This window comes from Pleuronectes platessa, chromosome 1 (assembly GCF_947347685.1).
Source record: "Pleuronectes platessa chromosome 1, fPlePla1.1, whole genome shotgun sequence".
Classification (NCBI taxonomy): Eukaryota; Metazoa; Chordata; class Actinopteri; order Pleuronectiformes; family Pleuronectidae; genus Pleuronectes; species Pleuronectes platessa.
Window position 1 is genome coordinate 13,216,582 of NC_070626.1, and position 144,179 is coordinate 13,360,760.

Genomic DNA, 144,179 nt, shown 5'->3' on the forward strand with positions numbered 1-144,179 from the left:
AAAAAAATTTAAAAATCAACAGAGCCGTATAGTGAATGCCATGAGTGATGGGTAACATAGTGATAAGTCTAGTTAGTTGGTTTCGGTTAGGCTAAATCGCGGACATTTTACGGGCACTGAGCAACGACATGGTGCAAGCATTCGATTTAGACAGCGTCTCTCCTGAGGAGAAAGTATTGAAATGTCCCGAGGGTCATTGAACAGGTAGGGGTGGGGCACGTGAAAGTTCTAGGCCAATGGCTGTAGGGTTTTGTGGGATGCCAGGTTCTCATTGGCTGATGAGTTGGCATATCAAGGGTGAATGAGGAAGGGGAGTGAAGAATACAGTGGTGGATGAGAGGAGTGTCAGAGTTACGAACAAGAAGCGTGTCGTGTTCGCTGGACTTTAATAAAGTTACACATAAAGCGAGGACGCTACAATATGAACGTGTTCAAATTCATTATTTGTCATTGAGTTGCGTTCAGTTCATCGTTCGCATAAAAGTGAACGTGTTCATTGAACGCGTTCTTTTGCGTTCGTTCATGCACAACACTGTCCACAAGCTACCATCAGGTGGTGAAAGGAAGGAGAACGCTTCACTTCTCACATCCAGAGAATCAATATTGTTTAAGGAATTTTAATTTAGCTCATCGTCGGCCTTTAAACTCATTCGCCATGTGCCACTGCCTCTGACAAAATATGGCCCTATGCTTCAGGTGTGATGATAACCTAAAGCTAATTTGACCCTCTGTGCAGCTCCATGTCATTTGTTTCTATATCTGAGTCAGGACATGATACTTTGCTTCAGTGAATCCAAGATATTAACAAACTTCTACAGTGAAACATGAAGCAAAACCATAAAGACTGATGAAACTTTCCCAAACATGCCCACTGTCAAACATGTTTGCATTTAAAATCCTCAGTCAAATCATAAATGACCATCAGTCACACCTGGATCTGCTTCTGTCACTGAACAGGCCAGTGATGTGAATTTATTAAAAGTCTCCATGCATCTTTTCATTTAAGGCTTTGACATGGCAACAAGTCTCAAAGCCTCAAATTTGAATCAACTTCGCTCTGAACATAACCTAGAATTGCAAAAAAATACACCCCCGGAAACTTTTATTTGCTTATGCCATGAAATATGAAATCCATGACTTAAGTTTAACTCAACACCCTCGCTCCTCAGTTTGTGACTATATCATCTAAAATGTGGGCATGCCCCCACCCCTGTTAAAATGTTTAGGGGGGCTTTAAGAAATACATGAAGTCTTAAAAATCCATTATAATCCCCAATCATTCAAAGGTTTTTGGTGGGACAGCTGGTCTGGTGTGTTGATACCTGCTGCGACCTATGACCTTACTCTTTTTAAAACAAGATTTTCATCTACTCCACTGTCACAACAACGGCCTCCTCGAACAACAGGGTCATCAGAGCAGCCAAATATCCAGTGCTCTGCAGTGACCTCTGCTGTTAGACTTTTAGAACAAATTCACAGAAAGACATGGATTTATAATCCAATTCAAAAGTGTGTGTGTTTTCATACTTCTACTATAGTATAGCACCCTATTTCAAATAGTGGATTTAAATGTCATTGTTAACATCCTGATTACCATCCATCTTGGTATATAGCTTTAAATACAGATGCCAGGAAATCTGGCTACATTTTGCTAATTTATTTTTCTTATTTTGATTGAATATTGATTTAAATTCAGAAACGGAAAGACAGTATGACCCTGTATATTTTGATATGATTATGTTGGATGGAAGATGAACAGTTTTAGTGTTGGTAAATGAGAAATGTGTGAAAGGTTACAAAGTGAACTCACATCATTTCATCTGTGTCCATCGTTGAAATTTAACAGACTAGATGGTACTTAAATAAAAACTTAGAAAAAAATAAAACATTGCCACCAAATGTGTGTCATGGTCACTGATCATACACTGATTTTTTTCTGGTGAAACTTTAAGGTCAGTAATGGCCACATTGGGAATAATGTGGTGGATTTGTTCTCCTCTTACAGGACATTCACTTCACATTCCTGCATCTCTCAGAAACAACAAACAATCTTCTTGCAATGTGAAGAGTCTTTTTTTTATGTGAGAGGTTAGGAAGTACGAGTCATACAGGGGACTCTGGATCTTTACATTGATTCATGTGCTTGTTTGAAGTTGGAACTGTTGTTGAACTGGAAACTATGACTGTTGATTTCTACCAGGTTGTTTAGGATTTTGTACAAAACACAAACTGCTTTCACACATGCACAGAAGTCCTGGTATTTTCCAGGAGGACTGTTTTGAGAATGCAAATGTCCAAGTGAGTTGCCTCAGACATTTTCTGGAACTCTTCCTCAGACTGTCCTAAAATGTCTGAGTGAGTCCATATGAGAAGACTGCAGCATAAAATCTTCATAATTAAATGAAATATGCAAAACTGGAAAGCCTACGATATTCAAGAGCTTTTGGTGAAGAGCCCACACTGGTGTCAATGTGCTGACACTCTACCCTGATGTCAATCATGTCAGGGTTTGAAGAAATGTGTCCTTGAAAGCAAACTACAACTTTCTGTTTGTAATAAACGAAGTCGAGTGTTTGTGCAATCCCACCACTCTGTTACATGTGACCTGTGGTAAGAATACAAACTAAAATGTGTTGGTGGGATAAACAACAGAGCACCAGCTTCAGTTTGAAGCCCGGAGAAAGTCTTCTGTATCTGATGGACATGGAGAGTGAGCTTGTGAACCTCGTGGGGACAGAGGCATCAGTGTGGAGCCTCCAGGGCCCCTCCTTCTGCTGCTGCTGCTGCTGTGCTTACTCCCCTGATGTTCACTGAGGGGTGAGTTGTGATCATGGAGCGCGGCCAGCACACAAGGGACAGGTCACTGACAGCCTCTGAACACTAGAGGGCAATCAATGCCTTCACTATGATTCTCCACAGTCTGGCCACTGTTTTGCCACATGAAAACACACATGTAAACTCAGTTAACTCTGATAACATGTTGCATTTGTTCCAAAACAGAAATTAAAGGTCGACGTGTCTGCATCAGAAGGAAAAAGTAGCAAAGCAGTTGAACTTCTCCTCAGTCTGATGAGACTTCACTGTGCACTGTCATCACATGTATCACGTGCGACATTGATTCATCATATTCATCATATTCACCTTAGAAAACTGCATCAAGTTTTCATATCACAAACATACACTGTACAATATTTATTTCATTTATCACACTTATATATAACTGTTACTTTACTGCTATTGTATGCAGACCTTGACTTGTATCATTTTATTATTGCATAACTTTATTTTATACTACTTTTGCTTTTATTTGTGTGTGCAATTGTATTTGAGGATGACACCAATATACTTCAGTTTCGTTGTACAGCTGTTCAATGACAATACACGCCTGGATTCAATTGAATTTCCGTTGTACATGCACAATCATAGTATAAAATATAGTTCTTGAGTCTTAAATTGTTCCTGACAGTAGACAACAAAAGCTCATAAATTATAAATGATTTGATTTAGGGCAGTACTTAAAACAATAAAGATCCATATGAATAAACATGGAGTGTGTTCTGTGATTAATCAACAAGTATCTGGACAAACAAAAACTAGTCTGCTCACCTACATTTTCCCCAGAACTGTCCCTGAATCACATGTTTTTTTCAGCATCTACTGTCTCTTATGTTTCTATGTGTGGATGGTGTCCTTGAGTTAGGCCTGTGTTTGTGTGTGTTTGTGTGTGTGTGTGTGTGTGTGTGTGTGTGTGTGTGTGTGTGGTCTTTGCTGGATCTAGGTCTCCTCTGTACAGAGAGGGTCCAGTGGGTGACATTTTGTTTTATATTTGTTTATTTAATATCATGATTCCCCCACAGCTTTGTGGACAAGAGGATCTTTGTACTTTTTATGTTTTTGATTGTGAACTTGTTTTCCACTCATATTTTTCTCACTTCCTGTTTTTACTTGGTAATTCTTTCTCTTTGAATTAATTATTTGCTTTTTTACTTTGAAATTACTGACCTTGTGTGCTCTTGCTTGAAGTACTTCCTGTTTGCCTGCTCCTTGAGACTCCACCCACCGGTATCCCACCTGAGTTCAGTTATCCTGCCTCCTTTTGTCTCTGAGCCCAACACTCTCCAGCAGGTCAGTGGTTCGATCCTCTCCATTCCCCACTGTCCTTGGGCAAGGCAGTGAACCCCAAACTGCCTCTGACTGTACTGACAGAGTACCGCTACATATTGTTTTGCTAAATGTGTGAATGCAACTTATACTGTAAAGCCCTTTGCATGGTTGACAGACTTGAAGTTATATAAAGACAGTCAATTTACATGTCATGGCAGAAAAACACAGATGAAAATGAATTTGTGAAACTAACAGAGTTAATTTTTGTTAATGTTAACACCTAAAGTCTGATGTCACTTGTATCAGTTATATCTGTTCACTGAGTTCTGACATGCTGCTGCTCTTGTGTATAGATGCTCACAGTGTAGGTGCATGTTGGCTGAGAACCAGGGTTACATCAATGACAAGTGTACATACATTTTTATTGTCTATGAGAAAATTAAAACATTCAATAGGAGGATGAATTAAGAAGTAGGCTACACTGTTCCCCACATTGGCTCCCTGATAACACTGTGATCTGTGCTGCTGTACGACTGAAGGCATGTTCCGCCTTTTCAGCTCCGTTTCTAGGTCACTGACACGTTTTATATTCATCGTTAAATATTAATTAATGACAATGAGCCAATAAGCTCAGCCTGGATGTTATTTTACTGAAGGGATGTTGTCATTATGGAGCCAAACATGTTGCAGCTTAAAGTCAAACAGTCAACAGCAGCAAAATCCAGTGTTTGAAATAAATATACTCTCCATCAGATCGGATTATGACATGCGTCTCATATTTAAACAAATCATTATGTGGATTTTATATTTGTAGTTTTTTGCTTCTATCTGCTTTCAGTTTTTTTTATCCAATGCAATAAAACCCACCTCACAGCTGTTCAATAACATTTACATTTTCTAGATCTTACGCTGGATTTAGACACTCTGATTCACTTCACCCTTTCGTTCACATAGAAAAATGAAACAACATGACCCCTTCATGGCCACGTGCAAAACAAAGGGTTGGGGCCAAGTAGGGCTAAAGGGTGAATAGGGACTGGGCCCATGTCTCCTGCCTGTTGATCTGATCATACTTCATGTGTAGAGAGGGAGTGAAAGTGTGAATCAATTGCCAGTACCTGTCTTGTCATGACATGGATGTAGCTCAGCTAAGACTATGTCCTGCCAAATGGCTTGTGGTTAAGTCTTTGACAGTCAATTCTGAAATATGTTCTTTCATCTATAGATCAATATACATGTGACACTGTGTAACATTGTAAATTCAGTCTCAAAGAATAAGCCTGAGGGAGAAGAGTGGGCTCAAAATTCATTTCTGCATGCCATCAGAAATGATTTATAGCTCTAAACTAGTTTTCTTAAATATTGTAGAATTGTTTATAACCTTTTTCATGGAGATTTTCTTGTCTGCAATTGTTTGTCAGCAGGATTACACAGAAACTACTGAGTGATTTCCACAATACTATTTTTTCTTTAATACTTTTGATGTTTTTTGGTGATATTTATGTGTGAATCTTGTGTGTGCAATTCCGTGCACATCCAAATACAAATGTCTTCAGCTGCTGTGTGGTAACAGACAAGGCTAACAACCGGTTACAACACACGTAATGTGGCCTTAGCTTTAAGGGTTGTTTTAATTTAAGGGGACTGCCGGGTCTCGGTGGATGTATGTCCTCTACATGGTGCCATCCTAGCTGTACATGTGATTACCAAGAACAAAACCGTCAGAAAGGAATTTGATCAGCTGCTCTCTTCCCTCAGCTCCAGGTGGTAAATAAATCCTGTGGCTCTTCTTTGCATGCTGAGCATCTCTTGAAGGATACAAATGTTCTCTTATCAAACACAGTTCAACCTGCGGCCATGAAACAGCTAGAAAGTGAGGGGTTTCAAACAGTGTGCACAGGTCAGACTATCTCCTCCTCCGGTTATATGACAATCCTCGGTACTGTGTCTATTCCAGTTTATCAGTGTGTTCATGCTCTGTTGTGCACTGCGGGCGGTGAGTGCCAGTTCTGCTGCAGTTTTGAAAACTAAACGCAGCATAGGGAGGTTTATTAGCCCCCCCCCTCCCTTTCTCTCTCTCTCTCTCTCTCCTCAGGGCATGGCAAAGGCAACTGTGGAGAGACACTGCCACAAATAGACTCTCTAAATATGGAGGGCTTCAGTCGAGAGAGAGAAATGCATGATCGAATTTTGGGCCTCTCCACTAAACAGCTTCCATAAAAGGAACAAGACGAGAGGAGAGTGGTTTGAGTGTTTGTAGCTGACTGTCGGTGTGGGGGTGCACGCCTGCTCGCACCTGTTGTTACACAGAACATTTACAGTCGTCTGTGCTCGTGACGCTGCATCTGTAAACTCACGTCTGTGATCATGCCCACATGTTTAGTTTTGATCTTGTGCTGCTTCACCGTTAGATCTACAAATGAATAACTGAATGGCCTCAAATAAAATATATATGTTGAAGAGCACTTTCAAAACCATACTATGACTCGTTTGAGACGTTTATTGTAGAATAAAAGGGGGGAAATGATTTGAGATGACAAAAATTGAAGCTAAGTGTTCATACACATTTCTTGCTATCTATAGGCTCCACCAGCTCATTCTTTCCATCCAATCACAACCCAACACGCTCGCCTCGAACCACTCACCTGTAAACTCTCAAGTTTAAAACGTTTTCTCTCCCTCCTGTCCCTACCAGGTCATCTCCCTTCAAACCGTCCAATCAGAAGCTTTGATCAGACAACCGAACGTCTTGCTCCATCGCTCATCACCACCACCACCACCTCTGTCCAGACTCCATATCCAAAGCACCTGATTCGCAGAAGTGCTTCCATGGTGTTCTACCTCCCACTGGGGTAAAAGAAGGAAACTTTATAAGAAAAAATATGAAGCTGATCTCAACTGTTGCATCATTATAATTTATCACACACAGATGGAGAATTTACAGACTGTGTCTTAATGATGACCATGTGGATCTACCATCATGATGGTCCAGTGGACCCTGGTAAATTGAAAGAGAAAATAAATATGACTTAGTCTAATTGATCTTGATACAAATTGCAGTCACAGACATGTGTTGCACTCTGCAGGTGTCAAGTTAAATTCAATACAGACTTTTTAAGACAGTATTTTGGCTTTCATGTGCAATTTGTTTGAAAACTGGATCAGTTAACCCTTTTTTGGGGGGGGGGGGAGCTGTTTTGTTTGAAAAAACAAATCACTGTAACTTCATCAATATGAGCAAATGAACTGGGTGAAGATTCTTCTTCCTGTTGGTTCCTCACATGCTGAAGCTCTGCAATGCACCATAGTCCCTCACAGCTGACCCTGTTTGACTTTGTGGTGCAACACCGTGTCCACACTTGTCTTATGATGTATGTGGAACAAACAAAGATTCCACTCAAGTCTTTCCTTCCCCTCGTTGGTTTGAAAGAAGCAGTGAGGGAGTCTGTAAGAGAGTCTCCTGCTCTGTCACATATATCACCTGGCCCAAAATTATGATCAGCTTAAGACACTTCTTCACTGACTATATTATAATAATGAACACACGTCTTCATGAGTCAGCCTCCTTCATCCCTAGTTTTAACTATATCCCTCTGATCAAAGTTCGAATTCGAAGCACCCACCACACGTGCGGAGCTAACTGCTGGGCCTGATCGTGACTTCCACTTTTCTTACATCTGGTGTGTGTGTGTGTGTGTGTGTGTGTGTGTGTGTGTGTGTGTGTGTGTGTGTGTGTGTGTGTGTGTATCAACGCATGAAAGTGTGCATGTTATTCAGCACGCGCGACCCCATGCATGTGTCCGTGCCGCCACATGTCACAGCAGATGTTGCCTATAAGGCCTTTAGCAGCATCTCCAGTGATGTACTGTCCGCTGACCTTCAGTTACATTTGAAGAAGTCCCGTTTCTCAAGGACAGTGCACTTCTGTGGCTGATTATGAAGCTTTGACTTTCATTAATACGTGTCACCTCCTGATCTGCTATCTGGCATTTGCATGATATTAGCATCCACTGGACCATCCATCGGATGCTGCAGTGTGGGAATGACACCTGTTGAGACAGGTAGGCAGATGCCTCTCTGCCGGGGCCACGGAGCTGAGGATGGGGGTATGAGGAGTTGGAGGGTGGGAGGTGGAGTGTGAAAAGAAAGACAGGGCACATCTCACTTTCCTCTGTTCAAGAACTGTTGCATCGAAAAGACAAGAATCACTTCATATAATAATATGAGACGAATATGGCGTATAGTCGCTCATTTCTTTTTCCATCATGTTGCCGTTTAAAGCTTTTGGGCTCCTATTTGGTTTGTATTTGTTTTAAATAAGTAGGTGAGATCTGTGGTTATCTTTGTTCCTGCGTGAGGCCCGAGCTTTTGTTCAGTTCTGATGCTGCTCGGCTCGAGGACGCTGCAGCCAGGTGGTGACCCTGCATGCATTACCAGGCACACAGCAGAGTGCGCAGAGCTGCAGCCAAGTCCCAGAGTCTGAGAGCTGCCCACACTGGCCAATCTGCCACCGTCGTGAATGAGCTGCGGACACAAATACTCTGGCAGAGAAATAAAGAGCTGATTTCATAACAAGGGATCAAGAATGACAATAAATAAAGCTGCCATTGCATCATGAGTGTAGAAACTCTTTAGATGCTAGCACCACAGCATGGATGGTGGACTAAATACGGTCACACCATACATTGGCTTGTCATTGACAAATGTTTGTGAAGTGTCAACAAGGCTACTTCTCTCAGTCCCCTGAGGAGTGACAGCGTCGCTAATGTGTTGAGACTTGAAACTTTCACTGTCGCTGAACGGATGCAGGTTGAGAGGAATCAGGATCCTCTGTCTCTAAACTGCCAGATTCACACAGAGTCCAAATCTGAAAAAGCATTTAAGGATATATTTTTAAGGTATTCTTAGTTCAATGTTGACATAAGGATTATGAATCAAGAGGCAAATTAAGCATCTTTGACGTATACAAACTGCAGCCTTTATTCTGTAAAGACAGACAATACATTAAATATATGTGAAACCAGCAATATATAAACTAAAACTAAAGCTGCATATAGCGGCTGTGGCTAAGGGGCAGAGCGGTCGTCCTCTAACCAGAAGGTTGGCAGTTAGATCCCAGGCTTCCCCATCTAAATGCCAAAGTGTCTTTGGACAAGATGCTGAACCCCGAATGGCCCCCGCTTTCCATAGACGCACTGTTGAATGTTTGTGTGAATGGGTGAATGGCAAACTGTACTGTAAAGCGCTTTGAGTGATCATCAGGACTAGAAAAGTGCTATATAAATTCAAACCATTTACCATATATACATATAAAGTATAATCGCCAGACAGTTTTAGGAAAAAGAGCTAAAGTGAGGGTGAATATTGGACTTTATTTATTTTAAGCTTTTAATTATATTTTCCTACTTCAAGTGGCCAAAATAACTACCTGTTTCTGCTTTATCACTTAGTTTAATTATCTGATCCGTCCATTAACCTTATTTTCTATTCTGGCATCTTTTATGACCAAGTCTGGGTTATAGGCAGCTAAGCTTTTGCTACACGGCAACCCAGAAACCCAGACAGGATGCCTCAAAATCCTGTTGCACAATATGCCGAAAATCACCTGCTGTGGGGTCCCGCCCTCGGAAAGCTTCTCTCCGATTGGTTTCATGATTTTGAATTCCCTTCATGACCTTTGTCAAATGTCACCACCATTCTGTCTCCACAATCATCTGCGTCACATCCCATTTAAAACCTTCTATAATAGGAAGCCATAAAACTAATCTTTACTATCGGAGGCGAGAATCACCAGCTCATTACTGCCCCTGTTTGAGGGGCTAAATATGGGATGTAAGGAGCCCGGCAACAGCGCTGAGCCCAGGGCGTCCTGGCGGCTCAGTCTCTTAATGGCTGCATGTGATTAAGCTGCAACTCATTCCACACTGTTGCATCTCTCTCCTTCCACTTTCACACCTCTCTTCACTGAACCCGTCTCCAATGCAATTAAAAGAAATCATAACTTAAAATCCTCTCTCCTTTGGTTAAATCCAATCAGTCAAATCTCCCTCTGTTATGTCCTGTTTCCTCCCTGGCTGCTCTTAATGATCCCACACAGACAAAGCACTGTGATCCCACTGTGAAACACCCTGTGATGAAATACACCATTGTGTGTGTCCTCGTCCCAATATGGTAATCCAGGATTAATTATGGACCGATAATAGTGAGTATCCTTCTCGGTCCCTTAGATATGTAAATGTTCCAGGCATGGATGCTGCGTTGAGAGGCTTCTAACACTGTGTTCTATAGAGTAGGCAGGACAGGACGGACAGAGACGAGGACAAAGGTTTAGGGACACATAGATCATTTCAAGTAATAAGGAAAAACACAAGGTCTTTTCTCTTTGGTTCCAGACAGGAAATTAGGAGTAATTGATGTCTAGAAATGAGTGCAATTGTGATGGGTTGAGTCTGCAAACGTATGTCCATGGTGCAGGATGGATGACACAAACACACGGGCCATATTCAGATTCTCTCTCTGTTCTGTAGATGGTATGAAAGTCATTAACACATGGGATCAACAGTACATTATGAAACTACAACATTCTGATTTTTCTTTGTACAAAAAACTAATTTGACACATTATGAAGCCACCACACTCCCCCTCTATAAAGTCCTTAATTTAATCAACATGATTGTATCATAGTGATGTCACGTGTGACCTTCTAGATCGCACGTAGACAATAAAAGCTGTACTTTTTTTACATTCTAGATATAATTATTGGAATAAACTGTTCGAAATTAAACACAATTTTGTGTCAGTCTAGAAATGAAAACAAATAACATAACTTTTATTATGTATTTCCAAATTCCCATGAGTACTGAAAAGATGTCCAGAGCCTTAATTCCACTCAAAACATGATGAATCACAAAGCTGCAATGCAACAGCATATACAACTGAAATTTAAAGGTCCATCATGTTGGAGTTAGGAGAAACAATATTAGTGTATATGCACATTAAAAAACTGCTGTGTCTTGTAAACTTCAAATAAGATCTTTACATCGACACTGGGAGTGGGTCCTCTTCCATGGAGTCCACCTGGAAGCACCAGTAGCAGTATCACAGACAGGATTTACCCGTTTGATGCTAATAATATTGGGCTATGATTTAAGTCACGATTTAATCGATTTAACCTGTATTTATACTTTGTTGATGCTATTTAAATATCCACTGTAATAACGTGATTTGCATTATTTTATTTGTTCAAATTCCCTCTAAGTACAATCAAAAGATGGATCAATAGAAAAGTCCATATAATATAACCAGTGTGAAGCAACAGCACCTAGCATGAGCTGTGATGGTAACTGAGTGAAGAATCGTCTCTCTGTTGAGTTTGACTAAAATACAGGATGTATTGCAGGGGTACATGTTGCTCATGTCAATCACACAGTGAAACCCACTCAGGTGTCTGTTTATTAGGAACACTGTGCCAGAACTTCTGGATTCTGAACGAACGCAGGCAAAATGTTTAGTTTTTACAGAAATGTCCAACTGTGTGATCTGACTGATTTATCCTTTATTCCTTCTCTGTTCTGGAAAAGAAGACACTCCTGGTGGAGGTTATGTGTGTGTGTGTGTGTGTGTGTGTGTGTGTGTGTGTGTGTGTGTGATGGGGGTCTTCGGGGTTTCTCTAGTCTACATGAATAAACTCGCTCTCTCTCCTCTGAGTCTCTGTCCGAGGTGCTGAATTCTGCTGCTCCGGGGTCACGTGACTGCGCTTCCTCTGGATGCCGAGTGTGTGTGTGTGTGTGCGCGCGTGTGTGAGAGACAGAAAGAGAGAGGGAGAGAGCGAGAGAGCGAGACAGAGAGGGGTGGAGAGTGATTGCGCGTGCACGTGTGTAGGCTGCGCACGCGGACACTTCAATCCTCATCATGAGCGATCCGGGCTCCTGAGAGAGGCTGTAGCTCGGCGGTGTCTCTGAGCTCGGAGCGTGGATTTGGAGCTGAACCGAACGCGCAACAGCGACTCTTCACGCGCATCTTTTCTTCTTCTGTTCTTCTCAAACACTCGCGTGGCAGCCGTGCATGGGGGGCACGCAGGAGTGGGCTGCCGCTGCTGCCCACCAAGTCTGACCGTGCGCCCGAGCCGCTGAGAGGAGAAGAGACCATGTAAGAATCCGCAGGCGTCCCCCCCCCCTCCCCCCTCCCCTGCGCGCACAGCGCAGCCAAAATGCAGAAAGGGATGCGGCTCAATGATGGCCACATCACCTATCTGGCGCTTTTGGCGAAGAAGGACGGGACGAGGCGAGGCTGCCTGAGCAAGAGGAGCTCGGACAACACGAAATGGCATTCAAAGTGGTTCGCCTTGTTGCAGAACATGCTGTTTTATTTCGAGAGCGACTCCAGCTCACGCCCCTCCGGACTGTACCTGTTGGAGGGATGCGGGTGCGACAGAGCGCCGTCACCCAAACCGTCGCTGTCAGCGAAGGAATGCCTGGAGAAGCAGGTAAGAGAGTGTGTGGGCGCACAGGGAGCTCACGCAACTCGGACTCATGCCACACATCCAAATCATAATATCAACTTCAGTGGGTCTGGCTGAGATTTTACGCACCAACACGGGGACAGATATTTCCCTCCCGCAGTTTTATTCCAACGTCCATAAACACGCAAAAAAGATTTCCCAGAGATGCCTGAGAATCACAATTCACTTGACGCTCAGTGTTACGTAATGGCGTCATCCTCAGAAATCGATTGTCTACATCTGGCTTTAAAACATCTTCTCAGTTGACCTCAAATACCAAGAAACAAGCAAAACGCAGAGGGAGAGAGCAGGATCAACGGGATTCTTTGCGCAAACTTAGCTACTTCCCCTTCCTCCGCTTCGTATCCGCTCATTACCCAATCATTTGTTGCATCACATTCACACAGTGGTGTACAGTGTGTTTTTAGACGTCGGGGATTGCAGCGCAGATGTGAGGGGCCATAAACTTCAGCTGCATCCCAAACTTTGCAGGTTGCCATCTTGCGGAGGGGAGCTGCCCCCTTCCCTGTCGTTTTGACGTATTGATTTAATTCCTTGTCTTGATATTAATAGCATCCTACCTTGGCAACTGCGTCTCCCCGGTTTACAGCGGCTCGGGTCGTCTGATAGCCCTCTCATTATTACAGGGTTGTAAACGAATGAATGAAAAGCAAACGATGCCCCAGGCATGCTCTTGTTTCTCGGTGTATATACCCCCCCCCCCCCCCATTCCACTCGTTTGGTTTCCTCTGGAGTTTAGAGCTGTAGATGAACATGTGTGTAGGCTGGATGATTTCCATTTTTTATTCATACAATTTAAAAGTGAGGAAGGATGGTTTCCTCCAGTGAAGCGGACTTTGAAGAGTCTAGAGCCGCTGCTACTGCTGCTGGAAGGAATGAACCTTGTGACATAAAAGCGTCAAAGAGGCAGAGAAGTGGTCAAGCTGCTGTGAGCTATGATGACTGCAGTCACCTTCTGAGATCTGCTCCGCCAGCTGCAGTCTGCTCTGCTGCTTCCCCTGCAGCACTCACACAGAAACTCCAGTGATGGGTCATTTTAGCTGCTCATAGCAACCCTCCTTCAGGTGGACAGTTGTTTCCCCACACAACCTCCATCAATACGCAAAATGTGGCACATCTGTGTTACCCTCCTTTACCCTTTTTACTTCATGTAGCCGATAAACCTTGTCACCAAGCTGGACCTCAGGCCCTGCACTGCAGACATGACACACTTTTACACAACCGTGCTACAAAACTTTCTTATTTGTCAAAGCAAATGAACCCTCCTATTATCCTTGCGTTCAGATTGAACATCAAGCATCTCTAAATAAATAAATAAAAACTAAATTTCCTAATTTAATGAGAACAACTGGGTAAACATAAAGTGTATGATTAGGTATTTTCAATGACCTGTATACTGTACACATCAGTATACAGTTATGTACCCCATGCCTTTTTAGCTATAAACAACATGTTTGAAGTATCAGTATTATACACTTACTCATTTTTGTTGTTTAGGATGATATTGACTTCACTATAACATGTAATTCTATCATCTTTAAATAAACTTCCCTCTGCTTCCTAATTGACTCACCTATATCTGTAGGAGTGCGCAAACCACTGATGGTTCACCCGACATGGGGAGGCATGCACAGCAGCTTTCTAAACCATTTCTCTTGATGCTCTGTTTGCTTTCATGCTAGATCCTCCAAAAAATTTTTAAATTGTGTTTGGTATTCCTGGGTTCAACCCCACTTTCCCTGATAATAGAGAGAGAAGTAAAAACAAAAAAGAAACCAATATGGGAGCCCATTATTCAGGGCTCACATGTGTGTCAAGGATGACATTACAACTTTAGAAAGTTAAAAACAACAGTTTAGCCCGTGGAGGAAAATCTCAACGTCACAAATGTAATATCTTCATGTAATATCCCATCTCCTGTGTTGATTAATTGTTAAGCATGATCATTTAATTCTTACTGGGCCCTTCTGTAGGTTGTCTGGTTATGAGTGAGTTTTAAAGCTACGATCTAGAGTTGATAAATAAATGATAGACACTTGGTAAACCCTCTGCAGCACCTCAGTCGCACTGTGCTTGTTTTCATCAGCTGTACCTGTTGTTCATGTCCATTGTGTTGGACTCTGCGTCACATCACGTTCGTAAAACCTTGCCCTCTTCTCCTGAGACATCAGGATTGTTGTTCATGTCGCCAAGAGGGCGCTATGTATATCAGACGATTCAACACAAATGCTAAATCTCTTAATTATCTAAGATAACTTAAAAAAAAAAAAAAAAAATCTTTGGCTGTTTGTTCAAATTTGTGTTCCTGACAAACAATGTTGTGTTGTTAGTTGCTTAAATTCAGCCATAACTTAGGCAAAAGTAACAGATCAATATATAATAAACCCATATCTGTCATATGGGTTGTTTTGGAAGACACAAGTCATCAGCTAAACTTTGTCCCCTTGCCTATTTCTTTAAAAGTATGTCAGTAGAAGAGACATGCTCTGCTCTGGGGATGAAGCAGGGGCTGAGTGGCATCCACAGTGACGGAAGTTGATGCAGTCTGCTCCAGTGAATTTATTTCAACAGTGAATTAAATGAATTTGAAAGCCTTCAATTAGCATAACCCAGTCTTCTGTTCAGCACGTGTCCCTTTATTTAATATGTGTCAGGAATAAATTTTCTCAGTGTTATGTTGGCTGTGTGGGGGTGTTCGTTTTCTGCAGTGCTAAATGTGCGTATAAGATTTGTGTGTTTGGCTGCACAAACACAAGTTCTGCATGTTGTCAATCATGCCAACATGTACGTGTGTGTGTGGGGGGGGTTCCACATCTGTACATATGGTGGGACTTTGGGGTGCTCGTCCTGTGGTCTAGGTGTGTGTCCCCCTGCAGACGCTTGTGTCGATGTATAAAAGTGAGCAGCTCCGTAGAAAAAAGGTGATCTGAGGACAGGAAGAGTAATCAATGCTGCAGGTGTCTGAGGGCATACAGATTTCCTTTTCACTTCCCCCACTCTGGAAAAACAAAGGATGACAATTGAGTCGATGAGGGAACATCAGAGGTCGTGCCACACTGGACTCTACATTTACGCTGCTACATATGCAGATTCCAGCAGATTCTAGGGTCTGTTTCTGCGTCTCTCAGTGGTGTGTGTGTGCATTTACTGTGTCTATATGTGTGTCGGAGGCGACAGAGGAACGGCCGGGGCCAGCACTGGATCTTATCTGTGTGTGACAGCGAGAGGGACAATGCTGCGAATAGATGCCAAGCCAACTGCCACCTTGCAGGGCTACGGAGCTTTTTATAGCATTCCCTCCTCAAAAAGCCAAAAGATCGGTCTCCCCCCCCCCCCCCCGGTGCGTCCATCTCCCCGTTCTCATTGTATTCTTCGGAGCGGTCTACTTTTTAAATGTTCTTAGTCCCCATTTAGAAGGTGAGCTACGTTTAAGCCCCCAGTTACTATGGCAACCCCTATTTGCATCTGAAAAAGTGCATCTGAAGGGGGCCGACAAAATGTGCTACGACGAGCCTCGGCACTGTGTGTCGCTCAGTGAGCCCAGCAGAATATGTGCATATAAGAAATGGAGTGTGTGTGGACACACACACACACAGGAACACGACCATAGAACTAAATGGGTTCTTCCCTGACCCATACGTCATCCTTTCAACAAGTTTTGTGGAAATCCATCTGTAGTTTTTGCTTAATCCTGCTTAAAAACAAACGAACCAGAGGTTTGGCAGAGGTAACTACACTATACGAGGTGTAGTGTTGTGTTCAAACAGAGCTTGGTAGTGTCATCATCAAGAACAGATATTCAGCGTAAATAAACAACACCATTGTTTAACAGTGTTTACCTGCTGAATCATATATAAAAGTAAGGCATGTTTCTGTGAAGCAGACTTCTAAAACATGGCAATTATGCTGTTATTGTTTGAAATCATGTATATAAGTAATTCTCACAAAATTATAAAAATGATGATCCATCAAGTTGTTAATATAAGCCAGGTCATTATTATACAGAATAGCAGCTTCTTTTCTTTTTCAAGATGCAAAAGACGCAAAAAAGTGGAATGGAATTTGATTAAAATTCAAAAGAAAGTCCAAAGACGGTCCACTTAAAGAGTATTTTTTTTATGAAAGGTGTTTAGAGATACCACAACTCTGATGTTTATTCATTAAGTGTCACCTTCATCAGTCCTCATTTTAAACCTGTTCAACCTCTGATCTGGATGAAGTTCAGCATTTTTTTATTCATAGATTTTAGACAAGAATTTTATGCATGGGTTGCGTTGTCTGACTTACCGACAGCTAATTTCTCCGTGGCAAAAAAAAGAAGTAGCAGCGTGGAGCTAAGTATAGCCGCCTAAAAGGCTTGACACACCAGCTTGCAGGAAGCGGGAGATGAGAAGCACATTATTGACAAAGGGCCGTTCTGCTGCTCATCAGGAAATATGGAACATTACTCCCCTTCACAAATGATTTGCTCTTGGCATTTGGGAGGGATAAAAAATCCAATATATTGGATTTGTTGGGGTCTATTTACAATGCATCAGTGTTGTATAATTTGATGCGCTTGGACCACAAATAGCCCGCCTGTACTGTTACTGCGATGACCACCACTTTGATGATTTGATCTGATAAGCCTACTAGAGAACATATGCCATAATTGCCATAACTGAACCTTTGAGGCTGTGGGGTCGCGGGAGATAATTGGAGAGTGAGTAAAAAGAGGCGAGGTCCCAGGTGCGTCACTAAAATGCAGCCAGATCACTGCCACCACGCAAAAATAAACCAAACAAAACATGGCGTCAGCAGAGAGTCTGTTAGGATACAGACCGAATGCAGAGAGGATTTATAATGATTCTCTCAAGACCTCTCCCTCAGGATCTCTGCACACATGCACTTGTGTACACATGCATGTGTACACAAATACAACTTCAGTTTCCACAAGATCTTGTTGTTTTAACGAAAGAGCTGGTCAGCGACGACCACAGTGGGATGTTCAGCAATCATTTACCATCAAACTCTTGAATAAGTAAATCAATTAATAATTGTTTTCATAATGTACTGAATAGATATTAGACCGTTTCTCTCTATCTTGTTGTTTTGCAGTATTATTTCACTGTCACGTTTAATCATGACAACCAGAAGGCTTTGGAGCTGCGCACCGAGGACGTCAAGGACTGTGACGAGTGGGTGGCAGCTATCACACAGGCCAGGTACCTCTCACACATGACCTCTGACCTACACACACACATTTAGCCGCGGAAAGTGTTGTTGAGACGTGTGTGTGTGTGTGTGTGTGTGTGTGTATGTGTGTGTACTTTTTTTACCAACCAATGGAGACATGATTGAATCCTAACAGTGAAGCGAAAACATCTCAACATTATGATTGAAAGCTTTGACTGACTTGTAATAGATGAAGTGCGTGTGTCGTGCATGGGCCCTCGATGCCGTGGCTCCATCCCCAATCACTACTGCGCAGTCTGGCTTCAAATGGTGCAAGATGGCAGCATTTGTCCCTTCGGCATGTCGTCCATCTTTATATACAAGACAGGAGAAGTCTTTCATGATATCCTCCATTGGATTTTAAGTGGATGCCTGTTGCACTCTTTCACAAGACTATCACTTTAAGAAACAAAAACAAACAAATTATTGTTCAACTTGATGTATGGAGTCCTGGGATGTGTGATGAGTGAAATGCCCCTTTAAGGCTCAGAGACGAAAACGGGTCATGAAAGACAAGCATCACAATCATTGTAAATGTCAGCAGAGTGCATTTGAGTGGCGAAAGGTCAATTGATTGGACTCATTGAGGATTACATTGATTAGTGTTCTGTCAAGGCAGCAGCACTTTACTGTAGAGGGAGGAAGTTGGCCTGTACGTATGCAATGCACAGCAGGCGAAGGATGATCTGTGCTCATCTGTCGTCATTTTGTTCATCTACATCGTCGTTCTACTGCTTTGAATGTCTGTGTTTTCCATCTTATTTCAGCATGTTTCCGGTCTAACGAGATGTTTTCCAATGTCGCTTTAATTTAAACGTAAGCTCCTATTGAACAGTCCTCACTTGTCAGGTTACGTCTAGATTCAAATTACTTTGAGGGCTGATTTATACGAGCTTGAAGGAGTCGGCTGCACAGACTTTAAGCTTCACTTAGCATATACATAAAGCGTTGAAATGGGTAATGTACAGAATTATTCCTCATGCAGAAGCAGCCTTTACACATGGTTTGCTAAACTGGTGAGTATTTGAAGGCCGGGTCATGTAAGCGCCTGTGTGTGGACGTTAAGATCTTTGGTTCAAACATATGCTGATCAGAGGTCTGCTTTTAGCTTTTGTAACTCTAAGGAGAGCCCATGAAACATGTGTTAATGAGGTCCTTGCGATGCCTCTGTGTGTGTCTGTATAGTTACAGGAACCTGGCTACAGAGCATGAGACCCTCATGCAGAAGTACCTCCATCTACTCCAAATCGTGGAGACGGAGAAAACGGTTGCCAAGCAACTTCGACAACAGATAGAGGATGGGGAAATCGAGATAGAGCGGCTAAAATCAGAGGTAACCCGCGTGTGATTTCATGCCAGTGACACCTGTATATAAGTGGGTGGTCTCTGTTAGTGTGTGGAACATTGTGAGCGAGACAGAGAGAAAAGATGAAATGAAAGAAATCAGGCAGAGAGGTTTTCACACAAAAGGACAGCACGGGACAAAGGTCACCGATGAGGTTACAACCACAACGCCGTGAGTTCATCACAAACATCGAGCCTGAAACACCTACAATTCTGTTCAGTGCTTTGTATCCTACTTATTCAGTCCAAACTGGATCAAATGCATCTCTCTTTAATGTGCTAATGGATCGCTCCAATTTAATTGAATGTCTTCAATATGCATGAATCATCTGCTATTGTACCTGATTCTGCAGCAGAGCTTGATAATCCTCTCTCTCACTTTCTATGCTAAAACATGAGGTTGTATGGACTTGGGTTGGTTTTGCTTAATTTCATAATTTATTAGCCTATTTTTATTCTTTTCTTATGCACTGTCCCAACACACTGTGTCATATAACCAGAGTAAATGTAATTGGGTGGATTCGTTTCAATTTGGCTGCAACTGGTACAGTTATTTTAATGGATGATAAAACAAATGAACATAAGCACTTTAAAACACTGAATAAAACTGAGTAGGATTGTAGTAACGATTTTTAGGTTAGCTCATAGCACAAGGTGTTAAGTGACTGCATCACAGGTTTGTGTTGAATTTCAGATCGCTGGGCTGCTCAAGGACAACGAGAAGATCCAGTCGAATCCAGAGGTGCCACCCAGTGACGATGACACAGAGATCAAGAAGATCAAAAAGGTGAGATGTGACTGGGTTTGGTGCTGCGCAGGTCAAAAGAAGAGAGTCTGGCTCAATGTGCAAACGTAGTGCAAGTAGGAAAGAGAAAGTAGGGAAGGTTTCGGTGAAGTTTGATCTGTGCCGGGGATATGCATAGTTTCTGAGACAGCTTTTTAAATAATACATCATCTCTGGGCACCTGCAGGTTTTATTTTGAATCCTTGTTTATTCAGCTTTACACTTGCATTCATAGCACGGCTTGTCCAACTTAGCCAATGGCTTCCTGTCTTCAGCTTGACACTGAGGCAGCTTTCTGCTCCTTGATAGAGATTTTGGAAAGTTGCATTGATGAAGCCACAGATAATTCTCACACAACACAACAGCCGTGACTAACAGCAAGGTGAAACAGGTTGGTCAGAGACCAGCTAGCTGCTGAATGTATTGGAAAGTTAGCAGCAATGAGAGTATTTGTTTCCCCTAAGAGTGGGTGAAACCCAAACGGGGGTATTGAATATTGAACTTACACATGTCCAGTCAGGACAAACCAGACTGTAGTCTGTAGGACGTGTAAAAACGTTGTATCACTATTGTGTTGACAGTTCACTATGTTGCTCTCAAGTTGGCAATATATATATTAATTACAAGGGAAAAAATAGTTTAAATAGTAGATTTGCTCCAACCAGGGCTACTGTATCTACAGCTGGTCTTCATACCAATTAAAGACATCAGCTATAAGATCTGGATCTGAATCTGACTAAAGATACTGTGGATTTCACTTTATCTTAGGAAGTTGGAAATCTCTGATATCTTACTGTTGCTTTTTTATTGCTCCAAATTATGTAACACTGGTCATTTTAAGAGTTTCATGTTGTAAGTATCTAACATTGCTTTGTGTAAAGATTGATAGTTGTCTTACATCTGGAATATGTTACTCTTTGGAATTCCAGGCCTCATTTGAATTAAAATACTGTTTACTGCAGGTATATCCCTAACAGCATAACCTTTTAATGCTCTACTTTCTCTCCACAGGTCCAGAGCTTCCTGCGAGGTTGGATTTGCCGCAGGAAGTGGAAGACCATCATCCAGGATTACATCCGTTCGCCCCATGCCGAGAGCATGAGGAAGAGGAACCAGGTGGTGTTTAGCATGTTGGAGGCCGAGGCAGAATACGTGCAGCAACTCCACATCTTGGTCAACAACTTCCTGCGCCCGCTTCGCATGGCCGCCAGCTCCAAGAAGCCGCCCATTACCCACGATGATGTCAGCAGCATCTTCCTTAACAGGTGGCTAGTGGTGAGACTGGTTGTGATAGTGGTGTGACTCGGCAAGGAGGGGGCTGCCACTGAACAATTTTTCATAACGGCCATTTTTGCTTATGTGTTTTATCAGTGAGACCATCATGTTCCTCCACCAAATCTTCTACCAGGGTCTGAAGGCCAGGATAGCCAGCTGGCCGACACTGGTCCTGGGTAAGATCCGCAGAGATCAACCCCTCAGTCAACCGACATTAATCTTGTTTTTGTTAGGATTTGTTTATGGGTCAATATAAACAGAAGATATTGTCTGATAAATGTTTGCAGGTTGGTTAGATAGATATTTCTTTGATGTATGCCTCAAACCCTGTATGATAGAGGTTGAGTGGTGTCACTCACTACATCCAAAAATTATATTATAGCACAATCTCTACTGTAAACACTAATAACTGAATGCTGCTACTGTACAGCCTATTTTGTTTTTCAAATTAAGATCTAACGAGAGCACAAATCAGACTGAATTCACTTCCTGAATGTGTTTGCAGAGATTTGAGCAGCTACATTTTTTCATCTCTTATTCATTGGCTTTATGGGTTATCTTACATTTTGATCAAAAGGGAATATACAATAGGAATGAATTCTGTCTCACTTCACAGCCGACTTGTTCGACATCCTGCTGCCCATGCTGAACATCTACCAGGAGTTTGTGAGGAACCACCAGTACAGCCTGCAGATCCTGGCCCACTGTAAACAGAACCGAGACTTCGACAAGCTGCTGAAACAGTACGAGGCCAAACCCGACTGTGAGGAGAGGACGCTGGAGACCTTCCTCACTTACCCCATGTTTCAGGTGAGACTCCAGGGACACACTTGAGTATTATATCAGCTTTGGTTAATGTGCTTTGCCTCAAGGTGAACAGTAAAATATCAGTGTCATGAAGCAATCTAGAGTCAATTCCTTTAAATCTATTGCAACAGTTGCTACTTCTATTTTTACAAGTAATACTTTGAATTTTATGACAGTGAAAACAACATTTGTAATATTTTACACAATGTAATTGTCCAAAAGGCTTCATACCTGTTTGTTTTCTGTAAAGTCAGACTTTGATCTCTGCTTTGATCTCTGCTGCACCTTTGAGTTAGACATTTACAATAGTGCATCAAAGTACCCTTATTTTCAAACCTTCAAATAACACTATCGATCTTCATCCAATTACCAATGCAAGAAAAATATAAATATTATATTAGATATATTATATATCAAATAAAAGTGGATTGTCAGCTTTCTGTTAAGGAGAATATTTATTTGCATTAATATACCACACATTTAGTTGATTTCAAACATTTTTGTCAACATTTTTGTTGATTTAAAAAATGTACACTCAATTTAAAACTCTCTCTCTCTCACTCTCTCTCTCTCTCTCTCTCTTTCCCTCAGATCCCTCGTTACATCCTGACGTTGCATGAGTTGTTGGCTCACACTCCGCATGAGCATGTGGAGAGAAATAGTTTGGACTACGCTAAGTCAAAGTTGGAAGAACTTTCCAGGTGAGTCAGTCAAACAACTGAAAATGCATTGTATGCTGTACTGAACGTTACAACTCAAAGACACACAGTGTGTTTACTTACATTCATTTTGCATCTGAGTTAACCACGTCGTTAATGTGTGTTTCAGTGCTGACACTGAACATGTGATTGAGAAAGTTTACAAAACTGATCCAAGCCAATTTTTTATATCATTTGATTAAATGATCTGTAGTTAAAAGTCAATCTTTATCTATCAGTGTGTTAAAGTAGTGCTGTATTTCTTTACACGTACAAGTACAAAGGAATATCTTGTGTTCAGCTTCATGATGCACATTTTCTGTCCTCGGATGATTACTGGTGATTTACGACCAAAGTTAATAACAGTTTCTGAGGCTCTATAAGCTGTAGTTCTTTAATTGTGATGTACATGAAACAATGAGCGATTGTTGTCCCGTCAGAATCATGCACGATGAGGTGAGTGAGACGGAGAACATCCGGAAGAACTTGGCGATTGAGCGGATGATTGTGGAGGGTTGTGAAGTGCTGCTGGACACCAGTCAGACCTTCGTTAGGCAAGGTAGGTCTGTTTTATTGTCTGATTAAAACAATGACAGTGAAACTATGACATTAATCTTTTTGTCTGTTTTTTGTCAAGATTTCAGCCATTAAATAAAAATGAGTGTAAACACTGTAGAAGAAGAACACCCCACTGTCTGAAGCTTTAAACTTTATGCAATCGTAACTGCAAAGCTGTTTACAAATAGCCTATATAACATTTTACTGAATATAATATATTTGTTTATTTACACATTATAGATGACTTTCAAAGTTTGGACATTAACCTTAAGCTCAAAGTGAAAGTCACTAGAGTAAAATGAATCTTTTCTCACGTGTGTTTGTGTCCCTGACTCCACAGGTTCTCTGATCCAGGTGCCTATGAGTGAGAAAGGGAAGATCACGAGGGGACGACTGGGCTCTCTATCGCTGAAGAAGGAAGGCGAGAGACAGTGTTTCATGTTCTCCAAACATCTCATCATCTGTACCAGAGGCTCTGGAGGAAAACTACACATCACTAAGGTACAGCCGGACTGTAGATTAGATCCAGTTATACTAATTGTGGACTTCCACGAGTTGACCAGATGAACTGTCATTTCAGTAGAGGGTGCTATTTTTGTTCCACTAGAAAAATGTAAAGCAAAAATTGAGTTACTACACAAACTGTATTACCTTGTAACATTGTAACCTTACACCCTTGCCACAGAATGGAACGATCTCTCTCATAGACTGCACACTGATGGAGGAGCCAGAGGGCACAGATGATGAATGTAAGTTTCCACACACAGTGCAGTATATTCATGTTTTACTCAGTATGGTGTATATATATGAAGAAACGCAGAAGGTTATATGTGCTGCAGGAAGTTGATGAAACATCAAGTCACACTGTTTTTCTACAACTATAGCTCCCAAACAGAGAAAACAAACTTCAGTCCTTGATTCATTAAAATCACTTTAGTGGATGGTTGTATAGTATCTGACACAATCCTGGAATCTCACAATAATAAACATGGTTATTTATTACCCTTACTTGGCTACTTCCTCAAATATTCATCAATAAATAACTAAGATATGTTAAAATCAAATAAGATAAGATACACCTTCACTTCAGACAGAAATGTTATTTGAAGAGAAACATACTCAAGTCAAGTGCGGCTGCAAAGGATGATATCACAAGGATGTATAGGCTATTGTATTTGTGCACTATATATGAGTAGAAATTGAAATAGAAAAATACATATATGCATATAGAGTGTTATAATTATATAGGGAGCTGTAGTATACAACATGAATATGGAGTATAGACAAAAAGCAGATTATCACAAAATATTATATTTCAGAGGTACAGTCCCATTTTGTTAACATTTTTGTTTTCTTTTCTATTCCTCTTTTTCCAATGGTCTTATGGTGTTTGATATCAGTGTATTTTATTGAAATAAAGATCGTTGAATCTGTGCTTTGCAGCTAAAGTGGAGAGGAGCGGCCAGGACATAGAGCATCTGGACTTTAAAGTGATGGTGGAGCCCAAAGACGTCCAGCCTTTCACCGTCATCCTGGTGGCTTCATCCCGACAGGAGAAGACAGCATGGACCAGTGATATCAGCCAGGTTGGTCTCCTCACCAGTATAACGTATATAAGTCTGAATACAGTATATCATAAATAAACACAGAGCAGGAGTCATGGAATAAACTCTTATTAGATGAGAAAGAGTTTGAGAGCTTACGCTCCCTACATATCATATCGACTAAACTATGTTAATCTGTTGTCAGTCAGAGTATAGAAGTAAGTTTGCTGTTAACGATGTTGTGGGTTTATATAGGTCCACATGTGATCTTATGTGGGAATAGAAACTTGCAGGATTTGTGAACTCACTCACCCTCCTTGTTATACTGTCTCTGTCTGCTTGCATTATTACAGTGCATAGACAACATCCGCTGCAACGGTCTGATGATGAACGCCTTCGAGGAAAACAGTAAAGTCTCCGTGCCACAGATGATTAAGTGTGTGTCGGACGCCGCGCAGCCAAGCACACACATTATACATGCACAAACAGAGACTGGCATCAGCATCACATGCAGTAGATACATAGTAATATGAAAAATGCAGGATTATATGTGCCAAAGCTCAGGCCTCTATACTTGTAAGGACCTCTAATTACAAAACCTATTCTCTGGGCTGTAACATAATAATAATCACAACTACATGCTTACCTTAAAAATGTACCCAGACCTCAAACAGCAATGTGAACACTTGAGAGCATGACAAACATGTCTCACTTTTCAAACATCTTCTAACTTGAAAATCCATCCTCACATTCATAGAAGTACAAAAATAATCTAATAACATGGTCACATTCCTTATGAATGTATGCAAAGTCACCACTTGAACTTTAGAGCCCTCAAGTTCTGCTAAAAATAAAAACATACTTGCTGGGTCTTTTGTACGGTCCCAGGGGCCTGAATGAGGGGCCCAGTCACACAAATGTAGAAGTGGCGAACCTTCTCCTCCTAGGTCAGCAGCAGGAAGGGGGCTGAAAAAACATTTTCTTGGTTTGCTAAAACAAGCGTGTTGAATTTCCCTGAACTTTGACTTTGAAATTTGTATTCTGGTATGTTTGACTTAGTCCTAAGAGTTCCTTAAGTCATTAATGAACCCCAGGGGCCAGTACCAAGGATTTTATTCTTGTGCTAATTTATCCTCAAATTACTCCTGAATAACTGCACATAATATGAAAGAAGCTTTTTCAATTTGGGTAGATAACAAATACATATCTATATATGCCACACATAACATAACTACAGTTTAGTAGCATAAGTAACATGCCAACCTTTGTTTGCTCTTTTGACACAGGTCTGACACCAGCTTGTACTGTGACGACGTGGACATTCGCTTCAGTAAGATGATGAACTCCTGTAAGGTCCTGCAGATCCGCTACGCCAGTGTGGAGCGCTTGTTGGAGAGGCTGACGGACCTGCGCTTCCTCTCCATCGACTTCCTGAACACCTTCCTCCACTCCTACCGCGTCTTCACCAGCGCAGACGTGGTGCTGGACAAGCTCATCACCATCTACAAGAAGCCCATCAGTGCCATCCCTGCACGGTGAGCATGTGTGTGTGTTGAATCTCTATAAACACATCCTGCAGGTGTATACGCAGAATCTGTAGGGGCCGTTAACCTTTCTGGTTTCCGTTTCCAGTTGGACCAATCATATTTAACCATGCTTTGGTTGCCTGCTGGTAAACAGTCTGTTTGGATATCGACGCATTAGATATTTCCTTTTAATTCATCTGCAGATTAGCCAACGTCTCGCCTGGACCTGAAACTCCTGAAAAACTCTCATTGTTTGTGGAGAAACGTTCCACTTGTGTTGTTTGACTCTAAACAGTGTATGGCCAAGATATCCACTCTCAACACCGGAAGCACCAAAATATTGGTTGCAGACTCCAGAGGTTAATAGCCAATGGGCTCTGAGATAGGACATGAATTGGTCATGATTAAGTACTAATAAGAGTAGTGTGTGTGTGTATTTGTGTGTGTGTGTGTGTTTGTGTTTATGTGTGTGTGTGTGTGTGTGTGTGTGTGTGTGTGTGTGTGTGGGTGTGTGTGTATGTGTGTGTGTGTGTGCGCGTGCGTGCATGCTTTAACAACATGGGGTAACTAAGTTCTAAGGCCTAGTAAAATGCGATCAAGTCAAATAAGTAATGTCTTCAATATATATCAACCAGGCACAGAAAACATGTGTCAACCCGCAGAAACTGGAGATCTCATTCTTTCACAGAGTTGTTTTCACCATTTTTGGTGAAGTATTTCTATATTTGTATACCTGAGCACGCCATTAGCATGTGACTAGACACTGTAATGCGTCTCTGAGGTCAATCCCTGCAGCCCCGTCGCCACCGAGTGAGGAACAAAGTTTTGATTTCCACTTGTTTTCTACTGAAGATGCAGCGACACTGCCGTGGTAATGGTGCAGTGAAAAGGTGGGACTTCCCTGCTGTTTGATTTTGTCTTTGCACTCACGTGGACCGGTCAATGCGCAGCCTGTCATGCAATGATATCTCGTCCAGGTGAGAAGGGACCGGAGAGGAGGCAGCGAGGGGTCAGGCCGTCACATCTTCACTCCGCCATCACAGTTAATTGGGTCCCGCGTCCGCCCACCTCGCCCCAACCCCTCCTCCTCTCTCTCTCGTTACTCTCTTTACCCTTTACCGTTCTCTCGCTTTTTATTTTTCTTTCCACAAGTCTGACCATCCCTCTCTCCGCTGCGCTGTCACCATGGCAACCCCTCACTCTGCTGCAGGACCCCACCCTCTCTACTTGTCTCTTCGTCTTCTCTCTCTCTCTCTCTCTCTCTCTCTCTCTCTCTCTCTCTCCCTCTCCCTCCCTCTCCTTTTCTCCCATCATCTGCAGTGGCTCTACAGTATTAAATATTGATGGTGGTTTGGCACCCAGAACCCTCCTCTCCTCTCCTCTCCTCTCCTCTCCTCTTGCGTCCTATACCTGCTTACATCCCTCTCCTCCCCTCCAACCTATACCTCCTCCTTCCCTCAGCCCTCATCTTCCCTCCTCTCATCTCTTTTACTGTTTTGCAAATACAGGCGAGGAGACACAACATGGCTGCGGCTAACAACAAGGAGGCTTACCATTCGCCCACTCCCATACAGCCTTAGCTGTGGTGGAATCCATATCCACTATGTTGCTCCTCTCTCGCCCCCTCCCTCTCTGTCTGTTTTCTCCCCTGCTTTCTTTTTTTTTGCATTGCACCTCTGTCTCTTTCTCCCACTTCCCCTCTCTCCATCTCTATCTGGCTCCCCTTTTCGCTCGGTCTCTCTCTCCCCGTGTCTCTGTGGGCCTCCCCTGGGCTGGTTGCTGTTGGCAGCACCCGTGCCTCCCACACTGTCACTTGACATGCTATTTATAGGCCTTCAGAGGGGGTGGCTCTCAGTGCAAGGAGGATGCTGTCTTAAACAATGTAGCTTAAATAAAAGAGGCAAGATCTCCCGAAGAGCCCTGTGGTGTTCCCTCTCTGCTTCTGTGTACAGACACCGAGCGCCACGACCCCCCAAACCTCCTCCTACCACTGTCTCCCATTGAGGCTGCTCAAATCATTTTAAACTGTTGTTTTGTCAGTTGTGAACAAGAGTTGCCGATGTTCATCCTTCTGTCTTTTTCACACACGCCCTTCCATTTTCTCATCTCTCTCATTCCCACCTTCTCTGCAGCTCTTTGGAGCTTTTCTTCGCCAGCAGCCAGAGCAACAAACTCCTCTACGGCGAGCCACCCACGTCGCCGCGTGCCAGCCGCAAGTTCTCCTCCCCTCCTCCTCTCTCCATCACCAAGACGTCCTCGCCCAACCGTCGTCGCAAGCTTTCGCTCAACATCCCCATCATTACAGGGGGCAAAGCCCTGGACCTGGCCGCGCTCAGCTGCTCCCCCAATGGCTATGCAAGCATGCACACCACCATGTCCCCCTTCAGTAAGACCGGCCTCGACATCAACAAGCTGTACGTGTCCAGCACCATGGCCAGCAAGATCCCTGACGAGGGAGAGGCCAAAGCCGAAGGCAAGGCTGAGGAGAGTGCCCTTAACAAGCAAGGTCAGAACCACTGTCCGAGGGATTGTACTCAGTTTTAATGAGGAGCTTGTTCACTGTGGTTTCAGTTTTACAAGTCCCCTGTCCACGGCTCACATCTATCATATATGTATCCTCGGTATTCCATTAAAGTAGAGCTTACATAATTCATATTTTGTTTAAATAAAGGGTATCGCTTGGGATTTAACAACCAAGAACCAGCCAAAAGATTCTCAGGTTGTAAATGTAGAATCATAATATTAGATCAGATTACAAAAGATAATTGTGTGTTTATTTGGGGATAAAAACAATGTTTTGATATAATATAAAATTCAACGGATCAGCACTATCAAAAATAATAGCACAATATTTGTATGAAATTATACAATTTCTTTTTATATGTTTTTAGACTTAATGGGCTTTGTAGTTTCCACAACGTTTGTCTAGACCTTCTGTTCTATAACAATCTCAGTGGTTACGTCTGCACATTTCCTTGTCACACATTTTCTCTACTGTCTCTCCTCTTGATCTGAAACACTTTGTACTTTGTCTGTGCAGATCTTTCAGTGAAAGAGGAATGTGATGAGAACCCAGGTCCGAGTGACGAGGTAGAAGCAGAAATGTCTCCACCCAAGTCCCCGTCAACACCTAAGAATGTCAAGTCCAAAAACTCTGGTACATTATGTCTCTGTTTCTCCATTATTATTATAATTATATTATTATTATTTTCATCATCTATCTCCAAGACTTGTTCAGAATGTCTTGTAATCTACTTTTAAATTCCAGCTGTCAACAATAAATGACAAGCACATTGAGCACAATGTTAAAGCTGGGAAACTACAGTAGCTGAGTGCTTAAAGTATTCACCAGAGGAACATCCTGTCAAAGAACTGATCAATGATAATAGATTTTTTATAATGACAAAAACCTTTATAACATAACAGCTATAACCTTGGCTATAGATATACCTGTTTTTACCTTACAATATTCAGGAGTGCCGTTTTGGGAGGATATTTCCTGACAAAATTTGCTAGCTGTACGGAATTTTGTGAAATTTGCGTTCTTACCAAGAGTTACTTTTTATATGAGAAGATCAATGCTTCTCTCATGCCTGTGAAGGAACTATTTTGGCACCGCCAGCCGTCTATTAACTTAGCATAAAAACTGGAAACAGGGGCAACAAAGTAGCTTGGCTCTGTCAGAAGGAAACAATATCTGCCGGGACCTATGTATGTTATAAAATATATACATTGTATCTTTCATCAGTACAAAGACTGATGTGTAAATACAAGGATGGTCCTGCTGTTCAGTCAAATTAGGTTGCCAGGTAACCATGGAAATCCTAGGATGTCAAATCTTCTCAATATACTCTCAGCAGTGATTTAGTATATTTTTCAAAATGTCCAAATATTCCTCTAATACACCCCAAACATTCAAATGCAGATTTCTTGGAGTCACACAACAAAAACCTTCAAATACTGTGAAATATTCTGTCAAGTTCAATTATTTGCAGGAAAAACCTGGCAGGTGTAACCGAACAGTGGAAACATGTAGATTCTCGATTATATCAACATCAAAGAAAATAGAATAGGTTTTCCAATCATGTCTCAAATCTAAAAAGGTGAACCCCCCCCCCCCCCCCCCCCCCCCCATTGAGCAGGTGGGACAAGTTACAGCGGTTGAGTTATACAGAGTTAAATAAACATCGCCACACACGACTTGTAGCTAACTTCTCAGAAAGCGAGGAGTGTAATTATAGCCAAATAAGGTCTTGATAAAAACCACCCACAGCCTCCTGGCCCTTCCCATACTGCAGAGAGAGGGAGCATCAAGCCTGTAGGTCGTCAGGCACAATTCCTCCCCAGTGTGTTCTCTTCCCACGGTGCTGGATACAAGGGAAGCCAGCGCCTTGTGTGAGTAGGTGGAAGGAAACCTTGTACCTTAGCAACGATGTGCGTGTTCTTCAATACCGCCCCCGGCTGAACGGAGGAAGGCAGGGAGAGAAGGAGGGAGAGAGGGAGGGAGGCAGAGAGGCAGACACGGTGGAGTGTACGCCATCACCACCACGAGCTGCAGGGCACACTCCGCTCGGTCCGTTTTAGCTCGTTGTTCCCCTCTAGTGGTCAACAAAAGGAAACAAAGTCACCTTTAAAGGGAAAGTTCCCTGAAAAATGAAAATTCACTTATTTATCTAATCACTACTATGCCGATGGAGGGGTGGGTGAAGTGTTTGAGTCCACAAAACACTTCTGGAGATTCAGGGGTAAAGCAGAATATGATACAATTGAAGGCAATGGTGTCCTCTTCTTCAAACTTAATGAAACAGCACAAGATACATAACATGCCTCCGGCCCTTCGGCTAAAAACATGCTGTAAATGACCTTGTTTCAAGTCGAAAATGAATGTCGGGGCTTCCGGTAACTTGGATGACACCACACGAGCAGTATGGGGACAGTTTATGTATTTGCTTTTGATTTATTACATCTGAAGAAGACGACACCATTGACTTTAACAGTATTGGGTTCTTCAACAAAGCAGTATCCCCTGAGACTCCAGAAGTGTTGTGTGACTCAAACACTTCACCCACCCCTCCATCGCCATAGCGGTGAGTAGATAATGAGGGAATTTTCATTTTTCGGTGAACTATCCCTTTAATAATCTAACAGGTGATTTCCCTCCTAGCCTGATCCTGTCAAAGACAACAACTGTTTTTTTAATTAACTGGAACTTTCTCTTCACATTACGAACAACAGTGAAGAGTAATTAAGGGATTTGATTGTTTCCCTCCTTGCAGAGTTTTCCCTGTTTTCCTTCAACAATGGCATGGTGGTGTCATCTTGCCGGGAGCTGGACAATAACCGCAGTGCCCTTTCTGCCGCCTCAGCCTTTGCCATCGCCACGGCTGGTGCCAACGAAGGCACGCCAACCAAGGAGAAGTACCGTCGCATGTCGCTCGCCAGCACAGGTCAGTCACACCGGGGGATGGAGCATCTCTTGGCTTGTTGAGGATGTTTATACTATTGTGCTGTCATTTACATATGTTATAGTTAAAAGTATTGAAGTGTAATCAGTTTCAAAAACAGTAATTCTTTTACTTTTGAGAAAAAACATTTAGATTGTCAGATCAGTTGTTCGGGTGAATGTACGTATCCTTGATGAATATTAACTGTGCAAACTGATGACTCATCTTTTTCTCTATGTAAACAACATAGAAACCTATTAAAAGTGGTGCTGCTCTTAGTATGTCACATTCAGTCTGGACATAATGTTGTTATACATGGTCCCAGGTTACCCTACGGACCAGAGGAACGGGGACAAAGAGTTTGTTATCAGAAGAGCCGCCACAAACCGAGTCCTGAATGTGCTGCGTCACTGGGTCTCCAAACACTCGCAGGTACACCTTGCTTTCCTCCTTTTCTCCTCACCTTCGTTTCTGTCACTCCATGCTTTTTCAGAAGAAAAAAACCCAACAACACTTGTGTGATGACCTTCTTGTTGCTGTTGTTGTCGTGTTGGTCCTCAGGACTTTGAGCTGAACACAGAGCTGAAGATGCGGGTAATTAGTTTCCTGGAGGAGGTGATGCATGACCCAGAGCTGCTGACACAGGAAAGAAAGGCAGCTGCCAACATCATCAGGTCGGTTTCCTGTTAGCGTTGCTTGGTGGCTCATACAGTTATTAATGACACATCTGTGTGTAATCAGGTGGAAAAACATTCTACAAGATTTCTTCTAATGCTTTAGATATGATTGAGATGTATGCATTTTGTCGGGGGCTGTATGGGGCACACCCCCCAAAAAACTGAATTATTACGTTCACACGATATAGTTTCTATCACTCAGTCAATGATATGATGTCACTGTGAGGCTCAGTTAATCTAGTTAGTTAGTGAGCCATTTTTGTGAGCTCGGCATGTGTCCACCTGCTGAGATCTCACAGTCAGAAGTAGGAGATGGGAAGGGGCCAGGTTCACCTCAGGTCTCCACTGAAAGCCCATGGTCGGTGGAGCGGGGAAATCTGCCGCACCCATGGAAGGCCAGAAAGGTCAGGATTTGAATGGGGTTTACTCATGTGAACGTGTATGAGTGAACTGCCACCACTGAGGCCAACAATGAAACCCTGGACCCTTCACTATCACAGGGCGACCAACATATGAGACAAACAACCGTTCACACTCACATTAACATCTTTGATCAATTGAGAGTCTCCAATGAACCCAACGCTCGTCTACATGTCTTTGGACTGTAGCAGTGTTTTTTCTCCGGAGTACCCAGAGAAAAAACCACACAGACACAGAGAGAATATACAAACTCCACTCAGAAATTGGATTTGAACTGGAAACCCTCTTGTTGTGAGGCGACAGTGCTACCCACCGCACAGCCATGCCACCATGTAAACCATAAGAAGACAATCTTCCACTGCGGAAGATAGAACAAGCACTAACATTTGTTTAACACAAAAAATACAGTTTTGTGTTTAAACTTATCAACCCCACAAGATTAAAGTATGAAGCTGAAACCTGAAGTGCCCATAACCCAAACTGAACAAATACTAGAAATGAATACAAAACTTGAATGGGTCAACTTTTTTTCCTTTTCATCAGGTTAAATCCAGTTACGTTGTGGAAGGTAAAAACAATTTTGGACAAAACTGACAAATAATGGTCAGTTTGTCTGTTTGTATGCAGGACTCTTACTCAGGAGGACCCTGGAGACAACCAGGTCACCCTGGAGGAAATCACACAGATGGTGAGGGAAACATTACAAAAGTCTTTTCAGTATTAAAAAAAACCTTTTACTTCTTTAAATTGATGTGTGTAGAAATGATTTATACTTTATAAGGCATTTACCGTGTGTGTGTGTCTGTGTGTGTGTGTGTGTGTGTGTGTCAGGCCATGGAGGACTCTAAGACTGAACCGTTTGAGAGCCACTCTGCCCTGGAGATAGCGGAGCAGCTCACACTGCTGGACCACCTGGTCTTCAAGGTCATCCCATATGAGTGAGTACACACACACACTCGAACAAAGCCACTCGCTCCATCAAATAAAAAACAAGTCTGAGGGGCTGAGTGGGCGGGTGAAGGGAAGTGCACATGTTGTGTGTTTTTCATTGTTGATCATTTGAAAACATTATTTTTTTCAACAGGGAGTTCTTCGGTCAAGGCTGGATGAAGAACGACAAGAACGAGAGGACTCCGTACATCATGAAAACAACAAAGCATTTCAACGATGTACGTGTCTTAGACAGAAAGATACAGTAGATAGATAGATAGATAGATAGATAGATAGATAGATAGATAGATAATAGATAAAAAGATAGAAAGATAGATAGATAAATAGATAGATAGATAGATAGATAGATAGATAGATAGATAGATAGATAGAAAGATAGATAGATAGATAGATAGATAGTTAGATAGATAGATAGATAGATAGATAGATAGATAGATAGATAGATAGATAGATAGATAGATAGATAAATAGATAGATAGATAGATAGATAGATAGATAGATAGATAGATAGATAGATAGATAGATAGATAGATAATAGATAGATAGATAGATACATAGATAGATAGATAGATAGATAGATACATAGATAGATAAATAGATAGATAGTTAGATACATACATACAGACATACATACATACATACATAAACATTATTATCAAGATGTCTGTTATGTTTTGTCAGATCAGTAACAGGATCGCCACAGAGATCCTGCAGTGGGACGATGTCATCATGCGTGTTGGGGTGTTGGAGAAATGGGTGGCGGTGGCTGACATCTGCCGCTGCCTCCACAACTACAACGCAGTGCTGGAGATCACATCCTCTCTGAACCGCAGCTCTGTCTTTCGCCTCAAGAAGACCTGGGTCAAAGTCTCCAAGCAGGTACCGGCCTCTAATCTAAAGGAAGCCTGATTTCTTCCAGCAGTGGGTTCCCATTTTCCAGCGTTTATGCTAAGCTAAGCTAAGCCTCCTGTGTCCTAGTTCTACCATCACATTTACTCGACAGCTAGGAGAGTGGTATTGACCTTCACTTCTGATTCTTTGACAAAAAATGTTTCTTGGTCCTCGTGCATTTCATTCTTTATTTTTTTTTATTACCAATACTAAAAAAATAAAGACAAATTTAGAAAATCAAACAAAGTGAAAAGAAAATAACATGCTCAAATAGAGATAATCCTCATACATTTGCCTCGATTCATAAAACTTTGCCAACTAAACATTTGAATCTGGATTGTAACCTTTTTGCCTTGGTACATTTCCCAGACAAAGACTGTGATTGACAAGTTACAGAAGCTGGTGTCGTCAGAGGGACGGTTCAAAAACCTTAGAGAAGCTCTGAAGAAGTAAGTGTCCACAGCTCCTCTCTCTCCTTTAGAGGCTTCACACATTCTACAAGAGGGATTTTGAGTTGCTCCTTGTGTGTTTGTTTATTACTCTTTGTGTGTACCCCTGTATAACTGCTGTGTCCCTCTGACCCGCCTGCTGTCCTCAGCTGTGACCCGCCTTGTGTCCCCTATCTGGGAATGTACCTGACCGACCTGGCCTTCATCGAGGAGGGAACGCCCAACTACACTGAGGACAGCCTGGTCAACTTCTCTAAGATGAGGATGGTAAAAACACCCATGTGATGATCTACATTCATCACTTCAAATTATTAAATCCTTCTTTGAATTTAGTTTCTCTTATGTGCATCTTCTGTTTTCATTTTTTTCATTGTTTTTAATGATTGTGAAACTGGTGGACAACAAAGTCTGTAAGGTTGAATCTTATATCATTTTTCTTTCTCTTATCTTCAGATATCTCACATCATCAGAGAGATACGTCAGTTTCAGCAAACAGCTTACAAAATTGATTATCAACCAAAGGTGAGATTATTATTACTTTTCTAACTGTGTACATTTTCAGGAGCTTCGATTACCTGTCAGGATGCGTAGCAGGAATGTATAATTTCAGTTTTTTTACAGATATACGTCTGTATTGATTGGTACTCGAGTTTAACGTCATAAATTAATAACCATGTGAACTCTTTATTTCCATTTAATCTAAAGAAAGAGACCACTGAGAATTTGTGAGAGGTTGCCCCCTATGTCTTTATTGGTCAAATGTATACCTGTGATGACTAGTTAGTGATCATTAACAATACAGTAAACCTTTCTTTATTTTTACCGTCCAAACAACACCACAAAATATCGATAAAGCTCCGATAGCCTCATTTACATTTTTTACCCTTTCCTGTTTGAGAACCAAAAAAGCGAAGTAAAAAAAAAAAAGTAGCCAGCTCATGATCAGATGCATTAAGAAAATGTAAATGACCCACATTTATATGTGTACATGCTCTCTTTCAATATTACTATTTTATAGGGAAAATAGAAAAACAGAAATGATATAAATAACCATTGTGGTTGTGCTCTTTGTTGCTGCAGGTGGCAAAGTACTTGCTGGACTGTAGTGCAGCGCTGGACGAGGAGAGCCTCTACGAAGCGTCTCTGAGAATCGAGCCCAAAACCTCGTCATGAGGAGGATCTCCCTCGACCTCACATGGACAGTTCACAAACTATATATCATAATGTACATACACTATTATTTGTATTAGACACAGTAGGCCGTTCTCTTCTAGTATGTGTTCCCCAATGGACCCGTTATGTATAATTGTTATTAGAGACTTGAGTAGAAGCCCAGAGAGGTTTTATTTATATAGTCACAGAGTATTTATATGTTATTTATCGTCTTAAACTACACTTTACAATGAAGCTATTTTCAGCCAGAGAATAAAACAGCCGGGAGAGTACATAGCATGATACTTACCCACATCATACTGGAAATATGCAGCATAACAAAGACGCTCGTTCATGAGAGGTGGCGGGAACATTCGACACACGACCATCACGTTTCCTGCTCAAGAGACAACTGCAGAGATTTGAGATATGTTAAAGTGTTGGAGTCAAAGCCTGCTGATTCCGACAGGGACAGGTTTTTTCAGTTTGTAGAGACGGGTTTTAAACGCTTAGCTTACTGTCAACTTATTCCCCTGGTGGGCATCATGATGTATATATCCAGTATAAGCACCGGGCAGTGTATGTAGCAGATGTAACCAATATTGAGCCACTTCAGGAAGTTAAATTCCCAGCTTTTACATTCAAAACAGCGAGAGCATAGATTTTGTGGTTAATCCTCTTTGGCCAGTGCATTATGGTTTTTGCCTTAATCATGAAATGGATTATATACCACAGAACTATGTCAACTATTTTATTCTACAATTTGCCAAATGAAGCAGAGACACCTGCCCTGTACAATATTAACGTGCAGGCAGTCGGCTGCATTTCCTGATGTGCAATGTGTTTAAAGACATATCCCTCAAAATGTGTTATTCTTATGATCGTTCAACTCTGTAATAACTTTTTTCCTGTGTATGACACCTTGAAACAAACGTTGAAAACAACTTATAAGTGTAACACATTCTGTATCCTGTCTATAATGTGTTAGCAGGAGCTATACAGTAGTAATATTGTGCTTACTCTTGGAATATTTATATGTATTTTTTACTGGCTTTGTATAGAAAAACACCTAAAGCTTAAGTGGCAGGCATGTACCACTTTCACGTGTTTAAATCAAACCTATATCTAGAACAGTACGTGTTCTGTATTTACACCCCGCCCTTGCACATGCATCTTTACCCTCTAACAGGCACATCAGATGTTTGCAGTGAGCAATACCCAGTGGTATGAGAATTATATTTCAGTCTGTTTCAACAGCTTGAGTAATATTTCCAGTTTTGTATAAAAGTGTATTCTTTCCTGATTACCTCTTGTTAATAAATCTATTCTTTCTCAGGGGGAGAAGGCTCTGAAGGCTGCCGTGTGTTTGTCTCATGCTGTATTAGCCCAGGAGCTTTGTAGCTCTGGCTGTGCGGGGGGGGGGGGTCATAGGGGTTTCAGAGGAAGGGGGTGTTGATGAGGGGAAGTTGTGTAAAGAGAAGTGGAGTCATGTGACGCTCTCTAAACTTCTCTGAGCATGCAGAGGGAAAGTATGGCTCTCACTTCTGTTTGGTTCCTCTGCACCATTTTTACTCTTGTGCATTTAACACCCTTGATCGTACTCGAAGGTAAGTTAACACTCGAGAAGTGTGTTGATTGCTTTATATTCATTTGTTCTCGTTAAATGCAAAATGTCACAGACAGCTAAAGAAGGTCAGTTCAAAGTTGTGTAGTTTCTTGTCTCCAGCATTAACAGATGCCAGGATATTAATAGCTGCAACAATAGGTGTGCGTGTGTGTCTGTGTGTCTGAGAGAGAGCATGTGTGTGTGTGTGTGTTCCAGGTTATTCATTTTGTGGAGACCAGATTCTGTTTATTCTTGTCTTCCTTATTGAGACAAAAATCAAATCCCCATAACATCGTCAGTGTGTGTGTTTGTTAACTCATGGTTAGCATGGAATAAAACTGAATTATTTAATATAGTAAATTCCTACTCTAAAAACAGAGCATTTTATATTATATCACCTGATTTGTAGAACACACAAAATAATTATCATTAAATGAAGATTGCCCAGTACCAATACTGAGGTGTGATGAGTGGATATATACGTTATATAACTATACTATAGATAATAACAACTTCAGGGCAAAATGTGGATTATTAGGCTGCTTCATTCACTATTGGCTTCATTCTGTGTCCTGTCAGAAGAACATCGATTCAAACAGTGGATGTTTCAGGTGAAGTTATTTCAAATTCCCACTAAACACTCTTAATAAATCTGTTTATTTTTTAATGTTTCCACAACAGCTCAATCCCTTCCTTGTTATGTTGTTACTTCTTTTCGACGTGCAGCACAGCAGAGGTTACGACACTGAGGAGTTCTACCAACGGCTCCAGATATTCACAGAGAATAAGAGAATAATTGATCGCCATAATGCTGGGAATCACTCCTTCACAAGTACAGTACAGTTCTCATAATGTCTCATAATGTCTATGCTGCATAAACTAACACCACGAAAAGGAGCTGCTTATTTTACAATGACTTGTGTTATAACACCATGTTTCATTTATAATGTAGTGGGCCTGAATCAATTCTCAGACATGACATTTGAGGAGTTCAAGAAGTTCTTCCTTCTGACACAGCCACAGGTAATCACATTTTATTTTATGCAGCCTGATGTTTTACTGTATGTTTTTTTTATGGATTTCCATTAAAAAAGTTCTGCCTCTGGTCTCTTGAAGAACTGCTCAGCCACTAAAGGGAGTCGCGTCAGCAGGACTGGTCCTAACCCTGAGTCTGTCGACTGGAGAGTGAAAGGCAACTATGTGACTCCCGTGAAGAATCAGGTATCAAGATGCTCACATGATGTTTCTGAACAGGCAAAAAAAAGAACCACCGCAACATAGAGAGTGAAACAGGAAGTCAGGAAGCTAAAAACATTAATCCAGTGAAGTTACTACAAATCTTCATCTCCCTCTTTGTCAGTTATAATATAAACTTGGTCAGATTGGTCAGTGTAATACATTAACTCTATAGCATGTTTTATGATGCTCACTTGACTGACAAGCTTGTCTCATGTATGATCTCATGTCAGTTTGTTACGAGGCATAATGTCTGTGACACACAGGATGGAAACACTTTGCTATAACAGTGGGTAGGCTACAGAAAAAAAGTTATTTCCCATTAGGTACAGTATATTTATCAAATATTTTATAATATATCAATAAGTGAGTAAATAGACAGCATTCAATGATTAAAATATAGCAATGGCAGCTGAAAAACGATGGTAGAGGGTATTCTTAACTCTAACTCGTTCAGTTGTTCAGCTATGTGTGTGTGTGTGTGTGTGTGTGTGTGTGTAGGGTCAGTGTGGAAGCTGCTGGAGCTTCTCCACCACTGGTTGTTTGGAGTCAGTGAACGCTATCGCCACTGGGAAGCTGATACCTCTGGTGAAAACTGAATATTGCTCATTAATCCAATCGTCTAATGTTGATTTTTTTTATTTATAACCTTTGTATAGAAACATAAAATAGTTCTTTAATCTCCATTTCAGTCTGAGCATCAGTTGATAGACTGTGCCCAAGACTTCAACAATCATGGATGCATGGGGTAAGTTAGATGTTAACAGGTTTTACACTAAGAGCAACAACTTACATATAAGACATTATAACTTATAAGAACAATTCTGTATAAGATTTTGACCAGTGGCACAAACTGATGGCTCTTCAGAGAAATAACAAAACCTCCTGGTTTATTTCAGTGGCCTCCCCAGTCAGGCGTTTGAATACATCCGATACAGTAAAGGTCTCATGGCCGAGGAGGACTATCCCTACACAGGCCATGTATTCACTTTTCTAGAGGAATGTCTAATTTAAATTTTTCTTTCTTTCTTTGAACTATTGATAAATACATTTTGCACTTCCTGTTTTTAGGATGACATCTGCCAATTTGATCCTGCACGTGCAGCTGCTTTCGTCCAGGACGTTGTCAACATAACAAGTGTGAGTTCAGATGTGAACCTACATTGTGTAAAACACTGTACAAGAGTCCTCTGAGTGATCACTGATACAACATCTTACTGTTCAACCGTATGTTAAAATCCCTGCATGTCTGTCCATCCACAGTGTGATGAAAAAGCCATGGTTGATGCTGTGGCCTGGCTCAACCCTGTGACCTTCAGCTTTGATGTTACGAGCGATTTTATGCACTACAAAGACGGCGTCTACACCAGGTGAGACGAGGAGAAACACTCACTCTAACCCTGAGTCCTCTCTAAACTCAGAACACCGTGAAATCTAATCAAGGTGGTATGTTTTGGATCTGATGGAGACAAATGAGAAACGTTTTTGATTGTTTACATTTCATTAATTTGGGCTGAGCTCTGTTTCATGAAGATATCTACAAGACAAATGTTTGCACAGGCATGATCTAACATGCAACTGAGGGAGAAGAAGACATGGATCATATTGATCTAAAAGCGTGTGTGTTGTCTGTCTAGCACCCAGTGTAAGGACACGCCAGACTGGGTGAACCATGCCGTCCTGGCTGTGGGATACGGCTCTGAGGAGAACACCACACCTTATTGGATTGTGAAGAACTCTTGGGGCACAGACTGGGGAAAGGACGGGTAAATATAGTGTTTGTGTGTATTTCATTGTGCTGACTTGTTATTGCTTTCCAGGACTATGAAGACCTTTTTTTTTTTTTTTATTCCATCAGATATTTTTGGATCGAGCGAGGACGAAACATGTGTGGACTGGCTACATGCTCCTCCTACCCTCTGCCCTCAGTCTGAGGAATGATGGCAACAAAGTGGAGGACTGCAGAAACAACATTAATCGAGTCCACGTGATGGGTAGTTCGTCGATTGTGATATTTATGTGTTTTTTTATGTTTCCTGAAGAATTGACGGAAACTTAGGACTCAACACAGAAGAGAAAACGTCATGACAATTGCAAGAGGACAGAGATGTGTCACGCTCAGGTGGTCTGTTTCACAAAGATCAATCTGATTTCCACACAACACTGATATGACTGTTAGAAAGAGTTGTCAGAGTGGTCCCTATTGACATTTGTGTTCTCTCTGGGTTACTTTGTTTCTCACACACATTAAAGATTTGTTCTCTAATGTTGCGTGCTTCCTGTTGATGTTACAATTCTGATTCTGATTCTGATTCTGATTACAATGTATTTGTGTTGTTGAGAGGATACAAATAAACAAATAAACAAATAAACAGTGCTGTAAATCGCTCATGGAGAAAATGCATTTAATCACACTCAAACCTTTAAGGCATGTATCAACATATGTAGGACTCATAATGGCACTGGTACAGTTTATAGGTTAAAATAATTAAATAAAAATACAGTGTAGTTATGCGATAAGAATAAAATAAAGTAAATTAAAAAAAATTTAATGAAATAAATAAAGTAAAACAGCAGCATCATTAAGTCCAGCACAGAAATAATTTTCAGGATTTGTGTCCGTCCTGTAATTCTTCAACCTTTGCCTAACTCTGCCAGAAGATGGCGACATCGCTCTCCTCGGCTCTGTGGAAGCAGACGCCAGTAGCAAGAATTGAGTTGTCAATCAAATATCCGAGGTGTTCTATGGCTGTAAACAGAAGAGACCGACCCCTTTTTCTGGTGACGTATAAACTTCCAACCAATGAGCTACTGGAAGGGGGAGGGACTTGTTACCAAACATTGGGCTCGTGTGGCGCCAACGGAGCTCAGTGATCAGCTGGGAGGTTCGAACCGAGATCTACTCGTGTTAGTGAAGAGGAACAAGCGTTCCCGACTCAATAACAAATGTCGACAACACGAGCTAAACCTACAGCTGCTGTGAGGGTGTTAATGGTGAGTTTATAACTCTTTTAATGGTTCTTTATCTGAACCTGCAACTGTAACCATTAAGAGTTAGATAACTTCTACGTCCTCTGCGTCGGAGTCGAGTATTATTTGATGTCCAGTGTGTTGTGAGTCTCTCTGAAAGTTGCACTTGTTAGTAGTTTAGCAGGTAGGTTGTTGTTTGACAGAGCTCATGTTTCAGGAGAGGACTCCCGCAGATCTCCAGAGTCCAGTCCGACGATCCTCTCGAGCTGTCGTGCCTCCTAAACGCCTCCAGGTCTCTCCTGATCTACAACCAGCGGACACAGTCAACAAGAGGCGGGTGAGGAGACACCGAACAAACACGTAGAGACAGGAACGGGTCCTCTGTTTGGCTTTGTGTTAATATGGCCACGTTTTCACGGCAGAAAACCAAAGGTCGCAATGATGAGAACATTACGAATAAGACGCAGGACGAGGACGACGAGGAGGAGGAGGAGGAGGAGGAGGAGGAGGAGGAGGAAAGTAGTGAGCGTCTGTCGGTAAGTGTGAACCCTGCACTACGGATCATACTCACGTTTGTGGAAGGACAGAACACGAGTGTCTTTGTGTCACGCAGAGTGGACAACAGGGACTGTCTGTGTATGAGCTGGAGCGACTGGAGAACATCAGACAGAACCAGGCCTTCATGTCCTCCATCAACCTCTTCCAGGTAGATACACACAGGAGCTGGACTCTGTGACACAGCATGTCCGGGTCTCAGTACACACGAGGATGAATCCATCAGTGATATAAGCTTGAAGATCCGCTGTAACTGACACTGAGTCTCATTCTAACATAAACATTCAGAGCAGCTTGCACCAACCGTACAGACTGTTGCAATATGTGAAAACTATTTCAAGTAAGTTTCCATTAAGCATTTTCAGGACCATATTTATGTATGAATTGTGTTCTTTTATTAATATAATATAAATCAGTTATGTAGTTTTATTGTTTACAGTCTCACATAATTATATTCTCACTTATTTAATTGATATTGTTATTTCCAAGCATTGATTCTATATTCACTTCGTAGTTCGTATACTCTTTAAATTCTTCTTTTCACATATAACACACGTTCACTTTTTTCTTTCGAATGATATTGTTTTTAGTCTATTGTTCTTTAATACTGTTACTGCAGTATTGGAGCAAGCTAGCTCAGGAATTTCTTTGGAGATGGATACTTTATCTCACATCACCAAGCCCCTCCCTTCTTCAAGCTGTGTTAGAAAGGAGGCCTTGCATCAGCCTAGAGGTCGTCTTAGCAGTTGTGTGCAAAATTGATAGGATGTGGCTGTTTGTGTAATATGATCGGATGGATACACAGATTTTTTTTTTCTCTACAGACATCTTGTGACACTGTCACATCCTGTCTCTGAACAGATAGGATTTGTTTTAACTGTTCATGTCTTTGTCTAAAGGCCACTGACGAGTTCAAGCAGTTGTCCCGACCAAAAGCATCACAGAGGGGTCTCATGAGGTATCTATGGACGACTGATAGTTACTGCAGAGCTCTTTTTTTCCGGTGGGGGTGCATGTATGCTGAGCTGTAAAAACTGGACGTCACAAGGCATTTTAATGATTGTGGTGACGACTAAGAATTGTTCACATTGTTGAAAGCAAATTTGTTGCTGCATCCTCTTAAATATGAGGATTTGTTTTATTTCTCCTTATATAAACTTAGTGAACTTAATACCACTGAACGTTGATCATTTGTTTGTTTTTTTGACAGATTTACTTCAGTCTGTTTGTTAGTTTCAAACATTAAAGATCAGATTTTAGGTCAGAAAATGATCTTGATGTTTCTGGCAGGTCAAACACGGCTGCAAAAGAAGTGCTGCCCCCTCGGAAATCCCTTCGTCTCCAAAACAAAGATGCAGAGATCCTGGCACTTCCCCCTGAACCCACAGGGAAACCAACCTATAGAGAGGTAAAGCCTCACGTAAATAACCATTTAGACGTAGATAATTATCCCTCAATTAGTACTGCTGCCTGTCTGTCTGTCATCTCTTTGCTTTGTTGCTCACTAGTTTACGTTTTTTAAAGTCTCCGACATTTAAGAAGCCTACTGGTCCTCTGCCCATGGATCCACTCAACACGGAGGAGGGAAGCAAGCTGCCATCACAACTTCTTGAAATCTGCTCTGAGGTAGGAGACAACAACCAGAGGAAAAACAAACAGCAATTTGTCACTTTGGTAATGAAGTGATACAACTAAGTTTATATCACTGCAAAGGCTGTTTTAGTTTCCCCACCAATTTGAAACTTCCTCCCTTTAAATAGCTAATATATGCAGTGCTGTTTATCTATGATACATCCAATGTTGTTTAGTTCTAGGGATTGTGAAGTAATTAATTGTAAAAATTGCTTTTCTTTTCTTAGAACTCAATGGAGGAAAGAAAAGTTGAGCTTGATCTGGAAAAGTAAGTTATGGAATTTTGGTTCTCAGTTTCAGCAAATCACTCATTTGTTAAAGAAATGACCGCTCCATTTCCGCCAACATATCTTTTTGAGTTGTATATTGATGAATGTGTTTTTTTTTACAAACTGTCATAACTCTATCTCTGTGTGTTGATGTAGTTATGGCTCGACTCTGAAGAAAATGAAGCTGGCTGGGGAGAGAGTGACCAAAGTGGTGAAGGATCGAATCTTCTCGGCTGCGTTCCACCCCTCCAGCAGCAGCCTGCTGATGGCCGCAGGAGACAAGTGGGGGAAAGTTGGCCTGTGGACGTTGGTAGGTTTTATTTTCTGCTCTGATGTTGAAGATGAATATTTGACCACCAGAGGGCAGCATGCATGCTTAAATACAGCCTCCGATCAACAGGCCTTGACTGTTGAACCTGCACAGTGACAACAGCGTTTTGAAATGAAACACACACACAACACATAGATTTCCTGAATTCTACATTTTGTGCACGTCTATATTCCGTATAGGGTGCTGATTGGGGAGATGATGGCGTGCTGCTCTTTGGGCCTCACACTGGTCCAGTTGCCTGTATGGCGTTCTCCAGGGCTCAGGCATCCCAGCTGCTGAGTCTCAGCTATGACGGCTCCCTTCGCTGTATGGATATAGAGAAAGCAGTCTTTGACGACGTGAGATAATTCTGTTTAAATAAATTAGTTTTCTTTTAAATAAATATTTTAGCAGTTGTAAAGTGCAGTGATTGAATGCAACAATTTATGGAGATAAAAAAATAAGATAATCTGTGCAGCACTTATAGTCTAGAGTTGAGCGACTAACATTAGATGTGTGTCTGTGTGTTTATTGTTCCAGGTCTATGGCATTAAACATGGCCTGAAAACCTTTGACTTCATGTCACATGACTGTTTGACGCTAGTCGTCGGAGCCTGGAATGGAGATGTTGCCATCATTGACAGGCGCACCCCAGGGTAACACATTATGGACGTTTTTTTTACCTCTTTCCATGATGTTGAGGAATAGCATTATGGATTAACTTCAAATATGATTATAATGATGAGCACCGGTTATTTAATTATTTGCAGAAACTCCTCTGAGTCCGTCCACTCACTAGACCCAAAGAGCCTGCGTTGTGTCAGTGTCCATCCTGTGCAGAAGCACTACTTTGCCGTGGCAGAAAGCAAGTATGGCTGAATATCGACTAAAATAACATTTTAAATTTGAAATCTTCTGTCAGTCTGTTGTTTCTGATGTTGATGTTTTAACCTTGTCTACAGGACAGTGAGTATTTACGACAGCCGATGCCTGAAGAAAACGAAATGCCAGGCAGTCTCCCAGCTGCACGGCCACTCTTTGAGCATATCCAGTGCTTATTTCTCCCCTAACACGGGGAACAGAGTTCTCACTTCCTGTATGGATAACCACATAAGGTGCAGCCACCTCAGCACTTTGAAAAACTGTATTGTATTTGCAGGTCAATTTTTCTATCCCAGCTCATTGTGTCTTCTCTTTCTTTCTTTTTTTATCACAGAATATACGACACATCTGCAATGACCACACAATCTCCTTTGTTGAAAAAGATCGAGTACGTCTGAACTTGGGACAGTTGTTAATTCACCTACTTCATGCTACGTCTTGATCTTTTTCTTTTATGTGTTTTCATACCTGTGTAACCTCAAATTGCTGACAACCTGTCCTCTCAATTTTCAGACATAACATGCACACGGGCCGCTGGCTGACCAAACTATCAGCAGTGTGGGACCCCAAACAGGAAGACTGCTTTGTTGTGGGCAGCATGTTGAGGCCTCGGAGGGTACAGGTTTACCACGAAGGTGGGCGGCTTCAGCACACATTCAGTGACGATGACCACCTTACCACAGTGCTGTCCGTCACTGCTTTCCACCCCACTAGGAACGCCCTCCTGGGGGCCAACGCGTCAGGCCGCCTGCACCTCTTCTCTGACTGAGACCAAACTATGTCTGACCATCACCTTCAGTTGCCTTTCTCTGACGTTCTCTGGGTTGTTTTCAACTTTAATTTAACATTCTAATTTAACATTAAGTGTTCTTAATGGTCCCTCTGCCAGTGCTAATAATGGAGAGGATGTGTTAATCCTCAGTTACAGTGATTTTTCAACGGCCACAAAAAGCTCAGTTTTGTTCCAGATGTGTCAGATATACAGCTGTACTTCCCGCTAACAGCTGTTTATCTTCCTTCCTCTCCCTACTCCTGAGGAAGTACTCCAATCCTCATGTGATTCTGCTGTTTTTTTTTATTTGTTGATGTTGACTAACCAGTCAAATTTGTATTTAATGTCACACACTTGATCGTGCAATGTATGTAGCCTCTAACAATACACTTAATACAGATCAAACAGTTGGATTCAACATAATATAAAAAAGCAATGAAAAATGTACAGACCATGAAGGTGATTGTTGGTTGTTTCTGTTGTCATACTGGTTACTAGTTTCACTTAAAGGGGTCTCCACAATCCAAAGACTTTCTAATCTCCCGAGTCGATGTTGTTAAATTCCTGTTTTTTAAGTTACTTTTGAAGCAGAAACAATAAATACGTTTAAAAAGGTAATATCGGTTCGTCTCTGCAGTGGTACTATCGTCGGCTCCTGAAGATGGCAGCATTGTAACATAAAACGTCTGTGTGTGTGTGTTCCTGCACTAATTGCTTAGCGAGGACCATTTTAAGCAGAGACCCAACAGAACTGCTCCTCACTTCTTCAAAGGGCTGTTTTAGGGTGAAGACTTGGGTTTAGGTTTATGGTTAGGCATTCAGCTTGGATGGTTTGGGTTAGGATAAGGAGCTAGGCAATGCATTATGCCAATAGTGAGTGTCCTCACTACAGTAGACGTACAAACGTGTGAGAGAGAGAGAGAACAGGGACACAGAAAAGCCTCAGAAGGAACTATGTTATGCTGTCGATCATTTCCTCTGTGAATTCAACATTGAACCTGTAGCCACAGGGACTGCTGGATGTCAAGAATAGATTATATTTATTCATAAATCGAGGACACCAGTTCTCGGTCATTGGTGGAAAGAAGCAGCCTTGTTGGAGGTAATAAATGCAGACCACATGCTTACAGAGACATGTCCATGTGTGGGACCATGGTACAGGGAGCAGCTGACAGTAAGAACACATCTGAGACAATATTCCTGTTCGAATTGTTCGGTAAAGCATCCGAGCTGTCACCCTTTTTTAAATGTGTGGTTCAGGGGATCTGAGACAGTCAAAGCAATACAAAAAAAACAAAACTACATCGACCAAAGAAAGAGTCAGGTAGTTGAGTATGCTACTTATGCTGTTTTTGAAATGGCTAAAAAAACTAAACCGCTTTGCTTTCACTAGCAAAACCATAATTGAATCATGTGAAATGATTTACTGTCATGTTCATTTACATGTATTTTCACACAATTCATCTGTTTCTATGAAACAAGTCTACAGAGAGCAGATCTAGGATTAGGCAATGACCGAACAGGACTTACATGAAAAGTTTCTTTTTTTAGAACAATTGATACTTTGGAGGAAAATATCTGTGCACCACAGAGCATCACCCAACATTGTTCCCTTCACACGTACATTTACAGGCTGTTCCAGCTTCTCAACAAGATTCCAGACATTTAGCATGTCCGGCAGACAGAGACAAAACGTGGTTTGCAATTCATTATTATTGGTTTTCATTATTACATTAATCCCTCATTTATTATTTTCATTTATTGCGCAAATTATGCTGTATTATTCTCATACACATGGACATAAAATTAGTCTTTCAAATTAAAATAAATAAACGAGGTAAAAAGCAAAAGTTCTTTCACTTAAATTAAAAACCACAAAGCACCATCTTAAATAAAAGCAAATACATCAGGAAATTTTACAATCACCTGCAAAATATGGTTTTCTATTAAATATAAATATATCAGGCAATAATTCCTATAACCAACATCCAGCTCTGCTCCAAAAAGGAAAAGAAATAGAGAAAAATTAATTTTAATATTTCTGCTCATTTCATCATTGCTGAATTAGAAGATTTCAGTACTGTACAAAAATAATGTTAATAATAATAATAATAATAACACAGGGACTTTCTCATAGTATTGTTTTCATGTAACGTTTAGCCTGTGGAGGTTTTAGATTTGAATATTATTACTGTCACTTTCCAAACCGCCCCTGGACGTACTGAACCCTGCAGCCAATCACAACCCAAAACCACTCCTCATGTTGTATGACTAATAAATCCATATTCTTGGTAATCTGAATTACCACCGACACATACAAATACCTACACACTGTATATCCTGATGAAGCAGCCACAGGTTTGTTGAAGTTAACGGTCACAAACTGACTTGTGGTTTCCCAGTATGCTGTTAGTCGCTCTGGGCTGTAGGCTAACATGTGAAGCAACAGAATAAGGCTGGAGAAGCACGGCAGACTATCAGAGTTCCCATCTGTTGACACAAACAGACAACAGAGGTTTCTTTGGTAGGTACGACGATGAAGATTGAAGTAAACATGACTTATCTTAGGCTCTCTTGTTAGGCCGGTGCAGGGCTAAAAGCCGTTTATCCACACTTTAAAAATAACTCTTCAAAGTCCATTTAATGTCACTGTGAGGATATCTGTGCTAACCAGACATCAGTTTGTACAAAAACATGATTTAAACAAATTCTGTCTTTACACAGTCATTTATATATGACTGTATGAATGTAATGGATCAGGCTAAACTCAAATGGAACATGGGTCTTGAATAAAAAAAAAACAACTAGTACATTTGCCTCTTAACTCTCTACTGTGGTAAAATAGTTGTAATCTGAGCAGTTACAAAGGTCAAACAAGGTCAGATTAACCATAATGGAAAACGATTTCACATTAACAGTACAGCACATCAAGATGAACTCCTTCTACGGAATCAAAGAGCTAACCAAACACTTCACTATCACTACAGTGCTAGCTCACATAGCTCCATCCCTTTTACAACTACTGTTAAATGAACGACAGCAAAGTGACAGCTGCTCCTTAAACACACGATTGTAGTTATTATCATTATTTGACTGCTACTTAATAAAATCAGGAAACCTACCATCTCTGTTACTTATATACTTACAAAGGCTTATTTTATGACCGTTGGACAATGAGAGTGTATTGGTGATCTGAACAAAATAAAGTCTTAACGTGAGCAAACTGTTAAAACACATCTCACAAATTAAGCCACATTTTTGTTTAAAAAATGATACAGGGCTTCTAACAGGGCAGCATCGTAGACTGTATACAAAGATGGACGACATGACAGCTGCCAAAAGTGAAGCCAAATCACTGTGATAGCCTCCTAGTGGCTGGCTGCAGTACATGCCATGAACCCCACCTCATCCATGTTAGTGCATGGGACATGGACTAAAGTATAAAGTCATCATACATCTATAAGATTTAAGATTTATAAGATTTAAGATTTAAGATTCAAGTTTGAGGTTACTAGTAGTAGTACCTCAAACTTGAGTCGACACAACAACAAAAGGCTTAAAGAGAAATGGTGACGCAACAGGATTCCAACTGGGGAAATGTAGTGAATGTTTCAAAAAAAAAATTTGTAAAGGAAGGAAGCACCTGGCGAGGCATGGGATACATTCGAAATAAAATGTGTCTTTGGCAGCATTTTTCTGCCTGACCCCTTCTGGATGTGATACTTATTTGTACTTGTATATTCATGTTAGGTATCGTTTAAACTTTTCACATGTTTAACACGTCTCCTAATATATTGAATTTTAAACTTCAAATATGCAAAACTCATGCTTATCCTCAACTGTCTTTTTTTAAGAAAAACGTGTCAGTTATTTGATTGAATTAAAACAGGGGAAACATGATGACGGGTATGTGTATTAGCTGGACTCTGATAATAGTGACACTGCAGACTCTGCCTCCAAATTATGCCAAAAGTGAGGATGGCAGCAGCCGTATCCAAGATATTTTGGCTTCATTTTTGCACAACAGGAACAAATGGAGACACATCATCCATCTTCATATTCAATCTATGGGAAGCATCGAAATCTCTCCAGGGTCAAATAGCTACTGCAACAAAATTTCATATGCCAGATGTGTCGTTGATTACCACATCAGATGAATTCAGGAAAGTTGTCAATTACTTTAAAGTATGTTACATTATCTTTGCTCTACACAGCAGATTCCACATATCGGTCTAAAAATTATAAAGAAAAAAATATAATACTTGCAAATATTATTTTACTCGATCTACATTCGCTAAGTGCTGCTTAGATTTGCTCACACTCTCTTTAACATCCCCCCCAAACACAAACACACACACACACACACACACACAAACACACACAACCCAGGTTCCTGGTACAGCTCCAAACAGCAGTTCTCAGTCTTAGAAGTGACTATAACAACATTTAATCCTCACAAATGTTGTTGTTGGCTTTGAAATGAATTGACCTCTCGTCCGGTTACCTTCTCTCAAAACTTTAAAGACAACTAAATGTGCAGGTCAACAGAATGCACACCCCAACACATCAAATTCGGCCTAACAATAATGTCACAACACATAAATTATACAAAAATAAAGGCAACTGTTATCGGTGGTTGATAGGGTGAAGTCTTGCTTGTCCCTTTCAGTGTTTAAATTAAACCCTGTTGCTGTGACTTTGTGTAAAAATGATAAGAATAAATAATTTCCCAAAAATATGATCTACTTTCCTCGCAGTGATGGTCGAACAAGGCTATTCAGGGGACAGACCATGGCTCTGTGACAAGAACTCCTTCCTGGGTGGAAGCTGAGTCCATGGTGGGAACAGGGCTGCCACACTTTTCCTTTGCCCTCATCTCAACGTCTCTCCTGACCTGCCTCTGTCAGGCTGTGGTACGTGTCCCATCTCAGTGGAGGCCTGTGTTGTGTCCTTCAGTCTCTGCATCCTACAGTTCGCCTCACTGGCTGACAAGGAAACCTCCCATCCAACGTAACTTACAGGCGAACCAGCGCCGCAGAGGGCAGAAGTATTCAAAGTGGAACTGCTGGAATTCAGGTGTCTTGCGGATGTCTCTCAGGAAAGCTATGTCCAGGTCGGACTCAGTCAGCATGATGAGGAGCAGCAGCAGAGCGAACAGCAATCCTATAGTGACCAGAAATAGACGTAACACGCTCAGGACAAACTTGTTCAGCTCCTCTGCGTCGCTGGGTGGCGACGGCCGGCTCCTGACCAGACGCAACGCTCTCCTGCCGGGCCCGAACTCTGCCGCCTGCTCTTTCTTCGATGTTCCCGCCTTTGCCTCCTGCTCCTCGTCGTTGCTGCAGGTCGATCCGTTGAGGTTACGAGCCGAGGGCATCTCTGCGTGGTGTTCAGCCACAGGTGTGGGCAGCATGCTGTCTGAGGGGCTGTAGGCCTCGTCGGAGATGACTGCTGAGGTGCTCGCCTCGCTGCCGTCTATCAGCTGGCGCCGGGAGTACATGAAGGAGTCCCCGTGGGACACAGAGCGCACAGGCGTAGAGTGGGCGCTGTCTCGAAGGGACTCCAAACCTGAAAACCAACAGCAGAGGGTTCATGAGAGATTATCTGACATGACTCTGACACCAAAGTGGAAATAAATGAGTTTAAAGATGATCTCCTCCCTCACACATGAAGGAAACCAACCGTACCATAAAAGAATGGCACTCAGTAGAGCACATAGCTCCACCAAGGTCTGACAGTCCTCTTCCATTCATTCACACCTTATTCCATTCATTCACACCTTATGCAGATCATAAAATCCTTATTGCCATCGCTTTTCATCAAGATCCATTTATTATTCTCCAGGAAATCGATGAAAATGACAAAAGAGCCAAAAGAGTAAAATAGTGAAAAGATTATCCAGATTCACACCAAATTCAAATGGATTCCTTCCTGATCCATGTCCCATCGTTTCTACAAGCTCAGTAGTTGTTGTGTTACCCTGCAGAGAAACCAACAGACCCTCCCATGCAAATGGTTGAAAACACAACCTACTTTCAGAAGTAACAAATCATTTGAAGGAAATCGAGTCACACAATTTTTGGGGGGAATGTATTGAAACATCATCTATTCAAACCTAAAAATTTATAACTGGAACAAATTCACCACAGCACCTTTTCTTCCGATATTAGACTCTGTCTGTGCACGTCAAACCATAGTTTACTTTTCCATTTTCTATTCAGTAAACTCGAAGAGCATGTCCTTGTTTTTGAAGCAACTTAAAAACATTTTCACTTTTCATTTAATTATTTCCCAAGTGAGATTCACTCAGCCCTTATGATTCAGATGCGGGTTTGCTGCACTGCCAGAGCATCAGGAACACTGTGTTCACTGTGCCAACATGTATTATTCGTATATATGGCCAGAGGGGAAGAAGGATTTAGTTTTAAATGACTAACTGGTCATTGCCTATAAGAAACTGATCAAATTGTCCCATCATGTAATGAAATACTCAACTCTGACCCTAAAGTAAACAGGAATCAGATCAACGACCTCTGAGAACATTTTCTATACCTTCACTTGATCCTAATCTTCCCACGAAGCTGTTATCACAACATATATCATCTCAAGACACTTTACATAGCCAGATCAAGACCGTACAAATTTCCAACTTATTGTATAGTTCCATAACTTGATGTGATACTAACGGAATACCATAGAAACAAACCTTTGAAATGCACTATATGAAATCCTTGAATCAATGTTTCCTTATTTTTAACAGAGACAGTTTTCCAGCTGCTCTTTTCAATCCTATTCACAACCATTCATAGCTGTTTACCTGCTGGCTGGCAGCCTTGGAGCTGGGTTGGGACAGTGAGCCTGGAAGGGGTCCTGGAGCTCTGTCCCACTCCAGGGCCCGAGCCTGAGCTCAAGGATCCCCCAGGGAGAGCAGGGACGATCGGTAGGACCCCCAGGGCCCTGCCTAAGAGCCGGGGTCCCATAGACAGCACGCGCACCGTCACATCTCGGTAACAATGGTTGATCATGCACAGGTGAACGTTCACCTTGGTCCTGATCCGGATCAGACACTTCACCATGGTGCAAATGGAGCAACAGACACCTGCGGAACCTTAGCTGCCTTCCAACTCACTGCTCTTTTATTTTCTTCTTTATCTCTGTGTTACAACTGTTTCTCTGCTCGTTCCTCCCACTGCCTCACCACAACCGCGTCGGCAGGCAGCCAGGCTAAGCAGCACCCCCTCATCCCATAGGCAGGCCGACAGCCATAGAGACACAGAGAGACAGACAGAGACGGAAAGACAAGGCACAGGAATGTGTTCCACTTGGGCCACAGTTCACCCCGTGCACCCCCCTGCTGTCAGCTGTGACACACACAGCATGGCCGCTGACAGCAGGAGCTATTTTCAGCCAGAGATAATATTACCAGTGGACATACCAGCACAGACAGAGCAACCGGACAAAACACAGGGGTTCCTGCTCTCTGTGTCGATGACAAGAGGGGCCACTGTGACTTAATACCCGTTTTGATCTAATTGTAAACATACTAAAAGTCCATTTGGTTTTATTCAGGCTATTAAACCATCAGCAAACTGACTCACAGTGGCAGCGCTGGTAAAAGGTTAATGGCCTGTTGGAGGAAAGAGGGTAGAATAAGTGCCCTTTATGAACTGACAGCATGACTTTCTCATGTCAAAATAATGCCTGAGGCCACAGGCTGACGGGCGCTCCTCAGCCTGTGGTTGTGTATGTGTGTCTGTGTGTGTGTGTGTGTGTGTGTGTGTGTGTGTGTGTGTGGGTGTGTGTGCGTGTGTGTTTGTGTTTCAGAAGGCAACCCTCACAGAGAGAATGAGGGAGAAAAAAGTTTCAGATTTTGTGAGTCAATACCCGGGAAATATTTGCACTGTAGGTGTTAATTCCACTGCAGATCAAATCACATGGAAGAAAAAGGTGTTTCCCCGACACTGCTGCATGTGTACCGGGGGGGGGGGGGGGGGGGGGGGGGGGGGGGGGCTCTTCTGCAGTTGCCAGGGGGTACGATAACACACACTATAGGCAACAAACAAGATCCTCACAGTGCACTGATGGCTCCCAGCAAATTTAATTCAATATCCGTTACTTTAGTTTTTACTAGGGCTGTGAAATGATTAAAATTTTTAATCAAATTAATCACAGGTTTCTATGGATTAATCATGATTAATCACATTACCGATTTTTTCGGAATATTTTTGTGAAAACAAGATTTATGACATTTAACTTTTCTTTTGTGCTGCAACTCAGCAGTTCTTCAGCAGTTATCATTGCTTTTCCATATGGAACATTAATATAATCTTCATCCGAAACAGAATTCGGGTTCCTTAGCCATTGTGTGGTTGAATAAAACTTTTTTTTTTAAATTAAACAGAAATTATTTGAGCTTCTTAGCCATAGGATGGTTGACATTTTTTATATTTTTTGTCACACAACCATTAACCACACCATGATACAATCTAATGCCTCTAAAGGCCCTCTTAGCTACTCGGTCTTTAGCCAGTTGGTGAGGCAAACTAACTTGTTCAAATTCTCTGACAGTAAAGCTGACCGCTTCTTTTGCACAATGTGTCTGGCGAGTGAGTCTGGTTTGGCGCATTCCACTTGAACGCCCCTCGCCGACCAACACATGCTTCGCGTTGCGGTGGTTACGCCGGGTTCACACCGGACGCGGGTAGCGACGCCAAAGCGCCGCGCATTACTAATAATATCACATACTTCTGCTGTTATCAGCCTGCAGTAAAAACGGCATTTAATAATTTTTTTCAAGCATATACTTACTTGTTGCTCCAACATTAACTGCAACAGTGTCCCAACATGTGTCTTTTTTGGTGTTGTCTTTATACAACATATGCTGAGAATCAACAACTCAAGTTACTTCTCCACTTCAATTATTAATTTAATGTCATCCATGTTGAAGAACTTCTCCGCTGTTAGCTCCGGTAAATGTCGGGTGTCGAGGGTAAATTACGTATTCTCCACTCAAGCCTATGTGGAGAATACGTAGCCCCCCCCCCCCCCCCCCCCCCCCCCCCCCCCCCCCCCTTTTTTTATCTTTATGACTGCTTGTGTGGCTGTAGTGGATGGGCAGAGGGGGACATTAAATAATGTGGTTGGTAAAAGTGGTAAAATTAAAACTCCAAGACAACAGAACGTGAATACAAAGTATGGGATGCATATTTGATCATTTATATCATATAAAATATGTCATCTATATCGTTTAAAATCATTTTTCAGTGTGTTTCCTGTCGCGATACGCTCGCGTCAAGCGGAAAAAATAGACTCGACGCCGAAACGATCGCTTCACGGCGCTAGGCAGCCGCGGCACAACGCTACGCTTCAGCCTCCGGTGTGTTCAGCGCTGCGGTTTAACATGGGAGTGGATGGGAGCCAGAGGATTGGCGCTGCGCTTACGCCTCGCTTCGGCGTCGCTTCCGCGTCCGGTGTGAACCCGGCGTTAGGCGGGTATTGCTACGGTGAAACGATAACGTCTTCTCGCAGAGTGTGCATATCACCTTGGTTTTACTGAATGTTCGATCTTTGTTTTTCTGGAACACGATCTTCCCGTCCAGAAGGTCCTCAGGTTCATCAGAATTATCCATGTTGTTTGTTTGTTTGAATGGCAGCTGCCGTCTGACTGCATTAGAGCGGCGACTAGTGCAGAGGCGGCGGAATTGGAAGGTCCTTCTGCGCATGCGTTAAATGCGTTAAAAAAAAAAAACGAATTAATCCTGTAATTTAATCATAACGCGTTAACGCGTTATTTTTCACAGCTCTAGTTTTTACCAATGCCTGGTAAATAAAATTTGCTGGTAGACATCATTGTAGTGTTTGACTGACTTTTGTTTAAAAATATAAATAAAAAATACACATATTTAGCCAGCTGTAACACCTGAGCTCTAGATAATGCAATTACGAGTGAGAGAATTTTGAACAAGGAAAAGAGCCCGGGGCCGCAGCCAAGAGCCTGAGTCCCAGAGACAACATGTAGGCTCAACCTTCACATCTCAATAACAGTGGTTTCTCAATGGTTAAGATATCTAACAGCAGCAGCGTTCAGTCGGGACAAGCAACCGCTTCAACTAGTTTTATTAGAAAAAAGAACGTTTCTAATCCATTAGAACAAAGTGTGATATCACTCCTTGTATCTCAGAACAGCTTTCTGTCCCATACAGGATCTTATAATTTTGAATGTTCAATCAGACTTAAGTTTTTAATTACTCTTGTATCTGTGTGTGTATGTTGTGTGTGTGTGCGTGTGTGCTCTACCTTCCATGATGGAGATGTGCACAGCTCTACGTCGGGTCCTGGGTACACTGGTCAAACGAGGGCCATGGGTGATGGACGGACAGCTCCTACTTGGTACCATGCCAGCCCTTAATAACAGAAACACGTGCATGTGGGACTCTTGGATACAAGAGGGTTTGAAATGTATGAATTATTCAATACAAATATGAAGATTGACATCTCACCTGTGGATCTCAGGAGGGTCTCTTTTAATTTTGGCACTTTGTTCCATTACCTCCTTTGCAACTTTTCCACTGAGAAAACAAAGAAACTCTTGATCAAACAGATTTATAGAAAATAATCAATTCAACTCCCAAAAAATATTTGCACAGTTCTGTGCAAACTTATACAGAATGTTGTCAGTATGTAAACATGTAGTATTTCTGGATTGTTCAATGATAAAGTCCTGTTTGATACCTGTATCTGAAGCGACTCCCCTTGAAGAAGAGATTACTACTGGACACAGTTCGGACTTGACTCGACTTATCCAGCCTGTTAGTGAATGGGGAGAAAAATCATGAATTCAATCATAAACTGGAACAAAGTTAAAACCTCTCAGAAGTCAATGATCTCGGGTCGTGCCACTCACTTGAAGAAGGCCTGATTCTCGACTCCACACTTCCACAGATGCTTACAGGCCTCAGGTGTCGGTGCAAAGTAAGTCAGTATGATCTTCTTATCCTGCAACAAGTCCAGCACATGAACCCATATGTATAATACCTGTGTTTGACTGAACAAAATATTAAGACACTTTTCTGATACTGATGGATGTTAAGATTATTTTAATTAAAGCTCCTAAATCCTTCGTCAAATTGACATTTTCTCCATTTAAAGAGAAAATGTCTGTAGCCCATGCTGACATTAAAACTCTCAGACTTACTGAGCTCTTGGATACAAGGAATAATCATCCTCAAGAATTTGGAGAATATACAGTATATTAACCAACTCCCACACTCTGCTTTAACACACAGCTAAATCACTTTTTTGTCCAATCATTTCCTGGTTACCTCTCTATAAAGGACAGATTACTTTAGCTCCCAGCAACAGTGTCTCCGTGCATTAAACAAGGCCACAGTCATTTAACTTCCTGAGCTCCACAGGCCGGAAAAGGCAGCAATTTAATAATGCATGCACGCCTACCTCCTTCTGATTTGCATATATGTGGAATGTCTTTGCTTCGAACTTGAGTTTGGTCACCTCCTCCCTGAGATAGAAGAAGAAAATTATGAGAAATGGAAACATGATGAAAAGGTCAAATAAAAAGAAAGACAGAAGATGAAGGAGGAGCAGAAACAAAATCAACGAGGGCGGCGGAGGCAGAGAGGGAAGAGAGAGAAGTGCGCAACAGCGAGTGGAGTAAAGGTGCTAAATTATTCATTTTGGCTGGAGGCACATTAATAAACCCAACAGTCATTCATTTCAGAGGAGAAAAGTCAAGACACATTGATTAAAGAATATTACAAGAATCACAAATTACAAGAAGATGAAAAAACAGATTTCTACAACAACTTGCCTCGGAGTCTGAAAACATGAGTATTCAGCCTCACAGCTTGTCGACTCAGCCGTCTTGAAAAGGTGACTCATATTCCACTTTTTGTTTCGTTCACTCTCATTTGATCAAAACAAAGATACGTTTGCAGACAAATGTTGCTCCGGCTGCATGAAGCCAACATCACGACACAATGATTAAGGTAAAATCATTTTTAACTCACAGCAGCGTTCCTGGCAGACTGGTACGAGCTTCATCAGGAGCCACAGAATAAAAGCTCCAAGTCTGTTTTGGGATTTTTTGGCTCATGGATATGTGGCTCAGAATCAATCAAATATATTTGATCAAAATAAATTAGTTGTACTTATATATTTTCAGATCATGGATCTATTTTATTCCTCCACAACATTTCACACAAGACATTAGGCCTCCCAGACATTTTTTAAATGACGGATTAGGTTTATTCTATTGGGAGATTTGACGAAAGTAGGAAATAGGAAGAATTTAAATCCTAAAGACAATGAAAAAACATTACAACAGTAATAATTTGGATTTCATTTAAATGGGATTAATCCTAAGAAGCTGTTTGAATTGATTTTAAGATATTCTTGTTCTGGCACCTAAAATAACACTATCTGAAGCATGTCTGTTATTTTGAAGTGAGTATAGCTGATCCATGTGATTTAATGCAGGAAGGAATCCCAATTTGTGGATTTAAGGACAGTTAATATGCTGTTTAAATGTTGTATTTATCCGTTGACACGGCAGCCACTAAGACTGGATCTCTCTTGTGGCCAGACACCAACACACATGCGTTGACCTTTCACTTAATTATCTAGCGACTAATCTTTCATATATGTTCTCACCATGTCCAGTTATAACTTTTCATCTGAACTCACCAATTGAGTAAATGGACCCTCCTGTTTCCTTGCAGCACAGTGAATCCAAAAGGAGTGAAAGCCAGAAACGCAGGGTTGCCAGAAACATCCTGACAGACAACACACATCCATACGTTTTGTTATTGTTGATGCAGAACTTTAAATATTGGTGAGATTTGAATTTTTTCTAAACGTGTTACATTGATATATACTGCAAAAAGAAAAGAAATGACCAACTAAAAAATACTTTCAAATTTAAGTCATAAATTTGTTTTCCTCAGAAGCTTCTAATTACAGTATAGGCTTGTATTACAAAGACCACCTTGCATGGATGAGGGTCCACTCCATATGTCTCCAGCATCTGAGCCTTCTGGAGGAAGTTGAGCTCTGACGTTTCAGGACTCTGACCTCTGGAAATCAATCAAACAAAACAATAAGTCTGTTAATTGGATTGTCACAACCAATCCTCAAACAGATAGGATTGAATATGTGATTATTCTTAAAATGAAAATAATTTGACAAATTCAGTAATAACCTGCAGTACAAGTGAAATTTGTTAGATCTGCCTAAACTTATTTTGTTACTGCTTTGATGATCCAGTGCTTCAGCAGGGTGTGTGTCCCTATAAGGAATAAATCTGAACTCGTAATCTTAGTCTGATAATCAAATATGGTTATTGTGTCAAAAGAATAAAACTCAAGCTGTGTAATATTTCAGAGGCCTGTCTGATCCAATCATTCCCAGGACAGAGACCAAAGCTGTGACTAATGTTCTTAAAGCAGCTGTAGACAGAGGTTGATACTAACCAAAATAAATAAAGGATTAAAAATCAGTCTGTTGTCTCTCTAATCCTCACTGAGAATCATATGTGAGTACACTTAATCTCAGCTGAACTGTGTGGGTCTGTAGTTTTGAATTCTGCTAGCCTGGTTATAGTTGAAAAAAGAAAAAGTCATGATGTCAGGGGGTGGCCATGGAACAAAGATAAAGATATCTTCATTTTTATTCTCACACAACCTCTCTCATTGATCGGGGTCTTTGGACCACAGGAGGCAAAAGCAGATTCCTACACATCCTGCTGTGACACCAGTCGGACACAAGGATGAGTGCAAGGTCAATATATTTGACTATTTTAATATCTGACATTTTGATAACGTTCTTAATTCACAGGCTCGATAGCAAAGCCACATTAGTGAACCTGACTAGGCGACCCGAACAGTCGCTGATAAAAATTTTTGTCAAAAGGAGCCTGACACACCAATCATCCAGGAGACTAATAATACAAATGGCATCAATTTTAGATTTTCATACAGCACCTCTCACACACCAAGGCCAAGTGCAAAAACATGTTCCCATGGAAGTCTCACGTGGGATGGGCCTACTCTTATGTAGAAGAATCTGTGTGGACTGTGGACCCACCCATCCTGTACCATGGTACTCACATGCTACACCTTTACCATCAGGATTCACAAAGAAACACTTGTGAAAGTCAAACTTTGACAGCAAATACTTTTGATAAGAAAAACTGCAGCAATTTCTTTTTATCGATATCGTGAGACGTTTTTCTTTGTATTCAATTACTCTGCCAAGGGCACGTTTATGTATCCACATGTGAGCGCCCTGACCTTGAATACTGTGTGGACTGAGTGTTTGAAAAGCACTCAGTACTTAGAGTATTTGAAATACACAAGCCGGAGACCAAGAAATCAAGGTTTTGATCAGCTTTGCTTAAAGGGAACATATTATGCCCATTTTGGTTCCTTGGGGTCTTAATGAAATGTCTGTAACATATTTGGTCAAAATACCACAAGGATCATTTAAAACAGAACCCTTTTTACCCTGTCTAAAACAGCCCTCCTCAGATTGACCTGTTTTGAGTGCCTGTTCCTTTAAAAGCTAATGAGCCCCCCCCGACTCTTCGCCGCCTGTATCACCTGTCTGAGGGTCGCTTTTCCATCACTCGGAGACCCCCGTGTCTTTGGGAGGAGACCCCGTGTCTTTGCGCGGCGGAGACACGGCCAAGGCCATGTAAGAGAGACTCCCAATCCCGAGTTGTTGTTTTTTTCAGATTTTTGGGGTCGGCAGACATGCCAGAAACCCAAATGAACGTGTAGAAGCACTACAATAGTGGAATTTTCATAATATGTCCCCTTAAAAGTCTTAAACACAAACTGACTGTGGTTTATTGGTGGAGTGTATTTTGCGCTTAGATGCATGGCAGGAACTGTCAAGAACATACATGAATGCAGGGAGAATGTGTGTGGACCAGTACGTTTTATAGAAGGAACTCCTGTATACATTCAGCTGGCGTGTCTGTATCATAATGGCTGCCAATGTTCTCTGCAGTGCTGCAGCCAGATGTAGCAGCAGAGTTTACTAACTGACGCCTGATTACAGATGGTGGAGGAAGTACATGGAGAGTATTGGCTCCTCCTCTGCTCTGCAGAGAGGATTGCACCAACCCAGGCAGCCATCACTGTTAGAAACTACATTTACAAGCCAAAATCCTCCAAGTTTATTTGCACAGTAGAGATTATGAATTCACAAGTGATGACATACTCTATAGAAAGGGAAGGTTAGTCAGCAGTGTTTCATCTTTCAACACCTTTTACACATGGTCAATGCATCAGGAACATTTGGGGTATACTTCAGAATGCAGACTGGAGGAGCCAGGGGTTCAAACCATCGACCTGCTGGTTACTGGATGACCCTCTCCTGAGCCACAGACTGTGAAATTATCAAACAGAAGTAAAAGTCTTGTGAAACCGCTTCTGAAATCTGATTCCTGCAAACTGAGATTGTTGACTTAGCTCACACTCTTCAAACAAATTTCATTTTACCGGTGGTGATCACCACCCGAGGCAAGGTCCCTCCAAAACTGAGGGCAAACACTTGCAGTTTTCGATCCGCAGTCAAAACGTTCTTTGCACCGATGCCACTATTGAATTATTGACCAAACACCGTAGTGTACAGGACGCTGATAACCAGATCCAGACATGTGTAGCAGCGTGTGTCTGCCCTAAAGCTGCACTCTGAGAGGCACGCAGAGTGTGAAGGAAATCCTTAGAGTGTAGTACACTGACACACACACACACACACACACACACACACACACACACACACACACACACACACACACACACACACACACACACACACACAAACACACGCAAACACTCACACTTCACATCAACACAGGTGTTAACACAGCCCATTAAGTAGCTCTCCATTTCTTCAAATATTTTCCTGCCTAGTAAATGTGAGATGTCCTCCTTTGGTATGTCAAAGTCCAAAAATATGTATTAGATTTCCAGACTGTTTATAATCTGTTACTTAAAGGTGATATTAGCAGATTCATATCAATATTTGACTGAAAAAAATATTTAGATTTTTTTTTCTTTGTCGCTTTATGATTGATTCTCATGATCATGTAAAATTTTTGATACTCCAGTATTACATCCATAACGAGTGTTGACCTCTCATGGGTTATTTCTTAAAAAACCCTGTAAGAGCACATGTAGGAGCTATAGTGCCTGCTCTCTGAAGGAGGACACACAGGGAAATGGACAGGTGTCACCTTACATCAGCTCAGTCTTGTGGATCTCAGCAATCCGCCGCTCCAGCTTCTCTGAGTGCTTGGGGAAGAACTGGAACTTGGAGCTGTAGCCCTCTGGGTGTTTCCCAGGGTCATGGTCACCAATTTCGGCTGGAACACAGTAAAAAAAAAAAGAGATACAAACAAAGGAAATTTTAGGATTTTCTGTAAATACCTTTTGTTTCTAAAATCTTGGAAATGCATTGCAGCCAAACCGTTATCTTACATTTTATTTGTGTCCAACACGGTGAGCAATATCCCTTTAGGGATTTTCATAATACATGGACCGGCTGCTGGGTTGTTGAGTTTGTCTTGAGAGAGGTTTGAAGAAGTTATATCAAGACGTAAAAAGCATTGTTCCATCGGCAATAAAATTACGTGATATATTCTTTTCTGCCAAGAGCAAATGGCGACGGTTGGCACATGGCTCACTTACTGACTAAAAGGTGGTTCCATATATAAAAGTAAAAATTTGACATAAAAATGTTTGCTATCAAAAACAATTTTAGTAAGTTCAAAATATCAATATTAGTTGATTTATTTCTTTGTTTTTCATCACTCTGCCAGGGACATGTTTCTATTTCTATATGGTCGTTCTGAGAAAAGCTCACAGTACACAAGTACACAATATAAAAGGCACAAGATATTACAAGGTTTTGAATACACCTTATAACATAAATGTGCACAGTGAATAGGCCGAGGCCGACTCAGAGAAACTCCAGGTCTCAATCTAACAAAGATCCTCTTTGCATAGAAAACGCCAGCTGACTGTGGTCTATTGTGTGATATATATTTAGTCGTTTGAATACAGTATCTTTTAAAAACATAGACGAATACACAAAAATGTGTGTGGACCATTACGTTTTATAGAAGGAACTATTGTGCCAATATTTATCCACGTCTCCACTCATTAGTTGGCCTCCTGCCAGTGTTCTTTGCAGTGCTGCTTGCAGATGTTGGAGATAACACCCAGAGTGTTTGGGCTCCTTCAATGCTCTGTAGAGAGAACTCCACCAACCCAGGCAATCAAAACTAGTTTTTTGTGGAGCAAGTAGATGTAATGTATTCCCAGGTGATGTTAAACAGTGTCAAAAAGTGTGTATATAAGCCTGAAACACCTGGTGAAGACTGGCTTTATAGAAAAGGAAGGTAAGCCTATATGCTGAGGTTTTTACCAGATGAATAGATAACATGTGACAGTTAAAATTGTGAAGTGTGACTTTAACATACTGTGTCGCCTACGAGAGGAGCAAAATCATTTGCTTTTTCGTTTTCCTTAAATTGCAAGGAAAGGCTGAACTGTATTTAAATAAATGTGCTTAAAATAAGTGCTGTAGAAGTTCCAGCACCTCTGTGGACAAGATTGAGGTTTATTTGCCGACCAAATAAGCCAATATCAGCCAGTTTCTTTCAGTATATCGATGTTCTGTATGGTGGGTTAAGGACACACAAAGAAATATGTAAATCCTGGGATTGTTAGAGAAGGAAAAGGCTGGAAGGAGCTGCTTGGCAAGAATTGACAGGTGAACTGCTCCTTCTCGCCTCTCAGCATGTTGATGAGCCAAAATGACAGAAGAAGCCAAGATGTTAAACGTTTGTGCAGAACTGACAGACTCTCCGTTGAATTTGAATAATAACTGACAATATGTTTTTTTTGTGCTGTGAAGGGTTATTAAAATGAGTAATTAGTCAATTCATGATAAACACAACAGATTCTCAAGGTACTTTTCCTACACAAGCAATGAGCCTTCAACATGCTATGCTTGCACAACACCCACACAACTACACACACACACACTCTTGTTTGTTAACAAGCCAGGGTCGTATGGAAATCATATAGAGTCTACAGAAGGTCATAAACCTGAATATTACATACAATTACTGGAAATATAGTTTCAAGTGATGATTGAGGAGCACAAGTAGAATGAACAATGAACAACTAACACTGAGATTTAAAATAGCTTTTTTTAGATTAAAGCAATTCTCAATGACAAATAACATTTAACATTTAGCTGAAATGCATCAGTCAGAGTGAGCCTCTGCAACACGTGTGTTTCTAGTCAAGGTAAAAACAAGCTGTCTTGTGTGAGGTCATGTTTATGCCTTTTGGGGAATTGCTTTTAATTGCAGTGTAGCTGAAGTCACTTTTCTTAAATGATCACATTGTCGTACCTTGTAATATGTGGGCAGCCAGCAGAGCAGCATCTGACGTCTTGCACAGCAGGCGACCGTGGTACAGATCCCTCTTAACCTGCAGGAAGACGAGATATCTGTGGAGCGGGACACAAATAAACTAATTGGGGTCATTATTTAGTTAGGATCAATATATTGACAGCTGGACATTAACAACTTAATAGGAGACTGTGAGGAGAAGAAATATCTTCACATAGTAACTTTGGACTTGAGGTTCAAACAAGACAAGCCCACGTACAATCTCCCTAGAACCAAAGTGTTAGACAGAAAAACATTTTGACCTGATGGCAGTGTTTAAAAAGTCAAGGAATTGTGAATTATTTTATTATTTTAGTCATCCAACCAATACATGGTAATAACAGGCTGAAAAACATATGACCCTGTCGGCAAGATATTGGTCTTAAAAACTAAAAAATTTATAATGATATAGCTAATGATGAAGGAGCCTTTGTGTTTACCAACCTACTTTGGATGTATGATATTTATAAATATATATAATAAATGTAGGCTAGCAACAACTACTACCTTTCACAATCCATTTACAATCCAATCATAATTACAATTTAGATAATGTAATGAATGTATGATTATCAATTTGGAAGTTATCTTCTGGACCATTGGACACAGGACATTTTAGCTGCCTCGAGGCAGAACTTGACCTAAAGCTTCAGAGAACTGACAGTGATATAAAATATGATTGCTGGTTCGCACTCAAGTCCACTGGGGCAGCTTGGCTGGTCTCGTCCCTCACAACCACAAATTACTTGTGTGTCCTTTTCCCACACAGCAATTTGTCCCCAAGCCGCAAAGTTATAAATAGTAAAGCAGCACTAAGCAATGCTAAACATCAAATAACAGTTAGTACCTGGTAATATTACGTGATGTCTGTAGATTTTAAATATCAGATAAGTTCATTTGAGTTAATTTGTATGCAGACGTCAGTGGGTTTAATTTATCATTCACAAAGTAAGCAGATCTCAAGAAAATAAGAGTAATGGCAAATGAAGAAACTGTACTTCAGCTGGTTCATTGCAGATAAACCAGGTAGGATGAACGCAAAGTTTTGTAACTTCACCTATATGACACTTGCTGTTGTATTTTTGTATGACTTTGACCGGAGTCAAAATTCCCTATGAGGAAACACCTTGTGATATTTCTCCCCGTTGTCAGGGCTGTCTTATAAGCCAGACTGTTAGTGTCTCTTTAAAGTTTAGGCTGATATGGTGACACTTGACCTCAGCCGAGAACAAACGCTCAGAGTAACCATCCCTCTGATCAAACAATCTTTGATATGGTAGTTTGCTCGTGTTGTTTTCCTCCTTCCACCATGTTTCAGTCCTGCATGAATCTGGAACCTGATATTTATGATTTGTGAGAGATGCCAGAGGAGCTGTGATTTCAACTGGAGATGCTTAGAACTGTGAACGTTGATGTCCTGGTGAGTTCATGATGGTACATTAGCTACTACAGCAGGCAGGGGTTATGAAATGTGGCTGGTACACATGAAACCAGTTCAATCATGAACATGTGATAATTGTTTTGTGTTCCCTCTGAACTGCGTACAGCCGCTAAAACCATTTAGCTTGAAGGCTAGCTAAATGCTGCACGTGTTACAGAGGCTCATGAAGTATGTCTATGAGGCTCTGCAGAGCTGCTGCGTCATTTCCCTGTACAACTGTATGTATATAAAATGTGTATTCACTTTGAAACGTCAATGTTGACTGTATGGACCTTGAAGTACACTGTGAGAATGACATTTACATTGATGTTGAGTTATAAAAGAAGAAAAGACTGGAGCAGAAATTATTTTGAAATGGACAAGGACATTTATTTATGGATTTTAATGAATAACTGTCTTTTTTATTGAACTAAAAAAGACAGTCTACAGCTGGAGCTTGAGTCGACATCAGTCTACATTCTCAATCTGTTCATTCACTGAAGACTGGGCAGTAGGACTTTTTGGCTCATTTAATTATCTTTTTAACGCATGTTTTATTTTCTTGGCTTATTTGAACTTTAAAAGTTTCCTGAGACCTAAGGGTTTTTGGTTTGTGATCCACAAATTACTTGGCTAGTAGAAAGTTAAGGTTTTATGAGGATATTTGTACATTTCTTTGGGGATTTTTCATCATTCTATATATTCCTAGTGTCCTACTTGGAAACTGATTTTGTGCGTTTCTCAGGGGTGGATGTTTAATGTCTACTTAAGCAGACAGAAGAGAAGATTAGAGAACAATACTTCCTGGTTCCTGATCATATACTCTGCACTATCTTAAAGGGAAAGCTGAGTGGGGTTACATGTGCAAATGAATAAATATTGCCAATCTCATTTTTCATGTCTCCACACTGGAGGCTCTAGGTTTTCTGGCTGTCTCAAGATCTTCTGGAGGGAATTTCTTTAAAAAAAATCAATTTTTTGCCTTGTGACTGTGTTCCACCTCAGAGAATCATTTCAAATCTGTCAAAAATGTTCACAGTGTGTGACAGATTAAATGATTAGATTTGAGTGTTCATTGTTCAAGGTCACAGTGGCCTCACAAAATATGTTTCTGGCCTCCTGAACATGATATCTCAAGTCTGCCAGAGGGAATCTCTTCAACTTTGGACCAGTTTTCACTTCAGACTCAAATATTAACTGATTCGATTTCAGTGGTCAGAGGTTATGTCGACCTCAGGTGACTCTGGCAAAAAAAGGTAGGTAAACTAAAACTGTACTGGTTGGTGGAGGCATACAACCACAGTGTGAAAATTCTAGATTTCTCTAAAACAAGCATTAAATAGGATCGTTAAAGCAACATAAAAATCCAGGTTTAATGTTGCTACCTGCCCATTTACTATATTTGTTTGTCTGTGAAAGCCTCCAGTCTGAACAGATTGCGGGGGATGGAGGAGCGCTCCCATGCCGGAGCTCAGCTCTATCAAAAAAAGGGTTGAATTGTGAATAAGAGATTTCATTGCATGGCAACCATTGGAGGGATGTGATTTTGAGGGATCTTTGTGAGCGCTCAGTATTTGGCACTTCCCTCACAGCAGTTTGTTCAGCTGTCAAGGATGCCACACACAATATAATAGTGGTGAGGTGCCAGATGACACTGCAGCTTATAAAAAAAACTTGAAGAGTCAAATCCCTCTGCACACAGGCTCACTGTGGAGCTCTGGATGCTGTTATGAAATTGAACTTGTGGTCTTTATTTTGTAGCTGTATTGAAACCAGCCTATCTTAACAGTTCAGACAAAAACACTGGGATTCTGATCACTTTATAAGATGGCTACTTTCACTCAAAGCAAGTTGAAGGGGAAAAATTACTTTTATTTAGTCATACAACTATTCATCTGCTGCTGTAATTTTTCAATTATGTAAAATCTGGATGCAGAGACATGAAGTCCATCAGGAAATTTTAAGATACCTTTTACGACAAAGAAGATAATAAAGAAGAAGAAGACATACAGGTATCCCAAAGCTAGCTTTGCTCAATGTCAGCATTTTTAGAATGCAATTGCAACTTCCCAAAAAATAGTGATGTATGTGGTTGTCATCCCTATTTGAGTGTAAGTTTATTAAATGCAATTCTATGTTGACTTTTCGTTTTAATAACGGTGGTCCTTCTAAAATCCAGCCCCGCACTTTACATGTTTGTCTCTGCCCTTCACTTTCTCTGTCAGTCAGTGTCAGAAGTCCAGTAGAACCAGATTTGTCTTGCTGCACAAAACTGAACTTCAACTGTGTCTCTTCTTTTTACTGCGGTCGGCTCCAAATGAAAATACTGGAAGATGACACTGTAATTTTCCGTTGCGATTTATTCTGTCTTCTTTCCTATCTGTCCTGTTTTGTCATTTTTCTAATCCCATTTCAGTGTAATCACACATTTTTGTGACCCCCTTGCTGAAATGGCTCAGGCACTTAACAGCTGTTAAGTGATTGCTTCAGACTATTTTCTAGTTCAGGACTCAGCTTGTTCCAGTCCTGTGCTCCTCCCCATCAGAAATCACTTCTGCACGGGATGTTTGATGCCAAATCACAGACAAACCAACAGGTAGCGGCTCTAAATAAATAGAACTGGGATTTCTAAGGATGTTCTCTGTGTCAGTGTTTGTCAAAATATTTACTGTCTGTGTACTTACTCAGCCCTTTCTTTATGTACTGGCGCCACAAATGTACATAATACAATTTAAAGATTAAATTTAACATCTCAAAACAAATGGCCGAATCGTGATGTATGCATAAATATTCAAGAGACCTTTAGGTTCCGTTAAATTTACTTTGCCTCACAAAACTTCTCTTTAATTTCCCGTTGACCTTTTGGCTGTCGATAAAAAACTCTATCTGTCTGTCTGGATTCTTTGTTGAGTTGCAGTTTCCTTGTCCACTATTTTAGCGACGCTTACCATATTTTGTAAATGCATGTGTGCAGATGTTGAATGAAAAATGTTTGTCTCTGAGAAGGGACAGTGGTTACCTCTGTGTATAGGTTCACACCCTCTTTGGTCCTCCAGTCAGATTAAATAGCTGTGGTCCTGAAGACGAATTGCACATTGACAAACCTTCATTCTAAAACTGCTAAGCTCCTTTGCTTTTCTTTTTTTTTTAACTGAAATGATGCAAAAATAACCTTAGTTAGAGAAGTTTTTAAAGAAAATTGACACTTGCAAGCTTTCCCAGACTCGATTATATCTAACATCTCTAACTCCAGCCTTCCCACCTGCTCTGAGCCATCTTGAAATCTTACCTGGTGATTTCCTCTCTCAGGGCAGCAGGGTCGGGGGGGTAAAACTTGACACGCAAACACATAGTGAATGGAGGCTGGGCTGCAGAAGAAAGACAAGAATTTTCAAGAATGTTCTAAAGTTGTTTTGTTATAATTCTAAAGTTGAAATCGTTATGTTAAATAGCTTTCTTGCTCCTTCTTGGCACACAATAATCTGGCATGTTATATTAGATACTTACATTTCATTTGTTTGGCAATTGACTTTGTAAACTCCAACCAGTGCTGAAAGAGACAGAAAAAGAAGATCTGCACTTTGGACTTTAGCTGCTAAACTGGAGGTACTGATTGCTCAGCACCTCAGCATGATGACTTGTAATCTGTAGCTGGAGGGCACAGCACAATCACTCCCATCACTCGGCCCTCTGTTCATTCAAGCTCCCACCAACTCAGAGAGGAGATGTTTTGAAGGAGCGCTGTTTTCTGTCAGAACGACAACCATCAAATGTCGTTAACTGGCTCTGATCATTGAGATGACGACACGCTGACGATAATGAGGCACCGCCCCCCACAATGACGCTACACTGCCTACGTCTCTCAGCTGGCTGATATCTTTCCTATGAAATATGGAGGAACATCAAAGGTGATACATTTTTAATCTCTAAACCTATATTCACAGTTCAAAAGTGCATGATAATATAAATACATAGTGTCCACTCTGCAAATTCACCCTGCCCTGTGTAAATTCCGATGATGGATATTCACATCAATTAAAGGGGCTGGTTTCTCACCAGTTTGCATAATGAACCTGCTGACTCACCAGCCTGTCCTGAATATTTATGTAGCGGGGTGAAAAAAAGTCATTAGGCCATTTAGAACTGACATTTATATCTATCAGCCTTTAATAAGGGTTCTGTCACTGTCCCTGAGATCTAATTGATAATTTGCTGTACCTGGTGATCTGCAGACCCTGTCTGTGTGGTAATGACTGACTGGGACCCGCTTTATTAATGTCATCAACCAAAGAGTATTTACCAGCCCTCTCGTCAAAGCTATGGCCATATGAATTTGGTCTCCATGAAGTGATTGGTTGTGTTTATTACTTTCCTGTGAGCATCACAGACACCGGCTGGCTTTATTTTGTTTTGGACTTTATTTATTGATGGCTATTGTGAAGAGGATTTCAACAAATACGATAAAAAGAGTTTCAGAAACTAATTTCCAAGGCTATCTTTAATTCAAGGGGATAAATGGCATATTTGTACTCATGAATTCCCAAAGAGTAAAAAGTGAAGGTCCTGTGAAAAAACAAAACTTCACAGGAACTTCACGGCCACATTATGTGACTCACTGAAATTTTAATTGGGTTTATTCTTAAAAAATAATACTTACCCTCTGCTTGTCTGGGTCAACATATCTAATGCCAAAGTAGTCTTTCTCGAGCAGGTTGAGATGATGGCAAATCAGGTCAAACAGGTACTGTCCCTTGGCATCCCGCTGGAAGAGACAGAATAAGAGAAAATGCAGTAAGTAAGTAAATACTGCTGATAAAAACAACGCAGGAAATAGAAAAACACAGGACTCCACAGGACTTCATTCTAATATTTGCATATTCACAGACACAGTTTATAAACCCCCAGCAAATCAATGGTGCATAATATATGTGAAGGCTCCACTCAAGAGTCCAGGTATACAGGAGCGACCAGCATCACACATGAGGAAAATAAAGATAAGATTTTCTAAAAATATTTAATTTGTGCTCATCAGGAAGTCCAGTCCTTTTGCAGCCTCTGAGGAGTCCAAACGTCCACCAGAAACTGTTTTGAATATTTCACCACTCTCAAGGGAGATATATGAGGACTATCAAATATTCATATCGAGGCAGCAGCCATCTGTTGAAGCTTCGAGACATTTATGCTGCAGGAAAAGACCTGAGAAAAGCAGTGAGACAAGGTGAAGGGAAAGAAAATGCAGGCCAGGGATAGGAAGCCACTGTCATAACGTGCACTACAAAAATCTGACTATTTTTTCTTCCAAGCAAAGAAACTGAAAATACATCGATATCTTCTTCTTGGTTAAATAATCTCTGAAATGGTCGCAGTATGGGGGGAGACTAAATCGTTTGTCTGATTATTCTTAAAAATAATTCAGGCTTTGACAGTAGATGAGGAGAAGACAGGCCCGTTATCTTGTAACTAACAGTTCAACTCGACGTGAGCTGTTTCCTCCATGAAGATGCATCTACCCCAAAATGGAGTCTTGATTCAGTTTGAACTGCAAAAATAAGGTGCAACACAACGAGGCTGCCACTAATACACAACAAAACGTGAACCAGTAATTGGAGTTTTGCAGCACAGTCAGCAACATTTTACAGTTAATAGAGACACTGCCATTTATTAACATAGTTGAAGTTCCCCAAAGGCTTGTTGTCTGAGGAGGAACACACCAACACTGCAGAACACAGCTCAGATTGAAAAGCAGTAACTGTAGCAGCTGGTTAAAAAGCATGTTGCTCTGATGAATAAGAGGAAAGTTGTATCTGCAGAAGGAGGAAAGTGGTCTCTGTACGAACAGAGTGGCTCAAGCCAAAGCATACCGATTCCTGGTGGCTTGCTGCTCGTCTTCCACTAGCACCCACCCTTTCCTAAAGGAAGGTGCACCTTGAAAGTGGTAGATCATGCAGACTATCACCATCTCTTAGTAGAAAATCCAAATGTGATGCCAAACCGAGGATATTATCTACAGTGATTGTTTGTGTTTGTTAGCAGTACGGTTGCAAAATTTCGGGAATATTAAAAGTTGGAAACTTTCCATGGGAATTAACGGGAATATACGGGAATTAACGGGAATAAACTGGAAATTGTGTGGGTAATTTATACTAACTGTATTTACCTTGTCATATACAGACATAAATATAAACATTTGGTTTTGTCATAGACTGATTTGGGCCCTGAGGAAACTTTGGGCACTTGACTATATGCTTCTGCATCTTTGTGTTATTCTTAGCCTAGGTCTTTGCACAGTACTTGCAAATGTGCACAGCCTTTCCTTCTACATTGGCTGGGGTGAAATGTCTCCAAACAAGAGATAGTGCACGTGGCATTGTTCTGTAGAATAAGTTGAGAAAAAAGCTTGTTAAAAAAACACTAAGCAATGCTAAAGATATTAATAGTTTGCCAAATGTTGTTTTTATTGCTCAGCGTTTAATTTGTGTATTTAATTTTTTTTTTTAAATTCCCAAAATTCCCGAGCTTAATATTCCCATAGAAAGTTTCCGAAAATTATCTGGAAATATTCCGGAAATTTTTCGCCCCTTTGCAACCCTAGTTAGCAGGATTACGCAGAGGAAACTTCTTGGAGGGTTGTGATGGGTCAGGAAAGAACCCATTAAATGTTGGTACCGATCCGAATCAGGAGGCAGATTCAGTAAATGTTGTACAAAATTTTAGTTAATTTCTCAGAAAACAATTTGTGCATCTTGTTTAGGGGATAAATATTTATGAGAATGGGAAATTTGGTTAAGATCCAAATTAAAATCATCAGAGGACTGTTGGTCCTTGGTGGCAGTATGCATGAGGATCTGTTTCTACTCTTTACTGAATATTGTTCCTGTCAGAATATGTTCTTGTGCTGCTTGTTTGGCATAACAACTCTGCTGAAGAGTGTAGCATTATCCAGACAGTTTGTCCTTATAACAGGACAGTTTAGCTGCAGGTAACAGCTGTAATGATGCTCGAGATTTGTTCTCTTCATCTCTGCAACCACACGTCCCTGCAAACAAGGCTAGATTGTCTGGTCTAAACTGTCTTGTTAGTCAGTTTCTCTTGTAAAGTGCCTCATTATGCATCATCTTTTCTTGACAGTCGCTATGATGCTGGTCAGTGATCATCACACATCATAATAATAATGTGTTTTTCCTTCACCCTGACTGTGACCTGACAGGCAAACAGCTGGAAAGGACCGCCATGAAGGACAAGATTGTCTCTGTTATTTTCTTTTATCACAAAAAATGTATTGCAGTCATGAGAATTACTTTTTATTGGACTGAGTGTCCTTTTTGGATTCATGATTCAGCTCAAGGGCTGTATGTGGGGTTCTTGATCCCTGTTTTATGTCTGGAGAGGATCTCTTTTAGTGTTTATCACAACGGAGATTTGTGCATGCCAGCATAGTGAGTGCCTGCACATCCAGTGGAAAGTTTCCTGTATCATCTGTACTATAGATGGAGGATTCAGCTTTTCCCTCCCCAGTGGTAAAGGACACAATAAAATATCCTACTCTGCCTTTTAGAAGAGACACTGCATTCAAGCAAGTGACACCAAACTGCACAGTCAGAGAAAATCAAACGCAGATATATGAGAACGGAAGGGGGAACAGAGAGGAGAAAGACTAAACCAAAAGAAGAGAGGGAAAGAAGAGAGAGAAAGGGGAGAGATACAAATGAGGCCAGGTGACACTGATCTGTCCTTGTACAGCACATCACAGCTCAGCAATCAAAAAGAGAACAAGAGAAAACCTGCACTGAGGGATCAGTCCATGTATGAACCATTTTCAGATACGACCCCTGTTCAGATGCATTAATGATTTCATGTCGTCATGATAACTCATTCTGAACCCAGGTAGCATCATATTCTGTGGCTCCTTGTGACATCATTTGATTGAATCTATACAGCACATATTGTGAATACATTTCAAAACCAAAATGTAACTGAAATCAAATCAAATCTTTGCAGATTTAGAAAAATAATGGTCTAATATAAGTCTGATGATGAACCTGGGAAAGAAGTGTAAGAATAAGTATAACTTAAAAGAATATATATTACATTAAAATACATCACAGAAACAGCATGTATGTATTAATTAAGTGAGGGGATGGGATTCATTAAGAACAAATGTCTGTTCCTGGTGTTTTTTAATGAAATATTTGCCAAAGAAATTGACACGAAGAAGAAGAATAATTGCACTTTAACCCTTGAGATACAGATACATTATATTGGTCCCACACACATGCACACACACACGACATGCAAGGGGGGAAATTTATTTTCTGCTATGACCCATCTGGTGTGCACAGGAGGACACACAGAGCAGTGGGCAGCCATACACGGCGCCCCGGGGAGCAGGTGTTAGGGGAGTAAGGTGCCTTGCTCAGTGGCACTTAGACAGTGGGGTGGGGTAGGCACTTTGACAGTGTGGAAGAGATCCAGGTGTTGTCCATCCAGGTATGTTGTTTTTGTTGTCACTCCATGGATTCGAACCAGAGACCACCGTCGGATTTTCTGCCCATAGTCCGACTTCCTGCCACTAGTCCCCCGTCTCTCCCTCAAAGCAACTCAACCAAAGCCCAACCCCCAAAAAATCTATCAGCTCCAGTTTTGTAAAGCAGTGCACCACTGGCCAGACCTTTCCCTGGCTGCTGACCCTCCATCGCCTCTGTCAGTGTGTCTGTATGTCACTGTCACCACACACACCAGGACACATCAGTACAAGCCTGTGCCCAGCCCCACAGCAAAAATAGGAACAAACGCATCCATGTTCCCGCACACAGACACACAGAGACAAACACACACACACACACACACACACACATACACAGACACAGAGGATTAATCCCTCTTGCTTGTCTGTGGTACACCTGTGTAACCTCTAGATCCACGACATTTTCAGAGCCTGTACCCCCCACTCACTCCATCTGCTGTGCGCTGTAGTGTAAACTACAGAAGGGCACCCAAAAAAAACTTCCTAATTAATCACGTTGTGCTCCAGCCTCCTATGTGTGCGTCATTATGTTTGTATATGAAATGGCTAAATTTTTGTGTGTGTGTTTGTGTATGAGAGAGCTAATAACAACAACAACAAGAGAAAGACAGGGCAATTTATTATAGAGCAATCTTTCAGCAAATAACTGAAAAAGGATCAAACGCATTAAAAGAAAACACCAATGAACTAGATTGGCACTCAGTGGAGTGCATTCCTCTGCAAAGGCACAACAGCCCCTTAAATTCAAGCAAGCTGCCCCAAATCTGCACCGCTCATAAATATCAGTCCCCTAAACATGCCTGATTTCTTTCATCAAGATCCATGAATTATTCACTGAGAAAACGGTGAAAATGTTTAAAAAATCCCAGTTTCACAATGTTAAAGAAAGTGAAAAAGAAATGTGCACCCCCACAAGTCTGGATCTACACCAATATTGAATAGGTTCTTCCTTGACCCAAACCACATCCTTCCAGTTTCGTGGACATTTGCTCTGTAGTATTTGTGTAATCCAGCTAACTAACAGACAAACAACAAGCAAATGCCAATGAAAACATTACTTTCTTGGTGGAGGTAAAAATAAGAAAGGATGAAATGCCTTAAAAGAAGCAAGCTCTCACCAGCTGCAGTGCTTTTTACAGCAGCAGCTCAGTTTAATCAAACCAAGTTTCTACAGTGGGTTTATCAGCTGTTACAACAGAATTCAAACAGTGTGACTCAATGAAGAACTTGTAAGTCTTCTATTGTGCATTACAATGAGAGCAGGCAGTCCTGTTGTTGCAGGTTATTTACCTGACGCTGCACTATGAAGCAGTGTGTGGTTATGGGATCGATACGCTAACTTTGCCCTGCAGTGCTCATTGTCTGCCACGACTAATCAGAGACGGAATAAAGCGGCACAGTTTCTCTTGCACATATGTGCAGCTGGACGAACACTTGTAATGTATATGTGGTGTTGTGTTGCTTAATGATGAGACACACTGAATTTCCGAGGGCTGACCGGGGCTCCCCTGGGACACTGAGGCAGCTCTGAGGCAGAAACATTATTGATCTGGAGCTAAGCGTTCTTCAACATCCTTATGAGACTTTACCTAGAGCCAAGCTGCAATACACTGCTGGCTGCCCCGAGGTAACTTTATATGTGTGCAGTTAAAACGATTTTTTATTGTTTTTGAGTGGATAAACTGAAGATCTATTATGTGGTTTGTGGTCATGCGATTTCAGAGTGGGAATTGCTTCTCTCACAGTTATCTCTCCCTCAGGTTTTGTCGCTGCGGAGGAAATAATTAGATCCATGCTATCTTTGGATTAAAACCCCTTTGTTGGAAAAACACCAGGAAATATGGAAATACAAGATCCTAGAGTTTAGATAAATGATCACACACTTAAGTATGTATACATTAGGCTTTGGAGTGTGATACATAATTGTTTTATACTCCACATAAGGACTGTACACTGACCATTGTGTATCATGAAGACATTCTTAATGAGGTATCCCATTGTGCTTATACCTGTTCCCACACCTTAATCTAAATAAAACACTTGCTCTCGCATTAGCCAACATTTTTTTATCATAAACTTTTAAATTATGAAGACAAATCTAAGGCTCGAAGTTTGCATGCGGCTCTTCAGGACTGTAATAAGGCCACAGTAATTGGGCTTTAAAAGAGATTTATGGAGCTGAGTTGTAATCAGTAATGCTATGTCACATATCAGAGTAAACAAAGTGTGGCTTGCAAATTGCCTACTGTCATCTCCTCACACTGTTGTGTCGAAAATTGGAAATAAATGAAGCTAATAATAATAGTAATAGCTTGAATTTCTATAGCGGCTTTCAAGAGACCCAAGGACGCTTTCTATGTGTCCATGGGGACATATGTAAAGCTAGTTGTAGTCTCACCCAGTTGCCCAAACAACTTCTCAGAGTAATTTATTTAATTCGAGTGCCACACTTTTCTGAGGTTGTAACATCTCTTACTGAAATAAGATGATATAATCTTTAGGCTACATCAACAAGTTAAATTGATTTATATTGTGATAAACATATCTGCAGTATGAGTTTGCCCAGCTATGAGCAAAACCACCTGCATTTTAACCACCAACAAACAGCACTGTCCCCACAAACCCTTTGTACAATGCCATATTATGGCACTGTGCATGCTGGAAGCCTTGTATAATAAGTATAATAAAATAAAGAAGCTGGGCCATGATTACCATGTCAACCTCCATTCACTTCACAGAGAAGTCATTAAGGTTGGATGTTGGATTCATATATCTTCCCTGATCAGGACAAATGGATGGCCTGGAGGCCCTGTCCTCTACATATTGTGTGCTAGAGTGTATGGGTTTGCGTGCCCCTTTGATCATAACTGAACTCAGGAGACAAAATAATCTCCAGTTACAACTCATGGATATGGATTTAGTAGAGGTGGGTCAGGCTATAGCATCAACCTTAATCAGTGATGCAGCACGATTTGAGGTTGAAAAAGTAACATTTTGGGTGTTTTAGAAAGAGAAGGCCTTGAGTATACTCCCTTTAATCAGCTTCCCCTGAAAGTATTAGAGAGTAAAGTGTCATTGTTGGTTCAACTCAAGAGGAAGAATCTATTCTTTTGTGGAACAAGTAGATCCACAGGACACTGGAGGAATCAAAGAATTACAACCAGTCAACACATACTTTGTGAACTTAATGAAGGCTTACAGTCCCTACTCCCTTCCCTTGAGGGGTCTAGTTGAGGAGTAGTTTCAGAAATATAGGATCCATTGTAAGGCTATACTGACCGGTAGTTTTTCACTGTCAGTATAAGGAACAGGGATTTTCAAAAGGTGCTGCTGTCTGTCAGGGCTTCAACTTGCTGACAAAACAAATGTATGATTCATTTTTAAGGAAACAATTTCAAGGTCCAGCGTGCAGTGTCTCAGGGTCACAGGGTTGTTTGCGGCTGTGTGCGAAGCAATTGGAATAAGGATTGGCTCCTCATTGTCAATTTCCTGGAAAAGTGGGGGTTGGTAAGAAGTTGCTGAAGGTGTTAGGTGAACTTGCAGTGGATTCTTGTGGTGAAGAGTAAGCGTCTAAGAAAAAGCTCTCCGTACACATGTCAATTTATGATCTAATGTTTAGGGAAGAATATTTCACCTCAGAGTTTCTGGGCACATTCCATCACAGGAAGGTTGAAGAACTCAGAAACCAGTATCTTTGTATTTTAAGTTGCAAGAAGCTAGTTGAGGTGGTTCCAGAATCAATGGGTATGAGCCCCTATTTTGGAAATTTTAAGGTAACTGCCAGTTGTATTAGCTGTTAGGTTTAAACCAGCATTAAGGGTAGTGGCAGTCAGTGTAGTGTCGTTTTGTGCACCTGTTCATCAACTACTGATGTTTGTTGTTAGTCTTCTGTGATTTGTTAATGATAAGAGTAAGACAAGTTTGGAACAGCTGCGATATTAGCCGCAGTGAGATATCTCAAATGAGATCAGTGCAGGCCTGTCAGTGGGAGAGGAATGTATTAAACAAGCAGAGGCCTCTAAGTGCTTTGTGGAGGCATGCGCAGCGTTTCATCACAGCAACAATAAAAGTGATAAACGGAGAGCTGGAAATAACCCAGACTGGGGCCATATGATCACCGTGGTCCTTAGCGAAGCGTCAGTGGTGGCACGCCGCTCTCAGCACGCCCAGGCCTTGCGTCATATTAATTATTGAGACAGGTTCCATATCAGCTTGGGAAATACCACATCAATAAGTGATGCTGTAACTTTGAGCTAGAGGATGGAAATTGCAACAACTGAGCAAATGGACCTGAAAGGTTACTGCTTCTATAGCAGCTCCTGCAAACATTGGGGCTTAACAGTGATTTTGTTTGCGTTACATTACGGTACAGGTCTGAGCTCCTGGGTGGCAGGGGATTAAGTTGAGGAATAGTTATTTGATGTTTTTAAACAACACCCGCTCCTCGGGGGCTCAACGACAGGGTGGATAGTTGGTATATCTCAGTTCTCTAATGCTTTGATCTTTAACCTGATCTTCACTGATGTTTAAGTTCTTGCCTTTGATACTGCCAGCAGGAAAGCCTGTTTACAGGCTTACTATAATCGTTTCACATGGTTACTTTCCATCCTCCGGAAAGCAGACGTACATGTATAGGTGAAAGACTGTAGTGGATGCTCCTGTCAGTCGGCAGCTGAATAGTTTAAGAAGATTTACACTCAACATGGCTTTCCTCTGCTCCAAGAGGAAGTAATTCATATGTTTTATAACAACACTGCCTGCAGATTTGCGGAGTAGCTTTTCATGGTACATAAATATTCACATGCATTTATGTGCTTTATGTAGTTCACAAAATGTCACAAATGCACACATGAATTTATGTGCCGTATGACTTCAAATGTAATAAAGAGCACGAACCAGAACAGGGAAATAGTGCAATCCAGCACATTAGTATATAAACCTGAATAACATTGTGAAGTGTACAGCTATATTCATACAAGATTACTTATGTAAGTAAAGTAATTAGCAGAATATGAACAGTGAAGGGGTCAGCACTGTTGCCTCACAGCAAAAAGGTTCCGGTTCGAATCCTGGTTCAGGCTCATGTTCTCATTGTGTCTGCATTGGATTTCTTTGGTTACTCAGGTTTCCTCCCACAGTTCAAAGAAATGCAGAACGTTGGTCATTTGGGATTGGCTCAAGTTTGGTTCCAAAGGTGGAATCAGGCGGAAAGACCTAACCTGGCTCTCTCAAAGGTTAAAGAATAAATCTACCAACACTTGTAAACTCCAGTGATGAGTGAGTTTATAACTTTCCTACAGCATTGCATTATTAAATCTCCTTCAGAATAAAGTACTCAAAAAACCAAAACTTTGCAATGGTTCAACAACAGGCTTTCACCAGATAAGAAATATACCTTCTGTGAAATGCACCTTTTCCCCTTCTTTCTTATGTGCTTTCACATGCTCCTACAAACCCCTCAGCTGCTGCAAGGAAAGACAGTGATCCTCTTAAAATGATGTTCACTATCAACAGGCTTCCATCTGATTGCTCTTGAAGTGGCCAAGTGGGACTCACTGACGCTTGGACTAGTTTCACAGTACCTCCGAACATGGGTAAATCCTGTCTAATTCAAATAGAGGCTTTCGCTCCTGAGGGCTCCATAACAGGATACCAACCTGGGGAAGCCGGCCCAAGAGCAGGAAACCTGTGACAGTTTTAGGGGAAACCATACAAGTCTAAGCTTAAATGCACTGTAGAGGGATGTATTTATAGGTAGAAGAAAAGTGAGGGGAGGGGTTAATGCATTGGACAGAGGAGAGGAGAAGTAAAGAGAAGCACAAGAACACAAAAGTAAAAGCGTTACAAAGTGTCTTATTGTCCCAGGTGAGCAAACTCTTAGGCTTTTGTCCAGGAAAAGGGCAGCGATGTGCATATACATGAAATGAAGACATGTCCTCTCTGTCCTACCTATAAGCCTCCGGCTCGAGGGACTGAGTAGTGCACTTACTCAAGAAACTTAAATCTTTACATCTAAGTCAGGAAATTTGCAATTTGCATCCTATTTTCCTCCGGGTTTGTCTGCAAAATTATTGAAGGATTGAAGGATCGCAGAGAAAAACATTAAACACTTATTTGCAAAAGTTTCGTATTCTTAATGATGTTAATGACGAGGATAACCTATACCTTGAAAAATGACGTGGGTCATGTTTTGTATTCTGGTTTCTGTAACAGATGAGCTCTCACTTGTAATGGAGAGAGCTGCCTTTGTTATTTAGTAGAGCATGGCTGGTATGACATTAACAGATATGACATTAACAGATACGCCAAGGACAGAAGACACAGAATCAATAACACTGGCACCTCTGGGCATATGATGCCATGTCCTTCAGCAGAGATAGTACACATTCCCTGGAAACACCTTGGTATCTGTGGGGGTCCTGTCTTGTTTTTTTTCTTATTATTTTCACACATTAACTATTCATACAATTTTTGCTACCAGACCATTATGATGTATTCTGTAGACTGTATATAAAGATGTTTGGAGAAATGAAGCTACAATATTTCTTATATGGGTGCCACCATGTTATCCTCTGGCGTCATTTGGAGTCTACATAGTAGTAAGCGTGATGTGGAACCACAGTATAGAGGTCCCGCCAATACACGCTCGACCAATGGTGAGTTATTCTCAGCTATCAATAATGAACTTTCACCCAATAAACATGAATACTTGAACATACATGCGATAAGGACTACCTGAAATGTTTGAAACAATCTTTGGGAAAAATGTACTTTTACTCTCTAGTGTAGAGTGTACTCTCATGCCTCATCCACTAACATGGAGGATCTGAATCTGGATCAATCTTTCAATTTTCCTTCTTGCGATTAAATAACCTGCGATCAAAGGGCATTTACTATGTTGTAAGAACTCATTCATCAGTCAGGATCCAATATAAGGGTCGGGTTCCCTTGTAAATATTTCATGTGCATATAAACAATTGATCGCCAGTGACGTTATTTCCATTTCCAAGCAGCACAGAAGACATGTCAGGCCTCCAGGTATAGCTAGCACATTATCTGTCTCGCATTAAAATATCACTGTCATTCTGAGCAGGGCCTTTTAAGAAATGAGGGGACACTGTAAATTGGATTCACTAAACTGTGCCAAAATCTGGAACATTGCTCCTGATCACTAGAGACTCTCTGCAAATAGAAATGTAATGACCTCCACACTTTCATTTCTTTATAGCTTTATTAGGTTTTCTGCATGAGACTCACTTAAGTCCTGAAGCTCATTTGAACATATCTGCAAGTACTAACCATTAAACCTGTGATCCCTGTTGTCTCCATTTGTTGTTTCAGTTTTCTAACTAGATCAAGAAGCTAAATTAGATTTTTCCTGTATTTTCGTCCTGCTGTATCTGGGAGACAACAATACAATAACCGGTTTTGTCATTGTATTAGTCTCTGCTTCACTCGGTGCAGCTTAAGCATTACTGAAAACACATCCGTTACCATCTGGTGTCTGTCAGGGTGTAAAGCGATGGTGGTAAACTCAGACATCTGCAAGACAGGCTTCAATAGAAATCGTGTGACAGCAGAGCATGCTGAGGGCTTGCACTCAAATAAAAATCAGGTAAACAATAAACCATCATTCATCTTCTATCTAATTATATGAAAGTATGACGTCTGCATAGTAATGGAAAGCTGGTTCTTCCAGGAGCCCTTGTGATTGTAAGATAATAAGGGTTCACAATGCAAACCTTTTTCCATAACAAAGGTGAACCTAGTGCTGGTGCTACTGTTGGTTGGTAGTTGGTTCAACTTGTGAACAGCATGTTGTTCAATGGACTATAGGCACCATAGAGCCACCTCAGTACATCACCGTATATGTCTCTGATTTCCACATAATTTCCAATAGCAACCAGCTTGAAGAGCAAAGCTATCAAAAAGAGTGGACTACAGCATCTCCTTTCAAGTGTTTGTCCTAGCTTTGTAAACATATCTATTATCCTGCTGCAGACATCTCTCTCTGTTTATGATGCTCAAACACATGCATATGTGACGCTCCCTCTAGTTTGGTCTGCTCTTCAGCTGATGACCACAGAACAGGGAGACAGTTTGTCTCCTCCATGGAGATGCTGCTTCGCTTTGGCATCAATGTAAAATATTCAGACTACACACGGCACGATTTTCTTTTTTAAAAGGGTGGGTCACAATGTTTTGGTCGGTCTCATTGGTCATTGATAATTTGTATAACTTCATCTATAGCTGTGGTATCATCCTTATTGCAGAAGTAGGACCAAATCATTCACTCTGCCATAGTGAACATGATTTAATCACTGTGTATATATTTGCATAAGACATCTGAAGAAAGTATAGGCAAATAAAGAATAAAAAAGAGACCTCCATGCAGGTCTTCCCCCCTGTCTAAATTCTAGAGCCATTTAAAAAACGACCCTATGGTGGCAGTGGCTTCTTTGTTCTATGTTCATGCAAAGGGCAAGTAATAAGTCGGAGGTAACAGCAGTAAATGCCCTGAGGTCACTTTACCCGACAATTACTCAGCTTCCTGGGCCTTATAATGGTCGTCCATTAAAAAGATTAACTCAAGGAGCCCTGCTAATACATAGATGTTATTACTTGGCTGAGCGACCATTTGGCTTGCCGTGAAAAGGTAAGCGATATGACTCAATGCATGAGATTGTGGTCGAATTAGTGAATGTAAAACCCAACTACACACCATTTTAAAGATTTGCATACAAATGTAACGTCGCATGTAGAACACAATGCAAAAATGTATATTCTGGAATGAAGATTTAACAAGACCTCAGGATACATATCTAGATTTGATACAAATTCAAATATTTCTCTCTGGAAACTCGTGGCTGAATGCTGTTAGCTGCATTGAAGGTCAGGACTGTAAGTTTAGAGCTCTGACACCACAGACAGTGGGTCGTTCTGTAGAAAGTGCTAACAGGCAATACTGCTGCCCTGACCGAGCAGTGAGCAGGTCAAATGTGTTACTGATCGTGGCCCATGATGGGAGTTGGCGCCCCGCATATGCTGCACTTGCACCCAGTTAAGGATTGAGGAGAGCGAGGTGGGGATTCAGAGTTCACACACTCGGGCAGTTGGGCACCAGCTCTATCTTAAAGCTCTGCTCACACATGCACATGGTAGTATTATCATATTTCATCATAGCACCAGATGGTGCACACACATAGACGGACATAACCCTCAGACAATGTAGTGGCCATGTATTCTCCAGACACAAAGGTTTATCATTATTTCCTCATACTCCACAGAATGCACCATCAATGCATCAAACTTGGATGAATTGGTTTATCTCCTTTGGGGACAATGTGACCCCCAATGAGCTGTCATAACACTCAGGATGCTGCCAGAAGGATTTGGTGAATGAGAAAACTGAGCCAGAGCAACAGTAAAACAGCTTCCCTCTTCTACCGATCTGTTGATGAAGGCAGCTGGTCTAAAGGCAAACAGGAAACCTGAGAAAACCTGAGAATGAATTGAATATGATCGCAAGAGTCTTGACCTTGTTCTTCTAGCTAAAAAGACGGACAGGGCTGGTGGGTGTGGGTGTGGTAGTCATGTTGTGGGGACTAATATCTGTTTACACAGTAACATTATGGAGACCAGCTCCCGCGAGGGCACAAAAATGTCCAGATTTCATAGATTATTAAATGTCAAGGTGGAGATATCTTTCAGGTCAGGTTAATGTGAGGCAAGTATTTGTTATGTTCAAGTCATTAGTAAATGAATGTAACTGAATATTCTAGTGACATGAAGACATAACTGTATGTGTGTGTTTGTTGTTTGCATCAATCTTTATTTCTGAAATGCTCAGTAGCTTATTTCACATTTAGTTTTTCTTTCTTCCTGTCATCTATTACTGTTAAATTTAAACTTTTTAAGACCCATTTCACATTCCAACCACCAAAAGTATTGATTATGAATGAATAATATATAGATTGATGTTTACACTGTCATATTTTTCAATTCAATCACGATCATGTTTCACAAGAAGATTTTAAATGATCTAAATCTAAATCCCTGCTGAGAGCAGGGCAGTTTTACTGCACAGGCGAGTGCGAGATTAAAAGAAAAAAACATTCGGCTGTGGTTGGTACATACAGAGCTCCTGAGTGGCAGGATAAAGGACACTCGCACTATGACCAACTACACAGTACTTTCAAAACCAAAATGACAGGATAGTTCAGAACTGCACACTCTGAGGTCGAGACGACTGTAAATCCTCCAGCACCAGTAGCTGCGTGAAACAAGAAGAAGTAACGACGGCTTTTACTCAGAGGTAGATCTTCAGTAGTTATCTCGACAACATTAGTGAATTTAGTGAAGAAATACTGACAAACCTAAACTAATTAACATAATCAGGTGTAATACCAGTGTTACAAATGTCCCCTATAAGCATCCTAGACTCAGAAATCCCAGAAACAGATGGTGTTTGTCAGCAGATTATTTACACAGTGAGGTGAGAAAGCCTTTTACTTTACGTGGAACGATTATTTCTAACTTATGATGACTTTAAATGCCACTATTCTTAAAAAACATTCAAATCTGCTGCTTTTCTAGGGTCACTTGTGTCCTTCTACTAACCAACTGTACACACGATACTACAATATTATGCTTTCTAGTGTTTTATCCCTGTGGGCATGCATGGCCCTCTCTGCTGTATTCATCTCATCCATATAACCACAGCATATGAACAATGATTGACTACCCACACATGACCTTTAACACAGCATATACGCACAAACATAAAAAACACAGTGTATCGCACAGTGTGAGATTCTGAAGCTTATAGAGTTGTGTTCTGAAATAAGTCAGTGGACCACAATAGAGAATAACAAGCTCATAATCTCATAAATCATCCATGAAAACTCTATATTCGGCCTATATCGAGCACAACAAACAATTTCTGACAATGTGTTCATATAACTTGCACTTGAAAATTCTCCGTTGATTTATGCACTGAGCAGTTGAACATGCATAGCAGTTTATTTTGCAGCAGTAACAGCAAACAATATGTTTCTATGTTAACAACAATCATTTGATAATAGAGCCGGAGGCCAATGAAAGCAACAGGAAAAAATATATATTCATTGAATAAAAGATTAAATGATGTATTACACTGCATTGGCTGATAAGATATATGATTATTGGCACAGTTTCAAAGACCAGCGCAAAGTGGTAGGTCCCATGCCAATCGCAATATCCACAGATTGGTTTGGTGAGGGGAATAAAAGTGGATTTTAGTTCAGACAAAGAAGCTCATGCAAAACATTGATGCATGTAAGACTTACAATATGTCCACAAATATAAATCATCACCATTATGGTATAGTCCACATATTTTTAAGTAATTATTAAAAGAATAGAAATAGTAAAAAACTAAACTATTGCTGAGTTGCTTTTGAAGATATGTGTAACAACTCCTCAACAGCTGACAGTGAATTAAGTTGACAGCAATGAGAAGCATGGTGTCTCTACAACTGCAGAGTTTGCACAAGACAAGTGGTCCTCCTGTCTCTTAAGGGATAGTTCAGCGAAAAATGAAATTTCACTCTATCTACACAGCACTATGCCGATGGAGGGGTGAGTGAAGTGTTTGAGTCCACAAAACACATTTTGAGTTTCGGGGATAAACAGTGTTGCAGCCAAATCCAAAGCAATTGAAATAACTGGTCCCCAATTCTTCAAACGTAAACACATAAAATGCCTCCATACTGCTCCTGTGGTTTCATCCAAGTGTAGAGGTCATTCGCACCATGTTTTTAGTCTAAATGTCTTCTGATATCCTCCGTGAAGCCATATTTGCAGGCACACACTGGAAACACAGTGCACACACTGCATAAAAGCTCTGTCCTAATGGTGAGCGTTAGCATCGCTACTTCAGGTTCAGTCTTTCAGAATTAAATGGAACCGTTTCGAGTCGAATTTGAATGTCGGGGCTTCCGGACACTTGGATGACACCACAGGAGCAATATGGAGGCATGCTGTTTTTTATGTTTGAAGAAGGAATCCCCAGTAACTTCAATTGTTTTGGATTTTTCTGCAACACTGTTTATCACTGAGACTCCAAAAGTGTTTTGTGGACTCAGACACTTCATCAACCCCACCATCGGAACAGTGGTGAGTAGATAATGAATGCATTTTTATTTCTCGGTGAACTATCCCTTTAATAACTCACACCAGAACTGATCCGAGAAATGGAGGAGATATAAGGAGAGTTTGCTTTAAATTTAAAACAAATGGCCATGAGGTCGAGAACATGAAAGCTCCCACCAAGCAGGTTTTTCTTCAGTCTGCTCCACCTGCTGCAGGACAGTGCTCTGAGGGTTTAACCTTCCCAACAACGTTTTTTCAGTTTATCCACTGGCCCATTTCAAGATGGAAAATGAACTCTTCCCTCTGATAATGTAGCAGTTTTGTCCCTCCAAGTATCTTAAGGCTCTTGTCTGCTTAACATTTGGAAACGCTCACACAATTGATGAAAGGAAGGAAGGAGTGCAGAAATGCCAGTGAGAGATCAGGGATGTTTCTCATGATCAAAGTGATGGAAAGCCAGCTCATTCACACAGAGAGCAGGCTCGGTGCATAAAGAGTACTGAAGATGAGCAGAATTATTTTACTGCTTTTCCCAGACTCGAGGAAACTGACATTTCATTGTATTTTATTTCCATTACACATCCAGCTGTCTTTTATATAACACCTTGTACAATTACATCCTGCAGTACAGACTTATATAGAACCAATGACGTCAGAGTATTTGTAGACACAGATGAACAGCACATCAGCCTCCACTGGCTCCAATTGACTGCAAAGCTCATTCAGTTACTAGTGCAATCTAGAATTTGCACTAGTATCCTGAGATGAGCTCAGTCGTCTTTCATGGCCGCTCTCATCCTCCTCCAGCTCTGTCACATTGCATCTACAGTGTCAGTGTCCAGAGCTACTGCAAACCAACTCATAACTGCATGAAGGTCTACTCACATCACATCAATATATTCAGCCTGCTGGATTCCATTAGCACAAGAGCCTCTGACATGAGCACACACACAGACACACACACACACACACACACACACACACACACACACACACGCACACACACACATGTATGTCTCACAAAAGTAGAAAATTAGCACAAATTACCATTAAAATGTCACTTAACCTTTTTGCATTAAATTGAAAAGCTAAACAGAAATAGAGCAATGTAACATAAAAAAAAGTTTCAGGGTATGGAAACATTTGATATGAATAAGATATAATTGATAAATTATGTCAAATTAGCATATAGTACTTTCCATGATGACGTCATCATATAGAAATCTCTAATGCATTTACAATAAGACAGTCTCTCTTTGGCCTGAGAGACGCAACCCAGGGGAAAAAGTCTCTTAGGTCGTCATTGCACCACACTGCTGCTTGATGAGCTTATTGCTGTGAGTGCAAAGTAAGAAGTGAAGCTGACACACTAAAGTTGATGCAAACGGCAGCTTTAAAATGGAGCATTGTTCGCTGGCTGCGTACACAATCCCAGTGGCCTGCATCTATCAAGAAGGATGCAAAGGAAGCCAGAAAACAGGGTTTTGCTGAGTCATCAAAATACAACTCAGTTGCAACCCAGCAAGTGTGCCAGCTGGAAATAAACATACACATTCAGTATCAAAAGAAAAATGAGGACGAGCCAGACTATTACACCAAGTATGGCTGCATTTATTAATACAGAACTGAAAACACCATCTGCTAATACAGAGTGGTTTCTTTTTAATTAAGATGTAATGGCAGAGATGGAGACTAATGTTTCTGCATCACAGTTTTTTAGAAAATTCCTCGGCAGGTGGTTTGCCTCTCTGCTGAAGTGAACCGACAAAACATCTACGCCACCATAAATTTAACATGACTGGATCCAGTTTGCAAAACATCACTTGGTACAGGGGAAATGAGCCTAAAATATTCTTCAGTCTCCTCAGGCTTGATCTAATCTTAGATCATCATTTAAAAAAGGGTAAAGGGTTTATTACAGAGGCCAAGTAAGAACCAGATTTGAAGACAGACTGCAATGCATTTACTTTAACACAATTCCCATGCTTTGCAAGGGCTTCTTATTTCCAGGCTGCAAGAATAAAAGGTTCATAACTACTCACATTTAATAATAGTGGCGCTGGATACAATTCTGGGACTGGACCACACACATCGAAAAAACAGCGGACATAAAAACAGAAGCTAAGGCACATGCATGCATTGACGCATATTTGAAGTCATGCAAATGCAAATTTGAAAACACACAGATCTCAGAGTCGGGGCCTGGAGGTATAAGAAGATAACGGATAAGCCGACTCCTGACAGTTGGTGTGTCTGAGGGTTATTGTAAGATTATTGGTTTAATTTCACTGAAATAAAGAAAAATTACACTTTAGGCCGACATTTAAGTGAAAATCTATGCTTCGTAATTATTGTTATTATTGTACCTGCTGTTCAAAGCCTCACTGGTGAGGCAGCACCTTCTCCATTGCTGCCAGAGGCAAACAGCAGCCTGTGACAGGAACAGCACTGCTGCAACAGCATTCGCGATCCCAACACATGGCGGAGGAGACAATTAGCTGCAGAGATTCACCGAGCCCCCGAGAGGACAGCAAGAAGTCATTCTTATTCATGTCACACAGACCTGAGCTCAACAAAACATGCCTCACACGAACCACTCTCTGGCAGAAAGGAAAACAAGCTTAAGCCATGATTCGTATTGTTTATGTCTTGGCCCCACGCAATGTCCGACAAGAGAGAGAGTTCAGGGAGCGGATGTCATCACTCAGGACACCTTCACAGACAGCAGCAGCAGCAGCAGCACGCTACTACTGTTTCTCTTTCTGTTTGATGATTCATTTTTGGTTTGCTCTGTTGGTTGCTTAGCTCCTAGCCTTGTGAAGTTTTGATTTGCTTTTCAAACTACAAATGACTGACAGTTTGTAAGGCTGCCAGATTAAGTCTGAAGTCTTAAGTGCAGCCTGATAGAGGAGGTCAGTCTGCCCGGAGCTGCAGGTCAGACAGAGCTGGATATAATCACACAGGGGGTCAAGCTGGCTCATTTCACAGGGTGGGGCTTGATGCTTCATGTGTAAGCTAAGCCTCTTCTGAGGGCACATGCCCAGCTAAACCAAACAGCCACACCAGCCTCCCCTTGGAGGCCAACGTTAGCAGTGCCAACATGGGTAAAAAGCTCAGGCAACCAGTGCCAAACTTTCAACTCACCAGGGGAGTAAGCCGTCCATCCTCCTGAGTGTGTGTCCTAACAAGAGCCAGGCGCAAAAATTTAGAGCAGAGAAAACACACTTGAAGGGGATTTAAGAGCTATCTATAGGGACTGATCGATAGGCTTTTTTGTATTGCATCTGTTTTGGCACTTTATTGCCCCTCAATGTCCACTTGTGAGAGCTTTTGATATTTCTACTGTTCTATTTGAGACATTTGGTATAAGAAGTAATTTCCAAGAAAGGAGGTATGTGTTTTAACACATTAGATATTATAAAGAGCATAAAAAAGGAAAACAATAATTGACACATGCATTTATATTGAGACCTAGGTTTAAAAAACACTCCTCAAACAAAGTGAGGGATATCAAAGTGATTGGGAATCAATGTCACCTACTTTTGTGCAAATGTAAGTGACGGCAGGTGAAACGGGGAAGAAAAAGCAAGACAACCCTCTGTATCATTATTGGAGTGAGTCTCTGTGGCTTTTAAATGCTAATTTATTTTTAGATGCATTCTGAATGTCATTGACCTGGTTGGCCATGGAAAGGCTAACGCTAACTCTTAACCGGACATCCAAATTACCCCAACACATTACAATTAGTGCCTTGGCAATGCCCTTGCAATGCACAGAACTATTACTTGAAACATTATGGATTTGTTGTGATTAAAACCAGCATCAGACTACTGTGGTAAAATTAGTTTTCAAGAATAGTTTGTGGCTACATTGTATCAATTATACAATTTTTGTATTTTTTTTGCTCAAATAAGATACCTCCTGCTCATTGCAGTTATGTATTGAGTCAAAATATATGTTGTGTTGATCACCTCACTTAGCTCTCAACATAAAAGCTAACAAGCATTTTTTCCAATCTGTTGAACTGCTTCTTAAACAATGTTATATTTGCATAATAAAGCGGACACTGTCCTTTACTGCCGTTGTGAGGATAGGTTCTCAGCATCCAAAATTCACCAGCAAGGACAGGTGCAATAATAATACTGAGTCTTTGGTAGATAAATATGAGGTCTGCCATCAAACAGAGAGTATGAATTCACAATGTACACAAAGGAAATCTGGTAAAGTTTCGGCCAGGAAGTATCCACTCCAGTGTTTTGAGCTCTGGGATGAAAGGAAGCATTCGACAGCCCGAAGGAGCTTTTGAAATGGGACAGCCTAACCTTGGACTACCTGAATGTTGAAACCAAGAGCAGAAACTTCTCACTGCTGCATCTATCCACCCATCTGTCCATTATCTATACCGCTTATCCACTGAGGGTCACGTGGGGAGCTGGAGCCAATCCCAGCTGACATTGGGCAAGAGGCAGGATACACAATGAGGGAGGAAGCAGGAGCTCTTGGAGAAAACCCCTGCAGACACAGGGTGAACATGCAAACTCCGCACAGAAAGACCTCTGCCAACTCTGCTAATTACTGCACCACTGGACTGCACCACTGGGCCTCATTGCTGCACGCTTTGAGGCCCAGTTTATCAAATTATTGATCTACTCACAGCTTCTGTCATCTGGGTTTTGGCAGCTCGGTTTAGGTAAAAGGGATCTATTGGCAGAAATTGAATACAAAATAATTCTAGTGATGTTTTCACTAGTGTTGTTTTATTTACCCTAAAAGGGACCCTTTATAATTAAATACTTTATATTTACATCTGGATCAGGTCCTCTCTATGGAGGCGGCCATGTTTTTTAGAGCAGCCCAAACTAGACAAACTAAACCCCTTTGAGTTTTTACAGCTGAAGGCAACCACAGGTTCTCTTTCATGTTTGGAAGGGGAGGTTGAGATGAGGGATATTCAGCTGCATCATACAACTTCACCACTAGATGTCACTAAATACTATGCACTGAACCTTTAAGAGAAAACTGTTTAGATCGGCTTAGGAGTAAATAAAACTAAAAGTGTGAAAACACAAGGATAGAATTTGCATTTTGAAAAATATGTTTTTTAAATCCCCAGTCGATGCTGTTGGACCTATCATTGCCTTGGATGACAATAATAACATTAGCCAGAATTCACTATAAGCACTTTCGTGTTGGTTTATTCCTGCAAGAGCAAATTAATGTTCCACCCAAATTCACACAAGACTTTAAGAAACTGGGGTCATGCATTTTTGCAAAGTCAGAGCTTGCTGACTAATTAATGAGCTCCAACAGCTTGGCCATATATTCAGTACAGAGGAGAAAAGGGAGGAAAATGTATATGATGTACAAGACAAGTGCTGAGAAAAGCTTCTGTCAAGTCGTCGGAGAAGGAGGTATTATCTCATTCAAACAAATGTAGGTGCATAAACTGAAAACATTAGATCCTGTTTCATGGGAAATGCTAAATGGACTGAAACACATAAAAAATGGATGAACTACAGTTGTTTTTTTTTATTCAGTCTGAGGCCAAAGCCTAGACAAACAAAATAGGTAAAAGTAAAATAGGCATTTTTCAGTAAATGTAGAAATATAAATCTCTTTATTGTCACACAATTAGGACCATATCGTAGAAAGTAATTTGGAGATTTCCATGATATGATAGGACACTAACTGGTCAAATTTTCGTTTCTCAATGAATGTGATGTGTGCTTATTGAAATGAGGCAGGGAACAATAACATTTCTATTACTCATGATTTTACAGGGTTTCTGAGACCTCCCCTGACCTGCGAAAATAGGTTGTCCAGTCTAAAATTAATTGTATTAATTAGAAATATTGACTTTGGTGACGTGTTAAAGAATAACCCTGGATTCTGACACCTCTGCTCATTTATTCGTTTTAAGATGAATGTCTTGGTAAATTTATGTCAAATAGGGGACATTTCATAGATTGAATAAAGTAGCTATCTCCTTACCCCATAATTAATACTCCTGTTTTAGGTCCCTTAAAGCCACAGAGAAGTGTGAACACTTTACACATTAACTGGATCAGGACCATGTAGACACAAGAGGTACAGGATGTGGCTGATCCTGACGTAACAGAGGTGAGCTGTGATCGCAAATTTTTACACAAAATAATGATTTCATCCTTGCTCTGTGGTCAGACCTATCTTTACCCATATCTTCCTGGACCTCACCTCTCATTTTGCTGCATTATCCTCCACCTACTGCAATTTATACATTTTTAATCCCAACACCCATGACCGTTCTGCAGATATGTGCGCTGATGTCATAATTCTTATTTTAGATCTTCTCAAAAATGTACCTGAATTATGTAAGACCTGGACGTAGGGCAAGAGGATAAAAGGTAACATGCATGGCCAGAGTGAACGGATAATATAATATTTAAAAATGCATATAAATATTTATTTCTTCATACTATAACATTTTAAGGCAAACTAAGTGTGAAACACCTGACCTTCTCTCTTATCCATCAATCCTCTCTTCCTTGTTCTTCTCACTTCTCACTCTATTCAACCCCCCCCTGATTATAATGACTTCCGTCCTCAACTATCCCCTTTTCAGGAGACCCGAGGGCCCGAGACACGCTGCACCCACATTAATGTTCAGTCCAGCTGAAGGAACACAGTCAGGAGTGGGGGGAGTTCACTCAGGCAGGAAGGTCACCTTGACCTCTGCTGAAGCTGGAAATATATGAGGCCTTCTGGGATACACTGTCAGGTCGGCAGCAGCTCAGGCAACTTGATGAATCACGTAGCTGAGGGACACAGTGGAATTCTCAAAGCTCTTGCACTTGTCTGGCAGGGACAGGGGTTAAGAAAAGGGAGCCAGCCGTAATGAAGCTACACGAATGACATGCCTGATGCTGTCAGACCTTTTTGTACCAATCACAACCCCCTGCTCTGCATCTGCACATCCCAGCCAGCTGTAGGTACGTCTCGTTCATGTGGCCATCTGTCACTGACATCCACAGGGATCCAGCCCACATAACATGGACTGTTAACCCCGTTTAAAGAGGGCCAAACATTTTAAGGACTAACCTTCCCCAAGGCAAATACTAAACTGGGGTAAAAGAGGCTACAAGTGGAGAAGTCAGCTACAGATTCTCAGAAGGACCGAGCAACATCACCTATTTATGGTCATCAAGATTTTCTTTTATCAACTTAGTAATTTGAAAATACGATGCTTTCACATTTATTACTATTATTATTTTCTTGTGTTTCTTTCGATCTCCTTCCTTCATTCCCATTTTTCTGTCCTTTCTGGACTTCTTCATTACTTGGAACAACTGGATGAGAGGTAGCGTTTGAAGGAAGCAGGACATGACATCAAATTCAGCTGTGGAATACATGTGTCTGTGTTTACAGCAAATTCTAAAGCAGCGCCCCCCCCGTTATCAAATGTTCTCAAGTGTTCTACATGTATGGCACCCTCTTCTTTTATTGAGAGATACGTATTCGTTTTGTCCGTTTTTTGGTTTTCCAGTTTTGCTTCCATCTTGAGTTAGAAACGTCAGCAACATGCCCATTCAATCACTTCGAAAATTCTCAACAGATGTGTTGGACATTTATTTAGGGCCTGGCAGGAGAAGTTCCCAAAAATGTGGGGAGCAACTGCCATCATTTGCTTTTTTCACATATGAATCCTCTGGGTCAAGTCTGAAAGCAGCTATAGTATCAAGTAGATATTTTGTCAGTATTTTTATTTACAAATATTAATCTGACAAATTTCTGGATCAATCATTTGATTATCTGATCTATAAAATGTCAGGGAATAGTGCCATTCTGGTCACGAGAGCCAAAATTCAAACCGCCTTTGTTAGAAGAAACAACTGCCCAAAATCTATTTATCTCAATTCAGTAAAGTGTCAGATTTGGAATCATAAAATCATAAAATATTCACAGTTATTCCTTTGATTAAGACTAAAAATGCGTGAAAACCTGATATAAATGTACCGCAGTGCATCTGCTCAGACACAAATACACAACGTGTTTAAAGGAGTCTTTTACCACACCTTGTCTTGAAGTAAAAACAATAGATTCAACATAAAAAATCAAATGGAACTAGCTCCTGTCTCAATAAGTATGTGATCATCCTCTTGTAGTAAGAAGAGTTTACAGTGAGGGTTTTGGCATGCGTAGCAGTGTGTGGAGTCACTGTTGGGCTGCCGCAGAGCTTGGCCAAACACCAGCCTGACGACAGCAGCTGGAGACTAGTGATGTAATAATCTTGTTGCCATGGAGACCTGTAGTTCCCAACATCTCCCAAAAAATCCAAGGGCGGTGGAAAGTCACTGGGCCTCGCCGGCTGGGCCACAGTGACGAGGTAATACACAGCCACGGGAGCGGGACATCGGAACAGACATCCCTGAATAATCGTCAAGCCAATTAGCACAGTACAAACTTAATGAGTGCTCATGCTGGGACAGAAAAAAACTCATATAAAGTATGATTTCAAAAAAATCCAAAGAACAATGATAGAATCCACATTATCATATTTATTGGTAGGGTCGGGATAGGACCATTTGCAGGATAAGAGGAGCATAAATGGTCAGAAGATTGTCATTTGAGCAAGTTAGCCCTTCAAGCTAAACCCACATGACCTTTTGAGCTTCTCCCATGATGTTGAAACAGCTAGGTTGGGATTGGCAAATAAATTATCCGATCAAACAGGTGCTACGGGAACATGCCAAGGGCAATATTGCTGGAAAAGAGGAAAACCTGCTTCTAAAACGAGTCTCCACTGTCTTTCATCATGTGGAACAAGGTGTAAATGCAAGAAAGTTTTCACAACAGCAACCCATCTATTATTTGTTCCTCTGAGTCTGCATCCCCCCTTAATTGAGGCAGCGAACCCCTCCAGTCATTTGATATAGATGATTTGAGATCCAGATGAGGCTTCGGAGAGACAGAAGCAAAAGATGGAAAAAAAATTGGTGAGATAATAAGGGAAACAAAGCAAATGGAAACAAAGGAAGATGGAGAATAAAGCAGGATCGTGGCAGACCGCATCTCATAACCAGTTTAAGAAAAGCGAATTGTCTCAAAACACAGAGAATGAAGTGGTGCCCTTGCCTTCATGTCTGAGGCCCAGAAACAAAACTCAAAAATCTAATTAGCTGTCTCTTTGTGTGAGAAATCAGTGTGTGAAACTATTTCATATGATAAAAAGCTGTGGGAAAAAATATCATTTTCTTGAGTAATGCTATTATTGCCTGGACAGTAGAACAAAGAGATCTGAGTATTTTACTCCCACAACAGTTCATTTTTCCTCTCATTCATTTTAACTGCTAAGAATTCATTGATCATCTGCTGTCACTTCAAACAATGAGGAAAAGACAGGGAAGCACAGTTTTTAAGTTTCAATCAAATTAAAACTTATTTCTACTATGAAAACATTATACCGTATTTGAAAAGTCATGAAGAAGCTGCCAGATCTATATTATATTCAGATTTTTGCAGTCATTTATTACAGTTTTTAGTTATCATTAGCAAACTAGGCTAAACAGTGTGTTTATACCTTGTTATTCAAAAATATTTATTCTTTTAAAATATGAGGGGGAAATTTACATTTGTAAAAACTTGTGATAAGTGTTTATAGTCTGTATGTGACACATATTGCATTTCCTATTGACTTGTCATTTAGCACATGTACATCACAGCAGGAGGTTCTCTCCTCACCGCTTATGTTTTATTTTCTTGTCTGTCGCACTTTAGAAGCATCATCACCAGAAAAAGCAGAAATCATCTGCCACCTCTAAAAGGCCTATAGAGGACTCGCCTAACTTATAGAAAGGCGATGGAGGCACCAGAGTTCAGTGGAGCAGTATCAACCCAAACTCATCCTCAAAACAATAAAGCTCTTATAAAACATTATCAGTATAAGATACCAAAGACAAAATGCACAGATACTAGGCTCTTTTGCATTGTTTCAGACGGTTTTCCACATAACAAAGGAAGCTATGGAACCATGACATCAAGTGTCAACTCTCACCACAATCTCAATTCACATTCACGACTCCAAAGGTGCATTTCAGCAGGAAGCATCCAGCTGCACAGCGTACAACTCAATTGTGTTTACCACTAATGGTGGGTGGACGCTAATTACATCAGTGTTGAAACAACTTAAGACATAATCTGCAGCATAAAATGATTAACTTTTACATTCTGGTTCAAATGTGGGTGAATTCAGCAGCTAGGAATACTGAGTGTTTTGAATTTGCTACCACTCCTGGTATCTCAGTTGAAATAAGTAAATCTGGTGTTGATATCATAAAGTTATGAATTCTTACATCGTCTACATCCTACATCGAGTCCTGCATCTGTAACATTGAGGATATAGTTGAAAGAAAAATCTATCTCCTTAATTGATGACAAGCCTATTATCGAAGATATTCAGATTGAAGGATGTGGAATCTGATTGGTCAGAAGTGGGCAGTTCAATTCTTGTACCACTCGTGGCCTTACTTTAGATTCATTAGAGAAAAAGCTTAAATTATATTTTGCAGAAATGTAGTTGTCACTAATCTTTTACGTTATTGATCAACACTCAGGATTTAAAACCATGTCTTTGGGGGCTTAGGCAAAGCGATAAAATAAAACTCAAATACAGTTGTGAGTAGATATATGTAATAATTTCAAATAAAAGCTCTTCTGAATCATTCTGAAAGTGTCAAAAGGCTTTAAAATGAGCTAGTGCTCAATAGAAAGGTGACTCTCAAGCCTCCTTTTCTTATCCTGATACAAATCTTAAGAGTCAGATTCTCACAAAAGGCAGAGAGAACTCATCAAGGCTGAGAGTCAATTAGATTTTCTGGGTACGTCCAAATCCATATTTCATACTGTGACTATCGGAGCTGCAGTGATTGATGAAGAATGTGTCTGGGATAGATTCATTGCCTCCTGTGGTGATAATGGCAGAAGCCGAGGGTCTGACTGTGGGATGGAGATGTGTGTCTCTGTCAGTTTTTTTCTCTCTGAATATGTGTGCAATCAAATATATTTCTTACTGTATACCTGAGTGAGAGAAGAGGATGTCTAAGAGCGGTTTGAAGGAAATGTCAATCAGAAATAGCTTGGACTCATTTCACCTGACATTTGAGATTGAAGAGTGTTTCAAAAGGCTGTAGACTTAATTTGTATCAATTTACCTCTCCGCTTTCATTTAATTTATAATTTTATTTGAGTACTCTCTGCTTTCATGACAGATGACACCACCTTTTTGTTTGTGTATCTCTTAGTTAGCAGGATTATGAAAGACAGTTTACCGCAAAACTTGTTGTACAGCTAAGGAAAGAACCTGTTATATGGTGCAGATCTGACTAAATGAACGGATCCAGGACATTTGTTTCACTTTTGCTGCAATTTCCCTCAGAATTCAATAAATCCATGGCAGTAGCATGTGGGTGCACACGCACAAACCCTACTGTCCCATAAGGTGACAGGTACTTAGACTAAAGACTAAAGACTAAAACACAACTTTGTATTGATAGCACGAGTGCATTAGTGAGTGGACAGCCAACAGCTCTGTGAGCAGTGCTGCACACCTTTATAATGCAGCAGTGGAGCAAAACTAAAAAGTAGCCATTACATTTTAACATGTCACAGAAAGTGTCAGCAGCTTCATGGAGTCAGTGCTGATATATAAGAACACATCAGGCCCAAGTCATCAGTCCCTCTCAGAGACTCATTCTAAAACATCTCTGAGACATATGAGGACAAGAGAAAAAGAAAGAGTCACACATGTATGAGAGAAGACAGCAGAATAATTTTTGTCTTAGTGTGTCAGTGGCCGAGCCCAAGAGGGCAAGCCGGGGGGCCCGGAGGAAACGCAAGGGCCATCGACTGAAGTGAGCTCGCGCTGCGTATGGAAGTGAGCTGATGATGACTTAGAGAGGGGATGAGCAGGAGTGATAGAGGAGCAGTGCTTAATATTCCACGCACATAGAGTTGCTCGGCTATTGCAAGGGTTTAAAAATAGACCGCAGCAGACTTGTGGAATATGGAGCTGGGCTGAAAAGAGCGGGGCTGTAGCGTACGATGAGGGGGGAGCCAGACTGGTTTGAATAATGTGATGAGGAAGAAGATGACTTGAGTCATGATAATTATTGCCTGGTTCCCACCAGTAAAACACAGAGCATTGGAAAAATGACATAAACTAAGATGTGATCTGAATCCGCTCAGAATAACCATGAGTGTGTCCTGTGTGTTCTTAATTGATAAAGGGAAAGCAAAATCTATGAATGGATAATTTATTCTTAATCTAAACGTCTATTATAACTTGTTTATTACAACTACAGCCATTCCTGCAGTTAACAACACAGACCAAAACAAATAAGATCTATTCCACCAGACAAACTTTAACAGGCAGAGCAGTTACAGAAACATCCAGGCAAAGAAGTTTTTTTTAAATCAAATATCAGAAAATACTGTATATAAAGACATTATGCGTTAATAGGAGGATGTTTTAAGCAATTTCAACAGCACATACAACTGACTATATCACAAAGAGGTTAACTAAAGGTTAACTAACCAACATAAGTGACATTAGGTCCAATTTTGCCACATGATAAACCCTACAGGTCTTGAGGATTTTTAAGGGTTTGCACTTGCTAAATTCAGAGTATCTCCATCGTAAAACACATCAGATTTAACAAAAAGATCTCTCTCCTGAAGCTTGTGAAATATTGATGAGTCTGGTTGAAATTCATATCAGCACAAACCTGAGTTTTTTCGATTTTTCTCACTTGAACTTGTGAATGAAAAATATGATCCAGCCTTTCTGAAGAGGAGACAGCAGGTCTGATATTCACAGCTAAACTTCATTCTGGTAAAATCTAAACAGGAAAAGGTTGTTGTCCTGCCAGAGAGAATGGAAATCTGGGTCAAGTCTCACATCACATCTCTACAGAGTTTTCATGTTGTGAAGACGTGTTTTTGTCAGTATTTTTACAATAACAACAGCTTTTTCTCCTTTTTCTATCTCTCTGTAAATCCAGCACTTAAATTTCACATGAGGTTTCAGCAAACATACATACATTTTTTGCCACTTTACATGTAGCTAAAACTAATGCCGTCTAATACAACAGTCCTGCAATAAATCCAACGTTCATTAACAGATATATTTCTGATAGAATTGTTTAGGTTTTAGTTAAACATCAGTTATGTTGGAGGTTGTTGTGTGTGGGGCTATTAAATAGTATTTTATTATACAATTGTATTGCATTATACTGAGACGTGTTTAGTTCACCCTCATTTACAAGGTCAGTATAATGCAGTGCAGCAGCATCATAAGACACATCCTCAACAACACAGGAACTGTTGTTTTTTCTGTCTGAATGCATTCAATTTAGATTTGTAATTTGTTGCGTGAAAGCTTTTACATTAGGTGGCATTGCAATATATAGCCATAAAGATATTTATCTGCTCACAGCGTTACATTTCTGCCATAATATGACCCTAATAATTAAGACTCTGATACTGAACACTGATACTGCGTAGCATTAGAATGGACTGAACTGCAGTCCCTGGCCTCTTCCCTTAAACTGACTCTGTGGATCCTGCAGGAAGAGCAGCAGACCGCCACACATTCCCAAGAGATGACAAACAACACAAACACAATACACACCACAGACCACAGCTCATGGCCTGGATCAACCACACAGACAAAGACACTGTGCATTAGTATATGGTGAACCTACAGTATATGCATGTATGAACCAGGCTGGTCATGTGTTTCCACTGCTCACATCAGTGCACAACACTGCAGAATTGAAGTGACATTACTATCTGCGGGTTTCTGTCTCTGAACATTGGTGGATTTGAATTGTGTCTCTTAGCCGCAGAGTAATTAGCAGACACAGTGTGTTACCCTCATGAGAGTCCTGGAGTCATTACAGACATCTTCATGGTGTTAACCATTCTTCAATGTAAACCTTTCTTCCTGAAGCCATGCACACGCACACACACGCACATACACACACACACACACACACACAAACACACACACACACACACACATACACACACACACACGCCATTGAACACTCAGAGGACACCGTTTTCTGTAATGTGCTGAGCCAGCAGGCATGCAGCCTTACAGGATGTCAGCATCCGTGTGTAATTAAAGCTTTTTGCTTTAGCTGATACCCACAAGTCACCAGCTACTTGCATTTGGTGCCATCTGTTCTTTATGCATCAATTTACACAGATCAGATATGCAGCTGACCTCGTTGTTTCATACTGACACACAGTCCCTTACAAACACTGTTTGTTCACAAGTGAGGAGATACACCTCGGAGACAACATCATTGATATGGTGAATAAATATCAATCTTCGGAGCCAGCAGGAAGTGGGTCATGAATAACACATGAGGCTCATGTCTGTCCAGAAGTTCCTCACGTCCGAACGTCGGTCGACACAGAAACCCTGTTGAGTCTGAACACATCCTCTCCTGTGAATCTTCAACAAGCCTCTGCCTTTCCCATCTCTTCCTTTCAAGTTTGACATGAAAGAAGTGAGAGAAGGGAAACAGAGGCGAGAGGCACGCTGGAGAAGACACCAGCAAGAAGAGGAAACCGTGCCCCTATTTCAGTTAAGTCTTTAAAGACTTCCCTGCTGCACAGCCTGTGCCATGGTGAGAAGGATCTCTCTGCCAGGCGGATATGAAGCAGCCTTAAGGGGCTTATACACATTCATTGTGCTAATCTTCAGCGCTTCATAAGAAATGGCATACCACTAAAACCCAACTGCAGCTGGGCCTGATGCTGTGAATGAAGTTGTTACAGAGTGAAGAGATTTCAGACATGAACACGTGACATGAAAGATATGAAAAATGTCCTCACAATTAGGTCCGGTTTGCCTTTCACACATGAACAGTGCAGCGGGAGATTCTCCACTCAGACGTGTTCACAACAACACAGAAATCTCTGCAGTGTTCAGGCAGAGGCAGAATGGAAAGTTATTGTTCTATGTTTTTGTTTACAGCCCATCGACATTAGCGTCCGCTCTTCGTCAGTGTCTTCTCCTTGTGTGGCGCCACTTTTTCATCCTGAGATATTTGTTTTCTTTTTGTTTTCTTTTTGCATCTGCATGTAAGAAATGTCATCAACATCACCCGCTGTGTTCTCAAATAGGGGCTGACCGGAGAAACTCCTAAGAAAATCTGGAGGGTCTCACTCTGACATTTGTGTTCTCACCTACAGCCCCTCCGGAGAATGCCAGATATTATCAGGACTTCATTGCATGTCAGAAAGCAGCTCAACAGAAATACTAAAACTAAAGATCTTCCATTTCCAAACCCTTTTTGCTCAGAGCTGCTCCAGTCCTGGTAGTCTGACTACATAATCTCCCTGAGGTGGAACTGCTCGTCTACAGGCAGCAGGGTGATTCAGTTTGGTTGGTTACAGTCTGGCTGCTGCTTAGTTCCCCACATTAAACCATAATCTCCTGGATGCCTCCCAAATATGACAGGGAAATTACTTAATCATGTTTCAGCTGCAAAAATTAAAAGCAGCCATACATGGGACTTCTGTTCACACAATGCTGCGCCGAAATTCTGCAACACTGATCGTTACCATTTTAATTAAACTGATGAGGCTTATAGCTCGACTGGCTGTGAGCTTGACCTACTCTTCTGCAATCACATCTTCCTCTCCCACTGCCAACATCAAACAGTTGTCTGCACTCGTTTCTCCCAGTTTGGTTCATCAAGGAATCAACAGAATATACACAGCACCAATCTAGAATATGGAGTTTATAACTAAAGAAAAAAAGCAGTGGATGAATGTATTGCATGTGTTATCTTGCTGTAAAATGTATGTGTCACGGCAAAATAAGATGAAAGAAATGATAAATAGAAGTGAGTGGTTTTGTGTTCATGCACATCTAGTTAAAGTGCTATAGACACAAGAGCAAGAGCAAAGGATTCATCCTCATGGCAATCCATCCAAGAGTTGTTGAGATATTTAATTCTGAGCCAAAGCGTTTTATCCATCCTTATAGCGCACATGCATGAAAGCTAGGAAACCACTGTGTATTCAATTTCAAAGTATTGACTCAATTGCATACTTGCAGCCACACTGTATAGAAATGGCTGTAATGTCTAACAGCCTCCTGTGAAATGCCTCAAGCACCATCCGTGCTGTGTCACGCATAGAATGTCTTTGCTGTGTTGTCTTCCAGTGTCGGGTTCAGTCAGGGCAAGCTCATTAATCTACTCAGGCGCAGTGCTACTGGCTGAGAGAGAGGAGAGAGACGGCGACAGAGGGAGGAGGAATGAAAGTGAAAAGGAACAAAGAGGAGATTTCGTGGAATTCAGTGGCCAGCAAGGACACAAAGCACATCGGAAGAAGAAAAAGAGAAGAAGCCAGGATGCACAGCACAAAAAAGAAGGGAAACCATATATACTGTATATATAGCACAAAAGGAATAGAGTTAAAGACACATAGGCTGTGTTCGAAAAGTCTAAATAATTCCCTTTCCTCACCACCATTCCTTGACCCGGATGGAATACGTCACAAGGTCAAGGAAAGATATGAAGGAGAGCACTTAAGGTGTTAGGAAAGGAGAACCACTGGGCGGATGAAATCCGACTCCACTTACCCTTACACGCTTACACTTAGAATTTTTTTTAAACAACTTTATTTATACCAGAAGATATGCAGAAAATGTATAGTACTCCGTGCTTTGTGCTGACAGTTATAAAAAAGTTTTCTTCTAAAAATCATTTACAAATCTGTTACTCACAGAAATAAACAACTAGATTTAATAGGTTAAAAATGACTGGATAACAGGACTGAAATGTTGAAATAATATAATAACAACGAATATACGTGGAGAAAAAAAAAGATTTTGTCAAATCCACAATCAGGAGATTCAAATAACTTTTACACAAGTATTGAGTTCTGATGATGATGTGAATTATAAGTTAAATCAGATTGTTGTTCACTGGACAGAAATCAGCAGCTCAGATGATCATTTGAGAATTTACATCAGTTCTGGATCGTGTCAGGAGTATAAAACAGCTGTTGTGTTTTTTCCATATTTACGTTGGTGTGTCAAGGTACAAATACAAGGTTTTGTTCATTTAAATGCTGCCGCAAAGAATTGTGGGGCGGCATTTTCACATTTCCTTTCATAAAGAATGGTCCGATGTTTCCTTTAAAGGGAGATAAGTTAGGAAGCATTGAAGCTCCTTTCCTTATCCAAAAATGGCCTTTGCGAATGCAGCCATAGTTTAGGGGAGACACAGCGAGACAGGGAGAAATGATGAGTGAAACAAGAGCATCCTTGAGTAAGAGTATCCAGAAGAAGCTTTGCCTCACTTTAAACTCTTGATCCTTCAGACTCTTCTGTGCAACAAATCCAATTACGTCAGTATGAGGCAGCCAAGTGCTCCAAGTGTATCTACAGGTTGCAGTGTTGCTCCTGATCAAACATGTCATGAAACATGTGCATCACAGAAAATCTTTACACACACACACGATCCAGTAACCTCAACTTTAGATAAACAACTTTAATCATCCTCACCGGCACAAATGACAACAGAGCATGGAGGCACAGGCACCTCTGAGGTCAAACGTACTCCCTTCACACATAGTTCTGAAATCCACTGCAGATGACAACAAATCTAGATTATTAGGAATTCACATGAAAACATATTTTAACCTGTACATGTTGACCAAGAGATTTATTTTATCCTGAAGCCTTAAAAGAAAAATCAAGTTATGAGCATCTTATAGACAGTGATGCAGATACTTTCATATCATGTCCAAGACTAAACTGAATATCCAGTAACAAAATTACAAGCTGAAATAAAAATGATATTCAAAATTTGATGCTAGTCTGCTCTCTACACAGTACTAGTTTTAGTGCACAATGTGTATGGTCTCACGAAAACATGCAGTCAGTGGGGGTGAGCTGGGTTGAGACACCACTGGAGTCATTGATATCGCTTTCATAGCCAACAGCTGAATATTCTAATCTGAAAGCATGCCAAATCCTCGAGGGTTTATTTCACCTTTTCTCCGCATTATGGATTAACATGTTATTTAAGAGGGAACCTTCACATCAGAATTCTGCAGCACATGGCAGCGAGGCTGATAGGCAGGAGGTCACTCTAATGCACATCCTCATTTTATTCTATATTAAGCCTTTACTAGCAAGAAATACTACTTAGGGGTCCAGCATTCCCAGTCTGTGGATGATATGGGTAAACAGCTCAACCTGAATTCTATGCTTGTGAGCTACTGGCTGGCTGTTTGAACATCAGGTGAAATGTATGTTTGGCTGCCTGCCAACAACCTTTATCAAGGAAGGCTGAATGAGCTCTTGGCCTTTTTTTAGCATAACTGTTGATATACAGTTCAAGGTGCTACGTGTAGCACCTTTCACTGTGGTGTGAGAATCAGGCTATCAGCAGTCTCTCACAAGATGTCTAAAAATTCAGAGAACTCCTTATAAAATTCCCCATTCAGCTCCTTTAGCTTTCACCTGGGAGCTTCTCCATCCAAGCAGAGTTATGTTATCGGTTCCTGAGCAGGTCCACAGGCGCAGACTGAGAGCCCCGATCAAAGACATGTCGACAGAAGTTGTTGAGTGAAGTGAGGGCGTTCATGCATGTCCCAGCTGATCCATAACTCCAAACATTCAAACCAAATTACAGTTGGTTTTCCCCTGAGAAAATAAGGTCCCTATGTTTTTGGCAATTTCCCAAAGCTGCCATACAGAGTAAACTATTGATTATTTCACATTTATTTTAGAACCAAAGTCCAAAATTTGATAGATTTAAATTCAAAATGATATTGGACTAAAATGTGAGCACTTCCTGACAATTGACAAGCTTCATACCAGGAAAGCCTTTAATTCTGTACTAATTGCCCTGCCTAGCAACGTGACACCATGGATGCCAATGACGTAACAACTATTGAATGGATTGCCATAAATTGGTAAACAACTGACTCATGTAAGGTAGTGATCATGGTCAATAATATACCTCAGCATGGTAGCATTGTCATTGTGAGCCATAGACTGTATAGGCCCTATAAAGATGAACGACTTGTCTCCACCCACTATCCAGAAATTAAGCCAAGGCATTCCAGACACAATCACTGCTATTTTGTGCATTTGGAGCCAGAGTCCGTGCAGTAGTGATCTGGGAAAGGATGGTTGTCCAATGATGGATCAGTCTCAGATGTCAATCATAGCGTTCCACCACATTTGTATATCATGAAATTACTAATTAAAACTAACCTTATCATAAACATGAACACTTGAACAATCATTTGTGTTATGAAAACTACGTACAATTTTTGATTTGTACATCCCATCTAATTACATGTAGGAAGATTTACGACATATACTGCAGCTAGCCATCAAGCGGCATTTTCTGATTGCGCAGTCATGTCATCCATCTTTTGAACAGTCTATGTTTTGAGCAGGTTATCATGCTGATGTTAGCATTAAGGTTTAGGCAGTGGCGTTTTGATGTCCACAGAAGTATAAAGATTTCCTTTAGATCATGCTCAATTTGTTTGTACCTGGATATCCTGCACTTGGATCATGTTCCTATACGATACATGTGTGAGGTGATACCAAAGATGAATATAGGATTGCTGTAGTTCAGTGTGAGTAGATCATTTTTCCACTTGTCAGCCACAAAATAGAAAGACATGTTCACTTAACTTTCTTCTTCCGAAACAAACCAAAAAAGGCATTTTCAGATTCATATTTGGTTTATGGATTTGTTCAAACCAATTTAAATAATTAAACCTATGCTCTGATTTTGGTGTAAGATAATGCTTGAACCTCATTTTAGGGTGGAAACTTTGAGGTGAAGACAACATAAGCAGAAGAACAGGCCCATCATCCCATGGATGAAAACAAAATATGTTACAAGCTCTGTTCTAATCTTAGCAGCACACACCAAGAAGAAAACAATACAAGTGCAGGGAGACCACTCAGGAGACAAGAGCAACCTATTTTAATAATGCATTCACAGTGCAAAAGGAGTGGAGCTCCTTCCAACTGCTGCATTTGGGAATGTTCCCTAATTTAATTTGTGAGCTATGCAGGAGCTGAGCTGGTGCCAGGTGTCTCAACCACTAACTCACAGTGATGAGGTATACGTCTTTCTGGATCAATGCTACTCTGACACTCATCCTGCTTTCAATCTCTGATGTATGTCTTTGGTTCGTGGTAGGAATAACAATTTCCAGTAAATGTTATACACAGTGTCCATGTTTAAGATTAAGATCAGATTAAGATCCATTTATTCGTCCCAAACACATGCACAGACATGCAAAGGCACACTCATGCAGGTAGGGAAATTTAATCTCTGCTTTTTACCCATCTGGTGCAGGACACACAGAGCAGTGAGCGACCATGTACGGCGCTCGGGGAGCAGATGTCCGGGGAGTGAGGTGCCTTGCTCAGGGGCACTAGACAGGGTAGGGAGACTCTTGGATTTTTGGACAGATCAATCCAGGTTCGTCTTTTGTTGTCTCTCCGTGGAGTCGAACTGGAGACGAACCAGAGACCTTCTCTGCCCATAGTCCAAGTTTCTGCCACTCGACCACCGCCTCTCCCAAGAAAGAAACTGCCCGACACTTACTTCCCCGGATGATTTAGTCTGATTGTAAGACATTAAAAACACCGAACCAAAGTCCAGATATTGTTACATTATTTAATCTGGTTTGTTTCAGTTTCACATTGCACTTTAGGAAGCAAATTTAACAATTGTCCTGTTGTCATCAGCTCCAGTATGTTGGCTGCATCTACCTATACTTGACGTTGATACGCTGATGACATTGTGTTGTCAGTATCCTTTCTATTTGAATGGAGAATCTGAACCAGTTAATTTTGTAAATTTTTCTACTGTAATATAGTTATGATATTACTACAGCATCACCAACTTCATGCTCAGTAGTCGATACTTTTTCGAATGCACCAAATGAAGGTCCTCGCCATTCAGACATAATATCTGAGGCGTAGACAAAAAGTATCTTTCAAACCTGGGCAACTCAGTTCCTGGAGAGACCAGTACGTTTTGTTATTATTTTTCTTCTTTTGTTTAATGCTGTCTGAACTTCCTGCAATTGATCTGAAAATCCAAACAATCAAAAAAAGTGTTTTACACTGCAAACGGTTCTGTTTGATTTGGGCCAAGACAACCTCATTTGGTCGGACTAAATTTGAGTCGATTTGTGAGTAATAATTTAACTCCTCTTTGTTACCTAATGAGATTATGCAGTGTAAGACCAAAGCTGTGTAAACACAGAGCCCACGACTTCACAAGTCAAAGCTTAAAGGATACAGCTGCCAAACAAAACATAGATCTTAATTATCTCTGTTTGTACTAAGCTTTTTAATTGCAGTGATATTGACTTTAAAAGTTAGAGGTACTCTTTACAGGTACTCAATAGCCTAATGAGTCGGTGTACATTGAATTGCCTGGGCTGCATTGGCCAATGATAATGAAGGAACGTGTTACCCGGTGCAGCAGTGTGGCTCACTGATAATGTTACTGATCGTTTTGTAAATCAGCTGAGCTCTATGGCAAAGTATATAAATATATAAACCATATCTTAGTCTGGCAATTAGACAACACTTGGTTATTAGGGTCAGTTCATCAAACATCTCATCATCTGGCCAATCTTGAACCCAGAGGTATAGGTCCTATAGATAAAATATCCTATTGCGATATACTATATTTAATCATATATTTGTAATACTGATATATCATGACATAATACATCGGCAGCACATTCAATCAAAAAACAGGGGCGCCGCGGATTAGCACGTAGAGCGAAGTGACCACTTACTGGGTCGATCTATCCTTAAACTGTGATCATCATCACTAAAGGCTGTTTTCCCTTTCCCCTCCATATTGACTCACACAGTCGCTGATGATCCCAACCAACATCACGTGGCTACACACAGTCCTTCACCCAACTGCCTGGGGCCTCCCAGTGCCCATCAAGTGTTTTTAAGTTCTCCTCTCTGCACCTTCCACAGTTTTCCCACAGCAGTTCACCCGCTCCGCGGCACAGTCACATGCTATGCCTCGCTGCTTGCTTCCTCTCCGGTTAACCCTCTGTCAGCAGAAATAGCACTGTGCATTAATCCTGGGTTGAGGCTTTGGGAGATCGTACTATGACCTGTGGATGTGAGATGCCTGGGAATATCCTGATTGAGCTGAATGTGTCAAAAGAGCCAGAGACTTCAGTGGACATGATTCTGCCCAGGCTTTCTGGGTATGATGTTATCGGCAACAATGTCATTAGAAGGGAAAGGGGGAGGTAGCCTACGCAGCATGGGTTAGATAAATGGGTGGTGGCAGTGGAAACTGATGAGGCTACAACAGACATGGGCAAAGTACGGCCCGTTGGGCTTTTTAATCCGGCCCTCCGAACTTGTCCAAATATTTTTTTTAAATACAAAATTTTTTTGAAACTAATAATTTAGTAGGACTTAAATGTCACTTACTTACAGCACTAGTTTTGCTTTATTTTTGAAGAAATTGTACTTTCTTGCTTCTTGTTGTTCTGGGTTTGTACCCTCGGGGTTGAATGCACTTATTGTAAATCGCTTTGGATGAAAGCGCCAGCTAAATTAACTTTGACCGGGAGTGTGGTGTATAGGGCTCGAAAGGGCACATGATCTCCCTTCACTTTTTCGCTTTGCCCTGTGAGCCTTTCTGTAAAATGAGCGAATCAAGGGAACGAAAAGTAGACAATGAGTGCCAAGTGTGCCGAGCAAGCAGTCAATGCAAGAACGGGCGGCTACAGCTCAGAGGTTGGCAGCTAATTTACAGACTCAGCAAAAAAAAATTCACTGACAAACTGCGATTCAAGAGTCAACTACTAAGGCAAGTTTTTTGGTGGCATTCGAAATAGCAAAGTCTAGCAAGCCTTACTCCGAAGGCGAGATTTTGTTAAATTGCCTTGCAAATAAATGCTTTGCTACCTGTTAAAGGCCATGATTTTTCCATGTCATTTATATTAGTTCACAAAAACACTCCAACCATCTGGTCCTGGCCTGGCCCCTCTGTCAAATTTTAGAACCCATTGTGGCACGCGAGTCAAAAGTTTGCCCACCCCTGGGCTATAAGGTGTTGAGGCAAGGAGTGGGGGTCTGAGGAGGATTGTTTAAAACACAGGACATGTGCCTCCTCTTTGCCTTCACGTTAATGTTTCTTTCCATTTCTGAAGGTCATATCTATCATCGTTCCCCTATGATTATAGCAGTCCAAAGTGTAGGCTAATTGAGCTAAATGGAGAGTGTGACGGTTGCTGAGCCCCATGAGGGCCCTTCATTCTGGGCCACATCTCCAAGGTGTGTGGGAAGGAGCAGCAGCTATCCAGTCTCCTTCTCAGCGAGCCAACAATCCTGCAGTATGGTCACCGTGATGTTATTTAGGTAAATGACAAATGATGTGTCCACTCCTGCTGACTTAGCTTTACAGATGAATTGTGTGAGATATAATTAATGCAGCACTCTAAATGCTGGGTTTGCATATTCTGATGCCAGAAAATTAAATGTTTGTGTTGTTTCTGTAAACAATAGATGATTGGTTAAGCCGATGATCCCATTTATGTTCCCTTTTAAACCAGTTGTGCCCCATAGTATGAAATAATGGCATGTTCTATTATTTCCCACGGTGGAAATATTGAGATATGCCAATAGAGAGCTAATCCCTCTCAATAGAAGCCTCAGCACAAATTAAGCATTCTGTTCCTGCTGTGTGCTCTCAGGTTCTAAAGGGGTGAGATCAGCAGATCCTGACAGCCAAACACTTTACAAAATGACTGGGTGAGCTGCTCAGAAGTCAAGAGGGTGATCAAGTGCGGGTTGTGCGTTGGTAAACACAGCTCATCACAAAAAACACCAGAGACACCACATCCACTTCAGATCAGCAGAGGGCAAAATCACATTTAGCTTGTTTTACCTTTAAAACTGAAAGTTAAGTTAGGAAATTGATCAAAAGTCCCATAAAGGGTTTCTTTTTTTCCCGTAAATATGAAATGAGCGGGAGCACGGTGCTGCTGTTGTTAGCACTGTCGCAGGTTCAAATCTCAGCTTGACCTTTTGTATGTGGGGTTTACATGTTCTCCCTGTGTTTATGTGGGTTTACTTTGGGCATCCGGCTTCGCCCTCCCACAGCCCAAAGACATGCATATTTGGGGATAGGTTAATTAAACACTCAAATTGTCTGTGATTGTGAATATGAGTTTGAATGATTGTTGGTCTCTGTAAGTCAGTCCTACGACAGCCAGCAGCCTGTCTGAAGTGAACCCCGCCTCTCGATCCATGTCAGCTGGGATTAGCTCCACCCCCCCCCCCCCCCCCCCCCCCCGCGACCCTCAAAGGGTAAGCGCTATAGATAATCAATGGATGTTTGAAATGAGGAGAAAGAGGACAGTGTGAAAGTCACAACCTTATGACTATATACTCACACCTGTTGTACATCAAAACATGATTAAATGTGGATTTCATGGAAAACAACTTGTGTCCCACTTGTTGGCATTACTCATTATTTAGTCAGAGCTGAGAGGAGGAACTGCGGGGAAAGACCTGAGACTGACGTAAAATGTGTGTCCCCAGAGAACCGTCCCTTTTAACTTGTTAGATGTTGAAAGGTTTGCTTTCGTTTGCCGTCAGACCCTAGAACTGAGCGTGGTGGTGATGGTATTTGTGTGCTGTCATCTCTAATTCAGCATCATCGGAATCCCTTCAAGGAACGAGCATCAAACGCAGCTCCAGCAGCTCGAACGACCAGGTGAGGTGATGCACGCAGCAGACAGCAACTGCACACCAGAGACGCACACACACTTGATTTAGAGGAGGTAACACACATTAATCGTTTGCTAGTACTCCTCCGCACTCTTCTTTACAAACACACGGTCTGTATACTGACTCCAGTGATGTCGCTACTCCATTCTGGCCAATATAAAGATTGATTTCTTTTAAACAACTCAGAGTAATAAGTACGGAACTGATTGAATCACTAATCCGGTTTTACCAGAACACATGGAAGACCTCTGAATAAACCTTTCAGGGAAACAAAGCACAGCACTGACTTGACTCTATCCTGAGTGACCAGCCTCTCCAGTCTTTGACTTCCATAGAAAACCAATACAGCATAAGTCTAATACAACAATCCTGAAGGAAATCTGGCTTCAGTTTGAGAAGAAGGGAGGTAAGAATCATTACAGAATAGAGCAGATACTTGAAAGTGGCATGGTTTTAAAGCTTAAGACTTTTCAACCCTCACATTTCATAAATGAAGACAAGGCTACACAGTAATAACTGCCTTGTAAGTTTTTCATACATGACTGAAGACAAACAAACCAGAATAGTAAGCAGAGGGATCAAGAAAGTCTGAATCAGTACGTTCTGGTTTCAGCTCCTTTCACAAATTGATTTATTGTAGATTATAACCTGACATCCTACTCAGGTCAAGCGCTGCAAGAAGAGTGGCCCTTCTGGACCTGACTGTATCCTGAGAGAAAAGACAGGAGGCCCGTGGGTTACAATGAGTCATCGTTTGAAGACTCAATTTTAGTTAGAATTGATTTGGGAAGAGATATGCATTAAAGTTATCTCCACTATATAAGGATTTGATGTTATTATTGATGATCAATTGTGGAGGGAGAGTTCCCTCTGAAAACTGTCCAGACCTCTGTCAAACCCAGGGTCAGTCTGAAGGGCAAACAACTGAGAGCATGACATCTGCAATTTGTTAACACAGATTTATCGCCATCCTCCTCTTAAACTAAATAGAGTCTAAATTGCATGTCACTTTCCCTGGATATGGACCAGAAATTCCTGCCTCCTGTAGTCAGAGGATCCCCCCCACCCCCAAAAAAATCTGAGCCTTCCAATTAAATTGATCAGATTATGCAGATTATTCCACAATGCATTCAAATCAATGCATGCATGAATCTGCTGAAACTGCAACTGCTTATACTCATCCGCAGATTGTGTTATGCGCATTCCAGACACCACATGCATCATGATGGGGTCTCCACACAGGTAACGTGTCTGACGAAAGCAACATGGTAACAGACACCTGGTCATGGCCACAGCAACGTCCACATATTCACTGAATGGAGTCAGGACGGATGACACCTGCTTCATGTGGGATGATTTGCATTGCAGGACAACCATCTCATTAGGTGTGTGCATCGCGTCCTCCACAAACAGCCCCAGAGGTGACGTGAGAGACAGGCGCGTGCTCACTGACCTGGATCGTGCAGGTGTACTCCGAGTCGTCCAGCAGCCTCACGGTGCACTCGTACTCCCTGTCCAGACTCCGGATGCTGCTGCTCATCAGGCGGCTCAGCATCTTCTCGGCCGGGACGAGGGCGCACGCCACATGCACACGAACAAGTTGATCTCCCGTCACGTCCACTGCAACCACGTCCCCGGTGCTCGTCTGAGGTGCAACACCTGCTCAGCGGCGGCGGCGCTGGGGCATCCTTTCAGCGGCGCGTGTGTGTGTGTGAGAGAGAGAGAGAGAGAGAGAGAGAGAGAGAGAGAGAGAGAGAGAGAGAGAGAGAGAGAGAGAGAGAGAGAGATGGAGCTGAGTGGCAGTGACACCCCACGGTTCTTCAGTCAGTGCCGCCTCTCCTCTCCCTCCCTGGTCCGGTTCCTGTCACACCTCACTGCGCCCTCTCCCCCTGTCTCCTCGCCGCTGCCGCGCCGCTCTGGGGCTGCGGGGCGGGCGGGTTTGGTGAATGGCAGCACCCTCAGCCAACGGAGCCGCAGTGACAGAGACGATGACTTCACACAGTTCAGGAGAGGAGTAGAAATTCCGATAGGTAGGTGCAGACAGCGCGTCGTGACCGAGCAGGCTCGTGGACGAGAATGATAACAAGAGTGCGGCCACTGTAGTTGCATGAGACGAACAACAACCAGGCTGCTGCAGGAGTTTGATGAACAAACTGACTCTCAGCATTGCTCTGGTTTGCAAATAACTTAGAAACGTGCCAAAATACAAACTGAGGTCTCACATTTAAAGGGATAGTTCACGCAAAAATGAAAAGTATCTCAACACTATGCAGATGGATGGGTGGGTGAAGTATTTGAGTACACAAAACACTTTTGGAGTCTCGGGATAAACAGCATTGTAGACAAATCCAATATAATTGAAGTAAACGGTGACCGATTTTCAAAAGTAAAAAAACAACAGAAAAGCTACTACGAACTAAAAAGCTGATAGAAAATGTCTCCATGCTGATCGTGTAGTGCCATCCAAGTGTCCACAAGCCCCGACATTCAAATTCGACTCGAAAAGAGGTAATTTACACAATGTTTTTAGCCTATTATTGGTTGAACTACCCCATTAATATCTCACATTTAATGCCATATAGATAACTAAAATATATGGTCTTAAAAGTCCAGTGTGTAAGATTTAGGTGAAAGAGATTTATTGGCAGAAATTGAAGTTGCAAATGAAATTCAGCTCCAACTTGCAACTTCACCACTAGATTTCACCAAATTCTACACACTGAACCTTTACAGTTTTTTCCTATCGTTTTAGGCAATTTACCTAAACCATGTTCACATTCCCTAAACACTTCACACAGTGAGCATACCAGTAGACCATGTGAACCAAACTGTGGTTACTTGCCCCTATGCTAAGATACAAATGCTGGCAATGACGCCTTCTTCCAAATTTCATGGATACCTGCCCCAGTCAATGTTCACTACCGGCAAAACGCTGTGGAACTACAGCATATTTTACCAATGTTTAGATACTCTGTTCAAAACAGTGAACTTTCTGTTCAAAACCTAACTTATCAGTAATTTAGATCACTGTAGATGGAAAGATGCTGCATTTGGACAGACAAATGAAGTTACATGTTTGAATAAGAAAAAATATTTAGTTTATAGTTTATTTATTTTATTTTACAGTAATTTAGATTTTTTTCCCCCTGTGCACCATAGTTCTTGGTGAATTGGCATGGAATTACTTTTTTTACGTAAAAGCAACACTACATACAATGATCTGTACAAAACACAGAGGATAAGTTTTGCAATGCAAAACACCTGGTGGTCATTTCAGCTAAAGACCTACTCAGCTAAAGACCTACTCAGGTGTTTTACATGTAATTTGTGCCTCGTTGAAAAAGGGCCTTCTTTGGCATTTGCTTTGGACTTCTTTACGTAGTTGGTATAGGAAAATGGATGCAGCAAGAGCAAAAGCAAGAGGCAGAGGCAGAGGCAGAGGAAGAGGCAGAGGCAGAGGAAGAGGAAGAGGCAGAGGCAGAGGAAGAGGTGGAGGTGGAGGTGAAGGTGGAGTAGGAGGAAGAGGAAGAGGTAGAGGAAGAGGAAGAGGTGGAGGTGAAGGTGAAGGTGGAGGTGGACTTTGTAATGTATTTTCTGTTTTGTGTAACACTTGCACTGTGACAAAATCTCCAAAAAGTAAAGCACAGTGAAAAAAACTGTTGTGTTTGTGATTTGTTTCTGGATCATATATTACGTACTTACTGTATGCAATTTGCATTACAAAAACTGAAAATTGTTATTCTCAGTTTCTCATAAAACACTTACAGTATTTACTGTATTTACAATTACAGTACATTTACCACACTCAATTGTGACATCTTTTGTGGGAGGTAAACCGACATATGAACACTGTCAGCAGATACTTGGCTTGGATTGTCATACTGTAATATTACAAACTTTATTACTGTAGTCCAAAGAAGTGTTTATCTGTGTTTTTTCAATGCAACACTACAGGAAATCTATGCCAAACTGGAGGACACAGCAACATTTTATATATGCAATTGGCAATGCTTCAAGATGTTAGTGTTTTTTAGGTCATAGTGTTCTGAGAGGAAACATGTGTTAAGTTATGGCAGCATTGTTTGTGGTGTGGTTGTTGTAGTGCATTTTGCACCAAAGGTTAACAGATATGCAGAGGTGTGTGTCTCTAAAGCCCACTGTGTTAAGTGATAGGGAAAAGTGACCATAGTATGGGTACATGACCGAAAACGATAGGAAAAAACTGTAAATTAAGTCTGTCACTAGGAAGCTAGAGTGTGCAGTTTCTTTGACTCTGTCTCTATCTAGTGGTGCGTTCTGGTGTTGGTAATGAAATGATTTAAAAGCTTCCTCGTAGTGCCACAATCCTCGTGTTTGACTGGAATAAAGGCCTGACTTTAAACTTTGCATCTAGTTTGACACAACATGATGTCGCCTATATTAATGTTGGTCTTTTAATGTAAAAAAAAATATTCCCACATATTGACAAAGCAATATTGAGAATGAAAGGGTTTGACAAACCATCACTTGACGCGATACAACTCAATGCATTCTTTTCTCATTATTACAACAGTGCTCTTATCTGCTGTGACTTTTTGTTCTCTCTTTTTATTAAACCTTGACAGACACAAATCTTGGCAGCAGTTTTTATTAACGAGGACAGAACACAGTCAATGTGAAGAACCATTGAAAAGACTGCAGGAAGTTTGATGATAAGAAAGTGTGGTCAAAGTATTTAGTACATTATTGATGTACATATAAAGTGTCAAACTGGTTTGCTGTACCTGTTGCTTACTTGCTTACATAGATATTTTTATTTTACTTTTAAACATATTCAAAATAAAATCCCAACCTTTCCTGTCTCCTGCTCAACTTCAAGGGTTCAGAGCCTGAAGATTTTTAATTAATGAACTTCCTCTCAGTCACTTTTTATTTGTATCTTGTATCTGGGTGATAATATAATACTAAGTGACCTCGATTATTGTTGGCGCTTTAGTGACCCCTAGTGGATGGAGTCACGCACAACCACGTGTGTCCGGCACCTCTCCTCTGGTTGGCTGATTCTGCCCCTGACGTTGGAGCACTTCCCGTTTTGTAACAGAGTCACTATCTTGTGTTACCAAACACGACTTAACACGCGCATATCTGTAACCGTGGAAGGAAGGTGCATTCAAGGTAAAGTTTTTCTCTATACTCGTTCATTACTGTTGGTTTAACTTGTGCATGTGATTCACTGACTGCGTCACATGTTGATATCATTGTTTTGAGTGTGTGTCGGTGAATCTGTGCAGTGTTCATGCAACTGAATCCACTGGTGGGTCTCACACGAAAAGAGACCAGAGATGTAGGGCTGGACGGTATTATACCGAGAGAAACATGTTTCATATCAGTTGATATCGATCATTATCACGATAAATGTCACATTATTGTTTCTTTCAAGTTTAAAGATGTTTGCTCCAGAGTGAAGATTTTTTTTAATGATTATTTAACAGCAGAGAATGGCAACAGTTGATAAACAGCAAAAAAAAAGTACAAATCTGAGGTGGATATAGTTATAATACATAATACATATATTGATAATTTTAACCCTTGTTCTGCTCTTGATGAAAATTAAGTTGTGTTGATAATTAAAATAGTTTAATTGCGCAGCCCCTCAGTGACGCCCAGCTCTGCTTCCTGTATCTCTTAAATGAAATAATATCAGTAGTCTCCCACTGTTGTGTTCACAGACTCACCAACATGGCTCATACATGTATTCACTGGTTCCGCAAGGGACTGAGGCTGCACGATAACCCAGCGCTCCTGGCTGCTCTGAGGGACTGTAAGCAGCTCTACCCTGTGTTCCTCCTGGACCCTCACCTCCATAACAACATGTGCATCAACCGCTGGAGGTTCCTCGTCGGGGCCCTGAAAGACCTGGACTGCAGCCTGAGGAAGCTCAACTCCAGGTGCGAACATTGTACTCTTCAGAAATATTGAACACGAATTAAGTTAAAAACTGAAAAATGTTATTGTAATATTTTATTATTTTCACTATATGTCGTGTTCCACTCCTCCAGGCTGTTTGTCGTGCGAGGCCGACCAGAGGACGTTCTCCCAAAGCTGTTCGACAAGTGGAAAGTAACAAAGCTGACCTATGAGTACGACACTGAGCCCTACAGTCTGGGCCGGGACACGGCAGTGACCGCATTGGCCAAAGAACACGGAGTCCAAGTCATCTACAAAATCTCTCATACCCTTTATGATATAGAGAGGTACTCACACAATCTCTGAGGGTTTTTAAAGGTTGTGATATAACAATCAGATGGTCAATATGTATTTTTCTCTCCTATCTGCAGGATAATTGAGGAAAACAATGGGAAGGCTCCTCTTACTTATACCCGAATGCAGGCATTAGTGAAAACTCTTGGTCCTCCGAAGAAACCCGTCCCTGCGCCAACCGTGGAGGACATGGCAGGTGGGCCACGACCAGAAACATTCGATAAACATTGCATTTGTTGAAATAATCATTCAAATTATTTTGTTTAGATCAAGTTCATCAAAATGTAACTTACAAGTGTAGATTTTAAGCACTGTTTTGTAATATGTATGTATTTATTTCTGGTGGCACAGAGGTGAAGACTCCTTGCTCAGAAAGCCATGAGCAGCAGTATGGGATCCCTGCTCTGGAGGAGCTCTGCCCAGACGCTGCAGCTCAGGGAGAGGAGCCGTTTCCAGGAGGAGAACAGGAGGCTCTGAGGAGACTGGATGAGCATATGAAACGAACGGTATTTCACCTCCTCCTCTTACCCTGCATGACTTCGCATCATTTTAAGCCGTTTTCCGACATTTACTCTGTCCGGACAATTGCCACTAGGGGTGGCACCTGGGTCGAACATACAGGAGACAGGACATGACGTGTGAATTCTGCTTTCGAAATCACATGTTTTAGTTTTGATCAACACTGGCGTCGGCCCTAATCACCAAAAGCTCTCGAATCTTGTCTTTCTAAGTTTTCATCTTTGTCTGCGTGTTCTTCGTGTTAACCACTACTTTCTCATATTCTTTTTGTGTGTTTAAATTTTGCATCAGTTGTGTGTCCGACATCAACACGCCCATTTGCACACAGTGAATTTTGCGGACATTATCCTGCTGTTATCTCATATGGACACACTGACATTTCCAGACAATTTACTTGGGGGCTGGAACTGACTTCGATGTTTGCGTTCTCAAAGGCAGACCCTCCAAATAATCTCAGGAAACGGTCTGTTGAGTTTAGTGCTTGTCTGAAAGCAGCTTTATTAACCAACTCCCATTTCAGTAACAAAAAATAATTTCATTTAAACTCTGTTGTCAAGTCACAAACAAAATAAATGCCTGATTCATGTTTCTTGTGATTCTATATTTCAGAGATGGGTGTGTGAATTTGAGAAGCCCCAGACGTCTCCAAACTCTCTGAGCCCCAGCACCACTGTTCTCAGTCCGTACGTCACGGTCGGCTGCTTGTCCGCTCGCACCTTCTGGTGGAGGCTGGCAGACGTCTATCAGGGGGTGAGTGTCACCATGGTCACCATCACTGGAAAACAAAATGGTCGATGATGCTGCCCAGTCCACAGTCTATAATGGTATCGGAAGTTAAATGAACACGTTGTTTCATGTGTCGTCTTTGCAGAAGAAGCACTCAGATCCTCCAGTGTCCCTGCATGGCCAGTTACTGTGGAGAGAGTTCTTCTACACAGCCAGTGTGGGTATCCCAAACTTCAACAAGATGGTGGGAAACCCAGTATGTACTCAAATTGACTGGGACACCAAATCTGAATATCTGGCTGCATGGAGAGAGGTATTGACATTTGAGTCTATAAATGAAAGCAAAAAATAGAACATGGATTCTGTTGTATCGGAAAAAAAATCATTATTATCCTTTCATTTATTCAAATGTCCTGTTCTATAAATAGTTCCTGTCATTGTGTCTTTTCCTTAAGGCTCGGACTGGTTTCCCCTTCATAGATGCCATCATGACTCAGCTGAGACAGGAGGGCTGGATCCACCACCTGGCCAGACATGCTGTCGCTTGTTTCCTCACCAGGGGAGACCTGTGGATCAACTGGGAAGAAGGACAGAAGGTGTATACATGGTCTTGCCTTTATTGCTTCTCTAGGTTAACTGTTATGTGTGACCTGGTCTCTACCAAAGAATAAACAAGAAGCCCATGCAGAACTGATATTAGCTTTTTCCAGCTCGGCCAGAAATTGTCACATGCTACAGTTTGGTGATGTTGCTGGAAGGAACATTGTGAATGTTATTATATCCAAACTATCACCTAACAACAACATATGCTATATATTTAGAGCTGAAACAATTTCAACTATTTAGGATTAAACAAATGGAATACAAATGTAAAATCAAATGGGATTAATAACTGCTTGACACAAAACATGAGGCCAGTTGGTAATAAAGTGCATCAGTGAACATTTCTGCAGCCCAGAAGACGGCACCCTATCACTACTAAAGGGGTTTTGGGGCTTCTTCTGTAATTCCTCTCTGTGTCTCCAGGTTTTTGAAGATCTCCTGTTGGATGGCGACTGGGCTCTGAATGCTGGGAACTGGCAGTGGCTCTCAGCCAGTACCTTCTTCCATCAGTACTTCAGGGTCTACTCGCCTGTCGCCTTCGGCAAGAAGACCGACAAGAATGGAGACTACATCAAGTAAGATCACAAGCTGAAGTAGTGCTGGACAATATGAGCAAATTATTATCAAGATAAAAATGTTCATACCAGTTGATATATTTCATTATTATTCATTTTAAGTGTAAAGAATGATTTTCTCTGCAGAAAGTATCTTCCTCTTCTAAAGAAGTTCCCAGCTCAGTACATCTATGAGCCTTGGAAAGCTCCTGGCAGCGTCCAGCAGGCAGCAGGATGCATTGTGGGTAAAGACTACCCACATCCTATTGTACAACATGAGTTGATCAGCAAGAAGAACATCCAGAGGATGAAGTCAGCTTACGCAAAGAGATCTTCAGACAAAACTGATTCACCCACTAAAAAGCAAGGTATAACACAAATACTGTTATTAGACGTTGATCTCATTTGGTGTTTTAAGTTTACAGATGAAGTCCTACTTCTTCAATATGTCTTTTGTTCTGTTTTCCTCGTAGGTGTAAAGCGCAAGGGTCCATCTGTTGTCGACATGATGAAGAAAAAAGAAAAAAGAAAGAAATCACCCTCTAGTTAAGTCTAAGTAATTCACTGAGTGACTGAATAAACAGGGTTTGTGTTCATCTTGTGCTAAAGCTTGAACTGAGTAAAGTGGTCTATCCTAAACTTGTCTTGTTGATGCAGGCAGCCTTTCGACTATATCTAACGGTTTATTGCACCCTACATTGTTTCCTATGTTACATTTTTAATACGGTTCTTGTTTTCGCTTTTTTTATTGTATACATTTATTTCTGAGGAGAATTGTTGCGTAAGATAATGTCAGGTTAGAGTTATACTGGAAGACTGAACATTTGAAGACTTGTTTCTTGTCTGGGGATAAATATTATTTCAATTATGTTTGAAGGCTGCTGATCAGTCTGGTTTAGTGCTGTTTTTAAATGTATTTGAAATGCTAAATTGCCTTATTATACCCTTGATGTCACTACTCAGGTGTTTGCATTAATTCCATATAAAAGCAATATGATTTTTTTTTTATAAAACAAAACAAAATGTTCTGTATCTTAATAACAAAGAAATTGTAAATTCTATAAAAGTTCTGATATTAAGAGAATTCACTTTTACCACTAGAGGTCACTGTTAGTCTACATGCAGGATGATCTTTCACAAGGCTGTTCAGTTAATTAATACTGTATAGAAGTATAGAGGACCAAGTTAAAAAAGAAAATGTGATGATAGTAATTATAAGTGCTATTACTTTGCCAGACATGTTAAGTTTTAAACAATCTGAGCAATGTGAAAACTTTGAGAAGCAGACATTTCTGTGAATCAGCAAAAACACTATCCTGATAATTTAGGTTTTTCCCAAGGTGCAATGAAATCAAATATTTATAAAATTGTACGTATTTAGTTGATCAATTTAAATGTACCATGTTTACATTTTATAAAAAAAATAATTAAGGTTTCATTAATTCAAACCGCTATTTCAAACATTCACCCTTTATTTGTTTTAACTCATTTCTAAAACTCAATTTGATCCCATTCATCACTGTTGCCAGCAGCTCCTGTTTCATTTTCTCTCCATGGAAGATTAACCCAGAGCCACGAGTCAATATAGAACAACATGCTGTATGTTTATAGACTGCATGTGGTCGACTGAAGGCAGCGGGAGCAGTGCGGCACTACGTAAAGGCAAGATGTGTACGAGCGAGCGCGGGGCACACAGCTGTCCTCGGAAGTCTTCTCCTGTTACTGCTTCCTTGGAGCTGACACTGGTGTGAATATCCAGAAGATGATGTCACGGCCTCAGCAGCGGGCCAGACGTCTCTACAAAGCCAGGCTCAGTTTCCACAGAGACCTCTCAAACATCAAAACAATCTGCTCTCCGTCTGCATGGACATATGGGGGGGGGGGGGGGTTACACTTGGCACTGGGCCACTCTGCTGTTGACCTCTCATGACACAACCACAGAACATGTCTGACCCCAACAAGCCTGACTGAACTGAAATCATGCAACTGTGTACAGATTTGTGAGGAAATTAGAAATCTTCCATAATATAATCTGCAACTTTGGACCTAAAGCAATTTAAATCAGGCTCAGTCCCTCATTGATCTGTGATCAGAACGACAAATAAAACTCTCTTGACCTCTATTCGTCCACTGCAGTGCCCCTCTCCCCCGTCCCCCAGTGTGTCAACACCTCACCACTCACACCATCTTGGATGTGGGTGCTGTAATATCCCAGTTGGATAAGGACGGCGTGTTCCCATGCAGCTGGTGTTTCATGTAGCCATAATATTAGTGGTTTATATCAAGAGCCTATTTTCTGCATGGGCAGTGACATCGAACACTATATTTCCACTTTCACATTAAATTTGCGAGTTTGATGAACAGCAAAAGGTCCAGGCGGCATGTTGTAAAGAGATGAGGCTTTAAGTTCTCTGTCAACTTCAATAGAAGCATCATTTGTAGAAATTCATTTGATCAACTGAGATTACAGAATAATATGATCCCACTCAACCACTTGATAAGACAACAGAACCCCAAAAAATAAGTATTGGCCATTATTCACTCACTTAAAAGCAGGAGCTGCTTCATTGGCTTAAAGTGAGTCTGGTAAAGTTTACATGACCGTTTTTTTAAAGATTAACCACAACATCCCATTCTAATTCTATCAAGCGGTGTAGCCAACGAATACCAAAGCTCCGTCCATCAACAAAAGGTCCCTGTGGTGAGGCGGCTTTACCAGATGAGACGTTTCAAACAACATCACTTTAACGGCTGCGTCTGTTTAATTGCACAGAAAATTGAAACCGCTGCAGCTCATTTTGTCGGACTGAAGCCAGGTGTTCTCCTGTTGTCATGTTACGCTTAAATGAAATGGTGAGATTTCTGCAAAACTGACACAATTTGTCAGCCGTGGTAATTTCAAATTGAGGAGGAACTGAGGGGGACAGGACGAAGTTGTGAGTGAAAGGTTCACGACCACACGCTGAAAGGTCGCTATTTACTTGACGTCCATGGAAAATTGTCCATGGAAAATAAATGGTGAAACTGAACCTGCTTCAGTTTTTGGCCACTCGCTGTCTCCACCGGCACACACCCAGACACACTCAATCTTGTTCTTCTATATTAGTGAGGACATTGACTCCTTGGATATATCCACTCCCGGGCCACTTAACCTAAACTTAACATTAAATCTAAATGCCTAACCCTATCATACCCGACTGTGGTATGCATACATGTATATAAAGTTATGTCAAATGGTTTTAATTAAGTCAAATAATTCCTATTCTTAATATACTCTTATCATGAATTACATTTTTTTTATTTTTGCTGTTATTCATTATTATTTATTCTAGATATGTCATGTCAACAGTTTTCTTTATTTAAAGCAAGGGCAGAGGATTTATTGGTTTATATATTTATTCATTTTTGGACGGGATTTCAACAAATCAATCATGGTTTTAATGCAGGACTTTGAAAGTGACTTTAAAACTCACGGTCCCCATGTACCCAAACTCCTAAAAGCACTCACTCAGGGGATTATGTTTTAACCCCAGTTGAAAACAAAACATGATTCTAGCCCCAAAAGCAAGAATTAACCCTCACACAGATCCTCACTTCATGCTCAAAATGTTTCACACACACACACACACACACACGGTCATGTCTCCAGGACTCCAGCCGACATTGCATTCAATTATTGACATCCTCTGATTTGCTGGTGACTTACTCTAACCTTGACCTTAACCTGAACCTAAATCTAAATCTAAATCTAAAACTTAACATTACCGTAACCCTAAACCTTAACCCGGACCTGAACCCGAACCTGAACCATAATCTAAAACATAACCTTAACTGTAACCCTAAACCTTACACTGAACCTTAACCTAGAACAGGTCTTCACACGATCTTTTACCACTAACTTAGAGTGGAGAGGATACTCATTGACATAATGCATACCCTGGCCTCTTGCCTCAACCTTAACAATCACAACTAGATGCCTCACCCTTGTGCTTATGCTACACAACACACACACACACACACACACACACACACACACACACACACACACACCCCTGCACATATCCTGAACAACAACAGTCCTACAGACCTGTATGTGTCCATTACCCCTCTGGTTCTAATGAATGGTCATAGTCATTCACATTTGCCCTGCAGTAACCTTCCTCCATCCCTGCTGGAGAAAAAATGATGTGGGGTCAGACAGATAATGGTATAAACAGAGCCAGAGGTAGTGATCTCAGGGAACATCTCCTGTCACCCCTCTACAGACTCAACCACAACAGGGTTTTTAACAGGCTCTATAGATAGATGGCATGAGGCAATGAGCATGCAATGCTAAATTCCTGTCCCCACAGACCCAACCCTCTGAATTCAGATTTGGAGAGGGATTGTTCAAACACTGACGTAGTGACTTATTCTGAGTATAGGGATCATCAAATGACATAATTGACAGGAATACACCAAAACTTCATGGAAATGCTACTGTTTGATGTATGTCAAAGAATATTTGATCATATATTTTGTTACCTCCGCTGAGGAAGTTCAGTTTACGTCTGCGTTCATTTGTCTGTTGGCAGGATTACGAACAAAAATACTCGATTTACATGAAATCTTCTGGAGGGTCAGGCGTGACCCAAGGAGTTAGTTTTTTTTTCTTCACTTTCTTTAATATTGTGAGATGTTTTTCAACATTCAACATTGTTGTTTCTTTCAGAGGATAATTCATGAATGAAATCAGGCCCAGCTTAGATAAAGTTAGATGTTATCCAAATAAAAATCTGGATCTAGTGAATTTAAATGTGGGGGACTGTTGGGCCTTGGCCGGATGTATGAGTGCCATTTTAGTTTATTTAGTTTATTCCTATTTTTACTAGCACAGTTGCAGATCGCTTTCAGATTATTACCTCCTAACTATCTAACAACATGAGTGAACATCTTTTCTGTATTTCTGGTTCAGGATCTAGGAAGTCCCCCTCCCACCAGGAGAAGTTTATTCATATGTTTAAAGGGGGATACACTGTCTGAGAGAATCACGTGAGCGACTCCCCCAGTCTCTGTGGTGTTTCCACACCCTGTCGTGCTTTGATCTCTCTCCACACGCCCCATCCAGAATATCTAGACCACGCTGAGGCAACTGTGTTTTCCAGCCCCCTCACAGGGAACTGGCAGCCAGTCACACACATGGTCCTCCAGCCCATACATGTCTATCACTGCAGTGTGTGTGTACGTGTAATTGCTCAGGTTGTGTGTTGTATGGGAATCATCGTGGAATGCGATGTGAAATGTCACACTGCGTGTGTCCATTAAAGCTCTCTCATTGTTCATGAGAAGATCTATAAGTGTGTTTATCTCATTTTGAAATTAAATTCTTAATCTTGGTGGTAGAGTCGTGGCAGTTTATCCGTTCGCTGGCAGGGAAAGTGAGGGAGTCACAGACGATGATTAATGGATGGAACAGAAACATTTAAATAGCTTCACAGACGGCATACAGGCATGTGTGATGTGAGAAGTGAATGTGGTAACATGAGGAATGCAATTGATTTATCTGAAGGAGAATTAGTGAGAACTGACTCGGGGACAGTGATTTACAAAGATCTCGTATTCACACTGCGTCAGTTGATGATGAGTTGTAGGGGTCACTTTTTGTTTACCATTCTTAAAGGTCATTTTGTTGTGCCTTTTTCCTCAAACATATAATTATTTAAAATTGTCCTAATCGAGATTTTTTTGAAGAAAAATATCAACAAACAATCCGTATCACCGAAATAAGCTATAGATCTAAAAAAAAAAAACAGGTACATTTTGTGTGTGTATGTGTGTTTGTGTGTGTGAGCATGCATGCGTGCGTGTGTGTGTGCGTGTGTGTGTGTGCGTGTGTGTGTGTGTGCTGGCTTGTGTAAAGATAAGAGCCCATAGCTCTTTGGCAGTCAGTTGGATGTGCCTATATAAGGCTGTTCTATTCCTACTGCTTCATCTCTGGGGATCTACTGCAATTGTCACTCGCGGGACAATGCATGCAACAGAAATATGATTAGGCCTCTCCATTTTATATTATATCACAAAAACACACTTTCAGCCTTTAAAAAAAAAAGAAGATAGTTGAATTAATGTTTCACCTAATGCAGTTTTTTCTACGGTCTTGCTTCGGCGTCAATAGTCCTTGGGGGAAAACATTACTCCACAGTATTATGACCAGAACCTTGTGCAACTGTAAGAATGTGCGGCTCATGTTAATGGACGTAAAAGTGAAGGCCTCATCCTCCTGATTGACAGGCTCATATGATTCTTTATTATGGTGTGAACACATGAGCTAAAAAGTTTCAGAGGACCGCTGACCACACAAATAGTCCCCCTTTTTTTCTGAGCACACGATGTCCATTAGAAGAATAGAAAAACAAAACCCTCACCCTGTCTTTTAAATCCTGTCCTCCTATTCAGGGAGCTACCAAATCTGGGATGACCTTGTATGTGGCATGGGATACCTGGGGAAAGCTCTTCTTCTAAAAGTATTTCAATTGTTTACGCAAAAGCTTTTTCCTACATGTTTGTTTTATCTGCTGCTGCTCTTTGATTGTTTTTTACATTATGGTCCAAAGGGAAGTTTTGGAAAGTCTGATGTGCTCTTGTGCCTATTTACAGGCCAACTATAAATAGTCCAGCAGCCCACGCATGCTCATGTTAGATTGGAAATCTCTGTGCCTCAAGTCAGAGCTGTGGGGTATCTGTCAAAGGAGGGAAAGAAACTTGTGGACGGTGAGTAAACATTGTACAATAGACAACTGAATGCTGTTTATGTAACTAATGAACAGGGCAGATCAATGTGTTTATTTTGACATGTGTTTCTTTCCGTTCCTCAGTCTATTGTCACCTTATCATCTTTCATTTTTTCACTCTTTTGTTCTCTCTTAGCTTGAATTCATCTCCCAGAAAAGCCAGAAAACGTTTTTTCCTGAAGATATATTTTTTTCGTCCTCACGTGTCACAATATCTGTTCAAAAATGGGTTCTCGGAGGGCACCGACTCGGTCCAACTCTGGGAATGGAAGATCCACCAACGGGGAAACAATTGTTGGCAGTAGTAGGTCCAGCGGCTGCAGCTACCTCTCCAACGTGAGGCCAGAAACCAGGTACAGACTCTTCACTGACTCCGTGGCCACCGTAACACGTCAACACTTCATGGTTTTCCTAACCTGGGATGAAAGTGTGCGGCATGTTATTTCTTTGCTTTGTTGCCATGGTCCCAAAGTTTAAATATACTGCTGATTAAGAACAGCATCTCAGGTATGCACCATGGGGCCCATTTCACATCGTGCAATCCACTGACAACAGCTCCTGCTTGGAAAGATTTGATCATGAAACACGAGCGCTGGCCTTCAGGTCTCTGTCTTTCATGATGTGTTTATCAATAAATATTGATGGATTCTATAGTTTATGTTTCAGGGCAACATACCTGAACATAACCAGTGAGTTCCACAAACAAGGAGGATTTAATTGCTATTTGCTTGTGTCTGTCTGAATGTCAGCCATATTACCCAAAAACCAAACCAAAAGAATCAACGTTCATGAAATTTGGCGGAAGCGTGGGGCATTACCCAAAGAAGAACCCAATTGATTTTGGTCAGATCCGGATTAACTCTAGGTGGATCCAGTTTTTTTTCTTCTTTTTCTTCAACATGGCATTATAGGGCTTTAAACTTAGCAAAGGAAGTATGTGTTGTCCAGCACCCCGCTATTTATCTCTGCCATGAATGTTTAGTAGTCTTTAGCAGAATAACATTGCCATTACATCTTGTGGAGGGGTTGGGCGTTTCCCAAGCAAGAATCCATGCTATTTTGATGTGGGACTGATATTTATGAGGGTCTGCAATTTGGTGCAGATCCCGTAAAAAAATCCAGATCTAGTGAATTTAAATCCTCCTGAGTGCCATTGTAGTTGCATGATAGACTTTCGCTGCAAAATCATGTCACAGGATCATGTTGTTGCAATTGAAATCAGCAAGTAGCCATTTATAAACAGAAAACCTACTTGACACAAAAACAAGACAGATTTCCTGCAAAACCTTTGTTTTAAAGTTATTTTCAAGCTGATTTCTGATATCATTTTCGTTGCATGTCTGTAGATCAGCTTTGAAATCCATGAACACAAACATTAGAATGAAGTGCACACATTAAACCATACATATTATTCCTATAATTAACAAGGGGGAATGTCTTTATCGTTGCTGTCTTGTTTTGTTTGCTTAATGGTGAGCAACGTGCGGTGAAGTGTAACCCTATCCTTAAACCGTGCACTGACCCAGCAATGAAATGGATGTCAACACCAGACATGGATCAACTGCACTTAACACAAGCACCATAATAATGATTCTATAGCATATGCATGCAAGCCCCGATCACTTTATATTATACTGTGATGTCCATGTGATGTTCCTTGGGCATTTCCAGATGCTATAATGGTTCAATATTCGGTCACACTATTTATAGTCATTTGCTAATTTCTGGAATTAATTTCAACTCAACTGATGACACCTCCAACTAATCACTCTGGACTGTACATTTTATTTTTGCTTATGTGGTCTGAGGAAAAACCACAAATACGCACAATGTGGTTAACGGCATAAATTCACATGTGATGTTTTTCCCCAAATGTGACTTTTAATGATCAAATCAGAACATTTAGAAAAATGAAATTAAAGAATGATCTGGATTTTAATCTCCAAAAAAACAGATATAATTAAAATTAGCTTGTTGAGAGGTCTGTACTTGCAATGCTGCTGACCTTCACAACACAATAATGACATATTCCCTTGGCCTTACAGGAGCACATTCTCCAGCGTGATGGCACAACTTACCGAGGAGACGCAGCCCTCCTTTGAAACGACCCTCAAGTCAAAAGCTGTGTCAGAGAAATGCAACGTGAAGTTCTCATGTGTGGTTACAGGTAAACACATGATTCAAACGTCTTACAGTTTAAGGCCTTGTGTGACATAATGGAAATATATTGCCACTGGACACAGTAACCCATTGTGCTCAATGAAACAAATTAATTCTGAATAGCATGTGCATAAGACGGTAACAACTAAAAGGAAGTAGAAACACAAAAATACGAAACAACATCATACACATGGATTTATACTTACTGAGCATTTGAAAATCATTAAGATTTCCAACATGGCTATAACAAGGCTAACAAGACTATAAGACAAATCATTACTCAAGAAAACATTGCTCTTAGTCAATATAACCCAAGCTGCTACTTATGTTTATTGGATAAAGAAATTGTTTAACCACTGCTCTGATATCCTGAAATGTTTTTTAATTTTTTTTTTCAGGATTCCCAACCCCTCAGGTTACTTGGTATAAGGATGATGTGCAGTTAGACAGATACTGTGGCCTGCCTAAATATGAAATATTCCGCAACGGACAGAACTATTCCCTTCACATTTACAAGTAAGTATGTTTCAAACCACTAATATGCACGACAACACTTATTCTATCAAGATATTACCAAGATCAACATTGTATAAGTCTGTTCATACTTAACAGCAAAGAACAATCTGACAAAAAACATTGTATTAAAGCTGTTTGTATTAATCGTATCTTTCTGTTTAGTCAAACAAATGTTTAGACTGACTCAACCATAAAAAAAGAGTCTATCCCCTTAATAGTATTCTTGTCATCAATGTTTACTTTTGTTGCATAAGTTAGATTTCTTGATTTATTTTAATTGATGTATTTCATTTTAAACTTAAATGGTCTTCTTTTGCAGTTGCACTGTTGAGGATGCAGCTATATACCAGGCCTCAGCCATCAACAGTAAAGGTATCGTGTCCTGCTCTGGGGTTCTGGAGGTGGGTGAAATGAACGAGTTTAAGATCCACCAGCGCTACTTTGCAAAGCTCAAACAAAAAGCTGAGAACCGGCGAAGGGAAGCAGAAGGTAAAGAAAACCAGGAGCCGCTACGAACCATCAGTCCCGACCGGGCGCAGAGGAAACGCCGCTCCACAATGGAGGCCTTCCTCAGCACGCCGAGCTCCACGGAGGAGGAGGCCACTGAGGAGAACCAGCAGGCTGTGGCTGCAGTGACCGAGGCCAGATTACAGGAGGCCACTGTGGAGGAAGTTGAGGAAAAGCCAGTCACTAACGGACAAGTCGTAACTGAAAATGGAAGCAAGGGCGGAACGTACACATATGATGGTGGGCATAAGATTTTAAATGCGCACCAACCCAAAACTCCCTTTGTCAAGAAGAAGATAAAAATGTCTAACTGCACAAAAGTTGCAAAAGCAGATGCTCTGGGAGAGAGGGCGTCTGAGGAGAGGAGGGCAAAGGATGAGACCTCAGCCTCTGCAGCTCCAACCTGCAGAGATTCAGTACCGTGTAAAGGGATTCAAGAAGAAGTTATGGAAGTAGAAAAGATTTCTACTCCAACAATTGTGGATCCAAAGTACAGAAACATGACCGAACCACGTCAGCAATCCTCAGCAGAGAAAGCAATCCTAGTTAAAAGGCCTTCAAAGGGTGATAGCGTGTGTCATGTGCCTTCACAGATTGGGCAGCTCCCTGTTTCACTATCTCCTGCTGCTCTTACTTCTGAAGGTCAGACCGTGTCAGGACCTGAGGATAATCATGTGGCAAAGCATGTGAATGAGGCTGGACTCAGGAGCCAAGAGGAGAATGTGGAAACGCAGAAACAAAGTCCCAACCTCAACCTCAACATGAGCTCAACACGACAGTCAAGAGTTGCATCGACACACCTACGCACAACTAAGAAGGACGGTATTAAAAGAGATGTTAAAGCCATGGATATTGATGAGAGGTCAGATACTTCCACTAGTGTAACATTGGGACACAGAGACCTCACGTCCGGTGACGTACCATGTCAAATCAGGGCTGCTTCGCCCGAGCGTCCATGTGAACCGCCTGGAGATAAGCCGTCTGAGAAGGAAACACGCCCCTTCCAAAAAAGTGTGCCCGCGCCGCGACCCGTCCCAGAGAGTGAGGTGAGTGCTTTCGCATGAGCTCATGAGTGCTTTGTACTGCCAACACAGGCTAAATCACTAACACAAGCATCCCAGAGGCTATTTATAGCTGCTTAGTGCTGTGTGACAAGAATTAAATGACGCATGCGTTGACAGCTGCTTATGGTAAAGCCGGGTGACAAATTAAAGGGAAAACCCCCAAAAATTTGAGGTGAAAGAGGTTGACAGGGCAGATCTCAAACCAGTCTAATGTATATGGGGGAATTTAGACCAATATGTGAAACAGAATCATCAGCCAACATAGAGCAATGTTTTGTAAAGAAAGAACAACAAAGTATATTTCTGCAGAGTCTGTCATAACATTGAGGGGTTGAAGTTTTATAGAAAATTCTGGTGAACAACTTCAACTTAGGATAAGTTGTGAAACTAGTATCTTTTTAACTTTAACTGTAAAACACTGCTTCATCCAATACATCAATCCAGAAATCTACTGTTTTCAAGGCTTTAAGGTTAAAATGTGAGATCTGAGTTAGTTAACTTTAGATTTTAATTTTGTTCTACTTTGTAAAGTGATGTCCACATGTTACATCATTTAAAGAATAACATTGATCTGTCTAGTAGTGTCCAGGGACAGTGGACAGTGGCCCAACACCTCACTCAGACACTTCATGTCGCTATTTCCTTGATTTAGTCACCTGACTGTACATTGATGCAGCACATTTGACATTTTCAGTTCAGAGGTGTGAGAGACGACCAGAGAAGCATCTTCTTAAGATAGAAATTTTGACAGAGCAGAAGGGGGTTAGCTTAGCTTAGCACAAAGACAGGAATAGGTAACAGCTAGCTTGTTCTTTTAAAATACAATTTTTGTTGATTTTACACTTAACAACTACAAACAATTTAATAACTATCAAGATATAATGTGTTGATCCTTGAGCTTTAGAGGTTTAGTCAGGCAGATTGAGTTACCACTGAATGAAACCATACAGGGTGTTTCCCCTGTTTCCATCCTCTGTGCTATTTTAAACTCTGTTGCTGCAGGCTGTAGCCATTAAATATATATTTAATCACCAGATAATATAAGTGTATTTATCTTCTGCATTCTGTATTTATCTAACTCTAGGAAGTATTTCTCAAAATAGTTTTAGAAATCTTGCTTAGAAGTAAAATGGATGGTGTCCTGTGGACAATACAACTTTATTAATCCCGAAAGCAAGGTTTAGGGCAACTAAAAGACAAAATAAAATACAGACATGCAATGACAATAAATACCACAAATGAGTGTAAGTAATAAGAAAAAAATTAAACCTTTGCTTCAATAGAAGATTTGTATGCTACATGGTCCTCTCCTTAATCGCCTGTAAACATTTTGCTGGTCTGGGTGGGGAATCTTTATTGTGCGCTGCTTATGCAATGGTCCAGGCCTCAGCGACATGGCTGAATGCTGACGGCACTGAGACCTGAGACAAAACACAGCCGGGCTCATGAGCCTCTTGAAATGACTCGCATACCTTCCTGGCTACACTTCAATGTAAAATAGCGGCCGGGTTTCTGAATAGGCCTCACCATGAAGGGAAACAATTAGAAATATAGTTTTGTATGTGATCTTAAAAGCTGAACATTTTCACTGCGAGTTCTTTGGCTGCTTTTGAGTCACAGTTAAATGTTAAATGGAATCTAAATTTGGAGTCAATGTAAAATGAATGTACAGTGCCCTCAGAGCAGGATGGACCACATGCTGCAGTTACTAACTATATCTTTTCTTTTTGCCATTCCTCTCTCTGTTTGTTTCATGGTTAAGCTGTTGCTGTTTTTAAAACTACATGTGTTCACCCATGTCCTGCATAGCTTAGGATAAGGGACTTACAACATGGAAACATCTGCTTGTGCTCTGTCCAAAGACTACTCAGGCCCGTACAAAGAAGAACAGGAATGATGCACCTGTCAGCCTCGGGCCTCCACCCAGCCAGGGTACGCTGCAGGCCCAACAGCCACATAAGACTCCTTCAAAAGGACAGACGACGAGGAATGACGTGCAGACCACGTCTGTGCAGCGTGGTCTTCAAGCACCTATTGGCAAGATGACACAGGACATATTGGATCATTCCAGAGGATCAAATGAAAGCCATAGAGTTCTTTTAACAGACTTACAGAAGCCAACCTTTGAAAGTCTGGATGGTGGTGCGGACACCCGAGAGTGTAATGTTTCATCCCTGGCCCTCCAGAGCCAAGCAGATACGGCTGTAAAAACAGTTGAAGGAACAGATATACTAGTTAATGAGAAGTTAGATGGTAATGAGGTAGGTAAGGTATTAATGCAGACTGAGAGTGTAGACCCAACTGAGAAGATAGTTGAGATGGAGACTGAAGCTGCTGCTCCGGATGAAAAGAGTAGAGATGCTGTGGATAAAGACGTGGATCTTGGAATTGTGGAAGCTTCTTCCAAAGAGACGAATGAATCAAAAGTGGTGCAAGAAAATTGTCCAGAATTGCCGACTGTAAAGCCAAATATATCTGAGAATGTCCTGCCACAGTTACCAAATAACCCAGAAAACACACCGGAGCAAAGTTTAGGCTTCAATGGAATTCCTAAACCTGTGTCAAAAGTCATATCTATCGCTGAACTTCTTAGATCTCAATTAAAGCTACTTGATCCCACTCTAACATATTCAGTGCCAGATCAAGAACCAACGGCAGCTGCTCCAATTACAGTTGAGGGATTGAGACATGATGACAGACAGTGTACAGTGGAAGTGAAGAAGTCACCGCCTGATAGCAAATCTGAGACTATAACTGACGATACACCCCCAACAAACATAAAGGCAGCACTTATGGAGGTGTATCTTCAACTCAATACAACTATAGAGGAACAAATTCATACTCCTAATAAAACTTCCTCACCTCTTCAGGCGCCACAGAAGCAAAATGAAGGTGTTGTGGACACCGGGGCATCACGTCTGGTTCCTTTGATAGATTGTCCTGTTGTTTCACTCACAAGTCAAGACAAACTTCCTCCCTCAACTGCTGAGGTTGAACAAGCCAACAGACTGGCATCAGATTCAAACCTCTCCGGAACTGTCAGCCGAGGACCTGGGACTATAAGGTCTAGCAGTCAGGAGTCAAATATTATGATTGTGAAGCATGTCCAAAACGAACCTGCTCAAGGCAAAGAAGCGGAATCGGTTAAAAGGTTAACTCCAGAAATTATACTCAATGGCGAACCTGAAAGGGAGATTACTGAAATGAATTCCACACCACTTTTAGATCCCTGCGACATGAAAGAACAGAACACAAACACAAGTTCTTTGCAGAGTGTTCAAATGTTTACCGCTCAAAGTTTATCAAGCTCAGAAACACAAGAGAATATCCCGAAACTTCTTCAGCCAGACAGCTCTATGGTTGAGGAGTTCTCAAGGAGCGAATCCTTAATCAGTCCAACTCTTGAGGCCAGCCCTTTGCTAAAGAGAAGAGACTGTGCTTCACCAATTCCCTCTGCTACTCCACAAGAGCTAGCCTCTGGGGCCCGCCGCAAAATCCTGGTGCCCAAGTCCAAATCCGAGGAGGCCGCTGAGGCTACATCTCCTGTCGATAACCAAGCTGAGAAAAAAGAGGTTTCTACACAGAACAACAAGCTTTCCATGAGTCCTGTGACCCCCTCTGTGTCTCCAAGCCTGTCTCGACGAGCAGCTCTACTTCAACCGGCTGGTGAGCGGACATCTCCCGTAGAAAGACGTTCTCCTCTTATGAACAGGAGAAAGACAATGCTAGAGACGGAAGCCTCAAACCAGCAGCCCACTGAGAAGACCAACAACCTGAAAACTGAGGAACAATGGAAACCTACAGAGAAGGACAAACACGACCCATTCAAAGGTAAAACTATCGTCATGAATAAAAATGTTCACAGACTGATCTATACTGTTTTTTGAGGGAATATCTGTACTGTTTAGATGTATGAAGGATTAAGCACAAGATAATTAAGGATTTTAATATTGGGAAAGCACCAGCTCCAACATGACGTACCGTGCAACAAAATCCAACTCTTTGCGCCTTTTCCTACAGTTCATTAGCTCACAGCACCACCTAGCAGAATTCTATAACAATTGATCACAACAATGTCCCATGAGAAGCACTTTACTTTTAATGAATGTCCGATCACAATATAGTGTTTGATAGTCTTGCAATATATGAAGAGGTTAGATTTGAATATGATAGCTAAGTTTTTCATAATTTTTTTAAAAAGATGTGTTATTTTTCAGATTTCCTGTAGCAACAGAATAACATTTATATAGCAGAATAAGCTTCAGTAATGAGATGAGCCAGCATTAGCATATTTGTATAGGGCATTATCTATATATTTAATATCATTAGAAGGAAACGGAGACCTCAGTTTGTGTGTGTGTTTGTGTGTCTGCCTTGTCTGTCTCTGCCTCCAGCTCCTCAAGTTATCCGCAAGATCAGGGCCGAAACCTTCTCCGACGCCTCAGGACACCTGAAACTGTGGTGCCAGTTCTTCAATGTTCTCAGTGACTCTACAATCAAATGGTACAAAAATGAAGAGGTGATCACGCAGATTAAAAGAAGGTGAGTTCTCGTATTAAAATTCTTGGAAATGTATTACTCCTCATATAACATTGTGTTTTGCTATGTTCTTTAAAGGGTTAAAATTGGAACAAAATATATCAAAATGACTGGAAATGTGTTTCTGGTATATTCATTTTTACTGTATATCCGGTTAAATTAAGACTTCTTTATTTTTAAAGACCGTTCTTTTACAGATTCTGTATCATTTGTGACATGTTTCTCTTTCAGTGCAGGGGATGAGACTCAGGTGAATCTTGCCATTGTTCAGGCATCATCCAGAGACTCCGGTGTTTACGGATGCTCAATCACAAATGAATATGGGACGGACTCAACAGACACACTGCTTAGTGCAGAAAGTATGTCATCTTCTTTACATCTGGCATTAACGTATACATTTTCTTTTCATTACTTATTAACAGCACCTCACATTGTGTTTTTCTGCTCTCTCAGTTATAGCCGGAATGTCCCTACGTGAGGATCTTGGTGGTAAGATACGAGTTTATATGTCTTAGTCACAGATTTTTGTCCCAGCCTGATATGCCCATCTGGCTGCCTGGCCTTGTAACATCAGTTTGCATTACTATCATTATTGCGGTGCAGTTGGAGAAGAAATCGAAATGACACCCCTGATATTCACCAAGGGTTTGGCTGATTCTGGCGTCTGGGCCAACAAATTATTTGGCCGTATAACGATGCAGGAGTCACACATCGGCTTTGGCTGCTCTCACAAAGTCTGGAGGGCAAAAGTCATCTATGGTCTGGAGCCTGTGTTTGAGTCTGGTAACACATGCATCATCAAAAAAAGTAACCCTATCGCATATGAAGGCAAAGAAGAAAGAAACCTTTTAGAGAGAAACCTGGACAACATCAAGCAGGTATGTAGGGAAGGTTGGATTTCACATACTATCCATGTCATCCTAGATTTACCGAAAATGAGTAAAACAGTAAGCTTACAATTCCGGCATCAAAGTGAATCAGTCAGGTGTCGGTCCTGCCACCCACATATGGATTACTATGGCACAAATTGAATTAAATGTACATTTAACACATTAACTTGTGTAGGTTGAGCTCATCTTTACTGGCTGTCCTCCAATGTTCTGCCCACAGCATTGTAAAATCCAGAACCTGGCTCGTGAATACTGCAAAATCTTCTCAGCTGAAGCAAGAGTGCTTGATAATTTTGGCTCCTCTCTTGAGTGAGTACCATCTGTTTAAAGTTATAACAGCCTGGGTGTTATTTACAGCACATAACCCACATCACCGGGATCTTTGTTACACAGGGTGATTCCAGTCTACCTGATGTACCGACCAGCAAACACTGTCCCCTACGCCACAGTGGAGGCTGATCTGACTGGAGCCTACCAGAAACATTCTGTCCTGGATCACACGGGCAGATTAGACGTGAAGACTGGTTCGGAGGTGGCGCAGAAATGCTGTGCCCTGCAGCACTGGATCTTTCAGTGGACCAATGGCAACCTGCTCCTCACTCGGCTGGAAGGTAAGGGACACCTGACCCCAGCAAAGCAATTCCAAATTTGTGGATAAATTCATTAAGATTACATGATAAGCTGGGACAGAGGAGGCTGTGAAACAATCACTACCTAATTCACTTTTGTGTTAAAATCAGTATATATCCTTTATTTAACAAGGTAAAAGTGTCATTGAGATTCATATCAATACAAACTACAAACATACACTGTCATACAGTACAAACACAAGAACAATCTTCGAAGCAGAATTTCAATACAAACTTTTAAGAGCATTCACAGTATGAGCTATTTTCTTGATTCTATCAAATGTACTTAAATTCTTCTACAGTAACCAGCTCTCACAATTCCACATCCTTCTGTTATTATTCCAGGAAGAGCGGGCAACAAATTTTAAATATTGACAGAGTGCAGCCCATGTTGATCTAGGCTTTTACACATGCATGTACAGTACACAGGTAGGGGAGACCAAGTATTACCTTTCCTGGAGGGAGACACAGGATTTATTCCTAAAAAGAATCTTGGAAACAAGGATTTTAACATGTGATTGGAATGACAAGTTCTGATCAATAATAATAATATAATCCAAATACTTGTTTTGACCGTTTCCCTTTCAATCCCTTGATCAATTGCCTTATTCGGAAAATTTGATGTCAATATTTTAAGCCCAAAAGCATGAACTTGTCTGCATTCAACACCAACTTAAATTGAGTTAAATGGTACCAAACAACATCAAAGTCAGACTGCAGGAATTCAAGGGTTTGTATTGTAGAGGACGTAAGCATGAGAAGCTTTAAAGTGTTGTCTTATCATAATTAATAAGGTAAAAATACTGCATGAAATAAGGAAAAGTGTGAAAGCAAGAACTCTGAGCTAAACTACTTCGTTATTTATCTTCCCAACCCTCATCCAGAGGTTGAAGAGAATATTTTCCCTGTTTTAAGTATTCTGTGTGTTGTGAAAACAGGACATGCTTCAATATTGTTTTCATATTTTTAATGGTTTGTTTGACTTAATGTGGAGTAAATTCACACTGCATGCCTGACAAGTCTGAATATACCACATGGATAAGAGAAAAATAAAGTGATTGCATGGTTTTATTTTTGCAGGTGTTGACACCAAGCTCACCAATGTTGGGATTTCAGTCAAATCCATGGGGTCAGTATACTTCCATTGTGTTGTTTACGTAAATTATGCTTTAAAAACCTGCATTTTAAAGGTAATTCGATTTTGTCCCCTCTGATCATACAACTGTTTGATTTGGTTTTGCTGTGTGGCTCTGCAGGCATCAAGGTTTATCTGTTGAAGGGAATCCCAAAGTTTTTGAGCAGTTTGTCTCCCAGCACCAGTGCAACTACTTCTGTGGTCTGCTGAGCCTGAGGTCACTAAAGGTCATGGACGCTTTACTGACACCGACAAAGCCCAAAGGCTCCAGAAGCCCATTGCTTCAACGCAAGATGGCTGCTGGTTCCTCCAGCCCCCAGACAGGACGGAAAGCTGCTGGCAGCCCCAGAGTGCCAAGAAAGACAGAGCAGGACGGCGCAAAGACCCCAACTACACAAAAGGCTGCAGATGTTCCCAACATAGTTAAGACAGACACAGAATGAAGATCTCCACAAAAACCCAGGAGGAGCTGGAGGGACGATAGATGAAACCCCTCAGACCCCAGGGAAGGGGATGAATAAATAATAAGACTTGACTTGTTTCTAACAGCCACCATTCCTCATCATGATCACTTGTTGTGGACATGTTGTGATAAATCTCCATGGGAATGTATGTTGAAATGCTGTGACTGAAGCTTGTTGTGTAATCAGAAGTATTGGCTTGTCCTGGGATTGTGTTCTATAATACCATGAACACTTGGTTACAGATGCCAGTCAGAGGTTAGTGTTTTTGTACAATGTGATGACATAAAACATTTTGGACTAAAGTGGCATCAAGTGCTGTCTAGTCCATGTGTATTTATCGATGTAAGAGCACAATTTTTTCTTTTATAGTCACCTTTTTTAATGCAATGGAAACAAACCAGAGGATATATGTCTGGTTGGAGAGCACATTCTAAAGGCTGGAGGAAAATAAAATATTTTGTTCCATGTGTCAGTCCAAATATGGCCTCAAAATCACACTGATGTACAGTGGCTGGTGCTGCAGAGCTTTTATATTGTACGCTGCCATGTTGACCTGCTGTTACATTGCACCACATTTTCAGAAACTGCACCTTTGAATGCAACTTGCTGTAAAATAAAATATATATATTAAGATATATTAAGCCTTGTGCATTTGGAGGAGCTGTGAAGTGCATGACATGTGCTTTATAAATTCCAAATGTCATTCTTAATAGAAATGATCATATTATGGAAAGTAACGGACGCCATCCCGCATTCACTCATTATCATATATATCGTCCAAAGATAAGAAACCCGATGTCATCACACTGACTCCGATTATCTGTGAGGACTCTGTCTCATTTATTACTGGTATCATTACCAATGCGACCTTTATTTATGAGCTTCTATTCTGGGCAGATTATTTCAGAGAACAGCACTTTAACTTTATCTTCTCCAGTGACGTCAGGATTTTGCAGAAGATGTAGAGCTGATCTAAGTTGTAGAATATCACACTGTCTCTTCCCTATCATGAAAGTGGATCATACATAATACAAAGGTCATTCAGCATCAAAATTAAACCCTCAAGCTTAAATAAGACAGAGTCCACAGATGTGCTTGCTGCTGTGGGAGACTGATACAGCAATGAAGATGCTCCAAAGCCAAAACATAAATAAATTAATGTTTAGCGGCTAATATAGGAGTAAATAAAGTTGTGTGGTTTAGTCTCATTTCCAAGGTCTTTACCTTTGCAGGTATTTGGTCATAAACCAAAGTATTGAGAGATAAAATCTGACCTGATGACAAAGGACTAAAAGGCAAGCGATTCCCGAACTTAACACTTAATCTTGAGGGTGACATGAATGTGTGCAGCAGATTTATTATACATGCCATTACATGCCTATTGAGCACTACCACTCAGGGGCAAACCGTATCCCTACGCAGATACTGGAGAAGTGTTGCTTGGAAAACCAATGTGTGTTTGCAAGGTTAAAGGTTTAACTTCATCATGATAATCATTTGTGATTCCCAGTCATTAGTGAGTCATCGTTTATGTAAGCAGTGGCCTCACGCACACGTGTGAACAGTACCAGGAAGCTGAAGGCACTCGTCACAAAAGAAGCTCTGCATCACTTCTGATGATGTCCTGCAGCATTAGATCAGATGGTGTCAACAGTTGGATTGAGATCACAGGATTGTTTCGTGTGAGGTAGCTGTATGATCCTGTTATACATATTTCCTACGTACATATTTGTGAGAAGCTAGAAATTCAATTCAATTGTGATATGTCAACTGTGTTGGCAATAGGACAAAAAAAGGTTTGCCAGAAAAGCACTTAAAATGTAACTATTTGTAACAAGCTCTATGATGTCCTGATGCTTTTTGTAATGCTTTTGAGCAAAGGAAATCTCTAAAAGGGGATTAACCTTCTAAATCTTAATTTACACCACATGTCCATTGATACTAGACCTGGTCCGGTCCATGCACCGCTCAGTTTAGGGGACATGGATCTGTGTTTGGAGAAGCCACACAGGAACTATCCTGGATGATGTCTCTCCGAGGTAACAGACGGGATCGAGTGCCACCGAGGCGTGATAACAACACGTAGAGGAGTCGGCCTCTCATGACACAAGACGCTCCTGCCACCTACTGTTAGTTCAATCACCATGCCTCATTGCCACTGATCAAACGCAAGGTTAAGGACAATCCTGCTCACATGCACTCTCAAGTCCTTTACATTTTTTATTTGACCAGAATATCTGGTTGACCTGGCTAATTGACCAGGCCTAATTATTGTCCTGCGACTGCAACCGCGGAAGGCCACGCAGCTGCATCGACGGACTCGTTTTGGTTTATACTTCTCTAACGTGCTGCGCGTGTTGCAACGCAATTCACCGCCAGAACCATAGGCGGAGTAACGTTTTTTTTCAAAGACAAAACACACAAAGAAGAGACGTCTTCTTCTTCTTCGTCGACTGTTTATTTACATCGCCACTCCGGCTCCTCATAGCCTATTTCTGGCGGACAAATCGGCCAGTCAGTGACGGGTTATGCAAGTGGTCATACTTTCGGATCTCTTCTGCCAAGTGCTCTTCTATTTGGTCCATATTCGTTCTTCTACATCTTCCGTGATTTCCGCGTATTGTGGGGCATGAAACCGGAAACTAGACTCCGGACGGGATGTAGTAAGCAGACCAATCACAAGCCTTGCGGGCTGCGTGAGGCTCGCGTCGCTTTGTCGTATAGTTAGAAAAATTGGCGGACGCACGCAAGCCCGCAGAGGGGACGAAAGGGGCGTGTTGCGTGTCTTGCGTGCATGCGTGCGTGCGTGCAACCCGACTATAATTTGGCCTTAAGATGTTCAAAGCATGTCTTAAGGCTGAATTATAATCCTGCGACTGCAACCGCGGAAGGCCACGCAGCTGCATCGACGGACTCGTTTTGGGTTATGCTTCACTCACGTGTTGCGCATGTTGCAACGCAATTCACCGCCAGAACACTAGGCGGAGTAACGTTTTGTTTCGAAAACAAAACACACAAAGAAGAGACGTCTTCTTCTTCGTCGAATCTTTATTTACATCGCCACTCCGGCTCCTAATAGCCTATTTCTGGCGGACAAATCCTCCAGTCAGTGACGGGTTATACAAGTGGTCATACTTTCGGATCTCTTCTGCCAAGTGCTCTTCTATTTGTTCCATATTCGTTCTTCTAAATCTTCCGTGATTTCCGCGTATTGTGGGGCATGAAACCGGAAACTAGACCCCGGACGGGATGTAGTAAGCAGACCAATCACAAGCCTTGCGGGCTGCGTGAGGCTCGCGTCGTTTTGTCGTGTAGTTAGAAAAATTGGCGGACGCACGCAAGCCCGCAGAGGGGACGAAAGGGGCGTGTTGCGTGTCTTGCGTGCATGCGTGCGTCCGTGCAACACGAGTATAATTCGGCCTTTAGTGACTGAATCATATCTGTTAATACAAGATACAACTGTTATTACACTTGATTTGTGCGACACAGAATTTTCAGATTTCAATCTGGCAATGACAAGCAGGCATAATTGAATACAAATAGAAAATAAAGAATAGTGCATAAACCTTATTTATAAGTCAGCTTCAAAGGTACATGTTCGTAATAATAAATACAGAACAGAAATACAATCATCACATATCACTAGTACAAAAGGATAAAAACTAGGGCTGTGAAATGATTAAAATTTTTAATCAAATTAATCACAGGTTTCTATGGATTAATCATGATTAATCACATTACCGATTTTTTCGGAATATTTTTGTGAAAACAAGATTTATGACATTTAACTTTTCTTTTGTGCTGCAACTCAGCAGTTCTTCAGCAGTTATCATTGCTTTTCCATATGGAACATTAATATAATCTTCATCCTAAACAGAATTCTGGTTCCTTAGCCATTGTGTGGTTGAATAAAACTTTTATTTTTTAAATCAAACAGAAATTATTTGAGCTTCTTAGCCATAGGATGGTTGACATTTTTTATATTTTTTGTCACACAACCATTAACCACACCATGATACAATCTAATGCCTCTAAAGGCCCTCTTAGCTACTCGGTCTTTAGCCAGTTGGTGAGGCAAACTAACTTGTTCAAATTCTCTGACAGTAAAGCTGACCGCTTCTTTTGCACAATGTGTCCGGCGAGTGAGTCTGGTTTGGCGCATTCCACTTGAACGCCCCTCGCCGACCAACACATGCTTCGCGTTGCGGTGGTTAGGCGGGTATTGCTACGGTGAAACGATAACGTCTTCTCGCAGAGTGTGCATATCACCTTGGTTTTACTGAATGTTCGATCTTTGTTTTTTTGGAACACGATCTTCCCGTCCAGAAGTTCCTCAGGTTCATCAGAATTATCCATGTTGTTTGTTTGTTTGAATGGCAGCTGCCGTCTGACTGCATTAGAGCGGCAACTAGTGCAGAGGCGGCGGAATTGGAAGGTCCTTCTGCGCATGCGTTAAATGCGTTAAAAAAAAACAACGAATTAATCCTGTAATTTAATCATAACGCGTTAACTCGTTATTTTTCACAGCTCTAATAAAAACACATATTATTATTCCTGTGCCTCCATAGCAAAAATAGTGTTGTTTTGAGTCGATGGAAATATAAAATTATGCATAAAATTCTTCAGTAGAGCAGGAAAGGTGGGGACATTGTTCTGGTTTGCATTTGTCCATCTTGGAAGCTTGAACAAAATTCTGGATATATCATTGTCTGCCAACTGATGATTGGCAAGGGTGCTGTGAGGTGGAGTACTGTATCTAGAAAGTGCTTTGTCAACATCCTCAGTACACATACAGTGGCTTGTGCATACAGTTTACAGCACTGAAGTATTTGTTTTTACCTTTAACAGTGTCACTTCACAGGCTCGATTCCCGGTGGCAAC

The 144,179-nt window shown here is 41.1% G+C and overlaps 6 protein-coding genes across 11 annotated transcripts; 5 read left to right on the forward strand and 1 right to left on the reverse strand.

Moving 5' to 3' along the window:
* Positions 1-12,313: 12,313 nt before the first annotated feature.
* Positions 12,314-37,703, forward strand: LOC128438580 (ras-specific guanine nucleotide-releasing factor 1). 4 transcript variants are annotated; one of them, XM_053421174.1, is made up of 27 exons: positions 12,314-12,589; positions 17,723-17,829; positions 19,025-19,172; positions 19,878-19,970; positions 20,979-21,232; positions 21,339-21,418; positions 21,859-22,052; positions 22,641-22,750; positions 23,188-23,306; positions 23,646-23,822; positions 23,986-24,054; positions 24,749-24,891; positions 25,203-25,285; positions 26,136-26,384; positions 28,508-28,881; positions 29,416-29,532; positions 31,652-31,822; positions 32,145-32,251; positions 32,381-32,493; positions 33,544-33,604; positions 33,748-33,854; positions 34,001-34,085; positions 34,549-34,746; positions 35,128-35,207; positions 35,357-35,474; positions 35,661-35,729; positions 36,288-37,703. In XM_053421174.1, the coding sequence occupies exons 1-27, from the start codon at positions 12,314-12,316 to the stop codon at positions 36,378-36,380; spliced, it is 3,795 nt and encodes a 1,264-aa protein (XP_053277149.1). In that variant the 3' UTR covers positions 36,381-37,703. The 4 variants fall into 4 exon arrangements, with proteins under 4 accessions (XP_053277149.1, XP_053277168.1, XP_053277158.1 ...); XM_053421193.1 differs by having other exon boundaries at positions 23,646-23,806; positions 23,991-24,054; XM_053421183.1 differs by having other exon boundaries at positions 23,646-23,806; positions 23,991-24,054; positions 24,755-24,891; positions 25,203-25,322; positions 26,134-26,384.
* A 115-nt stretch (positions 37,704-37,818) lies between these two features.
* ctsh (cathepsin H) lies at positions 37,819-41,590 on the forward strand. 3 transcript variants are annotated; one of them, XM_053415034.1, is made up of 12 exons: positions 37,834-37,966; positions 38,545-38,576; positions 38,692-38,797; positions 38,918-38,988; positions 39,082-39,186; positions 39,703-39,789; positions 39,894-39,949; positions 40,101-40,182; positions 40,273-40,341; positions 40,465-40,571; positions 40,839-40,967; positions 41,060-41,590. In XM_053415034.1, exons 1-12 carry the CDS (start codon positions 37,876-37,878, stop codon positions 41,133-41,135), a joined length of 1,011 nt encoding a protein of 336 aa, XP_053271009.1. In that variant the 5' UTR covers positions 37,834-37,875; the 3' UTR covers positions 41,136-41,590. The 3 variants fall into 3 exon arrangements, with proteins under 3 accessions (XP_053271154.1, XP_053271009.1, XP_053271077.1); XM_053415102.1 differs by having other exon boundaries at positions 37,838-37,966; positions 38,548-38,576; XM_053415179.1 differs by lacking the exon at positions 38,545-38,576 and having other exon boundaries at positions 37,819-37,966; positions 38,647-38,797.
* Positions 41,591-42,014: 424 nt separating this feature from the next.
* On the forward strand, positions 42,015-46,664 carry wdr76 (WD repeat domain 76). Its single transcript, XM_053419417.1, has 15 exons — positions 42,015-42,195; positions 42,389-42,508; positions 42,594-42,707; positions 42,785-42,877; positions 43,626-43,684; positions 44,017-44,134; positions 44,251-44,352; positions 44,586-44,626; positions 44,784-44,937; positions 45,138-45,296; positions 45,478-45,593; positions 45,708-45,806; positions 45,900-46,052; positions 46,154-46,207; positions 46,333-46,664. Exons 1-15 carry the CDS (start codon positions 42,148-42,150, stop codon positions 46,586-46,588), a joined length of 1,686 nt encoding a protein of 561 aa, XP_053275392.1. The 5' UTR covers positions 42,015-42,147; the 3' UTR covers positions 46,589-46,664.
* A 4,905-nt stretch (positions 46,665-51,569) lies between these two features.
* LOC128439632 (FERM domain-containing protein 5) lies at positions 51,570-113,537 on the reverse strand. The gene is made up of 14 exons (XM_053421994.1): positions 113,436-113,537; positions 71,156-71,260; positions 70,006-70,048; positions 69,788-69,866; positions 65,040-65,137; positions 62,855-62,978; positions 59,595-59,682; positions 59,294-59,382; positions 58,046-58,109; positions 57,495-57,586; positions 57,323-57,397; positions 57,091-57,159; positions 56,888-56,994; positions 51,570-52,159 (listed from the first exon to the last, which is right to left on the reverse strand). Exons 1-14 carry the CDS (start codon positions 113,535-113,537, stop codon positions 51,570-51,572), a joined length of 1,725 nt encoding a protein of 574 aa, XP_053277969.1.
* Positions 113,538-117,035: 3,498 nt separating this feature from the next.
* Positions 117,036-121,708, forward strand: cry5 (cryptochrome circadian regulator 5). Its single transcript, XM_053426441.1, has 11 exons — positions 117,036-117,136; positions 117,691-117,909; positions 118,021-118,215; positions 118,300-118,418; positions 118,574-118,728; positions 119,351-119,491; positions 119,613-119,780; positions 119,923-120,063; positions 120,494-120,645; positions 120,772-120,992; positions 121,098-121,708. Exons 2-11 carry the CDS (start codon positions 117,701-117,703, stop codon positions 121,172-121,174), a joined length of 1,578 nt encoding a protein of 525 aa, XP_053282416.1. The 5' UTR covers positions 117,036-117,136; positions 117,691-117,700; the 3' UTR covers positions 121,175-121,708.
* Positions 121,709-127,250: 5,542 nt separating this feature from the next.
* Positions 127,251-139,880, forward strand: LOC128438781 (alpha-protein kinase 3). The gene is made up of 14 exons (XM_053421484.1): positions 127,251-127,374; positions 127,531-127,747; positions 129,440-129,561; positions 129,953-130,070; positions 130,390-131,623; positions 133,504-135,472; positions 136,036-136,183; positions 136,412-136,539; positions 136,634-136,669; positions 136,784-137,058; positions 137,291-137,379; positions 137,464-137,681; positions 138,780-138,828; positions 138,956-139,880. Exons 2-14 carry the CDS (start codon positions 127,620-127,622, stop codon positions 139,275-139,277), a joined length of 4,836 nt encoding a protein of 1,611 aa, XP_053277459.1. The 5' UTR covers positions 127,251-127,374; positions 127,531-127,619; the 3' UTR covers positions 139,278-139,880.
* The last annotated feature ends 4,299 nt before the right edge of the window (positions 139,881-144,179 follow it).

What these genes read in the sequence shown, in the direction of transcription:
- LOC128438580 (XM_053421183.1), top strand. Translation starts at nt 12,314, where the DNA reads ATGCAGAAAGGGATGCGGCTCAATGATGGCCACATCACCTATCTGGCG. An exon ending in ATCAGTGCCATCCCTGCACG is followed by an intron (nt 26,385 to 28,507) that starts GTGAGCATGTGT and finishes CCTTCTCTGCAG; the next exon opens with CTCTTTGGAGCTTTTCTTCG. An exon ending in GCAGCTGCCAACATCATCAG is followed by an intron (nt 32,494 to 33,543) that starts GTCGGTTTCCTG and finishes GTTTGTATGCAG; the next exon opens with GACTCTTACTCAGGAGGACC.
- ctsh (XM_053415034.1), top strand. Translation starts at nt 37,876, where the DNA reads ATGCAGAGGGAAAGTATGGCTCTCACTTCTGTTTGGTTCCTCTGCACC. An exon ending in TCAAACAGTGGATGTTTCAG is followed by an intron (nt 38,577 to 38,691) that starts GTGAAGTTATTT and finishes TTCGACGTGCAG; the next exon opens with CACAGCAGAGGTTACGACAC. An exon ending in AACAATCATGGATGCATGGG is followed by an intron (nt 39,950 to 40,100) that starts GTAAGTTAGATG and finishes GGTTTATTTCAG; the next exon opens with TGGCCTCCCCAGTCAGGCGT.
- wdr76 (XM_053419417.1), top strand. Translation starts at nt 42,148, where the DNA reads ATGTCGACAACACGAGCTAAACCTACAGCTGCTGTGAGGGTGTTAATG. An exon ending in AAGTTGGCCTGTGGACGTTG is followed by an intron (nt 44,938 to 45,137) that starts GTAGGTTTTATT and finishes TATTCCGTATAG; the next exon opens with GGTGCTGATTGGGGAGATGA. An exon ending in ATTGACAGGCGCACCCCAGG is followed by an intron (nt 45,594 to 45,707) that starts GTAACACATTAT and finishes AATTATTTGCAG; the next exon opens with AAACTCCTCTGAGTCCGTCC.
- LOC128439632 (XM_053421994.1), bottom strand. Translation starts at nt 113,537, where the DNA reads ATGCTGAGCCGCCTGATGAGCAGCAGCATCCGGAGTCTGGACAGGGAG. An exon ending in AGGGTCCATTTACTCAATTG is followed by an intron (nt 58,110 to 59,293) that starts GTGAGTTCAGAT and finishes CTTCTATCTCAG; the next exon opens with GGAGGAGGTGACCAAACTCA. An exon ending in GGGAGTCGCTTCAGATACAG is followed by an intron (nt 57,160 to 57,322) that starts GTATCAAACAGG and finishes TTGTTTTCTCAG; the next exon opens with TGGAAAAGTTGCAAAGGAGG.
- cry5 (XM_053426441.1), top strand. Translation starts at nt 117,701, where the DNA reads ATGGCTCATACATGTATTCACTGGTTCCGCAAGGGACTGAGGCTGCAC. An exon ending in TGGCAGACGTCTATCAGGGG is followed by an intron (nt 119,492 to 119,612) that starts GTGAGTGTCACC and finishes TCGTCTTTGCAG; the next exon opens with AAGAAGCACTCAGATCCTCC. An exon ending in ATCTGGCTGCATGGAGAGAG is followed by an intron (nt 119,781 to 119,922) that starts GTATTGACATTT and finishes CTTTTCCTTAAG; the next exon opens with GCTCGGACTGGTTTCCCCTT.
- LOC128438781 (XM_053421484.1), top strand. Translation starts at nt 127,620, where the DNA reads ATGGGTTCTCGGAGGGCACCGACTCGGTCCAACTCTGGGAATGGAAGA. An exon ending in TATTCCCTTCACATTTACAA is followed by an intron (nt 130,071 to 130,389) that starts GTAAGTATGTTT and finishes CTTCTTTTGCAG; the next exon opens with TTGCACTGTTGAGGATGCAG. An exon ending in CCTACGTGAGGATCTTGGTG is followed by an intron (nt 136,670 to 136,783) that starts GTAAGATACGAG and finishes ATTGCGGTGCAG; the next exon opens with TTGGAGAAGAAATCGAAATG.